The following is a 116,185-nucleotide window of genomic DNA, read 5'->3' on the forward strand; positions in this document are numbered from 1 at the left end:
CAGATATTGTACAGTGGAGCCTGAAGAGGGTAGCCGCTGTGGAAGGATTTATGGAGATTTGCCTGCCCTGGACTAACCGCCCGCCTGTTCATGAGTCCTGCAGTAATAGACAAAGAGCTGGAAGAGCTTGAAAAGAAAAATGTGCCAGCTCTGAAACCTGAGAGTGTGATCATATAAGATGACAGGAGAGCTTTAATAACGGGCGGACGGTCGGTCACTGCAATAAAAACAAGTAAGACGGTGTACAGAAATAAGGAGAAACGAGAACGGTTCGTGACATCATGTGAACGCTTTAATAAAGTTCATGGACACGAGAGGAACACGGGATACACAAGCGCAGCATGAGAAACAACAGAAGGAATGTGTGTAATCCCATCTATTCTCACTGTCAGTATCCCGTGAACACGTGCTGCACAAGTGAAGGTGCCACAGAGCTACTCCACATGAGTGAACATGATCTACTCCACAAGTCAAATGAGGCACACGACTTCAGCTTTTGTGTCTAAGTCTATTTGGTCTGAACGTACTTTACCGTGTGATGACTGCCGGGGAGAAGGAGCACTTACAGCGCTCCGGGTTCAGGCCCCAGACGCAGATACATCACCGAAATTCGTCTGCGATACACTTCAGTTCAGTCCACGTCTCTGCAGGCAGACACGCCGCACCGAAGCAGATTGTTCCCGGTTTGTTGATCTGCCGAGTCCTTCTGGTGCCCCCGGGCACGTGCGAGTTCAACCAAGGTCACAGGTACGTTCCTGGAATCATTTTTCACTTAAAAAAGGAATAAAAAAACTATAAATGATGAGGTCAGAGTCCAGTACCAGACTAATGGTACTGGTAACTAGTGTTCTCAGCTCTTTGTTTGGTTTGTCTTTGTTATTTTTTCTATTCTGAAGTGAAAAGATTCACCGTAACAAATCGGACCAGCGCAAAATGGAACGTGTAAATCACAAGATTTACAAAAAGGACATCCCGCTTTGTCAAAAAAACCTTGAAATCATCAACTATAAACCTAGCAGAAAGATGTTTAATGAAAAGAATGAACTCTATTCTTCAGAAGCAGAAGTTATGCCCATCTTTCCTGTGGGTTTCCATCAAAATGCATCACAAAACTGGCCTAATGTTAATTTTATGCATGCTTCCATGAAGTGTCCTGCATTGGGATAATTGATCAGTGGTGTCAATTCTACAACCAGAGATGCCCCAGATAGCAAAGATGTTTGGCCCAAACCTTTCGCACATCTGCTTTGTTCTTTGGTCCCCATTATGCTTTGGCTGACTCAAGGTGAGTGCTGCTGCAGGAATGTGGGGACACACCTGGCCCACGTGGTGTTGCAAGCACCAGAACTGAGCCGTACGTACCAACTACAGCCCAGATGAGGCCCAAATACGTCTGCTATCTGGACCAGCGGAAAAACGTGCCACAAGTAGAGCCGACCAAACTCTAGATGAAAGAATTTAAAAATGATCGACTGACCTGTAGGAATTAGGACTTTAATTTTAAAAAAAGAGGTTAATTGATTTCTAAACAACATAATTTAACAGCTGTGTCACATCTCAGAAACCTCTGTAATGATTTGGCAATATTCTTTTCTATACTCATCACATTTTCTGTTTCAATTCAGCTGATTTTAACCTCAAATCAGACACAGCTGAACTGTAATGTCCTATGAACCGCCTTCTGACGGCATCTTGTGAATGCGCTGTCCGAGAAACCCCTGAAAACAAACCAATTTATCAACTACTTAGCAACTTCCTGATTTAGATGCTGAAACACTACCAGCTGCTCCAGCTGATGCTTAAACCATCCGGTGTGATAATGGCTGCCTCGCATGTAGCATGAGAACTTTCTGTAAGTGAGCCTTTGACGCTCGGCTCCACGCTGGAAAATGAAGGAGCAACCTTTTGCATAAATGCATGACCTTCCTCGTACGATATATTTGTCATGAGAGCAGCTTTTTGTTGACAGTCCCCACAAGTATACAGCGTAAAATGTATTGCTTATATACCGTCTGACGTGTCTGCACCAGTTACTTTACTACTTCATTTATAGTTCACGGTTTTGGATGAGATGTTTCCCCCGTCTCTTTCGGCACTCTGCTCCGGTTAGACCTCTGTTTAAATCCTCTGCCCTTTGCAATAGATGTTCATTTATCTATTTTTGCATGTGTATGAGCTTATTTTGGAAGGACCTCAGTCACAGAGCAGAAAAGGGGGCTGTGTGAAAACCGCGGCTTCGCTATTGGTAGCAGCTGTTGCTGCTGCGATACCTCTGAGGAAAAGGAGAATTGGACACACACTCATCCAATTTACCATTAACAAGACCTCATTGGATGCTGGCCCTCAGAAACATGCAGCTTTGCCTTATGTGGCTCTGCGGAGAGGTGCACAAGTTCCTTCTGAATGTGTGATATCATTGGCACCCTTTATGGGGGAACAAAGTGGGGTATGTCTGTCACTCAGCTACAATACCTTATAACCAAAAAAAAACTGCTTCTGCATTAAGGACTCGCTCTGTGCACAAAAAAGTGGAAAATGTTACATTTAAGAAATCTGTGTCTGCTGTTAAAGCCGTCTACAGGAAAGTCTGAGTAATAACATGAGATAGTTTTAAACATCACGCACCAAAGTTAGTCCACAATGATCTCCCAGAACAAGATTTCCATCAGTTTTATATTTCCCCCATTTATATCCAACCACACTCAGAGAGCCAGCAGCAGTCACTGGTCCGGCGGTGGTGGACGACGTCTCCCTCCTACACAAATGAAAGTATTAACAAATGCATAGTTATCTTTACAGATGGTTATTGTGCATGAACCACAGCTGTGCTGGTCTGTGCGCTCTGCAGATTGAAATCAGACGGCCTTGCTCCCGTGCAACACCTGCATGTCTCGTTTCTGGTCTGGTAACATTTGTCCCCACCTCTTTTCTTTTTCTTTTTTTTTTTGACCCATGAACACGTCTCACATTCTTCCGAGGGCGGCGCTTCTAGAAATCCTCGTCTTTCAACACATCTTCAACGCAGACGAATGAAAGACAAAACATGCTTTCACAGTTTTTTGTTGGTAACATCACTTTATGAAAACAAATGACGACATTTCAAAAACCAGCAAAACTGGATCGAACTCTGCGTGTTTGCGCAGTGTGAAGGGAAACTCCTGATCTGATCGCTGTCGTAATGAGTCAGGGTTTTTTTTTAAATTTCCTTCTTTCTTTAACTCCACTGTGAGGTCACATTTGTTGGAGGGCAGAAGTTGAACGTCAGTCTCGAGAGTACCTCAAAGGAAAAAAAAAATAATCAGAGCAACGCCACAAATCAATAAGACTTTATCGCAGACGGATGTCTGTAATAGATTATGACCTTTAAATGATCTTTCCTCAAAATTAAAATTCACTGTTTCACCAAATAAAAAGTGATAACCTCCAGAGTGTGTGACTGTCACTTGAGTAAGTAGCGACCACCGTGGTCAAAACTAAACGTGGTTACCGAGCGAGCGGTGCCGGGAACAAACACGGCTCCCATATTTCTGTTTGCTCTGCTTGGAGAGAACACGTCTTCACAGAGTGGGGGGAGGTTGGGGTTGTAATGCTATACATGAGATGTTATATGGTAAACACGGAGTTGTCATCTTACAAACACAAACAGAATCCAGTGGAAAGATTAGCGTTGAGGGCCTTTAAACAGCCGGTGAAAAATGAGCCTCCCATCAACCTGGTTGCATAAATGTTTACTAAGAAATACCAAACATTGTGTTCTGTTTGTTTTACCTTACGTCAAGTTTGCCCATTGCTGTAGATTAGTCATCCCCTCCGTTAAACACGAATTTGCCAGCAGAACAAACAGCTAGTAACAGCCAGCAACCAGGAAAAACTGTATAAAACAGTTGATCCAGGCTGGCTGGTTGCCACGCGGCCATTACCCCTCGAGCAGCTCGCCTCACAATTGGACCAGAGGTCTCTAGAGTTGAGTGGGAGCATTTCATCACTTCATAAGTCTGATCCAAAACGAGAGAGCCTAAAGTAAAAAGTCAGATGGATCGCCTCCCTCTCAGAAGCCAAAGAGTAATTCTCATTCCACTTCAGTTGCCACAGCGCAGCACCGCTAACTGGCAACCGAGGCCCGCTGCCGCTGCTGCTTTCTTGGCAAAGGGAGAAGTTCTTAAGTGCTAAGCTGTAAATTTGCTTAATTTGACGCGAGTCCGAGGGGGAATGGGATAATTTTCTTTCAGGGAAAAAGCCTGGCATATTGGCTGACAATAAGCTGAAATGGTCCAACATGGTGTTTCTGCTGTGCAATGACGGCTGGAACACAGAACAGACCGCGTTCAACAGAGCTGTAAAACCGTTTGACTCTGGCATCGGCGCCGTGTGACTCATTTTTATGTTAATAATGTGAAAGCCTTTCAACCATAATTTCCGGGGAAGAAAATGATGATGAAGTGGCTCAGAGTGGTTTGTCTGTTTGCACATACAAGAACGTTAGTTTAGCGAGTGCGCTGATGCACCTGCAATAATCTGCCTTGATGACTTTGTCTTATTCTGAGCCCCGGAGTCGGATGGATAAACTGACAAATGTATAGTTGTGTAACGCAGGAAGCGTCACTCATTTCTGGCGTCACAGAAGCAGCGGTCACGTGGAATTTGGAGAAAAAAAAAATAAAAAAATCGAGTTTTGGTTACAGATGTGGAAGCAAAACAGAAAATGTTTGTTAATATGGGAACAGGTCATCAGATGGTTTCTGACTCATGTGAGAGGGGAACGGTTAACCCACATCAAACAGAAACTGTTTTAAACAGAAAGTCCATACCTCACTGTCAATATCGATACATGAAATTACGTCAGCGGACAGACTTCTAATCATTTCTAGAAATCATTATTCTTATTATTTCCTCTTTTTCAACCTCAACTGTTGTGATCAGCTCCACGTCACTCGTCCTGCATCCGGGTTTTAAATATGACCATGGCATGCGGGCCGGGGCTCAAACCCAGCCGCTTCAGTAACTCCCACGCCTGGGATGCCACTAATGCCCCAACCTTTTAAACTCATGTTTCACAGCAACTAAAACCTTTGGGGCAATAAAATGTGGCCCTTGGCTTGACTTTATCAATATATGAAAACACTGACCTCATTGATCGTCTCTATGTGGGATTGAATCAGAAGGTTTTTTTTTACTCCTGAAGCAGAAACGGATAATTTTCAGATCAAAAGTTATCAGACCTTTTTATTTCTTCCAGCTTGTCCAGCCATGCAGTGTATAAGAAGAACTGTATAAATGCTTGGTGAAGTCACCCACAAGCTTTCTGAAGACTCAGCTTAAAGCTCAGTTTTTTTTTAACTCTAGAGCCGACCCGTCTTGACATTAGTGGATCCAAAAATGGACTAATGTGCATGAGAAGCAAGCCTGGCAGCTGATTGGAAGCCACCAACCTTACATCAGTAACGATAAGCTATAATGCTAACTAACGTTATCTTACATTCTGATCAAATTCATTTAATTGTTTCAGACATCACTATGGGCTCCACTGAAACCTGCGGTAGTTACTCCCCAAAACCCACAGCAGTCAATAAAAAAAACAACACACACACACAGAGCTCTAATTATGGATAAATGCAGAGGCGGGGCTTCAGGGGGGGCTGGGGGGGGGCACTACTCCCCCAGCCCGGGGCCCAATGGGCCCCGCCCGCAAGATTTTCTTTTTTTGTGGCACCACTTGGTTCATATTAGGTATAAAGCATTGTATGATATGTTGTGCTGAGATTTTCACACTCACAGTTAACATTCAAACAAAAATTGCAAGTAAATCTCCAAATGTATCTTGGTCCATACGTCATCATCGATCACTTGTCAACAGAGCGCAGTAATCCTACAGCCTAAACATGAGCGGGAGTCAGAAACGCAAAAGTGGAGCAATAAAACGCAAAGAGAAAGAAAAAAGGAGCAAGAAAAAGCCAAATTGCCCAAGCTAGACGCATATTTTGTTCACCCTAATCCTCCTCCTGTGGGATCTGAACCTGACGTTGTTAGCAGCGATTCATCCCCGGGCCTGGGCCGCCAAAAGCTGCATCTCGGTCAGGGAGCAGGTTTACAGGTAGCTACCGTTATAACAATCACAGACACTCTGTCAACAAGATTGATATAGTAGCCCGGCTGCCTAGCTTATTTCCTTCTCTGTCTCTCGGCTGTAGCGGTGATAATTGGGACTCAGCCATGCTCCCCGGCCCGGCTCTGTTATGTTCCACTACTGGATAAATGTGTAGCTTTATTTCATTTGATCAGAAAAGGTATATAAAACTTCAGTTGTGGAGTTGTCATCTAGACAGTTTTTTTTTGCAAAGCTGCAAATAAGTTAGTACCTAGTGGTTTTTCAAGGAACTGCACATCTTCAAACTTCCATGTTGATAACGGAATCAGCAAGCCAGATGTAGCTCGGTAGTTTAAGCGAGTAAAAGCCTGAAGCTAAACTGCCAAACTTCACTGTGTTTGAAATTTAAACATGATGTCATCAAAGCTATCATGTTGGCTATGCTTGGCGGAGCCCCTCCCCTCTTCAATTCTGCTGGCATTTAAATGGACTTTCATGTTTTGTACTGGCATCTTAATATATTGGTTAATATGGATCTGTGCCTGGATTTCAGGCCTTGCATTATGAAACAAAAAACAAATAGTGATAGTTAACAGCTGATATAAGTGACTGCTGTCTTGATCTTTACTAATTTGGTACAAAATCGTAAAAAGCAAAGACATTAGATTTTGACTGAGCGAAGAAAGACTAAAGATGTTCAAATGTGTAAAAAAAATGCATTAAGAAATAACTGAAATGTTTTAAAACAGTGGAGGAATTTCATACAGTAAAGTTCATGAGTCCAAATCAATGCAAAAACCGATGGACAGAAAAAATAGGAAGTCCACCGGTTTTTGCTTGTAAGGTTGAATGTATCAGGACATTTAAAAATAGCAAGAAATAAAATCTCCTCCTTACCAAATCTACTTATTTATTCTACTATGTTTTGTTTATTTAGCATAAGATAAACAAAATTACCAAAAGTAAAAAAAAATAGAAGGATTTTTCTGGTCCTGAGCGTTCATGTTTAAGAGAAACCTCAACGTTAGATTTAAGATAATTTCCCAGGCATTTCAAGATCATCTGTTTACTGGAAGAAATATTCAAAAGTACAAAACATTGAAGAAGGAAACGGCCTTCCCAGAAGTGGATGTAGGTACAAGTTCACCCCAAGGTCAGAGTCAAAGGGTCTGCTTGAAAAGACATTTGTGCTCCGGAAAGTTCCTCAGTGACTAAAATGACCAGGAAGTGCTGAATCAAAGTGGTAGCAATGATAAGAGCTGGTCGATTTCTCCAAATACTAACAAATGGAGCCCCATTGTTTCCTTTATTATGTCATTAAGCACACAAACACAAAGGAGTTTTTTAAGATAGAAAAAAATAACCATCCATTATTTCTATAACTCCTGACAGCCACAACATGCAAAAGGACGGTTGATTATTATCAGACAAGCAGAGATTCATGTAAATATAATATCAGGAAAGTGACAGCGAGCAGCCTATTTCTACAACATACTTCACTTTGTGTGTTTTATTACTAGAAACGTTATTTACAAACCTAGATTTTTTTTAAAGCAGTAAGTTATAACATTTCTTTGTAACAAACATACACAAATGTATCCACCTCCAGTAAAGAAAGACAATCCAACAATGGTCACTGAAATACTAGAAACTGACAAAAATAATAATTTACCGAAAACTGTCAAATGAAAATCAGACGTCGCTTTTGAATTTTGGTTCAACAGAATCATCTCCATGAACAAAATGAAACCGGACTTGTCTAATTGGTACAGTAAGTACCGTTAAAAATAACGTTGCGTTTTGATAGTTCAGCACACTGAACGCAGACCAGAGAAAGCAGATGAGAGAGTTGTCTGAAGACATCACGATACAAATCAGGTAAGGGAAACGCTCTATAAGACCATCTCCAAGCCGCTTGATGTTCCCGTGACGACAGTTGGACGTTTCACTCAGACGTTTGGGGCCTTTGACATGGAGAGTATGGATGATAACCAAAGAACCCAGAACAACTTCCACAGAGAATCAAGGCGAACTTCAAGGTCAAGGTACGTCAGGGTCATATAACACTATCTTGTTTTTCTAGGTTTGTAAAAAAATTATAATAATGTGCGAAAAAAATAAAGCAGATATCTGACAGCTGTGGTATTTAAATGGATCTTCTTTTTAAAGGATAATTTAAAGAAAACATACTGATTAGGTTAAAGTTTGAGCCTTGAGCATTGTACTGTATGTTGGCAGTTACGTTTATGCACAAGTGATGTGTACTTTTAAAAGTACCACAATCCACTTTATTTCCGCTGAATGACTCTTGAATCCAGCCCGCTTTAGATGAGCATGATGACAGCCTTTAAAAAGACTGGTTTCAGTATCACAGCTGCGACCTTCATAAAACAGAGCTGGGCAACAGGTGGGCATCATGTGTGCGCTAATCTTCCACATTATGGTTGTTGATAACAGATACTGCACACCACTGCTGTTAAAACTCAGTAATTTAATATGGAATACATCAGCAATGTGATATTTGTAGCATGGAAGAAGTAAAGGTTGGGAAGATTCTGCTGATGCTAATAATAGAAAACATCCATCATTCACTTTGGGTTTCTGTTACCAGAAGAATTCTGGGTACTGCAGAGCCTTACAAAACAAGACATTTGGCAACCACTGAAGGATTTTCAGACTTTTTTTTCTTTTTTCTTTTTTTCCCCCCTCACTCGCTCTCCTCTCTCTAAGGGCACGAAAACAGGGATTGTATTTCACTGTGACAATCCATTCCAATTTGGGAGGACAAGGTCGGTAAATGTACAACCTTACCTCTTTTTCACAGGCCTATGTTTTTTAGGAAACAACTCTCACACGTTTAGTGGTTGTAAGATGGTACTTCTAGACAGCTGGGGAGATACAAAAGAAGTCATTCAAAGCCTGCAGTAAGTTAGTTGATAAAGTCTTCAAAATGTGAAGGTGGAAAACCAAAAGTCGACAGTCTTACTGTAGAATTCAAAGATAATATGAAGAATACATGTACAAAGTATAAATATGTGTGCAATCTTGGTCAATCCTTTGCATTTACATTTTTCAATCTCTTCAAAGTCCACTCTATCAAATTTTGGAAACAAGTGCTCAAGATTGCTCAAAGAGAAAATAGCTTTGTATGTATATATATATATATATATATATATATATATATATATATATATGTATATATATATATATATATATATATGTATATATATATATACATATTTATATATTAACCTTTTTCATACCTAATATTTAGTAAGAGTCATGCTGAATAGCATCCTGTCTATCATCTTGTCGTGTGTTGTAATGTTAAATTACAACAAACTTAGCTTTGCACATATTATCTGATCTAGAAAAGAAGTCAAAACGGAATATGCCATCAGAAATATTTATGACTCACAGAGCCTTTAATGAAACATTTTAAATAAACTTGGATAGAACTGCACAACCATCCAGCATCCAAGAGATCTGGTGCTCTGATGCTGAGCTGTAGCCACTGAAATGGTACACCGTGCAGTTCATTGAATGACCTCTAGAGGTCGAGTCCAAAAGAGAGTACCACTTCGGAGGGTACATTTCAAATTACCCCATTAGGTAAGGGAATTTAACGCTGCAAAATACTTAGGACCCAAAGCAGCTTTTGGTTGGGTGTGATTGCTGTAACTACCTGCTGCTCTGCCTTGACCATCCTACTGGTGACAGAGATTAGCTGGACATCCGTAAGCTGGAGATCCATAAACTCCATACGTTTTTTTTATACAGTCAGTGGCAACAAAACTGGTAGCATCAATACTAAAAAGAAAGATCAGCTGCTCTTAGCCCACTAGAGGCGCATTTCCACTAGCAGGAGTTCCCGGTAAACTCTCCAGACAGGAACACTAACCCAAAGACCCTAACAGCCCCCTGTCTCTTCAGCACCTTCAGCTCCGTGTATATGACGGCCAACCCATTTTCCTTTTAATATTGAAAAAACAAAGTCAAGCAGAAAAATAAAATAAAAAGAGAACAAAAAACGAGCTATTATTTGTTTTCCAATAGCATCTTTCAAGATGAAAACTTCGGGAACTTTCCGAAAAATCGGAAAAAGACGGGAACATTTTGATTTTCAAAATTTATTCATGGGCTGTGACTTTTTGGTCGTGACCTGTGCGTAAAAGACAAGTGAAGACATTTGGATGAAAACTTAATGCAAAAAAAAAAAAGACTTTGCATGAGTTTGCTGATTTTATGGAGGAAAAACGGACCAATGGAATGACGCGTGGTAATATTCCGCCGCTTTATGTAGCCAGTTTTGAGCGCCACAGCAGAGTTTTCAGAGAGAAGTGTAAGGAGGTGGTGCGCTGAGCAGGGACGGACAGACTTGGTCCGCTAAAGTTTGACAGATTCCTAGCCCTGCGGTCAATAACTCCTACATAGAGATGTAAAAGCATGAATGTTGCCTCTGTCCAACCTCTGAGACAACAAGCTACAAGCCAATTGTCATCAAAATGAAACTGCACAAAAGACGTTAATGTCAATATGCCACTGGCTGTATGACGCTGACTTACAAGGATCCCGTTCAGCTGCCGCCTTTCCATTACACTGTAGCGTCACACAAGAACCTTTGACTGAAAAAAATTGCTTAATGCTCCTTTTTTGCAGTTTGCAAACGGCCAGCAGAAACATGAAAAGAAGAAGAAACACGTAAACAACGGATGCTACTTGGTTTTATTTTTAAATATGCACCGCGGTCGTAGCGATTGAGATTAAAAGAACCCCCCGACGGACCTTTATATTGATGTAATATGACAGCAAGACATGAACCAACTCTTTTTTTCTTGTAATCTCCAAGTTCATCAAATATATTCTGATCAAAATGCTTTGTGGTCACATGTTTAAATTGACATGAGAGGGCTGAACGTAATTTCCTGCTTTTAGAATACCCAATCAGCAGAGACCACCCACCAGGTAACCTTGAGGCCGAGAAACAGCCCTATCCTACTACAGGGCCGTTTTTTGGCCCCGTAAAGGTTCCTGAAGGCCACTTTACAAGGCTGTTCCAGGTAACGGAAACGCACGCACACGGATCGGCCCCGAAAAATCTACCCAGAACTCCCGGTAGTGGAAAGGCGCCTCATGTCTGAATTGTTGGTGTATTGCAGGGCTCTTAAAGTCTCACGCATCGAGCGTGAGACACACGCATGTCAACAAGTTCACACGCTCACATGCCACACATGGCATTTTGTCACGCTGAGAAAATTATTAACTTCACCGCACAGAAATTCCAACAGCCCATCTTTCAAATGAGTCAAAGGCAAAGACTACCTACTGTGCGCTGAGCTCATACAGCTCAGAGCAAGATGGCCATCTCCATCGGTTAAAAAAACAAATGGCTTCAAACCTATTGGTCTTTTTATACAGTCTGTGGCAACAACACAGAACCATCAATACAGAAAGTTAAAAATCAACTGCTACTAGCCCACTAGCACTGCTACTGTTGATGCATGTTCCTACTGAAAATTGGTCGGTATGTGATGGACTAAGATGTGTTTTAACATGTTCACCTTTATGAAATAAGTATACATGTAGTCATACCCATTTAAAAACAAACAAAAAAACCCAACAAACTATGCACTTCATAGCAAATAAACATGAGGGAGTGTGTGATATGACACCCAACGTTTTAGTTCCGTTGGGAATCTATCTGAGATCTGAATGCACATTGATCTGCCTTTGTAGTTTGGCCAAATGTTATGAAGCCTGCGAAAAGCTTATGCACTTAAGGTGAGAAAAATATTACAAATGGTGCATGAGAGTCTCCATACATGCAACTTGTTAAAGTTCAATCTCCCCTTTTCTGGTTTTGGAGGAAACTCCAGACACGTTGGATTATCGCACAGAAAGCTGATGTTACTTCAAACAGAGCAAAGGGACATGTTTTCCAGGAAGATGTAGCTGTACCTCCTCCCTCCTTATGTTTTTTTTTTCGTCTTCCTTCCCCATCTCCCCCCTCATTTGCCAGCCTGGCCACTAGCATGCTTCAGGTGTTGCACAGTCAGGCCCTGTGATTAGTTTAATTTGCACAAATGTCTGCAAGTGCGCACCTGTTGCCCCTGCGCTGCCTGCAGCTGTGGTTCCACAGCGGGCTGACAGGCCTTCCTTTGGATAATCCAATCTCTCCACCAGTGTAGGACAAGGGCATTTGTTTTTTCTACATCCCATCTCCCCCCATGTCTTCATGGCCACCATGCTCCTGATGGCTCATTATTGAACCCGTCATAAACACTACCAACGATTACCTGCCCATCTGATTTTTTATTTTTTTCCCCAGACAGGCTCTGTTTCTCAGCATCACTCCTCTCCAGCATCTTCCTTCACCTGTCAATAAGGTAAGTAAAGCCTTCCCTCAAGTTCAAGAAGGGCCTTCCACATGACAGCCCTCCAGCATCCACATACTCTATTTGGATTTGAAACAGCGCCAAGAGAAAATCAAGTGACACAGGCCACACAAGGTAGGAGGGAGGGGAATGTGATCCCGCTTGACTGTTGAGAGTTTATATAGCGAGTGATGACAAAGTGCTTTATGACTTTGCAGTGTTCGCTGGGCCCTGCGATTGAAGCCCCCTGGTGACCTTGGCTTGTCAAATGTTCTCATTTTCACCAGGAAGGAGCCGGTGTTCAGCGGCCGCTCAGAGCTGGTAAGCTGCTTTTAGAGAGACAGCCAAAGAGCGCTTTTGGAGGTGACCCGTGCTTCCTTACTTTCACTGCTGAGACACTACTAAGGAAATGCATCACAGAGAGGGAGGGGGGGGGGGGGGGGCACACACAACAATATTACAAGCTAAAGCAGAATACACAACCATTAATATTTTAAGCAAAACTAAAACTGTGCAACCATGCCAGCAGCTCTTTGAGCCTGTACTTGCAGCAGTTATTCTAACGCTGTTGAAACTGGGAAACATGTAAAAGAGTTTAACTCCTTACGATTTTGGCCATCCATTTAACTAAAAACACAAGATGCCGACTTTGTGGTCACCCAATTAAGTGAAAACCTCTAGAAACATAAATATCAGTCATATTTTAGTGCCAACCCGTAATGTAGAATTTTCTTTGGATAAATGGAAACTTTGACCAACGCAATAACCATTTATACGCTTGGGAGAAAAACAATTAACGTCCTCCCAAAACTTGCGCTCAGTTGAATCGCTGATCCTTACTGATTGGAACTACCCCTTGTTAAAAAATAACTAGAACTGAATAAATATACAAATTGAATGCAGTAAAAAAAATATTCAAAACTGATGATGGAAACATTTAACAAGAACTGTTTCACTGCAAACGGTAATAAAATCAGTAAAACCACAGAGTCTGGCAGATTAAAAGGATATTCCCATAAGGGTTACATGCATCTACCGGCATCTCCACAGACCTGGTCAGTCATCAGAAATGACATCAGATTGCATCCAGATACATGCGACATGCCTCTTATCTCACAAGGAAGAGGAAGGATGGGCATTTCATACCCTGTTGTCATCATTCTGCATTGTCTGTGACCTTTCCTATGCAAATTACAAGACACTTCCCCCAACTATCTGCAAGTCTGGTTAAGCGTGATGCTTCAGGAAGACCCATGCTGCTTCCATGTAAATTATCCTCATTCACTACGATGGGAAAACAAAAACCTGGAGCAGGATCAACACTCAAGGGCTAAAGGAGTTGTTTTAAATGGAGTAGAGATAATGTGCGAGGTGCAGACAGAGCCCCAGTTGCCCTCTGACTGCTCCCGCTGCTGCTATGGGCTAACAACTCTTGCATTGATCCAAGGAGACACTCAGCCCTCTAACCTGCTGAGTGCTCAGTTCCAGTGAACAATGGAGTTCAGAGCGTGTCGATACACTATCCTATTGAGTGCTCTCCGTTTAGCGGCAAGATTGATGAGGTTAAGGCTCCCAACCAGGGAGCCAAATGGTGTCAAAACCAAGGTGTTGCTTTGGAAGAACAATCCCTCAATGGGCTACCATTGAGAAGCGCTGGTTATTGGCGAACGCAACAGGAAACATACTTGGATAGACACAAAAACTCTGAAAGCTGATGTAAAATCTTGCTGATGTTGTTTGGACTCTTTAACAATTTAGGTGAGAATGTTAGGGAAGGATAGATGCTGCTTTGTGGACAGGAATGCACTGCAAATCCCTCAAGACGCTAAATGATGTACATGTGGATTTATTACTGTAGGTCTGTATAAATCTAAGGTTGGCCTGAACTCCAGGGAGAGGTTAATGGATTACAAAGGGATGTGGTATCGAACCTCAGAGAAGTTTATACACCTCATCAATATGTGAAACGCTATTGATCATTTGGGCCTAGATAAATTAAATTCATACACTTGACAACGCATGGCAATATTCAGAATGACCTGCATTAAGAAAAAAAAACGAGGCTTTTTCTTTGGCCTGGCCATGGAAAGCTGCACATTTAAGATATGGTGAGGGCTATTTTTCTCCTTTATTGTTCAGGTTCTAAAATATCCTATAGTTTTTTTGTACGTTAAAGTCTTAGAAGCCTTGGAGAAAGATGAGCTAAAACACAGCCGTTAAGAAAGAGGGCAACAAAATGCACAAAATTAATGTCCAATATGACCAAAAAAAAACCAACTAAAAAAACATGTTTACATTACATTAATGAGCTGTGACAGAAAACAGTTTGATCTGTTTATGTTGACAGTAAAGAAACCCACAACCATCACAAGTCGAAGCTCACGGCTGGAAATGATTGAAACCAAACTTCAGGCCATTATGTCCAAAACTGTCCAGCAAAATTCTTGCTGATTAAAAAGAAATAAATGAGAACATGTTGAATGATTTTTTTTTTTTTTTTTTTTTCCTCCACGGGCAAGTTGTGAGTTGCCACTCTGGTCAGCCGCATTATGACAAAACAAACAAAACTTTTAGACTCGTCTGGTTCACAGGCTGTTATGAAGTTTAGCTCCAACAACAAGCGGGCAGTAAGACGCTTTGATCCAGAGAAAATGATCCTTGGATGACCAGAATATGTGCACAGGCCCCGAGGAATACTCGTGCAGAATGGAAACAAGTTTTCTGAACCCTTCATTGGCTCCAGAGCGGAGTTACCTGAAGACAGGCCACCGAATCAAGGGTACGTTAACCTTTATTACGCAACAAACGTACATCTCCAACCTAAATGTCTATAAAATATGGGTAGTGTTTGTCCCTGACTTTGCCAGCAAATATAACCCTATAGAATATACATATACTGTATATAAATAAAAGGTCAAACATTTCAGAGAAGTGTCGTACTAAATCAAAAGCCTTTTAAATTAGCAGTAGCATGTACATTTTGTGTAAGATAATTTGTTATTCAATCAATGAAGATATGAAAAATCATTCATATCATATGATTGAATAACACCCTGGCTGGGGTTGGCTAAAGGTGTTTCTGTGTGGAGTTTGCATGTTCTCCCCGTGTTCCCTTGGGTAGCTAATGTGAGCTACCCTCACAAATGCAGCGGTCCTGGGCTATACATAAAGATATTAAAAAAAAAAAAAAAAAAAAAAAAGATACGAAGAATCATAAGTAGAGTTAAAGCAGCTCATCTATACTTGGAGTACATTCTTGTTGTCCTCATGTATCGTATGGTGAACCTGAAAGGAGAACGGCATTAACGGTTGTAAACCGATGCAAAGATAAGCTGGTCTCAGATGTAATACAACGGAAAAAAAACTTTCCTTTGAAACCACCTCAGGATCATCCCCACAATACAGGCATGGTAACAAATGTTTAGCTTTACAATTAGACGTTTCATCTTTTCTTTGTCTGTTCCTCAATGTGGATTATAGAAAGATTATTGTTAATTAAAAGTAAAGTTTAAATGTGTAGGATTCAGCAGGCATCTAGTTGCAATTAAAAGTTAGAGGTTGTTTCTCCTTTCTGGGAAATTACATACCAACAAAAACATAGATGTGACGGTTTGGGTTTCTGTCAGTAGCTTTCGTCTGCATTTCCTCGACTTCCTGCATGTACTGAAAGTTGAAAAATAAATCGTATTTTAGGCGGTACTAATGCTGAAGAAAAGACAAGCCACCCACGGAAATAAACAAAAGGTAACTATTTACACGTCACTTAGTCATTTCTGGAGAGAAAGCTGAATGAGAAAACGCTGAAAGTCCCTACTCTGTCATGCCTTTACATCATTCAGCATTTTGCAAACAGGGCACGCAAATACTTCATTTGTATTATATTTAGAGCCACAAATGCATAAAAGTTCATTGAGAGAGTAGACTAAACGGTCAAAATGTATGTCTAAAATCTGCAGGTGCCATTTTAAGTTTCAATGTTGGTAAAATTACTTGAAAGAGAAAAGTTTCCCATTTTTAAGCAAAGTATAAACATCAACTTTTACACATGCATCAAAGATTTAAAAAGCTCACAACAAAATGCCACATACAGTACAATGAAGTGGGGTGTGTAATGCCGTGTAATGTGTTTAAAGGATCTGAAATAAGTGACATTTTTATTGAGAATTAAAAAAAAAACAAAGTTTATTATAGCTCTGTCCAGGATTTAAACAGTGTTTAGCGAGTTACAGAGAGGATCTAACAGTGAAACTACAGTGGTTGTGAAGCATATCGATTCAGTATTTCTTTTAACAAGTTATTCATCCACAGAAAAAAAAAGATTTTTCTAATACATCCAAAAAATAGATTTACAGCATATCGCTAGGTTGTCTCATCATTCACTCCTCAACCTCAATCAACACAACAAAACCTAATCTGTAGGTCAGGACCTGTGTCTCAGAAATGTGCAGCGTCCCCGTATCTTTTCATCGCTCTTTAGACGGCCATGTGATGGAGGTGGAAATGGCACAAGAGCTGATATCCTTTCTTCTCACCCGGGGACTCTTCTTGTCAGCTAGAGACACAGTGAGTAATTCAATAAGTCAAGTATTCATTCATTACTTTCCTTTTCAATCATGGGGTATTTTTCTTTTTTTTTTTTTCTTAACTTCCCCCATCCACCTCCACACTGAAAAAAAAGAAAGAAAAGAGAAGAAAGTAATACAAGTTCTGCAACTTCCATCTGTGGCAGCGCTTGTGTCTTACTGCAGCTTAATTACAAAATATTGGAGCCGTTTTCTGTAAAGATTACTCACTGTAGGAAGCCCTACATAATTTGGACCGGAGGGTTTGTCACAGAAAATAATACAATACAACTGGGCTTTCTGTATTAGATTTCCGCTTTTAGCCTCCTTGACATTTCAAGCTGCATGAACTAATACATCTGTTATTTGTTGATCATTTGATTATTAACATACTTCACAAACCAAATCAGCTGCCCTGCTGGAGACACAGATACAGCTCAGCAGACTGCCTGGGTTTTCTCGCCTGCCGCGCACAAACACACTCAGGAAGATGCACAATTCAGCCCTCAGTGAAAAAGGAAAGCGGGGGAAAAACATTTATCTTCCCCTTCTGTGAGCATATGAGCACTCTGACACCGGCATGGAACAAAGCCCGTCATCACATTCTAATCTCGAATTTCAGGGCTTTTATTTCACCCAAATGCCACCCTGCTGGCCTTGTGAATTATTGACAGACTGACACCAATGCAAAAGGACACATAAAAGAGGCTAAGAGCTAAGGCCCTGGAAGAGCCTGTCCTTTCCTATTGCCATCAACGGGGAGACAAACTCTGGTGATGCTTCACTGGAAGCTCACGGTAACTTAGAGACTGAAGCAACATATGATTCCTGACCCACAACTGCACTTTAGAGCAGAGGGATCCTGTGTGGCACCAGTTCTTTGGTCTGGATAACAGCCTTAGTACAATTACAAGGACACCAAGGCAAAGCTGGGAATTATCTGATGGAATCATGAAAATGAGAAGCACTAAGTCACACATGGTTAAAACTGCAAACAGGCTTTCAAAGTCATTCTGACTGGACTATTGTTTGTTTCTCTTTCTAAAGAGACAACAGGACGTGGAACTCGGGCTTGGCATGCACTAGTTTTATTTGGGAGATCAAATAAAAACTGTGGTGAGCCTCGTGTCACCAGACACGCCAGTATCTGTGAGTTGTGAATCTTGTTACACCCACACCGACTCCTGACTCTGCACGACATTAAAATGTTATGGAAAAGTACAAATAGGTAGTGAAAATGAAGTTAAAAAATGAGCAGCGTGTGCGAGCGGCGAGGAGGAGACAAGCAAAGTCGTCAGCAGAGATAAGAATTTGGGTTTTACAGAATGTTTTCATGCTTTTTGATCTAATCAACCTCGCTCTCGTTGCTGGCACCCTCGGGTCGCCTCAGTTTGTCCACCTGTTCGTTAATCTGTCCATCTCCACCCCGCCGATCCTCTGTCTGCATGCTTAGACCCTCTTCTTCCTCTTCCTCCTCCTCCACGCGGTCGACGTCATCCTCCTCCCTGTTTTCCTCCTCCCCCTGCACCTCCATCCGGACCTGGTCCGGGGGCAGGGCTGTGCTCAGGCTCGCCGTGCAGGGGTCTCCGTTGATCCCGTGGGCTCCATCTGGCCCTCCCAGTGCATCCTGGGGGCTGTGGTGTCCGTCCTTGATGGGGGAGGAGTTGGCAGACTCGTTGCTGACAGGTGAGATGTCGCTGCTGCTGTTGGTGTGGTTGATGGTGGGCGAGCTGGACGCTGAGGGCGGCTTCAGGGGAATCTGCCATGAGGGGATCTTGGGAATGGCAGGGGTGGAAGGGAACTGCCTCCTGTGGAATGTGGGGGAGTCAGGTGGTAGACAAGAACGTTGAAAATTAGACCTTAATCAGCCTTATCACAACTTTCATTCAAACGTTTGACGCAAACAAAAAGGTGTGAAAAGAGCCTTCCTACGAAAACGTGGTATTCTTCACACACAAACCTATATATAGTCGCCTCTGTCAACTGTTGAGTAAGAGCACAACCTTCACAAACCTTTGCATTTTAGCTGCCACAGACCGTCTTAGTGCATCTTAAAGGGGACCTATTATGGCATCAAATACCTATTTTAAACAGGCCTTGAATGTCTTAAAAACAAGCTTTTGATTGTTTTTGCTAAATAAATTAGAAATTCAGCCTCTGAGCCATGTCTTTATCTTCCCAGTCTCTAACCTCCTTCTCTATGTGGGATTCTGGTGGGCGGGGAGGCTGATAATGAGGCACTCTGCTGATTGGCGATACACCGCTACGAAAAAATGCCAGAAGCTCCGGCCGGCGGAGTTAGTTGTGGGCGTGGTTTCACGCATCGCTCCCGTCGTCACGTAACGACAGGAGCAGAATCTGAACGGCTCGTAGAAGCCACATCACACTGGACGGCTCATCCGGGCGGCTGTACAGACACTGTAGAATTTGGTTGCTTTCCTCCTTCTCTGAGTCGGCAGGCTGAGGGGAGACCACTTTATATATGTTAAAGCAAGAGAAAACATGTGTTTCATAATAGGTCCCCTTTAAATTTAAATCTTTTTTCCTTTTCTCCAAACAGACAGATGTTTAACACACCTGGTAAACATTTACCCCCCTTGCACCCACTCTAGCTTTTAAGATAAAAAAGAGAGGAATAGATGAGGGGAAGAAATTCTTTGCTGACAATTAGGATGAGTTGATCAAGAAAAGTACACATTTAGAGGAGGATGGTGATTTTGTTTGCCAGAAAACTCACTGTTAGAGCAAGGAAGAATTAAATAAAGGAAGTGACAAAGGAGTGATTACTGATTAGAACGTAAGAGAGGAACAAAACATGCTCAACTAGACAGTTCTGAGGCAATTTATGTCCTTGCCAGTTTTCTGATATACACTCTTACTTCAAGCTTCATTATAGACACTGATACATAATCATGCATGCTAATGGGCCCGACTGAGCCGGGCTGTGCCTGATTAGGCTGAGCAAGAATGAGGGGACATCAAGCAGTATACAGTGAGACTTTATCACAACACTAACAACAGCAAATTGTCATGAACATTGCAGTTGCAAACAGATTTTACAATAAAAATGTATTTACTTGATGTGACCGGTTTTTCCTTAGTACATTTTTTCTAATATTTTTGTAATACTTCACCTGAAATTCGAGTGCAGCTATTGTGCACATTCTTCCTTTGGTTATTGCTTACCAATAAAAGCTTAAAAACACAAGACTGATGTCTGGTGCGGTGTGTGCAGTGCTGCCATCAAGTATGCATTTTTCAAAAGGAAAGTGACATAATGTGTTCTTTTGTGTAGAGTTTTCATACAAAACTTTCAGGCGGAGTTCTGTAGAGAACAAAAATGCGTCCTCAGGTGAAAAGTTTTTCCCCAAGTCAAAGATATATATATTTTTAATGGCAAATGCATTCAAAACAAAGTTTTTAAGAACGCTATTCCTTCAATGAGCTTAAGTATTAATAATAAAAACAATATTTTCTCCTTTATTCTCAGTTTAAGTAAGTTGTTCCCCCTTGATGTGCTGCGTAGTCCAGTCCAGTCCAGCACCCATCACTGTGGAATACATGTTTGAGTGAACCAGTGAGGAATATTAACGTGGATGTGACGGGACATGAATGATTCATAAGCTTGTACAACCACCTTCAGCAGCGGTAACGTTAAGTTTCTATATGACCTTGTTACGGTCTCATGTTGTGGAGGAATTTGGCTCCTTGTTCTTCTTCTTCTGCTGCTTCAGTTCAGTGACGTTTTGGGCACAACATTTCCACCAGGTTGAAGTCAGGATTTTGGGCCACTGCAACCCGAACAGTTGCATCATGTTTGACTCTGAAACTACTCTGGTATACAGAGTTCATGGTTGACTAAATAAATGCAAATTGCTCCAGTTGTGAAGAGAAAAACAAACAAAACAAAAAAAAAAACCTTCAAGCACCACTGTGCTTGACAGTTGGTACAAGGCGTTGTTTTTTTAGTTTATTTATCTTTTGGCTGATCTACTGTATTTTGTCTTTGCCAGACATAGTGCTGCATCACGTCCAAATAATACCTGCTCCTGAAGTCTTGTGCAGCCAAACTAAGCCAGTCAGCTACTTTAATCGAACCTTTTAGTGCCAACTGGTATATATGTATATCTGTGTCGGTATCTCTAACTAAGAAGTTTTCAGCTACATGTTTTATGACCCTTTTCACCACAAGCCCAAACATTCTGGTCAAATATTAAAGTTGCTTATATGTAACTAGTGGTGGTTGAGTCTTGTCTTTACCTCTTAAACCAATTAAAAAAAGAAACAAACCAAACAATGTTTGAGTAGACTTTTTGTTTGATTTGCGATTTGAGTTTGAAATCTAGCATCTTTTTGGTGTTTTTTTGTTTTTCAATTTCTGAACTTGCAGAAATGTCCACCCCTGGAAGGACTGGCAATCATTTTCATTTTCACTGATATGAAGCCTCTCAAAGTTATTCACAATGATGTTCTGTATAATGGTGTGATAAAGCTGTATTTTGCTGTAAATTGCTTAATCATCTTTCCTAGAAAATTGCTCCTCTAATATCATTGCTGATATTTTTCCTCTTTGGCACAGTGTTACAGACCTGAGTGCACCAGAGCAGGAAACTGTCTAAACTTCTGCTTTTGTAGAAGTGGTCATACTTAGGGATACCCACTTAATGGAGTGCACTTGATTAACAGCACCTGGTTGCTACTAATTTTTAATCTTAATTAGCCTCTCAAAGGTAGTGTGTTCATAACACGCTAACGCAAATTGTGCTTAACACCACTATTTTTTTTTAACGCGTGATGAACAGACGGGCGTTTTCTGGAAATATGACCCTTGGGCCAATCAGTAGGTTGGAGAAATGAGAGGCGATGCAGCTGTAAGAGACTGTAGAATACAACACAGGCAGCATCAGTCACGACACCTGCAGGATTCCTGAAGTGTGGTTTTGAAGCCTCTTTTTTCCAAAAACTAGAAAATACATTAAAAAAAAACAAACAAAAAAAAAACGTAGTTTTTCCTTGTATGGCGTGCTACTATGTTGCCCTTGAAGCCGACGAGAACGCAGCCACCTTATGCAATCAAAGTTTGTTGTGGCTACCAGCTCCTGCAGCTGACCCATGTCAGAAAAAACATATTGCTTTATATAAATTCAGCTGATGCACAAAACAATTAACCCCCTTCAGAGTTGTCAAGGATGTGGAATCAAATGACCGTTGTAACCAGGCTGTAAATATGTCTATTAAAAAGAAGGGGTGGTTAATTGGACAGTATTTTGTGTTAGAATTACTCTGATCAACCTCAGTTCTTTCTCTCTCTATAGCCTTGAAATCTAGACGTCGCATTAGCAAATCTAAATGTGCTTTTCTGGTGCGTCTAGCGCTCTCAGCCGTTGGTGCTCATTATATATGCCCAAAAAACTGGAGTGAGTCTGTGGGCGGCCTAAACATGACGATGACAGAGCCGCGGCATAATCTGAATGTAAACAGTGTAGACGGCTGCAGCTGAGGATAGACTGGTTTCTGTCGCTCTGAATACATCACCTTCTTCGTTGCTCTGATTGACCAAAGCACTGATCAACTGCACAGAGGCAACCGTGGGATGGGGAGGCGCTATGGATCATTTTCAGACCCTGCATCTTTCTACATGAGGGTCAGACCTATCAGGCTACCCCCTCTGGGCTAATCTACACAACAACCATTTGTTTCAAGCGAGGATAATTGTCTGCCCCTGTATTATTGTAATTTTAAAATATTTTTTTAAACTAAACAGAACATAAAACATTATTTGTGCAATTAATCGTGAGATAACTATTAAAATCTTTTGATTAATTAAATTAAAAACTTGAATCAATTGGAAGCTCTAATCTTAATTTCTATGCGAGTCTTAAGCAGCTTTTCATGCACTGCTTTTCCATTTTGATGTAGTTTTGGCTGAATAAATCATGACAATGTAATAAGTTGTGCATTGGCTTTTGTTTCGTTTGAGGCTGCTTTTACATCCTGGTGAGGACCAGACGATGTCTTGTGTTATCTTCTGGTACAAAACCATAGGAATTATAAGATTCTTCTTCCTTTTTCATGACTGTATTTATCTGGATCTCCACGTATTATTTTGGACTGGTTATATTTATACAAATCATTAATGTTTATGCACCACTGCATCAAGGAGATTGTGGTTTGTTTCTGTTTATCACTGTCAAATACTTCAAATGGACTGCATTAAGGAAATCAAAAGTGTCAGAAACAACATGTGCAAAGCCTTTCATACACAACACACTTGGGCCGCTTCATGTGACAGGGGTCTGGATAACTTTGTTACCTGCTGAGCAGTAAGCCTTTCAAAGAGACAATCTCAGCCTTCAGATCTCCAACTGTTTGGCTGTCCAATATGCGATTGGTCGAGGACGATGCCTGAAAGAAAAATATAGGTGAGGCACACAAGCACTGTTCAGGTCACACGCAGGATCACAGCACAAAGTCACCTCAGGTCTTTCAGTAGCTCCTCTACGCTTGGTCTCAACTACAGAAAATATCAAAACCTTATTTAAAGAAAGTACAGGCAAGGTAAACAAATGGGGTAAATGCAAATGTTAAAAGCCGCATGTTTTTGCGCAGTCATCAGTCTCCATAACAACCTGACAAATGCCCACTGTGGGTGATGATGCCAGGAAGTCTAGTGAGTGTGAATCAAGCGGTTTTTACATAATTTTCCATACTATCTAGAAAAGATTAGGTCAGTGTGCAGTGTTTTGGATAATAACTATCTTGAACAATGGCTACATTCATAAAGACAGACCAAAGCTTAGCAGTTTGTTTTGTTCTTTTTGTCTTTTATCAAAGGCTTGTGTTATCTCTCTCTCTCTCTTTCTCTCTCTCTCTCTTACACGCGCGCGCGCACACGTATACTGGTGCAGCATGAAATGCTACAGGGTATAATGGAAAAGTATTTGAATGGCAAATTGCAGCTGAAAAACTGTCTCTGCAGCACTTTTTTAGGGATAGGCTGCACTTATGACAAGATGAGCTATAAAAAGGCAAGTTTTGACAAAGGTCTGGAGAGGGGAGCAAATCTGAAGACAAATGTACTGAATATAAACCCTGCTGGAAAATTTGTAAAATTAATGACAATCCTGGCAACTCAAAATGGCGAGAAAAAGCCTAAAATGCACACACCCAAATAGTTGTTTGATTTTCTGTATGTCAGTAAAGTAGAGGTACCCGAAGACACACAAAGGGTCAACTGATAATCAAAATAGGAAACCTCACTTGTTGGACAAACTGCATTTTGACTTTTGCAGCCTGTGGAAAGGAAGGAGGCAAATCCTGGCCATGACACCCAAACGTCTGGAAACATCTGACTGCTACTCATTCCTAGCCTCTTCTCAAACAAAAAAAGCAAAAACATATGCGAGAGTTAGAGGACAGACCGGAGGGATAAGAAGGAGCAGACAAGGGAAAAGGTGAGATAAAAAGAAAAGTAAAAGCTGTAATTAAGACTCTCCTGACTCAACGGAGGAAGCTTGTTAGGAAGTGTGGACCCCCTATCGAGGGGAGAGGGATAACTTGGACTCTTCTGCTTGTAATTAAATCTAAGAGAAATTAATTGAATCACATCTGAAAGAGATCAGACTCATTTACGGTGGATGGAGGAAGGCAGAAGAGGAGAAGTGAGGGGAGACAGAAAAAGAGACGAGGGGGGAAGGAGTTTTTATTTATTTATTTAAGCCCTTATCAGCTCCTAAAAGCTCCCTGATAAGGAGCAGTGTTTGAGAAGTGGTGCATTGGAGGCCTGCTGAAGACACTCTTATTACAGCCGTCACCTCATTAGAACCATCTTAATCCCTCGCCTCCCCAAGGCACCCGTATAATAAGGCTCAATTTTGCTTCTCTCTCATTTTACGTTGAAAAAAATTAATTGCTATAAAGGCTGAGCTCAAAAATGTACAAGGCACAGAACCAGTTGAGGAACAGGCCACATTTCTGGAAATAACTGAAATGCAGTGATTCCTATATACTTATGTCGCCTAACGTAAGAAAAGGCGGCTTTCGAGTAGACGTGTTAACCACTAGCTACATTCATAATATGCATTATCTACAGAGCAGCACCATATAATATCTCAGATCAAGGCTTGTCACACAACACTAACTCTGACATATGTCTTATTAAGCCAGAAGAAACCTAATTAAATGTTGGGCCAGGACTGAATTTCAGCTCTGAGATACATTATGCCAGTGTGTATGCACACAGATTGTGTGAGAATCATATCTTAAGTGCACTGGCTGCTTGGGTGGAGGCTGAGTGGTTGGGGTATCAGTGACTGCAGAGATCTGAAGAATGTGACGTAATTAAAAGACCACACAAATGTGTGAGTTCTGATGGGAAATTACATTTCAAGGAAAATTATTTTACTGAAATTAAAAAGACGCTTGTGTCTTGTTAAATCAATCCATTCATTATCTATACCTGCTTCTTCCTACTCTGGGCCACAGGGTCTGCTGGAGCGTCTCAGGTGAAAGGCTGATCTGGGTTGTAGCTCTGGACAGGTACAGTAGATAACACAACCGCACAGGCTAACACTCACTATATGTGAGTGTTATTGCTGTGGGACAAAACCAAAGTATATCTAGAGAATACCCACTCAAGCTCAGGGAGAACATGCAAACTCCAGACAGAAATTATCCAGCCGAGATTCAAATTAGTAACCATCGAGCTACAATGTTACTTTGGGTGATCAATTTCTAGTTACTGTTAAAGTGCATATTTAATCAAATAGTTTGTCTTCTGAAACTTAAAAACAGCATTTTAACTCATGTGCATTTTGTCCAGCAGATGTTTTCTTTAATTTGCTTAAAAAGATAAAAATAAATGTAATTTGGCCTTCTTGGACGCAGACTACATTTAGTTGAATGAAAGCAATAACTATCATCCTCTGCAGGTGCGATGACAACCTTTTTCTGTTCCAAATAAAACTCAGATTTGTACATAGTACTGTTCCCCTTAGCTACACAAATTTGACCTCCAAATTGTAATCCAGCATTTTCCTCTGTTTCCCTCCTTGAAACCACCAAAAAAATAATTCAAATAAGTACAAGTACTCTCACGTCTAATTTATTTTCTCAGATTTCTGGCACACAGCTCACCTCCTAACCTGTATGTGCAGGGCTGTAAAGACTCCACTTATAACTGCACGTTATTTTAAAAGGCTTCATGCATGAACCCGCAACCAAACAAGTGAATCAACCAGCCAACCAGTCAAAAACATTAAAGTTTTTTGGTCGCACCACTCTGATAGTGGTGCGACCAAAAAACTCATTAACCAGAAATGTGCAGTCTTGCTTGTGTGTTTTTACCAAGTAAATGCGGTTCAAAGAAAAGATTTGTACTAATTGGTTTAAAATCCCTTTAACTAATATGTCTCAGGTTGATGTTTGGGTGTGACAGAGGTCAAACCGTTCCTGGGGGTTTAAAAAAGAAAAAATGAAAGGGAAAGGAAAAAGAAAAAAATGCATAATCACAAGCATAGAAAAACAGCATCATCACCCAAGGACTGCAGCGCATCTGGCTAAATGAAGATAAATGCCTTTGGACCATTAGCAACAAGATAAGATCTTTAACAAGCCTTGTTTAAGAGTGTCTGAAGGCAAATTAATTCACAGTTATACTGCCGGCAGACAGTGTGTTTTCGTGTAACACATGTATATTTATGATGGAATTAGTTTCAAAACGAAGTCCCCAGAGGAGTGTTTTTGAGTGGAAACATTGGAACAGCGCAATTGATTTCACTCTATTTATGCACTTTCCCACTGGCACTTTGTCTTGTGCAAGCATGGAGGCAGTTTCTAATCTTCTATGTAGTATCCACTAATAAAGAGAACGATCAGTGAGTTGAGACAGCGGGGCAAACACAGCTAACAGGCAGATTTGTAATGATAATGGAGCAGAAATAGACTCAGCTGTGTAAGATCATGGATTAATCTTTCTGAGGCAAATCCATCCTAAACAGCAGTGGTTATATATGGCAGCATGTCCTTATAGTGCCATAAGTAAGAAAACTGAAATCTGGAAATGTACAGCATTGGCCTGTGCTCCGTGGGTGTGTACGTTCGGATGCGAGTCAGTCTGGCTAAACTCACTTCCATAAAGAGGTCCCAGCTTTGGGAGCAGCAGACACACTCCGCAATTGAGTGGTTTCAAACTATGAGAAATGTTTACTTAGCAGCCGAGGAAACAGAAGTCTCCATGTGTTTTGGGTTAAAGGCACATTTCCATGTTGAGAGGTATAATTGCTAAGCGTGGCGCACTTTAAGCAGCGTGGTGCAGCAAACCCTGAAAGCCGCAAACAGTGAATGATAAGTAGCTCCCCAGCTGCAACATGTGTTTCTCATCAAACATCCTGGACCTGAAAACAATTTCTCAATTTCCCCCATGGCCTGAGACAACGGAGGGTCTTGTGCCGACTCACAGGGAAAATTTAAGATCAACACGATATCTATAAAGCAGAGTTTATGATTTGTTTAATGGGTGTTTTGATGGGAAATATACTTTTTATACACTGCTGCTATCCAACAAGGCACTCATAGCAAATGAAGTGGACCTTTTAATCCAATCTGTGATTTAGTTATGACAAATGAACAGAAATAACATCCGTTGTCCCCTTATACTGGAGGGAACTCATTGTTTTAAGTGGACCTCTTGTCTGCCTGAGGAACAACTTCAAACAGTACCTTTTCAAAGCCGCAAGAGGTCAAATCAGAGTACAACTAAAAGTTCTCACACATTCTGATTTGGGCCATGACCACTTTCTACAACATGCTGAAATAATTCTGATACAGCGACAACTTAAGCCGTGCATCGTCACTTTTTGATGAACCTCAAACAGGGAAAGGATACATACTTTTCTCTCTTGATTGTGCCAAAGCAGATGTGTCCACATATGTTTTCCTGCAATATCCAGATGCTACAGTTGCATACCCATGTGCTTAACAAGCTGTGGACATAAAACATTGTCTAAGATTGTCTCTTCCAGGGCAATTTTTAGAGCCTCAAGATCATAAAGCGATTTATGAGCAGTGTTATAAAAATCAAGCAACATTTCATCCCTGCACATAAGTTTTGAAAGTGATCAATTAATGGGATTCACCTAAACACAATTCTGAGTAGATTATGGATACTGTCTATAAAAATCAAGGCAAAGAGAAAAGGTATGGTAAAAGATTATGGTGGCATGATGAGATGCACCTTACTCTTTTGTAGCTTGTGTTCTGATGATATACAGTATAATAAGGCTGTCTGTCTTGGTTGGTTATGACTCAGGCGGAGTAAAAGATTTGAATGCAGGAGGCCTCGAGAAGCCTCATCTCCTTCCTCATAAATCTGGAGATTTTAACCTGCAACTTTATGTTTACTGAGCCCCTCTGCAATTTCAAAGTTAGTGCCTGTCTGGCTTTCCTCAAAAAACATTAATCACAAAATAACAGTCCCTAAAGGTGCAATCCATAACTCCTGTGTCAAAACAAAAGCAGAGCTTTGTACGCTTCTCTAACCTTACTGGTTTAAGTTCGGGGCAAAGCTGTAAGATCATTGAGTGAGATGATCATGTTTAGTGCTGCTGCGAACTTCTGCTTTCAGAGAAAGAAGAATTGGACTAACCAGATATAATTCCTGATTTACAGCTCAGTAACAATGTCTTAGTGTGTAGCTTGAGGAGTTTAAATGGGAAAGGCTTTGACGGATGCTGAGCAGCTGATGGGTAAGTAGCTACCGTACCTCTGCCGCAGCCAGTTCCTGAGACAGCTCCTGGATCCTCTGCTGCTGCTGGATCAGCAGCTCCTGGACAGACACCAATGTTTGCTGAAGCTGGCTGACTGTGGAAAACAAGCAGGATAACAGACTGTAAATTCATTATTAAAAAAAAACAAACAAACAAAAAAACATCTAGTCTTTGATAAGGTTATTTCAGTAATTTAAAACTGATTATTTTCTTTCCAGAGATGATGACAGAACTGATGAGGCTTAACTTGTGTCACTGATCAAAGCTGTCCTTAAAGAATTGTAATCAAAGCTAATACCCGGTAACTTTAGCTGCAGTTTTTTTGGTCCAAGGCGTTGGGGGTAGAGGGGGTGAACATAGGATGGAGGTATTAATCTCTAGTGTCTGAACTTAAATTAAATAACAGTCTCTAACCTTCCATTATCCACCCAGACACTGCCTTCTAATGCATCTTAAATCCTCAAACGATCAACAAAGGAAAAAACAAGGCTCTCATTTGGGAGGAGGCTGCCAGACAAAATGTCCCCCCTAATCCTAATAAATATTGTTCTTTTTCCATTGACTTTGAAGATTGAATTAGTTCAAGTGTTGGTGTTGGACAAAGGTGTATGATTTCAAATAACACCAGGCACAGTTTGTTGCCCCCTGCTTCCAGTCACACGTGTATTACCAAACAATGCATTAAGTTTCCCCGAGCTGATTATATTACAGAAAACCAATAAACATTCATATAAATCATGGGCGTGTAAAGTGTTAAATCAAGCCTAATAGGATTAACATCAACAGATATTGTGGCAGTCCACTAGTGAGGTTGTCAGGCCAATGGTTAAAAGCCTGAGCTGCAGCTGGCCGGACTGGAAGCAAAGAACCCTCCTCTCATATTAACCCAGGCTGGGACAAAAGACGGAGCCTGACCGGGACCTGGGTTTCTTTTGAAAAACCAAGACAGACAAAATATTTGATCCTTCAAAAGAGGCTAATATCTTGTAATAGCACCTGTGTTTAAATGGGTGGGGTTGTATCAATATAGGTGGGGTGCTGAAACGTTTGATCTTTTCATGTTTGCAGAATCTTACAGAATACGAGTTACAGCACGATGGTTGGCTGGAGCCAAACACCATCGTGCAAATAATCTGAGGTTAGCTGCGCGGTTTGTGATCCAGAGTGTGGCCGACCTTTCTGAAGACAGCAATAAAAGTAAAATACTGGCTATCCGTGCTTTAAAAAGGTGTTACTATAACAGGGTGTGCCCTCCAGATCATGAGCTGCCCTATTAGGCTTTGAATACAGTTTACCACAAAGCAGCTTTTCCAGATGTCTGGGTCACTCTGCCAGCCTGCAACGCTGCGTCTGTGAATTGCCATTGACACCTCGTTTTTTTCTAACACTTTTTCAGCCAAACGGTTCGCAGCCCAACTCTTCACAGCTCTCCACAAAAGTTGAATCCTTTACACTGCTCAAACACTTGACGAAAATGCATAACTTCTTCCTTCAAGTTATTACAGATTCGAAGCCAAGAATATTAATTAAGTCAATGACTTTGGCCGGGCATGAATCAAAAGGAAGCAGTAGCTGCAATGTGTTAGCGTGCATGAGTGTGTGAGAGAGAATCAGAGACAAGATAATGTGTGAGGCTTGCAGCTGCTGCGAGGAGGGTGCACATTGTGTATTCAGTAAATTATTCAGTAAATACCTTGCTATAATGTATACTACATATGTCCAGGCCTGTCTCTGTTTTTAATGGCCAGCTGGTCACCAATATGGTTCCCACCAACAAAGAGTACCTGAACAGCCACACAATTCCATTACAGCCCGGGTCTGCTGAAGGAGTTCCAAGATCCATTCATTAATTGTCTGTGAGAAGTTGTAGGCAAATCATAATGGGAGTCAAAGCCCTTACTCTTGAGCCGAGGCTGGAGAGAAAGACTAATGTAGTCCCCATTCAAAAGGATACATCACCTCATTGCGCCTGGCACTAGAGAAATACATGAACTTTAACAAAAAGAGGTTCGTGCAATTGGCAGGAGTGAGGCAGTCAGTTGCTATTACTCAGTGCAGTGGAGAGAGAGAGAAAGAGAGAGAGAGAGAGAGAGACAGAGAGAGAGAGGGACAGAGAGAGAGAGGGAACGGGAGGGAGACAAAGGGAAAGCAGGGGGAGAAAACTCAGTGTAATTGCAACCCCTCTCCCCAACTGTTAACCACAACAGTCATTAACTACAATAGCAGCTTGGCTACTGAAGTCATAGCAAATTAGTTCTATGCATTGGCTGAAGGAAGAGCCGAAGGAAGAGCAACTCTTCCTTTTTTTTTTTTAATCAAGTAGAATTTTACCTTCTCACTGACATTTTTGTATGCCTAAATCGTATCCTTGCTATCACTTTTTGAGAATTTGCAAACTGGCAAATCTCCAAAAAGTGATAAGTGGGGCAAGACTGGGCAGTGCAATAGCCACGGGAAATGTGTTTGCATAGTTGGGAAAAATCGACCATAAAAAAGCATATATTTGTTAATCAGATTCAATGCGGCACACCTTGCACGCCATCTCACAACTGCTACCTTCCATCTACCTCACCCAGCCAGGAAACAATAACATGGGTGTGACTGGATAGATGATAACAGCCACATTTTTTATCTGTGGGCCCTTGAAAAGGATTGTAAGCCCAAAATATCAGACAAAAGATGTTTGAATTTAAAGGTTATCATCATGATTCAAGATTGGAGCTTTTTTTTTTTATTATATAACTAAACTGATTCAAAAAAAGAAAAAGGTGAAAAAGGAAAGGCGCTTTACATGTGCAGAAACGCACAATTTCTCAAACACACAGGGTTTGTAAGTTTGTAAGGGTGTGCCAGTACACATTTCTTTGTTATACCTACAACAAAATTAATAGCAGACCTGCTTAAAACGTAATTTCGTGAGTACAAACCGATCTGTGTATTTTACAAGAACATACAAAAAAAAAACTAATTAAGTAAGAAACTGCTACTCAATTCTGTTACTGAGTTTTTCCAACACAAGCACTGACTTCTCCCCGCTCAACTCTAAGCCCTGCAGAGCAGCGGCCATGCCATTGCGCTGTGAACCTGAGCTAACACTCATCGTTATTTTGCATGTAAGCACAGCTGATATCAAAACACAGAGGTTGCCAAAGGTAATTATTAGTTAAGGTCACATTTGTGGAATTAGAGCATGGTGATTGACATGTAGTCTTAATGGGCACTACTTTGGTTGCCATATCTGACTCATTGTGTTCCTTGATAACAGAAAAATAAATAAATAAAAAAATAACAGGAAATAATAACAGCTTTATTACGGCGTCATTCGATTTACACATAATATCAGAGCAAAGATAGAAGGAGAGAAGAAAACTAATGGAAACTGCTGACACTGGTTGACAATATATTGATACAAGTTAAAGTCCAATTCTATAGTTATATGCTATAACACTACTAGTGTTATTTTAAATTTACATAGAAAGATTTATGCCTATATCATCATTTCATCTGAAAATACTGAGGTATGTTTTGGGTTTATTTGTACCACATCACCTGGCCTAACTATGCAAGTGAGGTAACATTCTTTGAGTAATTTAATCAAAAGTACAACTGAAATAAATACACAAATGATATTAAAGATGATTCTGCCTTAAAATAAAGATGAATGCATCTTTGGCTAGTTATTGTTAGGTTTGTATGGTTTAATTGTTGCCATTTATGTATGTATGTTGTGCATGTTTGTCACTAAACGCAAACAAAAACTGCTTACATTTGAATTAAAATAGCTGGACTACAAACATCCCTGGAATGAAAATATGAAAAGCCTTTTGGTGCCAATTATCACAGACATAAATCTTATCATACACACTTATCTTTTATGCCAATTTTGTAATAATGTAACTAACACTTCCATGGTTTGATTGATGTGCTCTTATCTTAAGTCTTTCAAGTGTTTTTTTTTCCTGCAAGTTGTTTGATGCAACTCTGCTGGACTCGCCTCATTGTTGGCTGCTGATGTTAACCTGCTGGCTGTTAACACTGACTTTAGACTCATTTTCTTTGGAAAACTACACCCTCTCAGCAACAAAACCAGAATGGACTTCTGGTACGTGCAATGAGGCAGGCTTGCCTGGTTCTTTCGTTAAAAAGTTGAAAACATCGCAAGTTGGTGAAACTTGTCCAAACTCCAGTTCTGTAGCAGCATTGACCTTAAAGATGCTTTAGGTTTCTTATAAATTTCTGCATAAATAAAGCATATGAAAATGTATCATGATTATCAAATAGTTGTTTTTCTACTAAGCCAGCTGCCTCGGATGTGGATTGCAACCTTTCAGGGGAAAACACTCCAGTTTAATACTACTGCTAACAAGATCAAAGTTTCTCCGAGTGCCACTCTCATTTACGCCTCCCTGGATTTTTAATTATCCCAACGAAGAGCCAGGAAAGCATCTCTCCCCATCTGACAGCCAGGTTGAGATTCCTCACCTGTCCAACATGGGAGCCGCACCTGTCACCGTGCACTTAATCACACTATGGCCAGTGCTAACCCAGACTCCACATGCTGCACACACCAACACAAGAACACACATACACCACACAAAATTAAAATGAACTTTCTGCCCACCTACGGGGGAGAGGGTGGCTGATGATGATGGCGATGGAGGTTTGGACGGGGGTGAGTTTGTTGCAGGGGGAGACGGATGGAGAAGGGGGGGGTGAGAGGGAATAGGTGGGGGGTTGAGAAAAGTTGTCATTTCCCAACTCCTCATTAATATTCTGAGGTTAAGAGCTTTTCAGCGAAACTTAATTAATTGAGCCCGAGCCTGACAGTAAACAAGCAATTTCAAATTAAAGCGAAATGACAGCGGCGTCATTTGTTAAAAACGTGCGGGGCCCCCCGATTTTGGCGACAGATAAATGAGGGAAAATGTTAAGGAGGGAGAAAGTGATGAAGATATTAATCTTCACCTGTCTGTGTCAGCGTGCCACTCATTGCCGCAATGTTGCTTTCCATCCTCTGCAGATGCTTCTTGTCCTCTCGGCTCCCCATAATGAGGGGAAGGATGTATTTCTGCAATTAAAAGCGTGGCACAATATTAGACTTCTCTCTGGTGGAAAAGGACGGAAAGATGAGGAAAGGACAGGGTAACTCAGACATGGCAGAGTAAGGTCAAAGGTACAGTTTATTAGATCTGCGCCTCGCTGTCCAAACGACGTAGTAGGCGTGTGAATTTCTCCCTCAAACAGTCAAAGCAGTTGATAGTATCAGTGAATAAACATCTAATTTTCAAACCAACGTCAGGTAAGAAAATTCTAAAACAAATTTGCCATTTAATTCGACAAGCAGATGTGTAAAATACAGTATATCTTAGTTTAAATTTCTACAATTGTAGAGCAATAATAAAAAAAAAACCCTAATGAATAATGTCAAACTGAAAATTACATTTCCTGCCACAAAAATGTATTTTATCTGAAAAAGAATAATGAAAGCAAGACAGGCCTATGGAGAAAATACTGAAGTTATTCTTAAGCCTGAATTATGGTTCTGCGTCAAATCGACGCCGTGCCTACGCCGTCACCGTGATGCCGTCGTGAACCCTTCGGACTTCTCCGTCACTCCATTTCGCCGTGGTGCAGTACCCCCCGCGACCGCTAGTTCGCGATCTTTTCCTGAATGGTTTATCCGACTTTTCCGGTCACAGTGAATGAAAGAGATAAGGACAACTATTGTGCAAAAAAACAAAACATAAAAAATACACGAAGAAAAGAGCGCTGAAAGTTCACGACTGCTTCAAACCAGAAACTGGAAATGCGTTACCAAGCTACCAAGCGAACCAATCACAGCCCTCTCAGTCTGCGTTTGGTCTGCGTCGCTTTGACGCGTAGTTACAATTTTTGGGAGGTACGCGTCAGCGACAGCGTCAGCGACAGCGTCAGCGACGGCGTGTGGTTAGGGCTGGGCGATTTTGGACAAAAATAAAATCCCGATTTTTTTCTCTGAAAACTCGATTTTCGATTTCGATTTTTTTGGCAAAACCACAAAAGACAATGGAATAAATTGTTTCAAATATTTTATCTTTATTTTTAAAGAAAAATAGCAAACACATTTCCCTATTGGGAATGAAGTGCAATTGAAAGATACTGTAAATCCTCCTTGAGTTTAGTAAAGTGACAACATTTACAATTTTCTTGACCAAACAAAGATGACTAGACGAGCTCTGTCTGTAATGAAGCCAGCTGCAAAAAAGGAAAATCGATTTTCCGATTTTCCTTTTTTAACATCGATTTTGATTAATAAATCCGATTTAGATTTAAAATCGATTAATCGCACAGCCCTATGTGTGGTACGCGTCGATGCTTACCATACGCCGTAGGCACGGCGTCGTTTTGACGCAGAACCATAACTGAGCCTTAAGAAAACAATGTTACTTGTGATTTCTCTGCCACCGAGTAAACCTACGATATTCATATGAGAACGTTTGTAATCCAGTCTACCAAGACCATAAGCTTATTAGCAGCTCACTTGGCCCCTCGACAGATTCACAAAATAATATCAATCCACACCAATCTGCTTTTCAAAATCACAAAGGATAAATAGTGGAATCCCTCGCTGTCTGTTTCAATTCTCTGTCTGGTTTTCTCTCCGGCTCAGGAGGCAAGCAGCCACACCAGTGCAAGTAATAAACACTTTTTAGGGAAAAAGATTAAATGGGTGTCAACACGTGGTAATTAATAAGTGGGTTGCTGGGAGTGTGGTGTTTACAAGGTGCACCATAACATAAATAAAGTATGGCCAGAAGCCTGGACATATGGTGCGACTGGCGCTACACTCTGGTGACATGACAGCAACCTGCGCTGTCCCACCAGGGAATCCCACCTCCCAGGTGACTTGTGAAAAGCAAACAGCGTTGCATGGTGCAAATAGTGGAGCTGGTAAAGTGTGGGTTTTTGTCTGCTGAGACAGACCCTGAATGTGCATGAACAGCCTCATGAAACGCCATGTAAAGGGGGATGAAAAACAGGATACAAAAGAGGCAAATGTATGTGCTTACAGTATACGTTCCTGACGGGGTCAGGGTGGCATATGTACATAAATGTTATGTGCTATCTTTCTCTATCTTACACACAAAGTGGACGAGTCTGTCATAGAGGCAAAGAGCTACCACCAGAACTCCTGTCCTTCTCTAAAAAGAGAGTAATGGTTTCCACATGCCATTTAGACTATTACTAACAACCACTGTGGGATTAATGTCGGGGGACAAAGGGCCTCATGAGCTCATGTTCAAGGGCTGCTAAGCCCGATAAAAACCAGGGTGATTATTATTAGATTGTAGGACGTCCAAAAAAATGGTTTTGTGCTATGCTGGCATTTTTTTTTTTAAGAGAAAAAAAATGTTTGAAAGAAGGGCAAGTTAAAAAGAAGGGGTTCAAATGAGATCATGCTTTGACGTACAGCAGGGTAGCTTTAATAAGAAAACCAGAGCGGTGTTACGCTCTGCAGAGGCGCCGTTAACTCCAGCAACACAATTCATCATAAGCTGATGTCTACCATGTTCTATGTAATACAAGGGAATAAATGGAAAAAATTGATTTTTAGTGTGCATAATACAATTTTTGACAATTTTTTTTACTGTGAGACAAATGCCACCAAAGACGGAGTAACTTGCCTTGTACAGCTGATGGAAGCCAAATGCGATGCCCACCATAATGATGGTGAGGGCGCCGTAGTCTCTCCATCTGTAGCCTGCTAGATACAGCAAAGGATTAGATTAAAACACAATCTTTAGAAACTACAATGATTATAAAACATTTCGTAGTAGTAATAATGCATTCTTATATATACTCCTATAGTGAGGAACAACACAGGCAAGTGTTTTCACAAGGAACTATAAGAAAAAAAAAAAACATGCTCATATACTACTGAAAATACAAATAAAGTAAAGCCAAAGAATTTCTGCTTCTTAAGACATTTCCTTTCCTGTTCTGTTCTTACGTCGAGGACACACGTTTGCTGACTGACAGACAGTGAAAGTTCGGCGTCATCACAGAAGCCGTCATCACAGAAGACCGGCTGTCTGTCAAGGTGATAATTCCCCTCTAAAGAGGCATTTAACTAAAACTGTCAGTACATAACAAACATGTTCAGCAGCAAATTAGTGAGATTTTAGTTCATTTACTTCAGAGGTGCCAAAATGGATAGGGCATTATAAGAAGCTCGTAAAATACACAACTGACAATTACAAGTCTGATTTCACCTAATGGGCTACGCGGTACTTGTTTATAGGCTCGAAGTAAGTAAAGGACATTGATCATATGTCTTTGCACTTGTTATTTTACATGCAAATAAAAGTGACCCACTCAAACGGGACTATATGGCATATTTTCAAGGTGAATGTTGTTTTATTTTCCCTTACTCAAGGGCATGTCTCACTGATGTTGCAGAATTAAGTGCTCCTTCGGCCTTTATTATCAGAAATTTGGAACCATACCTCAACCTCAGTCTGATAACCACATACACATTTCTGTCCCCATCAACGTTACAGCTGGGACGGACAGTCGCCTATACAAAAATACCATCCAAAAGGCCTGGGAGCCCTTGGGATGGGTGGTTGACCCTGAACAAGCTTGCACTGCATCACCAGGGGCCTTTCACTTGCTCCTTCCCCCTACTTTAGGACCTTTCATTCTTCCCCTATCTTTCCCTTTTTCTATACCACTTCCATACTGCCATCTTTCCTTTTTTTATTTGGTCACTTAAGCCAGTCTCCATCCCCCGTTTTTCCAATCTCCTTTCAAATTTATTGGGTTCAGTGGAGGCCTTCCTGTCCTTCTACTGTGTGGAAATAGGGATCAGAGTATCCATTACTGCGACAGAGATGGATGTGGGTCCCTGTGCACCGTACCCATAAGAAGGACATCAAAGGGAGGTAGCCCCCTCTTTTCAGCATGACCCCCCATACAAGACTCCCCGCTCTCACCTCATTATGCAGCTCCCTTATAGCCATTTTGATATAAAACCCCCCACAATGGACGGAGAGCTGCAAGTCTCCCTAACTACATGGCCATCCCATCAACATCACTTTCATTACAAAACATGAGATGCCGGGGGAGTCAAGGACAGTGTGGTAATAAATGAGGGTGGAATACATCTGGAATCATTGTCATATGGGTTAAGCATTACGCGGACTTCATTCTGCATTGGTAAATCAGTGGACAACACTCACAACCTCTTGAGGTAATAAAGATACAGGTTGTGGTGTGGAGCGCTGCCAGGGTGGAAGCCCCTTGAAATCAGAATGGCAAGCGTCGTCATAGATTTAAGGTACATCTGCCTATCCCAGTTTATGATAAATGTATGATTGTGTTACACGTATTGCATGATTCCCGTATCTGGAGGATAATCCTGACTTCAGTTAACACAAGCAGAAAGGAGAATTTCCGCCAGAAAATCTGCAACTGATAAGAACTAAGGGTTTTCAAAAAAAGGTTTAACTACACATTTGTTTTCCAGACGAGAAAACCTACATAAATATCAACATACATGTGCACAGGTCCCAAAAGTAAGATAAGATCATATGTACTTACTGGGTGGAGCAGGAACAAGCTGAGTTGCATAAGGGGGATGCGGGAGCCCGGCAGGGGTCAGAGGCAGAACTTCTTCTGTGCTGCCAGACCGCTGGATGGCCAACTCGACTTCCTCATCCGTCAATCCTGGAATCAATGCAGACGCCTTAAAAGACACTCAAACCAGTGAAAGTGCTGGCACATTAAGGTGAAAATACAAATGGCTCCTTGGTTCTAATAGCATAACTTTAAATACTTTCCATGCTGCCAACAAATCTTTTAAGTACAACTCAGAGAGTATGTCAAATCTCATTCAACTTTACCTACCCTCTTCTAAAAAATGCATTTTCATTTCATAATTCAGAAATACCATTGAGACTTTCAGGGACATCCATCAAAGGAAGTGCAGAAAGGTTCACACAATGAAATCTGAAACTCTGCCTAGCCTATTAACTGCCACCAAAGGCAAAGAAAATAGGAGTCTGTCCACTTCTCCAGTTATATTTCCCATGTGGAGATTTCATACACCCCAGACAGCGAAAATGCATTATTTTAATTTCTTCATTGTAATGTAAATGTATTACATAATTTTGCAAATGCCAATATAATTTAATCTTCAGATCTTTTTAATGATTTTAGTGATGATTAAATTGCAAAGGGCTCCCTGATGGAGAATCAGGGGGGAGGAGGAAGAAAAAATCTAATATGAACATCTCGTTTTGTGGCAAGAAAGGATTTTATTTCAGCCCCATATGCTGCCATTGCTGTTGGTGTCTTCATTTAATGAGTATCTTGGTCTAAACAAAGGAAAATAATTACAACTTTAACTGAACTACATTAAAAAAACAACATAAAAACATTAATAATAAAACAACTGACAAAAAATGGAAAAGGAAAGCATAAACTGGAATATACTGTAATTTATAGTTCCTGTACATTATCCTGCAAGTCAGCACAGTTTACACTATGTGTAGCATTCTTCCTGATGTGGCTTAAAAAGTGTCTTAACACTAGACCCTTAGGTATTTTCCCTCACTTTATGGAACAAAAAAAAAACAAATTTAAAAAGTCCCTTGTTTAAGGGTGCAAAGGAAAAAACGATCCAATTACATCAGTAAGCAGACTCCTGGATCAAATAAGAGCGTACACGTGGCTCTACAAGCGCTCTGGTTCACAAGTGCATATGTACATGTTCCAGCATGTTACTGCCATTTAGCGGCGCGCTCAAACATATGTGGATCAATCTGAGGTGTGGGATACTCTTGGTTACGTTGCGCTGTTGATGCTCCATTAACTTTGCAAAACACGGAAGTCAGAGTCGGTTAAGATTTGCTTCCTGGTGGAGTGAAGTGTTAAATAATGATTTTATATCAAAGTGAAGAACAAAATCACACAAAAAGATTTAAAAAGATATCAAAAATACATTTGCCCCCTTTTGCTAAATATATGTTTCAGTGTCACATTTAGAAAAATTACTTGTTTTAATTTAAAGAAAATAAAATTAAAATCTACTCATTTTTTTTAAAAGCTTTGTTTCTGAATTGTATCTTAACTCACGCATCCAGATACATATCAAATTGTCTTATGAGGACGAGTTTCACACCTATAGATTTTACACATGCTCAAGATATATATTCCTCCTTTGAGAACCACTGAGCGATGCAGTGGTTCAAGAGGTGACTAAGCTCTCATTAACAGTAACTGCACACAGCCAGATCATAATAAATTGGTACTATCCTCTGCCGTGGCCTTCACAAAGCAAGCACACAGTGACATCCATGTGGACTGACACTAATACGAACTGAGTGACCGTACAAATCAGAAGTTTTCATTACTTAAGGTCAATGAGAACCTACAAGTAAACTATTTTAGCCAAATGCTCATTATTGTTTAAATCAGTTTATGTGATTTAATCAAGTTCATTATCAGGTTGTACTTTAAACATAGGTCCCATTCCCACTAATAATCCACCATACAGCTTATGCCAAGAGGAGGTTCTTTAAGGCATTTATTCTAATGCATGAAGGAATGACCATGAAAATTGTTGAATCACTTAAGGGCACGAATTTGCCAGCGCGTAGTCTATACAGTAGGTCCTGAGAGCCAGGAAGTGGTGTGAGCCATGTGCTGAGTTTGTGTAGTCACACTACACTGTCAAATAAGCAATAATGTGTCCCCGGACTCCTGACTCATCTGACCGCAGCAGACTACATGGTGACAGACTATTGAGTGAGACTTGCAGAGATCTCTGTTTCACCAAATAAAACAAAGTTGCAATGTAAAAGAAAATACCTTTCACCTTGAAATTTCATTTTTTTTCCCCCTCCCTTAACTCTACTGTGATAATATATGTACATCTTAATAGCTATTTATGTCCTTGATATTGTTTATGCAGCTTAGTTTTGTTTTTTCTCCATCTTGCGTGAAAATAAAACACATGGAAATTGCTGTTTTCTAGTCTAAAAAGACGGCTTGCCAAGTTGTGTTGTTGGCTCTGATCTGTTTATTGCAGAGGGGAAGACAACAGCAAATAAAAGAGCCCTTAGATCCAGAAGAAAAGAGAACAAGGTGAAAGTGAATTTTACATATAAAAGGAAAAGACAAAAAGATGGGATTGTGAATTTATTATAGGTTCCAAAACCTGTGGAATGACCCTTGGACCCCCATTTCAGATCGACCTATGGGGTGATAATTTTTTTAAAACATAAATTACACCTAATGACGACACCATAAAAAAGAACAATAACGGAAAGCCATTCTGTATTTCATTATACTGTATTATTTGGTGCACCTGATACACGTAGTGCCTGTTTATGAGTCACTGTATTAGCGGATGCTCTGCCAAAGCATTTGCTTTGACCTTGCCATTCTCATTGGGGCATGAAATTACGGTGCTGGCACCTCGATATTACAGCTATAAATACTGTAAACTGCATATCTGGGCTACGTTTTCTATTGTCTTTCAACATAAACCTGATCGGTATTTATTTAAAGGAAAACCCATTGCTCGTCTGGTTATTTACAGCTCTATTTTCAGAGGCTCCTATTCTCTGGGCATTTTTTAAGGGCAAAGAGGCAAGAAGCCTCTTACATTAAATCTATTTCTCCAATTCTGGCACTTCTGGATTTTATGGGTCAAGACCTTGCTTGGACAGCCAATTATAAGAATTGCTTACTAAAATATTTTGGGTGGTAAAAGGTGAGTGCCTTTTTTTTTGCTGTCTTCCAAGGCTTGAATTGTGAAGCTGCCCTTGAGTGAATATTACTTACATTTTGAATATTATATTAAAAAAAAAAATGCATGACAGAGGTCATAAATAGATGGAGGTCAGCGGGTTATTAATAAAAGTTATACTGGTTTCTCAAGCTGTAGCGCCAAGGGAGATTCTACATGTCATTTGGTTCCTTTCAACTGCTTGAAAATGGCATGCTCTAAATAATGACCACTCTCATAGAGTATTCATTTATGTATTAAAAGGGGACTCTGCTCTCATTTCCCTGCTTTATCGCCTTGTACTGATGACAAAGTAGGCAAGGCCTCGGCTAGGTGGCGCCGTGGAGTAATTTATAACCACATCAATCCCTTTACCTTCTACACGGGCCTTGGTCATTGTCATTTTTGTCCGAGAGGTGAGTCGCATAACCCCACTTACAAACAGCATCCTATTAATATCTGGGATGATGAACCTTACCCTTACCTTCATACCTTCATACCAGGTATGGTAATAGGCAAAAAAACCTACAAGTGCTCCCCCTGACCCTCGATCATGGACCCTGTAGTCAGGGTGAAATCTATTAGAAGCATTTATTCAATTCAATAACAAGTGAGATGGCATAAAAAACAAATAAGTGAAGCCATCATTTATGTCTTAGTGACAGAGAAGGTACCGTGGTTGTTCCATATTTTAAACACCTGTTCTACAACAACGTACGTGCACTTTTTGCACTTTACTTTCCCAAACAAACTGCGGTCACTTTGGTAATCAAGGAGCTGCAGAGTGATGTCGGTTTAGGGGCCACGGTCAGAGTGACATGTTGAAAGCTGGAAAATGCTGTTGACTTTGTCCTGAGAATTTGATTTTTGTGGTAATTATGTGTGTAACTGCTAATTGTCTGGGCTAAATTGTTTTTCCAAATTGGGGACCGATGCTCTTTAGTTGTTACATCTGTTAACTGTAGATGACACAGACAGCACAATTCTCAAAATTAGACCGTAGCATATTGCATTTCACTCCCACGCACAATAAAATTTACTTGAGTTTGGCAAGGAAAACGTAAAACAAAATTACCTCAGGACTGTTGTATGACACTTTAAAACGCAATCTATTTCCTCACTCTTCTGTAACAGAAGGAATAAAATCTGAGTTTAAATCTTGATTTATATATTACATCAAAGTGAAAGTTTGAATATTTCAACCAGTTTATTCAACTTCAAGGACTCAAGAAGGGCAGCTAGAAATATTGGACTGCATAATTGCCAATTCATGCCCTGAAATTGACAGTAGTAGGGAAACACAAAATTATATTTTTCAATGAATACTGAAATAAACCGAACTATTATGATCTCTTTGGGGAAAAAAGAGATGTAACCGTAGAGCTATCCTTCAGTACAGATTAGGGTAGGAAAATAATATGCACGGCCGAGATTATTGTGTAAAGATTCTGCAACATGCAATCAAAGTGGGTCCTATTTTCCCCTTCATCAGCTGTCCAGCGTAAGCACTGGCAGCAAGAGGAATCCAATTTAAATTCCACTCTGCTGGGAGATGGTATTGTTTCATTTTATGTGTGCTTTGACATTTCTGGCTGTTAATATAGAGTAAAATCAAGAAGTATTTACATAAATACGGCATTAAACTGCATTAGAAATTAAGACTGACACATTTTCTGTGGTGACTGTGGGATGAGGTGGATGATTGAGTTTCTGTGTCAAAAGGTTGAGAGGACAATGCATGCTGGGAGCAGAAACAGGGAAAGTAATGGCCTGTAGCATATTGGTTTGTGTAAAAAGCCTACAGTGCATAAAACTTAGAGGAACAGGCAGACAAAATTAAGCACCCATCAAAACAATTAATTTTTCTACAGCTAATTGGATTCAAAATCTGTTTTTACGGGTATAGAGTGGTAAATTCAAGAATCTTTGATCTATATAAAAACTTGGTATACTTAAAAAAAAAAGATATGAACCAGTCTCAAAAAATAATCTTACACTGGTGCTTTAGTAGACATGCACTCAAAAAGTACAACTCATAATGATATCCTGCTCATAAAGAGGGCAGGAAAATCTAACTTTACATTACATTATCTAATTAACAAAAAAAACACAATCACGAAATGACTGTGATATAATTCCAGTGTTTCCGGTGGAAATTAAAATACCCTGACACAATTTCCTGCAAAATGAACGTTCAGAAATACTCCTCCTTTCTCGAAATGATTGCTCTGAAGTGAAAACAATAGATCACAACAACAACAACCTATAAAATGACGCGTGGTAAAAGACTTCCAGGTTCAGTGCTGAATTACTGTACAACAAAAGTCCAGAGCTATGCAAACAATGCTGCAGAGAGCCGCTCAAACATACTTTGTGCTTAATGTTTCACTGCTCATATCTATGCTCTCTCTGCCTATGATCAATGCCCTCATGCAAATCAAGAGTTCTTGCTTATATCTACAGTGGAAGCGATTTTCCAAAATAAATCTGCATTAAAGTGTCATACATATTTCATGGACTTTAAGTGCAGTAAGAGCAAACCGTTTTGGATAGTGGAGCTCCACAAATGTCGCGACAAAGCTGAAAGTAAGAAGAAAATGAGGTGTTGCATGACATCATTCATTGGCGAAGAGGCCTTCGAAATACTCAACAGTAGATTAGGAACTAGTTGTCAATAATGAGACTAAAAGATGAAGAAATTTCAAGAGATATTAAGAATCATTACGGCCATACGAGATGTGTGTAGTAGCAGCCGGCAAGCATGGATTTGGTTTCAGGTTACATTCCCCAGTCACAGAGCTTTTAGGCTCACTTTTCACTGTTTGGCTACTCTAATGCTGCAAAGTCCCTCAGCACTGTAGAGGTACAGTCCCTTAAGTACTAAACTGTCTCGCAACCATCTAAAATAAAAACACTCATCACAAAGAGTTAATCTGAGGCAAAGACAGTCTCCCTATACAGATCGCAACCGTTTAGCCCAGACCTCCAACTTCCCGATGGCAGTCAACTGAACTTACTCTCATGAGTTCAGAATTAAGAATAAAGATTTTTGCTGTTTTTTATTGCCCAAACAATTTTTTACAGTGATTTAGAAATATCTCAATGAAGTGCAAAAAAAAAAAAAAAAGTGAAGAGGCAGCAAATATTCCAACTGCCTCTGCTCAGAAAACCTGTGTAGGGCCTCAAATTTACGATAACTATTAAATTAAGTAAAAGGGTTAAAATGCTAGAAGGCAATATTGATAATTCCATTGAAAACTCAGAGGGAGTTTGTCAATATTAATTTTCCTGAACCCAAAGGAGCATCCCAACTGGTGTGTCATTTATTCATAGGGCCTGAATCACGTTCTCTCCAGCTAAATCGACCCCTATTAGACGCCCCCAGGGCAAAGAGCTATGGCCACAATCTTTGAATCTTGCAGGCCCGTCTCACCATGGGGGTAAAAAAGGACACACGGTCTCCATTGTTGTAGGAAAAAAAACATTTGAAAAAGAAACAAATGAACGACTTTTTTGGGGGGCCAAATATATATTGCTCAATGCTCTAAACACTGTACCAAAAATCTGACAAAAGTCTCTTACCTTTTTTCTTCAAGAAGGCTTTTCTGGTGGCCAAGGGACTCTGTCGTACTTTTAGGTTCTGGAGAAATTTTACAGCAGTTGTTATCTGGGAAGAGACAAATCTGATTCAGTTCCTCATAATTGCATAATGCGAGTAGAAGATAAGAGCTGCAACAAACTGAGGCTTTTAACAGTTCAAGATGAAGTCTAGACTTTCCTAAAGAAAAACATTCATTATAAAATCAACCCCCTCCAAAAAAAAAAAAAAAAAAAAAAAATCTTAAATGGATTCCATTTGATAGTTGCTTTTACGCCCCCCACACCCAGCAGTGAGGAAAAAGACCACCTGACCACTTTCCAGCTAAATGTGGAGAATGACCAAATCAGCAGTTATAAAATTAGCCCATCAAGAGAGCCGGACAAATGGAGTATGGAGCTTAATTTGCTATTACCCTCTTAAAGACAAACTTCCATTCTTAAGTGCGCAGTAGAAGAAAATCTATACTTAATGCAGAGGTGATCATATGTATCTAATAACTTGAGAATCCTAGGCCTAAAACTTCTGTAATTCTTCCAGTTAAAAACCTGCCATGATCAAATCACCCAGCCTGACTGTTGTAATGACTTGAAACGTTAATGCACCAGAACGTTAAATAGCATCAGAACATCAGTAGTTTTAAGTGCACCGCGTTCATCGATTCTATTATGTTTTCCTTCGAGATGCACCTTAATTTTCCACCCAGTATGCATTTCCAAGAACTGGAGGGAGAAAAAAAAAAAATCTTCCTCAAATGGTATTAAAACATAAATTTGAAGTGGGCGCCATGAAGTGGCGCCTCCTAAAATAGATAAATATGTACGAACACAGAGAAAGGAGAAACACATTGGAAGGGGGGGGGGGGGGGGGGGGGTTTCGATGACTTATTATCGCACCTGTGGTCCCCGTGATTCAATTGTAAAAGTCATCCCTCTAATAGCTTGAAAGGTTTTGATTACTCTTCTTTTCTCTTAGTGTTGAAGGATACGAAGTGATTGAGCGCTCTGCCAGTGGTAATTCATTTTGGGTAATGCATTGCATATACTATGAACCTGTTTCAATTCAAAAGAATTGCAGTTAAATTTGTCCACGGGGCAGGAGTGGCTTGGAAGCTGTTTAAAAAGCTCAGTTTCTATGACAAACACAGGGTGCAGTAGAAACTCATGAAAACGTATTGCGTTTTCCTTCAGTAGAGCAGGAACATACTAAAGAAGCAACATAGGTGCTGCTTCCACAGACATGTTGGAGAAATATACAAGTGTATTTTGTAAATCGTATCTACTATTTATGCTGTCACTTTTTTATTTATTTCTTAATCAAAAGGTACCAGGTTAATCTAAAATTTCACAGGGACATCACTGTAACCCTGATGTACACATGTGTTACGCAAGAGTTATGGAATTTCTTGGATCTCTATAAGATAAGAGCTTATTAAAGTCGGTCACCTGGAACCATCATTGTGACAACCAGATTAAAGCATTTGCATGGTGTGCCTGTGTCCCCCCCCCCAACTCGTGTTCTGGGCCAAAAGATACAGTCAAAACACAGTAAAAAAAAAAAAAAAAAAAAAAAAAAAGAAGAAAAAAAGAAAACCCTCAGCTAATACAAAATCACCCTGCTCTCAGCAAGGCTCTCACGGTTTAAGTAAGTGTACCAAAGACACAACTTGTGGTAAAAGCGGAAACCAGAGATAATAAACATACTCAAATCTAATATTGTAATTTTCATTCCAGTAAACAACAAAGTGATGTGGGCGCTGTGCGATGTAATGACCTAATAGAGAAGGAATATGCTGAATGAGCAATCCTTGTTTACATTCCCTTAAAATTTCAGTAGCACAATATTGACAAGAAAAATGTATCAATGTTAACAGGCATAAGTATGATACCTCAGAAAAGACCGCAGCTTGCTCAGCGGCAAACTAATGAGGCAAATGTCCATTTGGTTAAAACTGTAGTGGTAGATCTTCAGGGAGTAGAAAAGTGCACTTCTTAGCAGATGACATAGATGCTTTGTACAAGTTCCACCCAGACATCTCAATCAATTATAACCACATTGCACAGATTTCTCTCTTGTTATTGACTCATGGATCACCCCAGCTATAGTGTTGGGTAGCAAAGAACTGGGCTTTAAAGGGGCTAAAAGATGGATAACATTACAACGTCCATGTAGATTGGCAGCACTGAGTAAATAAAATAATTAGATGAACTTCCTTCCACATTGAAAACAGGTGATTTCTTTCCTGCTGTTAACATTAACTACGCCTTTTTGGAAAGCTTCTTTGACTACTAGTGCACCAAAGTACTCCATGTCAAGAGCAATAATCTTTGCAAACCAGATAACCAATAAAGTGTCAGGTAAAGCCAAAAAAGAGGTGAAAACTCAATCACAGAAGGAGATAACATTAACCAACACACTTAAAGAAAGTGAACTTGATGAACAGACAAGATTACAGAAAATGTTATTGAGTTTGAATTGGACCAGACTTTGCACTGCACTTGTCTGAAAATTACAACTCTGATACCTTGAATTGTGAGAAATGAGGATGAAATCCAATTAAGTTCGAACCACATGGATGGACATCTGAGAAAACCCATGTAACCAGTTGTATATTTCTGCTCTAACTAGTAACAGCACTTAGTAACTGTAACATACCACAGGACCTACGGATACTTTGCATTTGGTGCACATTTAGTACAGGGATCCAGAGACTCAATAAGGTCAGGTGAAAAGCTTTCTATAGTAAAAAAAATGATGTGCGTTAATTCTCAGTTTTTTTTGTTTGTTTTTTTTAACTAGTTCTTTCATATGATAAAGATTGTTTTTTGAAAAATAAAAACAAGAAAAAGATGACAGGATTTCAGTCTAAATTATTCAGGATAATAAAGCAATTGCTTTATTAATGTTGAAGTTAACTTAACCAGTAAGAGCATAAAAGACAAAAATATTGCAAATATTCTGTCTTTGAGATCTCTGATCTCAGATTCTATTAAATTAACATTTAAACATTTTGATAAAAGATACCATACCAGATATAAAGTATCAAGTAGAGTGGTTGTCTAAAATGTAAAAGTTGAAACCTTTTTTTTTTGTTTAAACTGCCACGTTAACCTTTTTTTTTTAACAACAACAACAAGAGAAGTAAAATATAAAAGTGAAGAAAATGTAAAAGACAGTTCCATATAATTTTTAAAAATATATTTGCATTTTGTGTACAACAATGCAGAGACTCGGTGGCCATGAAGGAACAAAACTTTTGTAGGGCAGTAAAAATGGAGGGGCTAAAAGGAAATCATTAGCAAGTATAGAATTCAGACTCAGCGAGAATCAATTCATTCCAAATTGCCCTAGCCTGTACATTTGTAGAGAAGTGCCCCTGATATAATAACAGACTGATAGACATGAACAAAAATTGTGTTAGGTCAGTCTCAAATTTCCCCCCCAAACACATGTATGAAGGACCAAAAGCAAGAGAAAGTGAGAGACGGCAAAAAATGAAGCTCTATATTAATTTGGTGCTTTCATGGACAATTTGCCGTCAGGGGCAGCTGTCTTAAATGACTAAACCCAATACCTTTCTGATATCAGAGCCCTGCCAGAAAGGAATTAAGTTTTAATGCAATTATTGTATTTCCTTTGGTTGCCTGCCTGCTTGATGTGGCCAACAGTGCTTTTTAATCTTTTTAAAAGAGCAGGTTTAAATGCCCTTCTAATTGTGACATCTTTCCCGCCTTAATGTGACCTTTAGTAGAGGAAGCAAGGCCTCGTGGGAGCAGCTATAGGGAATTATTGACCCTGAGAGACATCAGGAAGTGAGGTGCAGATCCAATCATTTAGCTAACACTCAGTTGTTCAGACTTTGTCAGAGCTTCAAGGGCCCAGCAGGAGTTGAACCATTCTGACAAAACCTTTTTTTTCTTGCTTCACGGTGTCTTCACTTTACTTTAAACAAGTGCTTTTTCAGAGAAACTACAATAAAAGGCAGACCAGTTAAATCTGAAACAGAGAACGAGTACACGTGGGCTTTTTTTCCCTTCCCTATCAGGCCGCAAGGTAACCGAGTGGTGCTTTTACAGCTACACAGAGCGCAAATGGGTAAAATACAGGGGCTCTGTGTACTGTGCATTACAGTCCTGAAATGTGGTCAATTTTTATTGAATGAATGACTGTAACTTTTGAAATTTAAAGGTCAGAGTCAACATTTCAGCAGATGAAAAAGGGGTCATGGAAAACTTCATTGACATTTTGCTATGCAAAGGTTTAAAAATAACATACAGCCCTGTATCAGTGTCAGAGCCATGGGCAAGGCTACAAACATGACATCAAAAGCATATTATGCAATTTTTGTAAAGGGGGGGGGGGGGGGGGAATCAAGCTTTTTTTTTTTTTCCAGACCACTGCGTGCAGACCAAACTTTCCAATCAACACCGATTCCGCATCAAAGTTCTGTCATTGCAAACATGGAAAAGTTGAGTAAGTTCAGCTGAGAGACAGTACATTTGATTCAGTGAGGACACTGTCAAAGAGTAAAAAAAGGCGCATGACAAAAAAAGCGATAAACACACACAACACACTATACACAATACTTCAAAGAAAAACTGCCTTGTTCTAATGGGGGTATGAGAGACCTTTACAAGCGCATGTAGCAGGTTGTGGTCTGCTGTTAGATACAAGAGAGATGTATATACAGGTTAAACAGCAAGCATGAAAAAACTGCATTTCATACCATCAACAAGTGTTTTAAAAACAGCATGTAAAAAAAAAAAAAAACAACTAAGTGATGCATTTCTTTTGAAGATAAACATATGGCATCCAGCTGGTTGAATACTAGTGTGAGAGATACAGTAGAAAGCCAAGTTTGACATTTCTTCCTGTGTAACTGTCAGTGGTCTTCCTGGGGTTGCTGCTGCTAAACTAGCGAGACAGATGATGTTTAGATGAACACATCCCCGGTGGTGGACTGAAAGCTCTGAAAGCCCTTGTGACTAAGGAGCAGCAACCGTGCCAGTGACACCTCTTTCACCCACTTTAGACGAAAAATACTTTTACAGCGCACACATTCCTTTTAATTCAGGTAAAAGGCCCAAACCATGAGTGTGGAGCAGCTCTGAGAGATGAGGGTCATCAGAGATTAACCCATGGCACTTTAGCAGTGGGGTTGCAAGAGGGGAGTCGCAGTCAAACACAACAAACTACTTAGCTGCCACAAAGCATTCCAGCCCCTTCTCAGCGGCAATACAGTAATGGATACTTCCTCAGCTCCTCAATTGGTCAAAATGTTTTCATACAATAATTTAATTCAGAAACACATTTACAAAGCAGGAGTAATCAATTTTAATTAGTTGATTTTTTTTTTCTATTCACATAAAATTTAATGTACTGCCATCGATCTCCTTTGTTCTTTAATGCAGTGCCTCTTTCCTGTAATTTGAAGCTTTACTTTTTCTTTTTTCTTTTGCAGATGATGCAGGTGATGACATTGTGTGACAAGCAGGTCTGTATGCTTTGCGAAAAGGGGAATAAGGATTACAAAATACAATCATTTTTTTTTTTTTTTAAGTGGCCACCATAATACTTTTATTACTGAAAGAAATTGGGGATTTTAAGTGATATTGGTGTTTAAAAACGTGTTGCATAAAAGCTTTACAGCAAAATGCAAATATATGGGAAAAAAGTGAGTAGCAATCAGTATTCATTGATTTTGCAAAATAACTTTTTTTTGTGGGAAAAAAAAAAATGAAATGAGGTCAAGTCAGCGATGGAGACGACTGCATGCGCCTTTTGACTATGACCTAAAAAGTTTCCACCGCATATTTAAATAAATGGCAGGTTCCACAAACTATCATAAAATGGTACATTTTACATTGTTCATTTGTCATGAAAAGTTTTGTACAAAACAAGATGTATAATTGATCTTTTCTTTTTCATTGCATTTCCTTGAAACATTACAAATTGTATGTACTGCAATTAAAAAAAAAACTAAAATTGCATTAATGCCAATAGAAAGTATTTAGCCTCAACAAGAGGAAGTTTTTTGTTCTTTTTCTGGAGATAAAAAAGGGAGCTGCAGCGGATCACGGTACCGTGAAGAAAGACAAAGTCTTCTCTTAAAAGTGCTGCTGCTCTGTGTTGTCCTTCGCGTCATCAAGGCCCGCCGGCCTTTCAGTTTCAATTAGTTGATTGAGGCAAAATGCAAGCGGCACCAGCAACAAACAAGATGAAGCTTGTGTCCGAGCGACACACCACATAAGATGTGTTGTGGTGTCAGGAGAAGAGCTGCCTCCGTCATGAGCAACTTACAGTGACAAGCCTATCCTCCTCTGTTGATCCGAACGGTTCGTCTCGTTGAGGAAGCACCCACCCACAGAGAGACACACTCAGACAGCAACACACACAGCTATGCATGTTGAATTAAACCAGCTCAATAGGCAAATAAAGCAGGGTGGCGAGGTGAAGATCGAGTGAGTTGGCATCAGTTTTGTGTGCAGCTTTGCCAGCCTGCCAAATTGACTAATAAAACTAAAATAGAGAGGCCAATGACAATAGAGCGAGAGGTGTCCTTTTATTGATCAAATTATTCCGTCTTGAGTACACAGTACCATCGGAAGAGAGTACGCTCGCAAAAACAACTCGACAGATTGTGACATTCCAGTGACATTGTAAACGTGTGTCAACTTTTCTCCAGTCAATAGGCTGAATGCACTAATCATGTGTCTTGGATCAGCAATTTCATGGTCTTCAAAGGGGGGCAGGAATTGGTGGCATGACCCACCACACAGGGTGAGACCCCTCTTTTCCTCAACCAGTCCCACGGAGAAAAGGGGAAGGCAAAGATGGTGTTAAGGCGCATCAAGGCAGGAGCAGAGCCAGAGAAGATGAACATCGCCATCTACTGGCCAGGGCTGAAGCGTAATTGAGGAGAAGAAAGTCTGGCAGTTCACCCTTGCGGCCTGTCTTTACTGAGACCTGTCAGAAACATTTAGACGTACTTGCCAAGACAACAGGCCACACATCTACAGTGGAAGACAAATCAGAATAAAAATCTCCATCAAACGAGCTTGGAAGCTCATGGCAGCAGGGCTTTCCTTTCATTCTCGTAGCACACAGTCTGTTACGGATCACACCAAGCGACAAAGAAAAATGTTGGCTAACTCTCTTTTTCTGGAGGTGTCCAAATACCACAAACAGTGTAGCTTCAAGAGCAGAATAAGCATCCAAAACTAGTGCTGCTGACAGCATCAGGGAAGAAGCTCTCGGCTTTTGGGCCATTTAGAAAGGACACCTCCTCAGACTTAAAAATAATTACTCATTTTAACTCTGTAAACCTGTTTTGCTAAACATTGGAGAACTCATTGTATGTAACATTTAGAGTATGTGCCCCACCTGAACATAATCCATTCCTGAGAAGCACGGACAGAGTTTTCAGGTTTTGCAACCTGATTGTTCAATGCAGATTGAAAGTAAACTGCCTCTGAGTGTGTGTATACTTTCAGAGAACAGCAAGGGCAATAATTTGAAGAAAAAAAAAAAAAAAAAGACTTATTTGAAAGCCATGTCACGTTAAACAGCAGACAGAAACACCAGAACCAGAAGGAGGGGGGGCAATAATCAAAACAGTATGTTGCATGTCAAGCAGCACCTTTACTCTTTGTGACTATGTGACAATTGGAGGCAGGGGTCAAAAGTTTAGAGAGCTGCTGTACACCAAATCACGCGTTCGAAGGAGAAAATACATGTTTTACCAGCCCTCTTTGAAAGAATGAGGAGAGGAGACAACCCACGGTGAACCACTATAATGTCACACAGGGTGGCGTGTTACAGCAAAGGGGCTGAGTTGGCAAGCAGCTCAGCAGCAGACGCACACCTGTTCTGACATTTTCTGTCGACCTTGACACAGAAAACACATGACAATGCCACTCTCTGCATTTTAAAAGTACAGGTTCTTTTACCAAGCCTCTTTACTTCCTGCCTTTTTGTTTTTCCTTTACACAATACCTTAAGACACTTTTACAACAGTTTCAGAAACAAGATTCAGAGATAGAAAGGAGGGCAGTTACTGGGTGGGGTCAGAATTAAAATAAGAAAAACATAGGGGAATAAAGTATTTTAAGATGAGACATACACATCATTGGAAGTGAAACTTACTTGGGGTCGACCAAAGGCTGCTGGCAGGTGGCTACTGCCTATGGTTTGTCCAAAGGACTGAAAACCACCACAATATCACTTAAAATCCCAAAATTCAGAGCAAACACAATCTGGGAAGGACAGAGTTGCCCCATTCTCGCCTTTGCAAACTCAGTGGTTATTGTTTCCTAACTTTTTTAGTTCATGGCAGTTCCACAAATGAAGGTCTACAATTTAATAAAACAGACAGCAAAGTAGTACTGCTGCTGGGTGCGGCGCACAAAAAAAAAAAAAAAAAAGATCAACGAATTACCGAGAAGTTGACAGTCTTGACGCACATGCCAGGGAGGGGAACCAGCGTAGGTGCTGGAAAAATGTCAGTAGTTCCAGTGGCTACCTCCGTTTCAGTACTGGTCTACACTTGCACCCGAACTTAATGACAGCTCTGAAAAACTCAAACATTTTGTTGAAGACTGTAGGGCGACACAAAGAAGTCTCTGCAATGGTATCTGCACTCTTATTGCAGTAAAATAACGAGGAAGGCACAGGCGGACAGCTATAATCAAGTGTAGTCCAGCGACACAGATGTATGAGGGAATTCTGAATTAACTGAAGAACCATTATTAAAAAAAATCCTCAAAGTGTGTAAATATTTATGGAAACAAGTCCAGACAATTACTTTCTGGCAGATGCATATTTATTTAAAAGTCAGCATACAAGCTAAAAAAAAAAGCTTGCTAAGATGGTGACTTGTCAGAAATAATTCTCATTTCTTTCATTCGGGGAAAGGAAAAAAAAAACACTACTGCAGGTGAGGATGATGTCATTTTAAGGCAGGCTTGCAAGCAACACTAAGACTTTTCTTTTTTTTCCACACTGAAATATTTTTACTCAAGTTTTTTTCCCACTTTTTTTTTTTTGAAGCAGCTTTTAAGATAATTTATCTCAATTTGTGTATTCTGTCACCTTCGTTTTAGCCTAGACAGTAGCACACTATTTCTTTTTTTTCTTGGATTTCCCCAGATAAAGTCACAATCTCAGGGCACCACACACAGAGAAACGCTGAAATCCCATTAGCATTTTGCTTTCATTACTTTTAATCAAACCCAGAAAACTGACACATATTAATTAATATCCATTACCAGTTGTTTTTTCCCCTCTCCCAGAGAAGACATTCCAGGGAAAAGAGGTAATTAACTTAACTAAATAATAATAATAATAATAAAAAATAGCTACACAAATCTCTGATAAATGTCATGTGAGGTCCCATCTAAATGTAAGAAGTGTAATACATTCTTGCTGTCATATTCCATTAAACTGCTATTACAGTTTTGATAGAACTATTAGTCACTACATTATTAATAACATTAATGTATTTACATTTTTAGTGTACAAGCCTGCTTTCATGCAATAATTTATGAAGGCGACTTCAGATATGTTACAACATACTCCATCTAGGCTCTTTTGTGTTTATTATTGATTGTGAAAACAGTCAAAATCCCAAATACCCCTCTTTCCTCCCCCCTAACTCCTTAATGTATTGGAGTGGGCTGTTTACATTAAAGGACTGGAATAAAGTGCATTTACATCTGAGGCATAAGTTCATAATTTACATTCCAACATTTATTAGAGGTGACAAACGAGCATTTGGTCCACTCTTTCTTTTCCACAATGCAGCACTCATTCAATCCATATAAATTACAGCTAGGCTAGGGATTGCAAGAGCAAATTATTTTATTATATGTATGCATGTATGACTCTATAGGGGGTTACTAAGACAAACAGGGAATTACTTGATTAGGCCAACTGTGGTTAACTAAGAATGAAATATGATACTGAGTATAAAGCCAATCAAATTCTAGCATAAATTTTTGGCCCTCAGTCAAATATCTGACATACACAGATCTAACTGTAGAGGCTTTAGACTGCTGTATGACTGTAGTCCACTGTACTACTCTTTAACACTATAGATGGCTCTTATGCGCTGCTGTTCCAATAGCTTATCCTTAGCTGGCACTAATATTATTCAATTAAAAGAAACTTGCCTTAAAGGCAGTATTATATTACATAATTAGACAGAGTAGCGTTTTCAAAAGTGTAGTTACAAATGCGCTGAGGGGATTCCTAGGATTTAAACAAATATCTGGCGCTGTAGGGAAGCTTGCTGACAAATTAACAGCTAATAACTTACTGGGAGGCTAGATGAAAAGAGGAAAAAAAAATGTTCCCCAAAGTGTCAATTACAAATAATTTTGCCTCTTATTTCTACAATTATTAAAGCATAATACGCTTAAAGGCATTTCTGATAGAATGCCAAAGTAGGAATACTTTCATTTATTTTATTTTTAAATTTTTTATTCATACTCACTTGATTCATTCAGCAAGAAATACCTCAGCTTCAGCATCAGGACTGTGTAGGATTGCTCTGACAGCATTAGTATATGGCTCCCTTAAGAGAGCGCTTGCTGGTTTGAGAGGAGACAGACAGACATGGGTAGGAACAACGGAAATGAAGGGGGATTCAATCAAATTGGCGTTCATTAAAAATCAGAGGACATCACAAAAATTAGAAAGATGCTGACAAATCAAAGGGTCTCTACCTGAATTACCATAGTCATTTACTTATGAAAGCCAGGATGCTTCCTGTCAATCACGAGCCATCACATTCCCCATTTGCGGCGGAAAGCCACCGTAATTGCTTCTCATACTAATCAACACAACTTGTGTAATTATGCCTTGAAAGTGACATTGGAGGCTGAGAGCGATGTGAGCAGTCTTGACAGCAGAGACATCTCAGATTCATCTGGAGATTTCCAGCCTCGCTGCAAGGAGACAAGCCACTCTCAGACCAAGTTACTCACTCGAGCAGTTTACAACCATAAACACAAAGAAAAGATGATAAATCAAGCTGAAGTAATTACAAAGCAGAATGGAGAGTATAAAGGAAGCTGAGCTCAATAAGACCAGTTTCTCAAGTATATTGAGGCAAAATGACTACACTGTAATTAAACTGGGGTCGTATTTCTATCATTTCTTAAGTAAACATATTGTGACAGTTCACTAAATTGTGGGAGAATAGGAAATTACAGCTCTGTTACCAAATCGTTTACATTAATATACTCACTGCAACAAAAACCCTACAAATAAAGTCCTAAGCATTCATTAAAGTTTATTGAATTCGGCTTAATCACAGACTTTACATATGTCTCCAAAATGAACTTTGCGTAAAACTAGCTTCCACATTCCTCTGAGCACTGCGGAGCTATCCAAACCATATTCCCAGGCTGCATCTGTCACTTATCACCCTGCGGCCCAGCCCGGAAGGTCAGAGCGAGGTCAGAGTACTGTGACAAATCAAGAACTACAGCATGAAAATATCTGTTTAAAATATCGATATAAAATGACCACATCTTAATCCTCTTCAAGATTAACTTTTGGAGATTTCAAATTTCAACGCTTTCGTCAAAAAACAAAGTTAAACTTGTATAAGTTGGCAAATGCAGATCAAGTCCGGCTCTACACACAAGGCAAAAACCGCAAAATGAAAATAATTTATAAAATGGGTTGGACTCATCTGTGCTCATCCTTTTCAAAGAGGTGGGCGGAACCATTGAGGAAAAAGAAAAAGAAAAAAAAACATCAAAAAGAATTCAACTGATAATTCTGGCACACTATGAGTGGAATAAACACAGTGATTTCATCTGCAAAACAGAACAAAGATGACAGATTTACAGCTCATAAAAAATTCAAACGACAGAAAAACCAAAATGCTTGTCTGTCTCATTCCTCACTCATGACCTCCAAACTTTAGCACATGTTGAAAACAAAGTGTTAAAATGCTTTTTTGTGGCTGAACATGAGCAACATAAATACAGTTACTGACATAGAAAAACAAAGGCTTTTACAGGAAAAGCTTATGTGATTCAGCCCCCCTGCGTTCAACTCTAATGAGTCAAAAAGTGTGACCTGCACTTAAACAAGAAGTCACAGCCAGAAGCTGTAAACTCATTTTCTCCATCCAAGCCAGCAAACGTCGGCAGGACCTGGAAGATGTGCTCCGAGCATGCACGATAAATCTGACGTGAAATCATAATCATAAAAGCAATTAGCTGACCCTGCGCCACTCGTCCTTGGACATGACAGTGAGAATTCATACAGAGTCCTCTAAGGAGGCTGGCTGCAGGGTTGGGTGAGGAGGGGAAAAAGTGCAACACAGCAACAATAAAATGGAGGGTCCTTCCTGTGTCATTAACCACCGAAACAAACAGCGCATGATGCACAATAAGTGCTATGAAACAGAGAATTGAGCTTTTATGCTTTTCAAAGAGAGAACTTAACCACAATAGCTGAAACAAACTGTGGTGTGCAGATGATTCCTCTGTAAAACTAAGTGCACTAGTAAAACAGTTGTGCCATTTCATCTCTCACTATTAGCCAACACTGTTTCTACAGTGGTTGGATACAATTTAAAAAATGCAGTATGTTACTCATTTTAAATCAAACAAAAAAAAAAAATAGATGCATTTTGATCTGTCAAGCAGAGTTTGCTGCATATTTACAGTCAAACAAATGAGATAAAAAATAAGCTGATCAGATTCATTTGACTCTTTTCTTTCAGGGAATTTTCTAGAATTCTGTAAATCTCTCTTCTCACAACCTTGCAGGTACACACATGGACAAAGCGTTTCTCACATCACTTCCCTCTCAGTAATTACAATGAGGCTGAACTGGTGGCCGCCACCTAGTGACCGTCTTCTACAATAATCATGAAATATCTCTATGGCTCACGTCCCCACTCGTACCATAACTCTCCTTTACTGCAGACAGCTCCAATAAAGGGTTACAATTACAATTAAAGTAATGAGCAAAGAGGAAAAAAGGAAAATCTCAGAAAAGGTTCCCTTGACCAAGTAAATGGCAGCCTGGTTGCCTGACAGAATGGAGTTATCATATCAGACTCATTACGACCTCTCATTTCTTATTCTGCCCCAATAATTAATTTGAAACATGTTGAAAGTGAATTTCTCAAAAATTAAGAATGGCTTTAAAGGTGACAAATATGAAATGAATTAATTCCCAAATAAGATTGCTTTACAGAGGCTTAAGTCTGGGAAAATAGTGCATTCATTTAAAATGTATTGCACTTTCAAGACTTTTTTTTTTAAAGGAAAAAAATTATGTAATAGAGCAAATTTACTTTAAAAATCTTTCTCTGAGCACATGTTCTATGCAGAAAGTAATTATGAACAAAAAAAAAATAGAAATCTGCGAACCGAGAGTGACCTTTGACTTTCTAGTGTCACCTCATATTAACATTTGTATTACAGCCATATGGAGAGAGGAGGCGGGGGTGGAGAGGGGGGTCTACAACTACAGATTTATAGTCAACATATGAGCAGCATCTGTCTGCTCTCTGTGAGGAAGAGGTGAAGTTCTGATGAAAATAGACAGAAAACTACAAGGCTACAGTGGCTCCTTCATGGTTTTGGCTGCACCAGTTACTGTTGCCTTACCATTCAGGTCCATCTCAACTCTCGCACTTGACATCTTTTCCCCCTCTATATTGTAGCAGAGGGGCAACGGAAATTTGAAGACTGCTGAGCCAAAACAGATCACTTCAAAGCGGCTTATTTAACGCTTGCTAAATTTTTCATCACAGTCGCTTAATATCCTGGGGAAGCAGAGCTTTTGAAGTTGCTGTGAGACCGCGGATGTTCTTCTCACAATTCTTTTTCTCCTCCCTCTGCTGTACTAAAATCCCCAAACCTAAACACATAGCACACAACCAGTTTACGCTATCTATGCCTTCATACACACACTGACTGATTGTGTTAGCGTTAAAGATGCCCCTCCTGCGCGCATAAACCACACATCTGCATACCCACAAATCAACACACATTTACTCATTTGGGGCTTGTGTTATGTTTCAGGTTATAGCGTAAATATTAAATGTAATGCTACAAAGGATAATCAAACGTGTATGAATTATATCTGAAGAAGGGTCATTCTTCTGCATATGAGCCGCACAACCACGACTTTGTGTTTATACGGTTCAACAGAAAAGTTTCCAAATTGTAGCAATATTTATCCACAAACTCTTGCTCTGGAGACTCAATGATATAAACACATTTGGAGTGAAGTTATTGTGTGGTGGAAGAGAATAAGGAAAATCAGATATAAGACTCTCAATTGTTTGCGTTTGTATTTCCATTACAGCTCAAAAAAATAAATCTGTTAACACAATATCCTGCAAATTTGATGATAAACTATTATTCTTTTTAAGGTTTTTAAGCAAAAATCCATTTGTGTTCTGAGATTGGTCAAAAGTCCCTTTAAACTGGCTGCTTTAACTTCTTTCACTAAAAAAAAAAAAAAAAAAAAAAAAGGGGCAAATAACCCCTGTATAATGGTGTCATTATAAAGCTTTAGCATGCTAATAAACAATAAAAAGTACTCAATGAGTTTTCATGTGAATATGTAATCGGAAAAAGTACATTGTAGAAGTCAGATATAATTTAAAGCCATGTCTTTAAACCTTCAACTTTTACAAGAATATGTTCAAGCACTGTTTGGATTGAAAAATATTTTTAGATACAATATTTTAGTTTTTTTTTTTAAACTGTAAATTCACATGACGATAAGATCACATTTTTATGATCTACAGCCAAATAAGAGTGAGATCCTCCTCACTGCTCCTCCATGTGGAACCAGCATGTTACCACAGTGGCATAAAGAAGAGAAACCAGACACTAAATCCACGATGAACTATGTTTATCAATCTATTAATAAGAAGAAATTCAGAGCAGTCACGTAGATAGAATTTCAAGAATACACTATATATATATATATATATATATATATATATATATATATATATATATATATTACCCCAACAGAAAAAAACAAGACCTAATTACTTCAACTAGCCTATTGGCAGGTATAATAGCCATGGTAGGGCTTAGCAATAGGTGAAAGGGGGAGGGGACTGTAGACACAGGGGGTTAGGGTGAAAGCGAGCAAACAACAGTGCCAGAGGCAACAGCAGCGACTGGCGGCGACTGGTATACCAGTTAGCTGTGGAACACACACTCACTCTTTCTAAATGTTGCTGCTCTGGGTTGGATGATGGCAGAGGCGCTGGCACCGGCCCCAGAGCTGGGCCCTCGTCCCACTGAGGAGAGCCCATGCTGTGTAGTGTGCCAGGGCCTGCTGATCTGGGCGAGGTGAGTCAAAACCTGTTAACATGACTGGTGTCCCCAGTCTGACACACTGACTTGTCTGACACAGACATGTGCACATGAATGCTATACAAATATGAGTGAGTGAGTGTGTGTGCGTGTGTGTGTGTGTGTGTGTGTGTGTGTGTCTGTGTAGGCACTTTTTCTTCGCCCTCCCAACCCTCCGAGCACTCCTTCTTCTCTCATCCAGATAAAATCCTTTCAGACACAAATTTCAATTATTCACCTCATCCAAATAATGCCATGTGACAAGAATTATCCCTACTGTAATAATCCACTTAACTGGGAAAGAGCAGCTCATCAAAAAGAGAAGAGAGAAAAGGGGCTGGAAGAGGGTGGTGGTGGTGGGACTTGTCAACCACTCTTGAATCAGGACCCTCATAACAAGAATTTCTTCCCTTTTTGAGGAGGCCGTCTTGAAGCGCACTGGGATGACGAAATTGAAGTAAATTGAAAGAAAGCCTGGGAGAATGCTCCCACAATCAATAAACCGAGGATTAAATTAGCCCTGGCATGAAGGGATGATGGGGGGGAAGATGAAGAGTGAATGGTGGTGAATGACATTGAGACATGCAGGCTGAACAATACAGCACTTCTCCAACCTGGAAGCTGTGCCCATACAGGGACAATGAGTGTAACTGGGATGTATTCTGTCCCATTTAGCAATAACATAACTCTTTATAAACACTTCCTTTATGTTATTAAAAAATGTTTATTGTTATTAAACATTTCCTTATATTACTATTCACAGTTTTAATTACTTATTAACTTGCATGTTATCAAGGGAGAAGTCAACTTTTCGGAACCTTTTTTCTTAGAGGTATAGCCTCTATGAAACGTTTGGGGAGCCTCCCTTTGGATAAAAATAAACATAGCTAAACTAAAACGGAAATCTTTGATGCACCAAATAACTTATGAATCTCTTTATCTTGGATAAGACAGGCCATTTTACACATAGACTGTACTGTTCTCTCTTTTAAAGCAAGATAGGTGCATCATTCAGATGAAAGATAAGGTAGAACTTGGTACAAAAAGAGTCAAGTGTATGTTTGTGCACTCAAGGCCTGACCATTTCAGGACAACAGAGAGCTTCTGAACAGGAAATAAATGGAGCAAAAACCTTTGAGCTCATCAATATGTCCCTATATCTTTATTAGACCAATAGCTGATAGCTGCTTGCTGTTAAATTTAAGGTCAAAATATGAATTAAAACTTTACAGTACAGTAAAGTTTTACAGTTCACTTAGTTTTTTTTTTTTTTTTTAATTATTATTAAATTATGTTATTTGTGAAAGGGGCAGATCAGATAAGATTCTTCTTCTTTCTGCTCCCTTTTCATTCATAAGTTAGGAACATTTGTATTTGTGTTTGTATTGAATTGTTTTGTTTTTTGAATGAAAATAAAGAATAAATGAACAGTACAGTGGAAAAGTTTTAAACAAGTGTGACGAAATGCTGTATAGTACGAATGTTTTCAAATTTGTTCATTTCTCTCTATTTACAAAATGCAAAGTGAGCAAAAAAGAAAAATAAAATTCTGAATCTAAATTAACATTTGGTTCGACCATTATTTACCTTCAAGACAGCATCGGTTCTTTACAGAATCATCGTGAGGTGCATTATTAACCAACAACACCAAATAAAAGTAGATCAATTCATCAGCCAACCTCTGATATTATCACTGTACTTTCTGCTTTTATCTTAATAAAGACACTAAAAATTAAATATGTGTGGTCATTAAAACTTTGACAATTCAACCAGACTAGTGGCGCTGGGATAGCAAACCAGACCAAACCACAATAAAGAGCAACTTAGATAGATAGTCAAAGTTTTAAGCTATCCATGATGAAAGCTACTAGTGCTGTAAAAATAGAGCATTTTCAGTCTTTTTTTCCTCTCCAAAGGGGAAGAACATGAAGTACACTCTAATTACAGCTCAGTAGCATCAGTGTGATGCTAAAGTGAATGTCTACTAATTGAAAGTCTTTCACGATGGAACTCCATGGGGAATGTGTAATATCATCCGATTACCCGAATAAAAGTTGCCAAAGTTAAATGAGTAACTACTGGTAACAGGGATTTATAGACTTTCATTCTTAACCACAATAACAGCCACTCATTACCCGTGAAAGCACACAATCATAGCAAAAGAGCTACTCGTTGAAATCAGATGCTTAGGTAAAAATATCTGCTCTTGAAAATAAGTATAGAGAATTATGCCATAAGCACTCTGTACCAACTACAATTTTTTTTTATCGATTTATTTTCACACTTAATTAAACAAAAGTGTTATTCCATCAAAGTAATCATCTCTAATTTCAAACCCCCATGCTTAAATTCTTTTTGATTCTTTGCTCGTACTACCTCATCAATCAGGTCATCTGTATTAAATCCCAAATCCTTACCAGTGCTTCTCTAGGGACAATTGCTCCATTATCTCCAGGTGGAATCCCAGACTGCAACGACAAATAAATACTTGTGTTAGAGAGCCATCTACTGGTGCATAAAGGCAGCCTTCATGTTCACCAAATAAGGGAGAGAGAAAAAAAAACATGATCAACGGCTATAGCAGACAAATACAAGGAAAATTCATCATCTGTTCTATTAAGAACTTCTTTATCATGCTGAATGTATATAAAATATAGTAATGGAAATTACATAAGCCAAATAAAAATCACCCATTGAAATTGCAATGATCCAAGCTTTTATTTTGATCCCATTCTAAGTCAGACAAATGAGATGCGAATGCAATTCTACATCTAATCTTTTAGGAATAAATGTTCTCACATATTTGGACAGCTCAGCATTACAACTAAACATTATTATATTTCCAACACCTGCCAAAACATATTAAAGCTGAAGTTGCATATTAGAAATATTAGGATTTATAGTGGAGACTGAAAGTTACAGCTTTCATGTCAGAGTATTTATGACCAAATTAGTGGAAGGATTAATAAAACCACCTTTAAATATCTTAAATTATTTTTTTTTCCTAATCAATGGCTCAAAGAACGATCAACTAAACAGCTGTTCCATGGACAAATATTGGCACTTTTTAATGTTAATTTCTTTGTTTCCCTCTATCAGACAGGTATATATTCTGGAGTTCGTTTTAAGTGTTGCATTGGCATTTAGAAGTTATTTGTTTGAATACACAGCATGTGTATTCCCACAAATGTATCAAAGGAGACCACAATTACGCAAGTAAAGGAAGCCACTTTACCCCCAGGCTGCAATTGCAAAGGAAATACTTCAGAGGGGAAAAAGGAACAATCAGAGTGTGAAATTAACAGTTTGGTCCATTCTAACAACATGCTGGTCCATTCTGCAACAAAACAGAAAAAACTCAAGTCTGAACAACAGGGTTTTTTTATGATTATAAAGTACTTTGCATGTTAAACAAAAAAATGTCATCCTTAACATCCAGCCAAGAGAATAACATTTTGTCAGAAGGTAGTCATAACATTATCTCAGTTATCAATAAAGAGAAAATGCCCCCAATACAGAACCAAAATTCAGACTTAGAGCTTGTCAAAATTCATATTCAAAAGCCAAACTTCTTCTGCAAGAGCTTTCTCCAAACTGAAAAAGAACTAAAATCAGTCTGAATGAGAATTATGGGAACAAAGTGCAGAAAAGGCTTGGAGGTTAACTGTGTCATTGGCCAAGTGCATTATTAAAGTTTTTTGTCCATATTCCAGTTATATAGGCAAACTGAAATTTGATGTAAATTCTATCAAGTTTTGAAATTGTTTAACTCAAACCATTCCTGCAGTGACTGAAATAAATAAAAAAAAATTGTTACCATGTATTATTAATGCTTTTCTTACTTTACTGTCAATGCTAATTGTTCCTACATTTGACAATATTTGTGTTATTTACTTACAATCTCCATGAGTGTAAAAGCCTGTATTTTAACAGTTTGCCTTACATCCAACAATTCATTAAAAGAGTTATAATGCTGTAATCTAGGACTTAATTATCAATATAGCTATTAGAAAAGAGAGGCAATGTTGGAAAAAAAATTTAAAAAAATGAGGAGATAGGTTTAAACTATGCAAGACTGACAGTCAGAGAGTTTGACAGTCTCCTCTTGAGCTGGTTTGGATTGAGAAGAACAAGAAAGTTATTAAAGCAAAGCAGCTAACACATGTATTTCATCCGTGGGAAGTTGTGGAAAGCAAGTAACACTCGCAGACAATCATTCATTTCACTGCTGAAAGAATGCAAGTGGTTTGTCTGATTGATGAATGAGTGACAATTTTAGATCAGTCAAGGATTTCTTCATCTCTCCTTTCTTTGTTATGTTATCTCATAAAAAATAAACTGCAAGAAAGAAAGAAATTAAGAGAGTTCAAAAGTCTTTTGGAGTACTTTATCTGATGTCCATGACATATTTCTGAGTCACATACAGACAAATCTGCATGTTGGTATTCACTTAAGTTTTTCCTTGCTTCATGAGTGTCTCCTGGTTTAGTTTGAATAGATTTCACATAATGAATGCAATGCTTTATAGTTAAATGTGTCTATTAAACTGGACAGCATTGTTATTGTTTTTGAAAATTCAAAAACCAACGCACAGTATATGATATAACCAATACATTTATACAGAATATAGTTTGTTTGGGATCATTATCAGCTATCAAAGCAGCACTGTGTGGTAAAAATAATAAAAACCCATCAACCTGGTGACTTGGAGTGACCTTTACTATTCACCCGATTTGTCAACACAGAAACGAGGCTACGTAATAATGTGGAAAAGCTGAGCTGTATTTGGCTATTGTAAATAGCCAGCCTTCTATGTAAATAAGCCACGTTATTTGTAGCAATGTTCAGTAATACGTAGACAACAAACGGGCTCCACTTTCCAACGAAACATGCGTCAAAGGCAACTTTTTAAAGGTAACCCAGTTAGCATGCTAACTAGCAAACACGCTGCTATTCGTCGCTGCAGAGTAACAGTGTGATGGAGACGTGGGTGGTTAAACGCCACGACATGGACGTTTGTTTTAAGGGCTCATAGTTGCATTTGGACATAGACAGGTAAGATTTGGTGGAGGCAAAGAGAGACCTGCGGAGGTGGACCAGGTTGGTCGGTGGATGCCATCTTCCTATCGATCTTCCTATCGCTCGATCCAGTCACCTGCGCTCGATTGCTTCTCCTGAAACTACACTGCGATATCAATCATACCATATGATATCATATATCATAGGAGATGTTTCTGGGGTTCTCTCAAATCACCACATTTTGATTTGATTTGATTTATTTTATTTTTGTACATGTAAAAAACACTTCAAGAGAAGAAAACAAAACAACAAAACAAAGAACTTCATCATTTAACACTTGATATCTTAATTTACATGTGCAAAAAAGGAGTAGGAAGAAGTGTAAATGTATTTAATCACTAATCATTTAACCCGTATTCATAAATACTCACACACTGTACTCACACTGCTAAATAACAGTATTATTATTATTATTATTATTATTATTATTATTATTATTATTATTATTATTATTATTATTATTATCATTATCATTATCATTATCATTATCATTATTATTATTATTATTATTATTATATACTGTAATTATACTCACACACATACCTATACATACATACACTTAGTTGAATATTTTTATATATTTGTACACACATGCCCATATAAATATACTTATTTACACTATAACATTAACTGCATTTGCTCTATATCTATGTATATATCTACTTACACACATAATCACACACACACACATACATATATACATATATACCCATACATACGCATACACCCATACATACCTACCTACCTACATATATATATATATATATATATATATATATATATATATATATATATATATATGTGTGTGTATATATATATATATATATATATATATATATATATATATATATATATATATACACACACATGCATACATACACATATAATAAGCTGCCTATTTCTGTACATAAATATAAACAAATCTTCTCATTCACCCAAAAGTGTTATCTGGCCCCTAAAAGCCGCTAAACCCCTTCCTCTTTGTACCTCGTGAAAATCATGTTTTTATATTTGTTTTTAAACTGTTTGGACATATATATATATATATCAGTATATATAAACATATCAGTATATATCAGTATATATAAACAATCTAATTTAAATTATATATAATTTAAATTAGATAGTTTTTTTTCCCCCATAGTCTTTCAATTTTAACAAAGACAGTTTTTGGGTTTTTTTTTTTTACTTTATTTTTATTGAAGAAAAACACAGGCATTCCTTGATAACGTCACAGATTATAGCCTATATGACAGTGTTAGGATTTTATGAAATTGTTAAAAGTTTTTTTCTATAAGATTGTACACTGATGGTTGCCCTCAGTGCAGAACCACCTCCTGTTTTTATGACCAGATTGATTAGCTGAGTTCTTCTTTAGGTGAGGATGGTGAAGAAGAACGGATGTTTAAGATTGATGGGTCCCCTCCTGTTTTTCTCTGGGTTTTGGTTGTCGTAGATATTTGCTGGGTTGGCATGTCGGATTAGAGATAGACAACAGAAAATATATGGCTGAAAGTGTGACATATTTAGGTTTATTTCACTGCAGTTGCCTCCCAGATAATGTTCAAAAGATAAGGTTCTGCCCCTATAACGTACAAAACACCTCCCTTTTTCAGTATAAATATGACTTGGATTGATGACCACAGTGTGCATTTCTCTCCTACCTATGTGGTTTGAGAAAAGTTGACCTCCGGCTGGAAAATGTTGTGCATGATATAATAAAAGCTTGTATTAACATTTGATTCTGTTCACTGGTTTTCATATGGTGCACCAGACAAACGAACACAAGGATCTTTCAACTGCGTTAAAGACAATAACAAAATGGGGCCAGTGGGGTCTAAAGAGTTGAATAAAACTGATAGATGAAAAATAATAAATAAATAAATGGACAGTTGAGACATTGCGCGTACCTGGATTCTCCTCAGTTGGAAAGGTACCTTGCAATAGGTAGCCATCTATTCACAAAAACATCAGACCTTAATTGTAATTGAGCAGTTAAAGCCTCCATTCCATACACCTCCCTTAGCTTCTGTTTCCACTGTGCCAGGTGGCTGTATATTCAACCACTTTATTGTCACCATTTTCCTAGCAGTCATCAAGAGTATATGGAGCAAGTGCTCTTGGTCTCTTGTGTACATGCCTTCAGGAGTCAGATCGAAAAGAAACTGACTTGGGGTGAATAGTATATTTATTCCCATAACTTTATCTATCTCACTCTTTAACCCCTTCCAAAAAGACAATATCATTGGGCAATCTCAAAATATATGTGAGTGGTCACCAATCCCTCTACGTTGTCTCCAGCAGCATATTGCCGCTGGTTTACTTGCAAATTTATAGACCACAGAGGGCGTCTTAAAGAACCTAGTCTTCATCTTCCAGTCAAACTCCTTCAAAGGACAGTTTTAACTGAATTAAAAATAAATAGATACAAGTCTTCATAAAACCCATTAATAATCTACAAACTGAAAACACAAAACCTGAGAAATATGACACAGGGCCTATAATGCAAAATTTGGTTGTATAAATGTGGTGGCCCTTTATCGTAGCTCCAGCTCTGGGAGCTTCATTTTGGGCTCCACTTCTGGAGCAGAACAGCTGCCCAGTCCAACTCGAGGGAAATCCTATCAATAACAGGCAAAATGTAACAACACAGATTTATTTTTAATCGGGAGACCATTTATCAAACAACCTCAATTCATGGAAATAGAATTGTTGAGTGTTAACCAAATTATTATTTTTATGGCACTGCACTTTTTATTTTTGATTTTACCTTTTATTTCTATTTTTATCTTTATTTTTATTTTATTTTTTATCTATTTATCTTTATATGGGTGTTTGGCTTTGGGGGTGTTTGATTTGTAAATGACAGTGCTGTGTGTGAGAGATGGAAATGTCAATTTTCCCGAGGGAACCTACCAAAGGGATTAATAAAGTCATCAGAATCTGAATCTGAATTATGTGTCTCCATGATACTTCTTTCAGAAAGACTGCACTAAGATAGAACTAAGGGGGTCTCTATACTACCTCCTTAGTGGTAGCATAGACAACTATACCACCATGGTTTATGAGTGTCTGCAGGTCTGCAACACTACCGTATATCATGCCACTACTATCACCACTTCTCATTTTGCTGATTTTGTGCCGGGTTGTATTTTCAGTCTATTGTTGTATCTCAAAGGGACAATTTGCTTTAACAAGTGTCGAAAAAATTTAAACCTCTGAGGATGATTTGGGAGAGAACATCTAGATTCTACGCTGTGCCAGAACAACTGAATAATGAGCAGGTTGCTTCTCCAGAAAACAAACTTACTCGACCTATTTGACTATTTTTATGTTTATATATATATTTATGTATTTGTATGTATTTTATATGGAACCTTTTGAGTCTGTAATAAAGTATTCATTCATTCACTATGTAGTGAAATTGTACAGGATACAAATCTACAGGGTTTTCTAAATATAATTGTTTCTTGATGTTCTAGAATCGAAGCCTGTTGTGCACTTCTTCCATTTGAACACTAAAGGATGATTTATGGTTCCGCGTAACACCGACGCAGAGCCTACGGCGTAGAGTACGCGGCGACACTCACCGTAAAAGCGCGTCGCCGCGTAAATTTCGCCGTAGGCTACGCAGTACCCTACGGCGTAGGCTCTGCGTCGATTTAATGCAGAACCATAATTCAGGCTAAGGGCATCGCGCGTTTTAACCTTAAAACTACATATCCCAGGAGTCATTGCGCTGTTGAGGCACTTTAGTTCCGTGTTCAGACAGCTCAGTTGGTCTGACTGCTTCTTTCTTCGAATGGGTTAAAAAAGGATAGATAGATAAATATATATTAATCTTATCCTTTATAATGCCTGATATGAAAGCATGCAAAGTGTGCAATTTCACACGACAAAAGTCATACGGAGTAGTGGTTCCCACTTTGGATGAGCTGAAGAAAAAAGGTGAGTTGACGTTAGCTTTATGTTCAAAACGTGTCCAAAGAGCTGTGTGAGTTTAGACATCCCGAAAAGTTCAATCTGATGTAGTTATGGTGACTACTTTTACTCACTATGTTGTGCCACAAATGCGCCAGAAAAGTGAAAGCAATGGCATAATCTACGTTGATGTTGCTTCCTCTAAAAACTGTATCTAATGTCTGTAGGCTACAGTGCCTCCATGATGATTTAACTTTTGGAGATCATACTTTCTTATCTTTGTGCAACAGCAGTCCCATCTTCATCGTGTTCAAACTTGTAAGGACTAAACACGATTAGTCAGCTCTGCACTTGCTCATTCCTTGAATTGTAGTCACCAGGCGTTGCCCAGACCGGTCTCTTCTCTGGAAATGCCTCTGCCAAACTTGTATTTTACCTATTAGGTTGATTGCACTTAAAATCTTCTTTTTGAAACAATCTATGCCATTTATATTTGGAGCATTGAGCCCTGTTATTAGGGACGTAAAAGTCACTTGCATGTTGAATGATTGTGCTGTTGTCATTTATCAGTTATGGATATTCCCACCCAGCAGGTTCAGTCAGCTACTAATAATATGCACCTTGCATAGTTTTAAAAGGCGAATCCTCAGGCAACATTTGTAGTGCAACCACCAGGTGCTGAAGTATTTGACTGCCTGCAATATCGGGTTATTTGTGAACTATGAAAACATTGATAGTTGTGTTGACTGTTTGTTTGCTAATATGTTTTGAATGTAAAATGATCCTAGTTCTCAGCAGCATGTTCGTTCACTTGTGATCGATTAATCTAATAATTTGTCTGTTTTCTCTGCAGGGTGTGAGTTCCTTGGCATCAGCCAGAGTGATTCGGTCACAGTGGTCCTTGACAATGATGGGACGATAGTGGAGGATGAAGGCTACTTTTTGTGTTTACCCTCAAACACAAAGTTCATGTTGTTACATGACAAAGAGACATGGGCTCCAGTTCGCAGGAGTAAGCAGGCACATTTTTTTTCTTTTAAGTCTGCACTCATTCTTTTAAATTTAACTCTGATTTATTAGCTCCTGTGTTTTGGTACTTATTTTCTCACTGTAGTTGATGGCGGCACAGCTTGGATGGCGAGGGATTCTGTTATTCTGGAAGTTGACGCTGTGGACATGTCCGGTAATGCGGCACCCTGGTTGGATCTGGCTCAGCAGCTGAAGCAGGAACTGGCCAGTATCGTTCTCATGTCTGAGGCAGACCTACAGGTACCACCTTGCCATATATCCCACAAAAACCTGTGGTCGTGCATAACGCAGAATGCACCAATAGGAAAACTAGGATATACAGATACTTGAAAAATACCTTTTATCTCTGCTATTACGATTCAGCAGACATTTTCTTTTCTTTTTTTTATATATATATCTGCTTTAAGTGGCAAATATTTAACATTTTATTGAAATACAAAATCTAACTGGAATTGTTTATGTTGCTAAAGCCAGACATCGATGTTGTTCTCTATAAATAATCAAAGCCAGATAAGTGACTCGGCAGAGACCTTGGCAGAGATCAAACTGTTTTTATTCTAAGTTAAAAGTCACCCTCACATACACTAATTTTAGTGGGGGTGAAGTTGTCACCAACATCAGTATGTTGCTGCTTTAGGAATAAGATCCACAACTTGCTATTTCAGATTTTAGTGGATGCCCCCTGCTCTGAACTCGCCTCTGCTTTGGGTTTCCAAGTGGAAAAGGCTGAGAGCCTCCAGGAGACGTTGCAGAGGGTTTTGGACCGAAGGGAGGAGGAGAGGCAGTCCAAGGAACTGCTGCAGCTCTACCTCCAGGCTGTGGAGAAAGAGGACAGAGAGCAGGAAGAACCAAGCCAGCCCAGCCATACAGGTACGATTGTGTCATTGTTATGTGTGGTTTTCATACTCGACTCTTCGTTTAATTCTTTCCTTACCCTATAAAGAGTTTATACAGTTTGTAGATTTACTCTCTAAAACAAAATGATCATAGAACACTTGTGCTTTTGGCTCATAGCACAATAGCACAAGTGTAAAATCCAACAGAATAATAATTTTTGTGATTGTGGAGCCTTGTAAATATGGGATGACCCAATAACTCAGTTTTCTTTGGACAAAGGGAAAGGACTAACCCCTACTGATGTAAACTTACACTATCCAAAGTGCAGGATATTATGATTCAATAAACAGGAATTTACCCATAGTACATCCATGTTCATATCCTTTAGTTTCAGACTATGTTCACACCACCTGCCTTAACCGAGCTTATCCTTTTGTGTTTATTTTTTCTACCTTTTATTCCTTTTTTCAGGACTGTGTGGTCACATAAGTCTCATTTAAAATTCCAGTTTTCAGATTGGAATTGTCTTATTTTAGCATGTGGTCCCATATCTGAGCAGATTAAATTTCCAGGCCTATATCTGATGTGTGTTAGAATTTATGCAGCTTTTAGTCAATACACATCTCCTGAGAGTTGTGCGACAGGAGACACTCCCACTCTGAACTGTTTGCATTCTGCTTCCGAGTGGTCTCACAAATATGATGTGCTCTGTTATTATTGTGTCGTTGACGCAAATAGTATAGCTGTACACGCAAGTTTCATGCAAAACACTTCTAGTTACGAGTGTGAACCATCAAGTCAAATTTGTATTAAAAAGGAAAAAAAGGCTCACAATGTGAACCAAGCATTAGTCTGCAAAGGATCGCAGAACACATGGCGTTTTATTAAAATTCACACAATATATTATGGGTTGTTTTATTGTTTTTGTTTTCCAGTGCCGTGGGTACAAGATGAGTAACTGATATTTTTGTTGTTAATAACTCATTTGAGATTCCAGGTTAGCTGAATGAAGCTGTGGTCAGTCCAAGAGGTACTAAGGTCTCTCTGATGGTTTTAGATGAAAGAAGATGGTTACAGCAATCAGTTAAATTCTTACTTATTGTAGTTACTACCTGTTTTTGAAGACAAGCTGCCTTCTCCTTGCACTGAGCTGTACTGTATCATATAGGACAGAAATGTCAATATTGGGCAGTTAATTGAATTTTGATTGTGATTTCAATGTTGGCTCCCACTGATCACAAAAACAATTTGACCACACATTCTGTCTTGTGTTCTGAATGACAGACACACACACACACACACACACTTGTAGCATAGACTCCACTTGGTCATAGATAGGTGATTCCTTCCTCCTTTGTGTGCAAACATACAGTTATTTATTTGCAAAATATCAAGGACATGCCAGTGTTTCTGGTCAGAAACATTTGTTTTAGTCTGAAGTATTATTTAGACAGAAATGTATGTTTTTACTATGTATTCTTTTCTTTTTTTTTAATTTAATAAATGCAATATTTTTCAAAAGTCAGGCTTAATGGTTTTTAAATGATCAAAATTGCAATGTTGACCAAAGCAGTCATCATTATGATTTTTTTTTTATTTTTTTTTTGCCCCACATAAAAAGGTCAGTGTTAACTGCAAGAAAATTAATACTGAGTAAAAGTTGTCCCCGAGTTAACACATTTTAATTAAATGCATATGTTGGCATATTTGTTGTAGCTTTTCCTCTACTATTTCAGCGTCTTTTGAAGTATCTGTCAGCAGTCTGCCCTTTTGGAAGGCGCGTATTTGACTGCTCACAGTGGATGAACTGCAGTAGTACCTTTTCGTCACTAGATGGAATCATTGCTGCTGCTCAATAATCCTCACTCTCACAGTGATTTACTATAATCAATCCTTGGATATAGCAAATGGACCTGAGAGAAATATTTTTTCAATATGTCAGGTACTGGAGACGTGGATACGACGGATGGGATGGAGGTGGACTCTGCATCCGGATTCATGTCCAGAACACTGATGGTCTTGAAAGGCAAAACGAGCCCTGAGACGAGGCTTTCCGCCGAGGATCTACAGGTAGTTTCATCTCAACACTCAAAATATCTGAAGAATACAGCTACTGTTAATTTGACTTTTAGTCTGTTTTACATCCAGCAGAACAGTTCTTGCAGCAGATTTAGACAGACCTGAACAACCAAGGCACATTTCCTATTTCCTGCAAACTATCCTAATATTTAATAAATTTTTTTTAGGTAATTTTTCAGACACTGTTTGCCCCTAATGTTAACATGTATCTTAGGTAATCAGATCACAAGTGGAAATCTGCATCAATGTCCCTTCACACTTCTGGCAGTAGAATGGGTCAACAGATGCATCTCAAGTGTGCACTTGTGATCAGATGTGCAAATTAATCCTGGAGTTTTTTTTATTTGTAAACACCACATCTTGGAGCTTTGCATGGCACCAGTTGTTCTTCAAACGTGCATCCCGCTGCTCCCGTATGGCTCTTTTTACGTGAACTGTGAAATTTCCAAGATCAGACCCACCTGCACTCAATGATAAATGGGACGCAGATGCAGTGTGTAATTTCTTCACTAGCAACTTTAGGAGGTCATGCTTGATGAGGCCTTGGACACGTTTGTGTAATGAAGGAATGCGGTTGGTCCTCAGCATGTGCTCAGAGAATATTTAACGCTTTAACATTTGTACTTGCATCACTCCATTTGTAATTGATGCATTTAAAGCACAGATATGAATAAGTTTACTGAGTCTAATGTGTAAAAATGGCATAAAGCTGCAACTCTGAAGACATTTGAAACTTATCTCTACTTTATTAATGATACAATTCTGATATATTATCCAAAGGACATCAATCTTATGTAAAATCCAAGTAAAAAGACTTATTCCATTCTTATTTGCATTTCTTAGTAGAGATAGATGAATTACCTCTTATATTTAATGTGAAACAATAAAAGCAGCCTCAAATGAACTTCCTTTAATAGAGTCCTAACAAACTGTATTTAGTGTATTTATATCTAAAATGTTAAGTCAATATATGGTTTAACTTGTTCATATGTGAAATGCTCTCCGCGTGTCTGTAGATGATCGTGACCAGAGGGGCTGAAGCCATGCAGCAGGTGCTGGGCTGGGACACTGCGAGGACATCTGCACTGCTGCAGGCCTGCGAGTCCGAACTGTCCACACGTCTCCAGCAGATTCAGGCCATGCAATCCATCAGCAGCGCACAGCTGGACAGCAGCAGGCAGCCCAACGCAGCCAACACAGACGACTGCGTAGAAACAGCAGCCAGAGGCAGCACCTAGACTTCACCTGAACTGAGACTAATTTAAAAGAAAAAGGGAGAAAAAAAATACACTTCCTGCCTCAGGGTCATTATAACTCCCCCGTTTCTGTCAATGGCTACACTCCTGGAATACATACATGTTAAGCATGTTGACACGTGTATAATTTTGTAAAAATGTGTTAATTGCAAAGCGGTTTATCTGCACAAGTTCTGTTTGTCAAAGAGATGATGACTTTAACCACTAACATGTGATGTCTACTGACATTTGAGTGCCGTGCAAACAACTCAGTGTGAACTCTGTAGGCCATTTAGCTTATCTTTAAAACTAGAGCTAGCTTGGCTTTGTCCAAGGGCAAGAAAACAGCTACACAGAACCTGTCCAGCTCACAAATAAACACTTTAAATTTCTCTTTTTTATTATCCACTACCAAAGACTGTCTAAAAAGTAGTCCATCAATGCTGTTCTTCTTTCTAAGTTAGGCAAACTGCCTTTAGTTTCATATTTAGTAGTCTGTTATGAAAGAAACGTAGATGTTCTGAGCTGGAGAGCAGATCAATATTTTCCAAATATCTTAAATAAATGTTTTTTTATTAATAATTAAAAGTGTTTCTTTTAACCAGCTTTTCAGTATTTATTTTTATTTTGTACATTTTCATGACTTTTAAAGTGTAGGAGTATGTAGAAATTAGAGGTCAAGTTGGATATGGGAACAACCTCTATATGGCATCCAGAGGTTTTATGGCAACAAATGTCATCTATAGATTGAATTACGTTAAGGGGAAAAAAAACAACAAAAATCTTGTATTCTGCATTTGCCTGTCCTGTCACTTCTTTTTTTTTTTTTTTTAAATGCTGTTTTTTTAAAATGCTGTTTTGAGAAAGCCACATCAAGATCTACTGAATGGTCTTGTATAATGTAAGAAGTGCATTTATGGTAGTAATATGGTCGTTTTCTCACGTATAAGGAGACTCCATTACACATAGATTCAAATAGGTTATAAAAAACATTTACCAAACTGATTGGATTCTATTTGAAACATAATAGTTGTAATGATATCATTTTCCCCGCCCTTCACAGATTCATGAAACTGTTACACTTTGTGACTTCAAACACTGCCAGCAAAGGTGAAAGATTTGATTTATTCAGTTCAGTTGATTTTATTTGCTTATTGCCATTTCATGACACAACTCATCTCAAGGATCTTTACCAGGAAAACAATCACAGTGTAGTTGTAATATTGAACTAAATTATAAGTTATACAGGGAAATAAGAAGCTTATCTGAGTAACCCAATAGATTGGATCAAGTTTTTACTTCAATGTTTGATTAAAAGGCTGGAGCAACAAGTTTACAGTGGAGAAGAAAAACTCAATGATTAAATGAAAAGTTTGAGTAGATGTAACAAAAATACTTTGAAGTACCAAAAAGTCATGAAAAGTTCTTCACTGACAAGCATTTATGTCTTCAATCACAGCGAATCCAGAAGAGCTTTGGAAGGGTTTTACGTCTGGAAACCAGGTTGATCATGCTCCTCTTAACTTGACTTAAAATACTGTGTATATATTTTCTTAAATCATTGATGTTTTGTGAATTCCACTTCAGTGCCAAAATAAACATGTGCGACAAATAAATTACACACATGTACAAACAGTTCACCTGTATGATTTGTCTGTAAGGATATATTACTGTATGTGTACATGCCCCAGTGGAAGTTGGGTATCAGCCTGTGTGATGTAAGACGGTGTGGACGATGTGTGCAGGTCCATGTGTGCAGGAGCATGTGACACATACATGTGATGGCTTATACAATGCTTTTCATTTCCTCTCCCCCTCTCTCTTGAACAATGAACACGAATGATGGTTTTGAATTTGCAAAAAGATCATCTTTTGGTGTTGCACTGAGACTGACGTTTCACTGCCTGCTTTTGTTTTTGGAATCGATAGGAAAAAGTGCAGAATTCAGAAAAATATCACTTAGTTTTGTGTTGATGCAAAACTGCTGAGCTTTAGCATGTTACCAAGGCCTAATAGGTGAAATAATCTCTTTTTAAATACATTACAGAGTAACAGTATATGACTGCAATGACTGACTAAAATGCACTTCCTAATGTGTTGAATCAAGCATTTTTTTTTTCTTCAGTAAATTGGTGTTTGGTCTCCTGACTATGCTAAATCCTCACGTTTGTTTCTACACCAACTTACTGTCTTCATACTATTGTCACAGAGTAATGGGTATATGAGCTCTAAGCTTATTGGCAACATGCTGCCACAAGGTAATGTCCAATAGCTGGTTAATGGGTTTCATAGTGTGCGTAATTCCTGTGGAATCAGCTCCAGCTCGACTGATCTGTTTGTAGTAAGAGTGATACAGCGCAGCAGCACTCAACTGTACTATCATGTTTCACACCGTCTACATGGAGGAGATGATGACTCAACAGTGTTCAGGTAAGAAGTGGAGGCCTGCTCCGTAAGCACCCAGGTGCCCTGAGGACTGTCTGGACATTTCATGCTGGTAATAAACCGTATCCCATGTGGTAAGTTCACTTCCACCCAAAACCTTATGATGCTCTTTGGCTGTAAATGCCGAGGTGACACATGAGTCAGTACAAACGCTGTCTTGCTGTTGCTCTGGGTCTCAAACTTGAAGGTTTATGGCAGCGAAAGGGTAAAATATGACATACTACGGTTTAAAAAGTCACAGGTTCACGGACAAGTCAAGACAAAAACAAGTCATTTTTCTTTCACAGTGACATACTCAGGTGTGATTTTTCTTTTTTCTTTTTGCAACTCGTGCGGAGCACACAGATAAAATATTTGTGAGTGAACGCTAAGTGTAAAATGAGAGGTAATTTCAGGAGACTCATGACCCCCTGTAATGACTGTTTTGATAGAGGCAACAAGCTGGGATTACCGAGAGCGAGCTGCATAATGCAGAGAGGTTAAACGATATGTATTTATTACCTTGTAGACCAGAGTGACTGATTGACTCAATGCACAATTCATCTTCTACTTAATATGGCTGCATTGTATATCTAATAGTACTTTCACATGGGAGCAATAATGAAGCACAATACTAATACAATAGCTGTGCTATGAACTCCTGACATCTCAAGAAGAAACCAGGACAGAGGAATCCATTGGGCTCAAGTCTTGGTACTGTTGTACCTGATCTTCCATCCTTTATTTTTCCCACTAGAATCAGATCTGAATATGACACGCACTTGATAACTTCCTGTGTCGATGCGACTTGGCAACTTTGAGCCACAAAAGGGTCCATACTCTTGTCCAGCGGTTGAAATCTTCCAAAAACAGAGAGAGAGGGAAAAAAAAACAGATGTTGATTTATTACCTGCCTCACTCATTAATGTCTAGCCAAACCTAAATATGCAAGAGACCACCGGACCGTATAGTATATCACCCAAAGAGGACAAGTCGCTGAAGGATTACCTCCTGAGGCATGAGGAGGAATACATTCCTTATTCATCATCTTATGTGATTTATACTCTCTCAGAAGTCACAGGACTGACCTTCAGGAAATCGTACGGACAGGGGACATCCGGGTGTCCTTCGATGTCAAATGGTTCCAGAAAGTCCAGGGTAATCCTGGAGCCCTGCAGGAGCTGGATGGTGTGGTCACACCGACTCATGGGCGGATAGGGGCTCGGGTAGCCTGGACTGGTCAGGACTCCAGACGATGACTTCAGCACCTGGCTTTGGCACGTTACTGTAGAGAAGACACTTGATAAAATATGACCTGAACTGTGACCACTGAGGTGCACAGTTTCATCATTTGTTGCCCCATGCAGCTGTTGGGTTGAGAGTGAGTGAGCTACAATACCTTTAAATCAGAGAAAAGAATTGTCCCTTGCGAAACTGAAGTATTTCCTGACATCGTAAATGATGGCATTCATTTAGGTTTGCGTTATTGCCCCAGCAAGTGCGCAGATGTTGTTATGGACAAAAACAAATGAGCATCGCAAAGAGGCAGAGTGGGTGTAATTCATATGATTAGTACAATCTGTGGGCAGATAATCATTTTTTGTCTATTCATTGCATCATTTATTTTGCCACACTTTTTCCTCCGGTAAAGTATAATAATTTGAGGCATGTCATCTGGTAATAGTGATTAATTACCTGGTGTCAATGCATGATTAGTGTAGCAAAGAGTTATCAATTTTCAATGCCATTTTGAAGTTGCTTTTCCTCTGGGAATCAACAGAGATTAACCTCGCCATATACCAACTTCAAGCATCAGTATTCATTTTTAGTTAGGCCAGGTATGGCAGAATTAAATCCAAAATGAAGCATCAGCAGCAGCATGCCCTGTGCGCAATGTGATAAAATTATATTGTGAACAGTTGCTCTTTATTGCTGTGAAATAATTAGAGCATGATGAAGAACAACTCATTCTTCAAAGACAATAATTGGTTGTATTTCCATCTACTGTTCTCAGTCTCGAGTCTGAAATGATCAGCAGTGTAATTTAATGCACCCACTTCTCCTGGAGCTTATCCCAGCCTGTCTTTTGGCAAAAGGTGGGGTATACTCCTGGTTGGTGTATTTTTCTTGCCAAATGTCTAAAAAAAAAGTCAGTTGCTCTGTTTTATTGCCATCATTGTCTGGCTGTGGAGGTAAGTGAGACTGATCCTATTTCAATCAATGCACGGTCAAATCCTGTATACAAATCTCTCAACACTACGTCTAATCATACAGCTTTAGACTCCCGCTTTTATGGCTCTCACCTGTGCAGGATCTTTTGTTGTCATGGAGAAGGTATCCTTGCCTGCATGTGCAGTAATAGCCCCCAATGTAATTGTGACAAAAATGATCGCAAACACTTTCCCCATCAACCTTGAGAAGACAATCGTTGATGTCTGCAGCACAGAAAAATAGAGTGAAATGAAACAAAATAAATATGCATTTTTTCAGCCGGTGAACATATTTTAAATAATACAAGATGGAATGGTCCTCATACGAATGGTTTGTAAATCTTGAGTGTGTCAAGAATCTTGCTGATACATCGGTGATTATTTGCTTATTTGTGTCCTCCTGAACAGCTTGTCGCCATGGCTTCTGCGAGTTAAGCAGACTTTAAGCAAAAAAGATGTATTAACTCTCGCCCATAAGAAATGTGCCAGCTGAAGCTAAACAATTACCTCCAACAGTGCTGCAGCAGCCTTCAGTCTAATCATAATCACCAATTAAAAAAATAAGACTTTGTGGTCAGAAATGGATATATAAATTGTTAAAAAAAATAGAAGTAGGAGGAAGAGTTTTAATACTAGTCTCATCTACACTAAAAACCCAAAAGGAGATAAGGAGATAAAAAAATTGGGCTTTATTAAAAAAAAAATCATCTGCGAGACAAGTATCACAGTAATACTGTGTGAGGTTGGAAAGTCTTGCAAAAATGTGGTTTATCCATCCAGCCACATGTGTATGTGGGCCCCATATACTGTAAACTAAAAGCTGTCTCCAAATTAGTAGATTTTTAAAGGGGACCTATTACGAAAAACACGTTTTCTCTTGCTTTAACATATATAAAGTGGTCTCCCCTCAGCCTGACAACTCAGAGAAGGAGGAAAGCAACCAAATTCTGCAATGTCTGTACAGCCGGCCGGATGAGCCATCCAGTCTGATGTGGCTTCTACGAGCCGTTCAGATTCTGGTTCCGATTTACATAGGTTGGCCTCCGATGCGTGAAACCACGCCCACAACTAACTCCGCCGGCTGTAGCGGTGGATCGCGTCATTCGCGTCATTCGCGTCATTGCGTCATTGCGTCATTGCGTCATTGCGTCATCGCGTCAGGCAGCCAATCAGCACAGTGCCTCATTATCATAGCCGCGAGAATGGGAAGATAAAGACAGAGGTTGAATTTCTAATTTATTTAGCAAAAACAATCAAAAGCTTGTTTTTAAGACATTCAAGGCCTGTTTAAAATAGGTATTAGATGCCATAATAGGTCCCCTTTAAGTGTGATTTTCTAATGTGGGACATATATTAGACCCTTATCCTATCCCGTCACGAATTTTGAGTAGTATCGTAAAGAATGGTATTGTGAATACAAGTGGCTAAAATGAATGTCATCGGCAGTGAAACTGGACTCTCCCTTAGACGGAGGCTGAGAAGTTCAGTCATCAATTCAATTCAATTCAATTTTATTTATATAGCGTCTAATACAACAGAGTTGTCTCTAGACGCTTTCCAGAGACCCAGAACCAGAACATGACCCCCGAGCAGTTATTACATAAACAATGGCAGGTAAAAACTCCCCTAGTGGGAGAAAAACCTTAAGCCAAACAGTTGCAAGAAAAACTCCCCTTTAGGAGGGAAGAAACCTTGAGCAGGACCTGGATCATAAGGGGGGACTTGGAGTAGAGTCGCTGCTTCTCCACGTTGAATGGAGCCAGTAGTGGTTTTGGCGTCTGGTTAAGGTGCCTCCTGGATCTCTTCCACAAAGAGATGGTTCACGCATGTCCAGCCACGAGAAGGCTTCAAATCAGGACACTCGGGAGCAATCACATTTCTCAGCTGGCCTGAGAATGCCTTGGCGTCCTCCTGGAAGAGATGCATGGATGGATGGATGGATGGATGGATGGATGGATGGATGGATGGATGGATGGATGGATGGATGGATGGATGGATGGATGGATGGATGGATGGATGGATGGATGGATGGATGGATGGATGGATGGATGGATGGATGGATGTGTTACTGAAAAGCTAGAGGATGTACCCTATCTCGCCCACTAAACGTGCATCCCTCATGTAGGCCCACATAAGCTTCCACTTTAGTATTCATAACACTGAAACCATAAAGGACCACTGCCAGGACCACTCTGTACCCATGTAGCCCACTTTTAAACCAGGTGTGGCCCACATGAGCAAACTGGCTCAGTATTAACTTATTGGCCACTAAATTCCTGCTGACATTTATCACCGTTATACTGTAGAGGTATATTCTTTTATTATTTTATTTCTATAACTGAAGTAAAGATCAGGTGTATTCGATGAAGGGACATCTAATGACAAAATTACAGATTGCAACCAACTGATATGCTTCTTTTTCATGTGTTGATGAAGAACTACTTCCATCCAACTGTCTAGCAAGTTTTCTTCCCATTCCTCTTGATCAAGGTTGAAGAACTAGGCTGAGTGGTTTTGTCAGGCCACAGGGCTGGGGGGTATGTTTTGTCTGGCTGTAGTAAACAGACTCCAGGTCACAACCACCCATATCACCTCATGAGAACAGGCTTCAGGAACTGGGCTGGGCACATTGTGAAAAGTATTTCATGTGAGCTGGTTTTCTCTCTGGAGGCAGATACAGCTGATCGCTCAAGTGGTCCGAAATATGAGTAAAATGTCTGCTCTGTCAGAGGCGAGTCTTTAAATGCTGTCTCACATGCATAACCCTTTTCTTTTTCCTGGTAAATTGTGCAAAGTGTGTTAAAGGAGCTGTATGTAAGAGCAATAATAAAACGAATCATAAAATGACCCCGATATGTCAACAGACATTTAAAAATCATGTTCATTTCAAATACTTATGTCACTGACAACAGCACTCAATTCAGGATATTCCAGTTTAAAAAGAGGAGTTGCAGCTCTCAACTGATGTTTATGTTGTCATTTTTTGTTTTGGCCTGAAGCTCCACCCTCCACCTATCTCCCAATCACGAAGTCAGTAATGTTTCGGCATCCGGGTTGCCAGCTCGGCTCTAATTATCGCAGCCATGGCAGCCTATGTTCCTGCTGCATTCTGCAGCAAACCTGGAAACCCTTGGTCGGGGGAGAAGGGGGAGGGTACACGCCGCTCAACAATATTTTGAAAGTGACTGCAGTACCAGTTTTGGCCATTTCTTACAGATGGCTCCTTTAACATTGGAAGTTTAATCATTTAAAATATTACTTGAACTTTGAGAATATAATCCAATATCATATCATTTTTGTGGAAACTCTACCACCTTCTGTGCAACGTAATTACGGCTGCCAAAAATATATCTGCCTTCTGGAAATGAATGTCGTTATTTTGCATCACCTTCTGAGGTGTAAAATGCTTGGAAGCCGGTGAATCGGCCTTCGTTAGAGTAGTCACTCCTAAAGACCAGTGACATGTGGTTCCCGGCTGACAGGATGATGGTGTTCCCGGGGGCGCTTTCATAGTTCTTCTCTTCCTCGCCACAGAACCGCAACGTTTCGTTCCCCTCTGCCAAAACCTGGTTTGAGAAGGTCAGAGGCCTTTCAGGGAGCAAGCTCTTCCAGTGCACATAGCTGGAGATATTGTGCAGCATGTACCTGGATATAGTCGTATTCACACTGGTTGGAGGGCTCCAAGCTGAAGTGGGTGAAGTAGAGTTTGATCCGGTGGCCGTCTGGAACAGTGATGTTCCACACTATGTGCTGGTTGTCAGGATATGGCTGGGGGAAGTCGGGGGAGGTGAAGTTGCCATACAACCCTGTCATTTCCACACTCAGTGAGACACGGACGAGCGTAAGTAGAACAAGCAGAAAAGAAACACTGGGAGGTATTAGGAGGCTTGGAAGCAGCTTTGAGGGTTATTGTACACAATATAATAAACAACTGACACTCACCTGGTCATTCTGGCTTCAGAATCCCCAGACATTGCCTGATTTAGAAAGTTCACCCTCACTGACAGGAGGGTAAACGAACTTAGCTGTCCTCGCGGGCTGACATTTAGGTAAACAGAGCGAGACAAGCACATGATCAGTATGTCATCATCCCCCACCTTCTTCAGTCACAGAAATCTATTAAAGTGATGTATGTCAGATCTGTTTACATTCATTCCTCTGCTCTTAAGCTAGTTTTCCTATTGTATTTGTTCCATCAGCTCAATTTCTATAATTAAAAACTATACTTGGAATGATAGAGAAAGGATTATTCCTTTTTCAATTGTGGCATCTAAGGATTTAAGGCTAAATGTCATGTTTTTGTTACAATCTTTTGTGAAATAAAGCATTTTTATCTTTCAAATTGAGATTATTTAAACAATAAATGTAAATATATTAATAATATTGGACTCATCCATCACCTTTGTCATACTTGAGTGCTCCATGAATCTTGTTTAGACAGTGATATTGATGAGAGCAGACTCATGCCGCAAACTAATTATGTCGGATCCTGGTCTTGTGAAGGTTGAGCTGTGAGGGTGTTAAATAAAAGCCGGCAAAAAATAAAGACACTATAACCCAATAATTTCCCAGTCCTGCCTTTTTGTTTGCACCTTATTAGTGTATCAGGAATAAAAACATCAACAACAGTTTCCCATTAAATTAAATCAGATTGTATCCTGTTTTCCTTTCTTTCCCTCTTATAGGTCTGCATCTGCACTTTGACAAATGCTTTAGATTTGGACTTCATTGTAAAAGCTAATAATACAGAGAATTGCAGAGTGTTTTGCACAGCCCATTTTAATAAAATACGGATATTCATGTTAGTCAAAAGCAACCAGGGCCTTTCAACCAGCAGCAGTTGTATGATAAGTAGCTTCTAATAATCAAACCTGCATTTTTCCCAACACTACAGCACTAATGGCTAGTATTTGACGTGAATTACAATAATTATCTGCATGAACATCCTTTTCAAAGGACCTTTTTGATAGTACTCTTCCTCGGCCATAACCTTTTATTTCCCCTGATTGTGAGCTTGTGGGTTGTTGAAACAGTGGAGTCTATACTGATGACAGATGTTCTCTGCTTGGATGTCATCCAGCTCTTTCAGGCTTTTTATGATTCAGTATGATGCATTAAAAGAGATGAGGCCCTCTGATTAAAAACAGTTTTTCAAAAGATTTAACTTCATCACTGGAAAATAATTATTGTGGTATTTATGCTCTTTGCTTCATCATGCTCCAAAGTCTCATTTCTGTTGCCACTGGGACTCAAATTAATTTCATGTTTCTTGGCCTTAATATGTAGAGGGCTCAGAGGAATTTGAGGTGAAAAGAGACTCAAAAAGATCAAGTATTTCCACTTATGCTTTCATACAAGGAGCCACATCACATATTTCTGGCTTTGAGGACATTTTTGCTTTTCATCTTTACACTCTGGCAATGAATAAGCTTCTTGATACTTTCTCATGAGAAAATTAGGGATGTGTGTTAAGAGGAAATGGCACCTATTTTCTTTGGTTTTTTGGACTTTGCTTCAAACTTAGGTCTCCAATGATATTACCATGATCATTGCCCGTCCTGACGTACGCATGAAATGACAGTGGAGAGGAAAATAAACAAATTTACAGGAGGGGGGAAAAATACCTCCAGCAAAACAAGACTCAGTAAGTATTGCCACTTGCCACAGCTGATCAAGGGTCTTAGATGACAGGAAACACAGAGGGATTCAAGATTAGAGATCTGCCTCTGAGACACTGAAGACAAAAATATTGATTGCAAAAAATAATGACGTATGCAATTTTTATTTTTTATTTTATTTCACATTTATTTAACCAGATAAAAAGACCCATTGAGGTCAAGACCTCTTTTCCAAGGGTGACCTGGCCAAGGAAGGCAGCATACAAGAGTAGCAAAGAGAACAGAGAGAAGGTACAGTCCAGTGAATCTTGGGAAGTCCCCCAGCAGTCTAAGACAATGGAAGCACAACCAGCCATAACTACGAACTTTATCAAAAAGGAATGTTTTAAGCCTATTCATAAAGGCAGAACGGGTGTCTGCTTCCTGAACCCCAACTGGGAGCTGCTTCCACAATAGATGAAAAGCTCCTGTCCTTTTGGAAACACTTACTGGTTTACACACACCAAACATATAGCACAAACTAAATACTTTTTATTTTATCCTCCTAAGACCTGGTGCAATTTGTTTTTCTTGTTGCTTTGGGCCCTGGTTAAGAAATGAAATATGATGACAAAGACAACAACATGTGTCTTTGTCACATATGTGTAGGCCGAGTCTTAAGAGGTTGTATATCATTTTAGGTTTTGCCTCTGCTTAGTGTCATTCCACATTTTTAAATGTCATTGCAGTGTTTGGCATCCAAATGTCATACCTGCGGTAATTAGAAGTTGCACAGCAGCGAATCCTTCATAATTTACCGGTTGCTTGTTTCATTGACCGAGTCTTTGATGGGTCCTGGGTGATAATCTGCTGCCTGCACTAATTTGTAAGAGGTGAACATCCGTCAAATATGTGTACCGCAACTGACAGCATCGTCTGTTTCATTGTTTCCTGTGCATGCTCTTTACAGGTTTGTCACTTATGTGTTCATAAGCTTTGTAATTCTTGGGTAATGCTTTGAGGTGTGAACAGCTCTTACTTGTGTTGGGGCTGAGTGTCGACTGGAGACCAAAAATACAGTTCACATTGAAAAATAGAACAATTCAGCTGTAATCACAGGCCCTACTTCAAAGCCAATCCACTGTTGGGAAAACAAAGCCTCAAGCTGAAATCCCAGTTTCCCAAAGACATTTTTGTTGCTCAATTTAATTTTATTGTACAAAAAACAGATAGACAGGAGTGCTGCTGGTGTCCCCACAACCACTGGTGCTCTTGCAATGGGTGCAACAGTGAACTCAAAAGAAAAAATGCAGGCACTCTGGTGGATTGAAAAAAGTTAAAAAACCTTTATTTTAACATGGGTTACATCTAAAAAACACCAACGCGTGTAGGCTTGCGCCTTCCTCAGGGTGTATGGAGACCAGAGACAAAAACCATACATAATTATAGGGGATTCAGTTCAGACTCTTCTTTACAAATTTCAGGGATTGAGGTCATCAGTGTCGATGCAAGAGGTGGGGACAGAGTCAAGCACCTCAAGCAGAGAGGCTCATTGGATTCATGTCCTGAGGGCCACCAGCCTCCCTGGCCTCAATGAGGATTTTAACCTTTCATCCTTTCTACGATTTAGACATTTTTGTTGTATAATTATTTGACTTCTTCTGTTGGGTTTCTATGTTTGCATTGATATTTGCATTGCTCTTCTGTTCTGTCATTACTTTTTGGGCCATTTTTTGATTTATTGTTATGTTTTGTTTAAGGGAGGGGAGATTTTCTTTATATATTTAGTTTTATTATTCTTTGTATGGTTTTCATTTTGACACCCATGATTTACGTTATACTGCTACACTGTGTATCTTAATAACAGTCAATTGATTTTGTTTGATTGTTCAGGAAGCAGAATATGTGGGTGCTTGTGCCGGGGCCTCCTTCAGGCCTGGAGGAGCCACAACTGAACTGAATCCCCTAGAATTATGTATAGTTTTTTGTCTCTTGTCTCCATACACCCTGAAGAAGGCTTTGTTAACTTTTTTTTATCTTTTTTTTTTTTAAACTTTTTTCAATCTACCAGAGTGCTTGCATTTTTTCTTTTCATTTTATTGTAGTTTAATTTAGAACTCTGAAGTAAATTTGAGATTATTGTTCTAAACTCATTCTGGATGGTGTAACCTTTTTTGTATCTCCTTCCAGCACAATTGTGGAGAACCTTGGAATCATTTTTGAATAGAATTTGTAACTACCACGTTAAACAAGTCTCTCGAGCAAACTTCTCTTATTTAATAATGTTAATATCAGCATCTTCAACGAAGACAGGACTGAAAAACAGGTCCATGTGTTCATGACACCAGGCCAGACCACTTTTCACCCTGGAGTCCAAATGATTCCCTTAAAGGGGACCTATTATGGCATCTAATGTCTATTTTAAACAGGCCTTGGATGTCCTAAAAACAAGCTTTTGATTGTTTTTGCTAAATAAATTAGAAATTCAGCCTCTGAGCCATATCAGCAGCATCCCAGTCTCTAACCTCATTATCTATGCGGGATTCTGAGTGGGCGGGGAGGCTATGATAATGAGGCTCTGTGCCTGAATGGCGCGATACACCGCTACGAAAAAATGGCGGAAGCTCCAGCCGGCGGAGTTACACGTGTCCTCACTGCATGCGATGCGAGCGAGCGTCAGCGACAAAATCAATTCCATTGCTTTATTTTCTATTAGACTGTCCTAACTGACCGCAGCGACGCGGCGCTGCGCAGCCCGACGCGGCACGCCGTTTTGAGCTGAACATTTGTCGGACGCCCTGCTTCTATTTTCTTCCTGTCACTCGCGTTGAAAGGCGGTTGAAAGCGCTGTAGGAAACAGTCATGGATGAGGAACCGCTGATCCAGTTAGTTGAAATGAGAAGTTATCTCTATGATACCTCCTCATTTCACTACAAAAACCTCAATAAAGTGGCAGCTGCTGGAGGGAGATGGACAGAGAGCGCAGTGCGAAGCGATAGTCGAACACTCACATGCAGTTAGGACACGGTGTTTAGTTGTGGGCGGTGTTTGCATTTTGGTTACGTAACGAAAATGTTTTTCATAATAGGTCCCCTTTAAGTATTTCAGTGGATACAAATCTTTGATGCCATGCCAGTTACCATTTGTCCTGTGTTGCGCTCTACTTTGGTCCGCTTAAGATTTTGTGATATACTTAGACATTTTCAACATTTATAAAGCCTTTAATAGCAAAGCTCTATCCAAACTTTAATATCTTGTCATTCCCTGCAACCCCACATGAAGTCCATCCATCCATCCATCCATCCATCCATCCATCCATCCATCCATCCATCCATCCATCCATCCATCCATCCATCCATCCATCCATCCATCCATCCATCCATCCATCCATCCATCCATCCATCCATCCATCCATCCATCCATCCACCCCTAGTTTGGGTCCCTGCTCATGCATCACCTTTGTGCCTGAGCATAATCATTGCAGTTCATATGGGGCCAGCACGAATCCATGAACAATCCCAAATGGGTCTCAATTTTTCAGACCATTTACATCTCAGAATGGCCCTACATGCAAATTTTGGCTGGAGCTTTCTGTTTGGATTTTTATTCATTTATTTATTTTTTGACTGCCTTCCTTAGGCAGCATTTTTAATATGTCTATTAAAGTGTATTTGTTACTGTCTGCCTGGGTTCTGCAAGTGTCTGCATCTTGGCTTCTCATTAACTCCGTACAATCAACGTGGACAGCAGGAAGCTTTTCAGAGAATTATCAAATATCTAATGAAAAAAGGAATAACAAGAGTCCAGTCATGTCAAAAACAAATGCATGAACCACCTTTTTTTTTATAACTCTTGCATCACACTGAGACAGGATGCTCCTAATTTGCAATGTCATATGCAACTCTGATATCTACCAGATATTGTTAGTCCATCATCAGATGGGCAAAATGACACACTTTCCTCCTGTTGAGGGCACTAAACGACTCCAAAATGTTCTAATGTTTGGAAAATAAGACAGTTTTCCATGTTTATAGATCTTTTTTCCCTTCCAAAATGAATTAACACAAACAGAAGAGAGAAAAACATTGCAACATGGAATGCTTGGTTAGTTTATAACTGGTGTATGTCAAGAATCGAATCCCCATCTTTAAAAGCACAAACTTAAATTGAAAACGCTTCAGGATACACATGAGTCTTGTAAGAAACATTGGCAACCCTTTATCACTTCCAGGGCTTATTGCTTTATGAAAGATGCTGCTCTGTCCTAAATATTCACAATATTGGCTTAGCAACCATTGCAATAGAACAACGAAATCACCACTTGGCTGAAGATGCTGGTTCTACCCTGTAAGTCACAGGATTAAAGGTCTGGCTGAGCATTCACATCTTCTCTCTATTGCACTATGAATGTGGGAAGTACTTAGGGTGTTACAGTGGATACCTTTACATGCACAACAATATTCCTGTGTTAACCAAGTCAAGGTTTTATAATTACCATGGATTTGATTTATATCACACTTTTCTTGGACATTCAAACGCTCACAATGCTCACATTATTCATTCACACTTGGTGATGGTAAACTACTTGCGTAGTCACAGCTGACCTGGGGCAGACTGACGCAAACGTGGCAGCCAATCCGCGCCTACGGCCTCCCCAACCAACATTCATACAACATTCACACACCAGCGATGCCCTCACTGGAAGCAAGGAGGGTGAAGGACACAACGACAGATGACTGCGGGAGCAGGGTTCGATCCGCCAATCCTTCAACCATTAAATGACCGGCTCCACCACCTGAGCCATTGTATAAGACTCTAACATTACCAGCATTTTCAAACTACTTCAATTAGAATAAGGTCATCTTTGCAGTAATAACTTGTGTAATAAAGCTATACGGACTATCCCAGTAGAATTATGTATGTAGCCTATCATGCATTCACAGTCTCACATAAACTGCAGTTTGTCTTTAACATAAATTGGAGTTTGAAAGGGATATATTGTAGTCAAGTCTTCCTATTTGAAAATAAATACGAAGACTTATTTATTTGAAATAAAAACCAATAGCCATTAAAGCACCCACTGTGATCTCAAGGTCCTGACCAACTGTTCAAATGTGATTAAAAAAAGGGAACCGAGGCCAAGCTCATATTGTATATGTGCGTCATGAAAAATGCAAATTTACAAGACACTGACTAAATTCAGTGTTGTGTTTGTGCATGTACCATGGATGATTCATTAACACACACAGAGCCGAGCGTGCGCTCAAAACATGAAGAGACATGAGACTCGGTCTGTTTTGATTTCAGCATGATCACATCTTAAATGTCCATGTGCACAACACAGACCCTGCACTCACAGCGCTGCTCCACCTGCTTGCTGTGCCATGCGGTAATGAAGTGCTTCCTTGTAGGAAGCCAGTCAGCCAGTCATTAAATAAAGACTACTGCAGCTGAGATCAGTAGAAACTGCCGAAAGGACAGTGGCTGTTTGCTTCTGAGAAACAACCACAGGCGGGGACGGTGAAGTGGGGCGAGATGCTGCGTCAGATGCTGGAGGGAGGGAAAGGGGAAAAGTTTTTTTTTCCTTTTTTTTTTGTTCCATTTTCGCATAATTTGCACCTTGCTGCTGGACCCTCAGTGACCTCAGCAAAATTTTCTGAGTTACACTATCTTGCAGAGCTTGTAGTGCTAATTATTTACATCAGTTTAGGCTTGTACACTTGTTAGTATTTACCTTCTCTCTGACATCCCTCTGCCATCCCGATCCTGTCTCCACCAGCTGCAGTCACAACAGTCCCAACCACCCACAGGCTGTAAACTGCAATTAGGGACTTGAATAAGTGGGGATATGTCAGACGAACTGAACACCAATGAACAATGTTGAGTTAATCCACTGCAATTTGCACGTCCCCTGCAATTATTTAGAATTTAGGCATCCTTAGCAGGCTACCTGCTGCAAATACAAGACAGTTTAATAGCAGAAAAAAACCCAATATGCCTCCTATTGTCAGAGAGTTTTTCACTCATTTGTCAGGGTTTGATTTAAAGAGGGGTTAACAACTTTCAATGGTGGCATGTAAAATCCATATTTCTTTCAGAGGGAGACAAACGGTTTCAAATGTCATTGTGCCTCGTTGTTGCAGGGTCGGGCCACATTGTTATGCCACAAACAGCAGCCTCGAGGCCATATGTTTATGAGCTGAAGAAACACAATTGACTGAATGTTTTCTATATGTATTTCCTTTGTTCTGAGGAGCGCATCCAGTTCATTCTAATGTCTTCATTACAGCTGCCATTGTCCTTGCTCATCGAGCGTGGGAATCGAGAGAATGCAATGAATGGCTTAAAAGGAAAACACACCTGGAGATTTCTTCCAGCAATTTCTTCTAAAAGACTAAAAGGACACCTTTAATTTCTGCTGTGTTCTTGCTCCATCAAGGGATTACTTTTAGGGGTGGTTTCAAAGCAAATGACACACTTTAAGCAAGAAAGAAACATGGAGAATTTATACAAATTTACATAAACAAAAAGAAGGGTCCTCCATATTCGACAAAACGACTAAGAGACATTTGAATAAGATGACTGATTAGTTGATTATAGCTGTACATCTATTCAAATCACACATATTTTAGTCTTACTTGTATCAGAAGGGCATTTCCAGATGAGCATGGTCAGTGATGTTTCTGAAAAAGCCCAAGAAGCAGACCACATCCAAACTGAAAAAATCTTAAGTAAGATTACCAGTACCAGCTTAAAATATATAATCCAATACGTGTCTATCCCTGAAAATCCATAAAAACCTATTGGCAAGGTTTGTGAGTTGTGTGTCTTTCTTTATTTACCACTACACTTTTCAAATGCTACAACATGTTCTGTGTGTGTAATTTATTTTTCACATTTGCCACCAGCATCACCAGATGCTAATCAAGACCAACGTCTCCTGATAAATGGATGCTGAGCCTTTTGTGCTGGAATTCATTCCTGACGTCAGGGCCATTACTCCTTCAATTTAGCTGGCCGCTCCTCTTTTTCACAGACAAATATGGTCATTTCCTTGCTAATTCAAACAGGCTCCGGCTTTAGCAATTCGGCGAACTGCCATAAGGCAGTAAAGCCGTCAGCGACGCCGGTGTGGGAAAGTGGTGATGAGAAATGGCACACAAGCGCTGCTCTCGCCCCTGAAATTCTTTCCTTCATTATGTGGCCTCGCTGGCACCGTGTTTTCACTTCCACTCGATTTTAAACAGGCCTTGTTTGTATCAGACCTTCTGAATTACAATTTAAAATCAATAAAGAATGATTGACTATTGAAAAAAGAACTTTGTTCCCCACTTTTATTGTTTCAAAACAAAGAAACAAATACACACTGAGTCAACAAGTGATCGCCAAGGAAACTTGAAAACATATACAGTTATCATTAGTATTTTCATCATTATTGTTACATAAAATTGTATAATGGCGCCACTGGCTCATAATTCAACAACTCCACTAGTGATATTAATGTGGTTTATTTCTTGTAAAATTGATTAAACATTTTCAAGTCTGTTAGGTTTGAAAAAAACGGCAGCTGGCCTGAACATCACATATGGATCTCCAGCAGAAGGAATGGGGCGATTCTTCACAGGACACTAATAACTGAAAAGCATCACTGTCACCTGTAATACTGTGCTGACATTTAGCTTTTCAATAGCTCACATCGCTGCCCCACACCCCCCCAACATAAGGGGATTTCATGTCGTTAGAGCAACTGCAATCTATTGCCATCCCACAAGGGCCCTATTGTCCTGAAAATAGTCAAAAGCTGCACTACATACCGGGAGAAAATAACATTAGTTGACATCCTTATCTGCTGCTGTGGTAACACGTCTATTACAGGTGCAAAGAGGACAGTTCTGGTGGATAATCACAGGAACGCCGTGCTTGTGATTAGAAATGGGCGTACTGAACGTATGGCCTCGTTTGAACAAGGCACTCATGATCTTGTGGCGTTGTCTTTCCTGTCTGTGGTCGCAGTCTTTTAATGACACAATCAACATGAATGACTCTTGGCCATGACACCAAATGACACCCAGCCAAACTAACGAACTAACGTCTTCCGTTGACATAAGCTTAATTTCCACAACAGAGCAGCTTGCTGCAATTACAGATGAGGCTAAAGGAAAGTGTTCAACGCTTTGATCCACGTTGAAGCACAACCATTATTGGGAATCCAATCATCTTCCTCATCATCTGGCCACTGGCCACTGTTAGACAACTTTTAACTTCAGCCATTATAATTTCGCAAGATTGATGGTTAGCATGACTTCAGAGCAGCTTGGTCACCTTTCAGTTGTTCACTGAAACAAAACAATGAATCTTTATATCCTACATCATCACCTTATTGCACCAATTTGACCACCTCGTCATTTCTGTGCCTCTCCTTCTCTGGAGATACAGAACTCATGTTTTATGTTGTATTACCAAAATTCAACAAACTGTTTTGAGATATAAAGCCAACTTATTCAAACGTTATTACATCAATATGTACAATTAATATGAAGTAGAGGTAGTTCAGAGATTTTAGACATCTTTGGGATGCAAAAAAATGTGTTTTGGTTTCATATGTGTAAAGATGGCTTTTATCTCCATTCACCCTTAATGACAGAGTAAAAGTATGTTTTTACTCATTTTGGAAAATTGAATTGGGGTTTGAATCCCGGGGCAATAATTTATTTCGGCAAGGAAAAAGCAAACTTAAATTCTTTGACAAATCTCTCAAGCTCTGTATTACCCATTCTTCCTGACAAATCGTTTCAGGCTTCATCACACTGGATCAGAATTGTCTCCAAGCTGCCATCTTCAGACATCTTCATAAATGTTCTATATTTTTAATTTGGGCTCTGGTTGATAACTGATTGAAAGAAAGACAAAAGACAAGGACCACTCTGTGGCTACATTAGTCCTTCTGTCCTTTCTCTCTAGTCTCTGTCTGTCTGTTTTGATTTGGAGATGCGACACTGTCCTTTCTTCTTTTGATGTGGGTGAATTTCTAAAGGGGAACAGATATCTCAGTTATACTGAGGTCACTTTTTTTATACTGAAATGGTGACTTCTCTAGGTAAGGAGCTGCAGAGAAACATCCCCATATCATGAACGACCATGTTACACTGTGCAGCGCCTGGTAATCACCAGATATAAACTTTGTTTGCCAAAGATAAAATAAAACATTCTCTCAATCTCCTTTTCCAGTGCTTTTACATGCAGGCAAACCCGGGTGAGGAGTTCAGGGTCTTTTATTTAAAGTCTTACATTCCTTCCAAAGTTGAGTTTTTTCAGGGACGCTATATTGTACCGCTCTGCATAATGCAGTCATGGCATTCCCTCTGGCAATTACACATTCATTGGCTAAATGTGTTGGGTGATCATTGGTCGTCCTGTGCTCCATTGCTAAATGCTCTCTGGTTTATGATGTTTGAGATTCTCCCATCTCTGTAGAGGACTTCTGAAGTTTAAGTTGAAGCATTCTTTTTTTTTTCCTGGCCTTCCCGACCAACAACCTTCTTACTAATTTACTTTAACTGGACAGTAAAGACATAGGGAAGTCATGGTGATTTCACACTTCATTACTTTCTAGTTACTTGAGACGGCAAAAAAAAGGTAAATTAAATTATTGTTAAGTCTGGCGTCGATTAAACACAGTTTTAAGCCAAACCAGGACGGTTCCTATCATTTTTGCAATTTTAATCCCCACATGAGAACACAGATGATGCTGTGAGCATGCCTTGAGTTTTTATTTGAACAAAACCAAAACATATTCAGCTTGTGTAACAGGGCTTATTTTTTATAATTAGTGTAATTCTTTGAAATATGCCCATTAATATTCCGATCGTGTCATCTATTTATTCTTTTCAACCTCAGCCTATCACACGAAATCACCATACTTAATAGTTAGCAAGGGTAAACATTAACATAGTTACGACTTTAAACATGTTCAAATGTTTGCATTCACCTTTAGCTCAGAGCACGGAGTTGCAGAACATATAGGTTCTGGTGTTCTTTAAGGGTACACTTTGTAAATAACATGTTCACCTGGTGATATTAATTAAGCTGGTGATATTGATACTAATGAAAAAATGATCATCTGTGCTTTGAATTATTTAATTTCTTTAATTTACGTAAATTTTTTTTTTTTTTTTACTGCATTTTGATTCTATGTGTGCATATTTTCACGTTGTTACTCCGATTTGGTGCACATATAATGAATATGAATGCCCCTCTAGGGATTTAATAAAGTATTACTGTCGTTGATTCCGGGTTAAACAACGTTTTCAGCTAAAAGCCTTGAAACCATGTGTTGTACTTACACGTCACCAACCTGCCTGGCTTTCTAAAGTGCTGGCATCTAGGGTGAACATGATCACAACAGTACCCAGCATTCCTCAAGCTGGTGACAGCTCATTTTCTCAGCCGCGGCTTTAGACCCAAAAGAGCAGAGGGCCCTGTAATGATCAGCTTTCAGCGCTGGCACTCTACAGCTAAATAAGCCATCAGGCATCATTAGGCCCTGCTGGGGAAAACAATCTTATTATTTCCATTGGTGCTTCCAAACAGGAATCTGTTTGGGAGAAATTCCCCGACACTTTTAATTGTATTCACTGTGAGTGTTAGCGCTCAGTATATCTCAGCAAGTGCCCAATTTTCCCTGTGATGTAGCTGATAATTCATTTCACCCAGAATATCTTGTTGCTTTATCTGGTATGAACTCGCAATCTGTTCTTGTGTTGTTAACTTGTGTTTCCTATGGTTTTTTTTCCCAGCATTCTTTTTTTTGCTTCTCCTTTTCTGCCTGATAAGTTAGTCCCAAGATTGGCAAATACAAGCCATCCTTATATGCAATTTGGTGTTGCAGCAGATGTAAGTTTTCTTGTGCATATGTGAGAGTGAGGGTCGATAGTTCCTTCATCAGCCCTTTTAATAGTCTGATCTAACTTTATTAGGACTTGAGACTGATTCTGTCAGAGAAGACTAAAATCACATACAGTGACGCACAGAAAGACAGACAAAGAAAGAAGACAGTGAAGGATGTGGTGTGTGTTGTTCGATAATGCAGTGGTGTTTGTGTAGGGTGGTGTGGTGTATGTAAATGAGTGTATGGTTGTTGTGTGGTTACATTGTGTGTAACCCCACCAATTCAGGCCAGACCTGAAGCAGTCCAGCATAGATACATAACACTGACCTCCAACACTAGTTCAGTAGAAACTTGTAATTGCAACCACGACTTCAGACTGAATCATAGTTGGCATTGATGTGTTGGGTCAGTGTCAGGCAGAAGACCAGGATTTCCTCTCCAGTGCATCAGGAACCATCCAGCCCAGTAGACTCCCCACCCACAGATACAGGTAAGTGTGGGAGATGGACCTCTACTCCCCAGGCCTGATAGAAAGTTGACCAACAGAGAAACCAGGGAGAACACCAGCCAGCTGGATCACAACACACCTACAGGTATAGGCAGCTCCAACACCGAAGGCAGCTCCAACACCGAAGGCAGCTCCAACAGCGAAGGCAGCTCCAACACCGAAGGCAGCTCCAACACCGAAGGCAGCTCCAACAGCCAACAGCTGGCTGCTGCCCCACAGGGGTCAAGGAAACACAAAGTAAAAAAGAAGGCCCCTGACCCACAGGGTAGAACCCAGGCCCACCAGGCACATTTCATGGGGATCTGGTGTCAGGTGCACAGGAGCCACCCAAGTGCGGCCACAGCATCATTTGGGCTGTTTTCTAATTGTTTTCTGTTTTCTGATTGTTTTCTGTTTTCTCATTGTTTTCTAATTTCCTAATTAGAAAACAATGAGTGGGAATGCTACAAAACCCTGTGAACCAAGTGATTAAGCTGGGTGGATGCATTAAAAGGAGGGCAGGAGTGGATGGGGGTATTTTTCAGTAATCTTTGAAAACCCTCATTTATATATTTTGTTCCAGCTAGTCAACCACACCACGTTTATTTAGGTTTTTGAAAATAACCTAAATCTAAAATGTCACAAAAAAAACAAATTGACCAGATTGCAACATAGAAGACGTCAATCAGTTTTTCAAAAACAACATTTAAACTCTCTGTATAATGTGATATGCAAAATAACTTGGTTGTGTTTCTTTTTTTAGTTTTCCAATTTACTCTGGTAAACACTGAAACAGTACATGAATTGAGTCCACAAAACATCCTGCTAAATATGAGAGCTGTCAACATGAAAGAGTGAAACTGTTCATGTCCAAATGTCATTAAAATTATGTCTATGTAAATATTTTCTTGTTGGCATAATAACAAAACACTTATTAGATGGTATTTATTATTTGTAGGAGAGGACATGCCCTTCCTGTAACTGGGGAATTTCCACATAACCTGTCTGTTCACACCTTTTCTCAGAGGCTTTCAGCCGGGTAGAGGGTGTCGACTGATGGAGGCCATTTGATGTTAACTGTTTCTAAATGCACACCGGCTCTGGATGAAAATTAATTCTGACACACTTGTTATATTTTGAGAGAAACACAGATATCAAAAAGATGTGTGTGGTCTGACACAACCTGTATTTTGGTGGCTAAGGTCTTTCTTAAAAGCAGGAAACTTAGTACATTTGCATAATATACAGAGCTCTGAGATACAGTATGTGTGGTACAAAAATGTTAAAATATGAAAACACTTGGTGATGAGACGGGGAAATGTATAGCTATGAATGGGATAAAAAAGAGAGACAGAGAAAGAGAGTAAGATCTCATTTTAAGTTAGGACTTGATACAAAAGATATTTATCCGAGGAACAAAAATATACAGATACTCTACAATGTATTAACTACTGCTTGAAAATATCAATTCATATTTTTTATCAAAGACATACTGGAAGGGATTTGCATTAAAAGTATAAAGATATTGTCAAACAATTCAAGAAATATGGAGGGATGTCAGTGTGCAAATGGCATGGGTCTCACATGGACACCCATGACCTCCAAACTCGTAGATGGGTCTGCATCAAGAGCTGTCATTCACCAATAGCTGATATAACATATGGGCAAGGGATTGTATTTTAAAACATCTGTCAAGGACTACAAAATTAGAACTACATTCACAAACACTCATTAAACTCAATTATGCACAACGGAAGTCATCTGAGGCATCTGTTATGGATCGTCGGTTCAGTTAAGATCAATTTTAATTTGTCACACGTGGAATGCACAGTGAAATGCTAATGCATCTGTCAGGATGACCATGAAAAAGGAAGACCACAGCTCAACTTCAATAGCAGTGCAAACATGGCAAATGTGCAGAACTGGGAAATAAGTTGTGGTGGGGAATGAACTGATTCTTAGCATCATTTAACAGTCCACTGGTGTAAGGTTTGTAATGGATTCTGTCAGAGCTGCCCATTACCACTGTTCCATTCATAATCTTTATGGGCAGAAGTGAAAAACAGTGTATAGGGTTTCCAGTTTTGTCATTTTAGGACTATATCTTTGTTGCTTTTGCAGATGATGTTGTCTTGTTAGATTTTTTGAGCTAAGACTTCCAGCAGTCACTGGAGTAGTTTCCAGCAGTAAATAAAGCAGCTGGTATAAGAATAAACTCCTCACACCGCACAGGAAGTCTGATGCCACAGTCCTCATTTAGGAAAAGGTTGATTGTCCAGTTAGAGTTGATAAAGAGTTGTTGTGTCAAGTGGAGGTATCTTTGGGTCCTAGAGTGGGTGACTGATAGGTGGAGCAGGAGCAGGATCTGCAGTGATGTGAAGGTTATACTGGTTCATTGTGGTGAACAGACTAAACGAAACCTCTCGATTTCCAAGTCAGTCGATGCTCAACCCTCAGAACTAGGGTTAGGATACCTTCCAAGTGACTGCTAGAGCAGATGTTTTGGACATGCCTTTTCGAGAGCAGACCTCAGTGTCGACTGAGGACTTACTGAAGAGACACTGTGGGGTCATTCAGATGGTTCCCTCAGCTGAGTTCTCTCAAAGAACCAATGAGTCCTGCTCAGTGCTGTTCTCCATCAAGGGGGTGTTACTCTCATACAGGATGCTCACAAGTGAAGACGTTTTTGAACACACTATTATAAATGTGGAAGAACCATGACCATGAGGTGTCTGCTACTTCATATATCTCCTATGATCTTCTTCTTTTCCTTTTGACCGCTCCCTTCAGGTCTCACTACAACACGTCATCCGTCTCCCTCTACCCTTATCCTCTGCATCACCTTCTCTCACACCAACCAACCTCATGTCCTCCATCATTACATCCATACATCTCCTCTTTGGACTTCCTCAAGGCCTCTGTACACATCCAGACCATCTCAGTCTGGCCTCTCTGACATTATCACCAAAATATCTAACATGTACCGTCCCTCTGATGTACTCATTCCTGATTTGCATCTTGTTTTTTCCTCAGTGCCACTGTCTCTAAACCATACAACATTGCTGGTCTCACCACTGTCTTGTACACCTTTCTTTTTATTCTTGCTGATACTGCCCTGCTCTCACTACAGATCACTTTGTCATCTGCAAACATCATGGTTCCTGTCTGACTGCATCTGTCAGTCTGTCCATCACCATAACAAACAAGAAGGGGCTAATGACTGATCCTTGGTGCAGTCCCACCTCCACATTGAACTCCTCTGTCATACCTACGGGACACGTCACCACCGTTTTGCAGCTCCCATACATGCCCTGCACCACTCTAATATACTTCTCTACCACTCCAAACTTCCTCATACAATTCCACAGTTCCTCTCCCTGTCATATACCACCTCTATCTTCACGTAACACCACATTTTGTGTACTCCTGTCTACTGTCTTCTATCCCCTTGGTGTCCCACTTTTTCTTAGTTAACATCTTTCTCTGTATACACTCCTATACCTCCCATTCCATTCCATCACCAAGTCTCCTTATCTACTTTCCTTCCAGACGACACACCAGGTCTCTTCGTCATCACCTGTGTTACCTGCACCAACATGTCCATTGAAGTCTGGGAATACTCTATATAACTTCATCTAACTCATAACAAAACTTCTCCTTCTCTTCCAACTCACAACCTACCTGTGGGGCAGAGCCAGTGACAACATTGAACAACACCGTCAGTTTCCAGCTTTAGACTCATCACTCTATCTGACAGTCTTTTCACTTTCAGAACATTCCTAACAAACTCCTCTTTCAATAGAACTCTTACTTTATTCCTCTTCCCATCTGCACCATGATAGAACAGCTTAAATCCTGCTCTTAAGCTGCTTGCCTAACTTGCAACCATTCCACCTGGTTTCCTGGAAGCACAGTAGATCCACCTTCCTCCTCTGAATCATGTCGACCAACCCCCACCTTTTCCTGTCACAGTTACTACATTCAAAGTCCCTACTCCCAGTCCTAGACTCTTGACGTTCCTCTTTTTTTTCTGTCTATGAACATGTCTACCAGCTCTCCTCCTTCTTTGACTCACAGTAACCAAATTTACTTCAGGCCCCTGCAGGTTAACAGCACTGGCAGCGATCATTAATGCAGGCTTCGAGCGAACAGGTATGGAAATCAGATTTGTGGCTTGCATCATTGTTTGTTTGGTATAAGTTTGACATCAGATGCCATTCCTGACCTCTGCATGTATCTGGGCTTGGGACCAGCACGAGGAAGACACACAAGGTGGCTGGTCCAGAACTGGCAGGAAAGCTCATATTTGTTCACATTTAGGACCACCAATAACACATATCTTCTGTGAATTAACACTTTTTTGTTTGGGTCTGGGATGGCCAGAAGATATTACAGCAGACAGCTCAGCACACACCCCTGGGGGGGTTGTGGTGTTGAGGTTGAAGGGAGATGACACAAGGTGCCCCACTGGTATCACCTGTGGTCTATCAGTCAGAAAACTGATGTATGTCCTACACAAGGAGGTTGTCCCTCAATTTAGTGGCCAGCTCGGAGGGGACTATTGTGTTAAAAACTGAGCTGTAATCAATAAACAGCATTTCCCCTGGTGGAGTCATGGAAACAGTGGAAACAGTGTTTTGTGGTCAGACGAATCATGATTTCAGATCTTGTTTGGACATGTGTGTGATGGACAGAAAGGATCACCCAGACTGCTGGCAGCAACAAGTCCAAAATTCTGTAATGGGAGCATTGATCCAAGAAAACAACAACAACAAAAACAATGACAAAAACAAACAAACATTGCAAAAGCAAACAAACCTTCAAAACTATAATTTTCTTTGTGACTTACATGAATATTTCAACAAGACAATGCAAAGTCACATTCTCCACACATAAAAGAAAGCTGAGGAAGAGTGGACTCCTGGGAAATGTCTTGAGTTAATAAAAAAAAAGTCAATAGTAAATAATAAGTGAAAGTAAATGTTTTGCTATATTGTATTTCAGTTGTTTTTTACTTACTCATATTTTCTTATCATGAAAGCCTGTTATTGCCCTGAGGGAAAAACGATAATAATAATATTATTATTACTATTAATAATAATAATAATAATAATAATAATAATAATAATAATAATAATAATAATAATAATAATAATAATAATAATAATAATAATAATAATAATAATAATAATAATTAAAGCTGCAAGCAGCGATGAACAGGCCCTCGCACCCTTATGCACGTTCAGGCGTGCTGCAGTGGAAGCATTTGTATGACTTGCATGTAGATGTCTTTAGGCCTGGACATTTAGCGGATGACACCACATACGACTCTTTATATCAAACCAAAAGTTATGGCAGAAAGTAGGAACTATCAGATATCGACCAATTAGATGAAGGGGCGGGGCTAATTCAGGCCAATGAAGGTCAAGTACTCAATACCGAGTCCGATGACACCACCCACAAGTCTTTATGTCAAACCATTCAAAAGTTATGGCAGAGAAAAGTATTCTAGGGGGCGCTGTTGAGCCATCTTGCCACGCCCATTAATGCAAACCATGAAATATCAAATTTATCGCCAGGCCTGGCTTGCGTGCAAAATTTGGTGACTTTTGGGGAACTATCAAATGTGGACCAATCAGATGAAGGGGGGCCGCTCTTTTTGGCATCTAGCGTCGCCACGGTAACGCTTTTGAAAGAGAAAAGTAATGCGCGTCGTCGCAGGATGGAGAAGCACATTTTGATGTATAACACACCTGGGTGAAGGTTACGGTTCAGGCTCTGAAGTGGCTGAAGAAATGGCATAATTTTCGCCAAAATGACGACGATTAATTCAGAATGTTCAAAATGGCCGACTTCCTGTTCTTTTTCGGCCATGGCGCCAAGAGACTTTTTCTTTACGTTGCGACATGATACAGGTGTGTACCGATTTTCGTGCATGTACGTCAAACCGTATTGTGGGGCTTGAGGCAAAAACATTTTCTGTCTGAACCAATCAGATGAAGGGTGGGCGCCCTTTTTGGCGTCTAGCGTCGCCACGGTAACGCTTTTGACTGAGAAAAGTAATGCGCGTTGTCGCAGGATAGAGACACACATTTTGATGTATAACACACCTGGGTGCACGTTACATCGGGCCTTAATAATATTAATGTGGCAGGGTGGAGGAGCAGCCACTCAGCTGATTGGGCACACCTGTGCCCAATCAGCCTCTCCACCCTGCCTGCCTTCATAAAGAGCAGCTGCACACCAGCAAGAGGTCTGCTGGGAGAGGGCTCTGCTGAAGGTTCTGCTGGTGCACGTGTGTCTGGGTGAAAGAGGAGTAAATAAACCGTTTCCTGCACGAAACCCTGTGTCCTCTGTCCTGTCTGAGCTTACTGGCGCCCAACGTGGGGCCCGACAGGATGGAGGAGGAATGCGGGGAGCGGACCCTGGAGGCGCTGGCACGGGTGCTGGCAGACCTGGCAGCCCTGTTACAGGGCCAGGGGGAGCAGCAGATCGCAGCGCTGGAGGCGCTGGAGCCGCAGCAACCGGCAGGCCGTGAGGCAGAGGCTGCAGGCCACCAAGTGACGGCTCCTGAGGTGGCCCCAGCGGCGGCGGGACCCGCATTGTGACCCACCCCCGCGTCACGCCGGAGGTTCACCGCGGCAGCGCTGGAGGCGCAGGTGGTGCAGCAGCAGCAGTGGCGCAGCAGCCGGCAAGCGACCTGTGCCCAATCAGCCTCTCCACCCTGCCTGCCTTCATAAAGAGCAGCTGCACACCAGCAAAAGGTCTGCTGGGAGAGGGCTCTGCTGAAGGTTCTGCTGGTGCACGTGTGTCTGGGTGAAAGACGAGTAAATAAACAGTTTCCTGCACGAAACCCTGTGTGCTCTGTCCTGTCGGTCGGCTCCAGTGGCAACGAGCTTGCTACAAATAATAATAATAATAATAATAATTCCCACAAGAAATAGTCACAATAGTCATAGTTAATTCTCTGCATATGTAATCACGGTGGACCTCACTTTGAAGTTGTTTTTCCTTCTCTGAGGTTGAGCGTCAGCACCAAAGTCTTTGTTATTTTTAAACACAGGCACACATGAAGTCACATTTAAATTTGAATTACACAGTTAGGCCTGAGCACACTTATCCCACTCCTCCTCTCAGATCAAAAGGAAAAGCCAATAAAATGCTTTGCTTGCAGCCATCAGCTTTGATGTTGCTCCTCTGCGTGCTCATTTGAGCTCAGAGGAATAAAGTAAGGAGTGGACAGGACCTCTCCTGACATCAAATTGTTTCCAATTTATAATCTTGACAGAGACACGCTGATTGGTGCCACATACTTTTTCAAGAGTGGAAACCTTTTTGTCTTCCATTTTTCTTTGTTTTTTTTTTTTTTTACTCATGTTATTCTAGCATAACAAACTGTCTCTTACTTGTTGCGATTCTAGAAATGTGTCATTATTTTTTGAATGCCAGTAAGAGTGGAATTTGCTGTGTGACGAGTTATAATTACAGTAGTGCGCAGGAGCCTTTGTCTGCTCAGCATCATAAGAAGAGCTCAGTGCCAAGTGGGTGTGAGAACTGTGTAATTATTTGAGTTTCACTGCACCATTATCCTTACAATCAAGTTAGATTTATCAGAATATTTCAATAAAACAATAAAACAGTTTTTCTCTCCAGCTGTTTCAAACACAGTTGCTATTACAGTTAAAGGAAAACAATGCCATATACATGCCCTTTATTGCATGTCCAGTGATTGAATCATAGCTGTTAAATCATCATGATTATCAGTCAATAGACAGTATTCTTCAGTACATAGAGATGATGAGACTGTAACCAAGTTTGTTTGTTATTTGTGGCTGTCTGAGCTTTCTGCAAAGTCTTTAGGGTCGTTAAGGTTGATTATCTAAGAATGTACATGTTTCATATTTGTCTTGTATGTCAATATTGCTGATAAAAGGTGATAGTATAGTTTTCATTATCAGATTTAATCTATTTTGTAATTTTGTTAACAAGAAATCTTGTTAGATATACAGCCAAATAAAGAATAGCATTTTATTTATTTGCTAACTGAGACAGTTCCTTGTCTGGTAAAAATACAAACCACAAATCCTTGATTATATCATCATAAAAGCTGGTAAATGAGCTTATGTGCCAGACCAATGCACCAATGAAACCTTCGCCATGTGCTGTGTGCTCTAAAAGTTCTAATTTATGCACCAAAGTGTTTCGTTTTCAACTCAGTTGCATGATTGCTCACTTAATCACAACAAAAAGAAAGCTCAGCTGAACTCACCTGGAGGAGAGACTCTCGGTGCGACTTGGAAATCAGGACTTGATTGTGTCCAGCAGTCCCTCACGCCTAAAATAAAAAACCCCACACGTACCAAAATGACTGTACATGCCATGAGAGGTAGTACTTCTCCTGCAAATGATTGAGAACAAAGAAGCGGGTGGCCAGTGTTTATTTGTTCAGCGCCAGGATCATAAAGTGGGTTGTATGGTTCACAGAGGGAACACTTCATCTTCTCATCATGCAGCAGAAAGCCATGGCTGCGCTCGCTCCCTCTGTCAAACAGGTCATATCCGTGTCACTTCCACTAACAGCTCCCTTTCTTTGTTTCATTCTTCTTTTCATTGTTTCATTCTTCTTTCTCTCTTCAATTGCACTAACCTTCATCCTCACATTAATTAGCTGTCATTGTTTAAATTATGAAGTCCCCTTTCAAATTTCTGTCCAGCAAATGCACAGTAACTGCTACCGCTGCAGCAACACTAAGTTAATTCTACAATCCTCCCTTTCTTCATAAGTTTTTCTAATATTTGCATTTGAAAAGCATTAAGCCATGCAGTTTTTACTTTTTCACCAAAAATCTGCTATCAGTTTAGGAACTGGAGCACTTGTTTCTTCATATTACATGTTTTATATGCAAGGGGCAACAGTTGCCCTCCGGGGAATATTATTTTGCTTTTTCCAATAAAGTGAAAATAACAGAAACAATCTTATTGACTGGTTTTTTAATACAGGGTGGAACAACAGTGTCCTCCGTGTGCCATTTATGACCACAAATCCTTTATGTAGAGAGAAATCCATGTTTTGCACATCAAACCCTGAACATATTTCTACAGTGTTAATGCCTGTAATTGCTCCAAGTAAAAAATAAAAAATAACAAAAAACATACAGCCTCAATTTTTTGCATGAAATTTGACTTTGCATTTATGTAGAAGCAGGTGAAAAATATGATCTTCATTTTTTTTTTTACTGTTTCCAAATGCAATTAACTCTAGTTACAATCTCCAATATTATATCCATGCTTTACTGTTGACCCTGAAAGTGACTGTTACTGATACATAAATACATATATTGTATACATAAATAGTTAATTTTCAAACAGACACACTGTCTCAGTGAAGTCCATCGATGCTGCACAGGTGTAGATGATGCACAGCTGAGGTCTACGGCAGTTTATGTGGAGGGGATGGAGGGAGTAGGGGGAGAGGGCATGGCCGGGCGGTTTCGGGCACTGTTAGCAGGAGGTGAAAGTTTTCCAGAAGAAGTTTTTACAGGGGGCTTTGCGATCGCGCTGAGGCAGCGATAGCCTGTTATAGACAGCCCTCTCCTCCAGGCGAGACTCCAGCGGCTCCTCGAAATCCACAGGTGCCGCTTCCCCTGGCAGCATGTTGGTGTCCAGAGCTCCGTCCAACAAGCCCGACACCAGCTTTAGGATCAGCTCCTTCCGCTCTTTGCTCAACTCCTGACCAAAAACACACAGAAGGAGAAAACATATGAAAACACTAAATTTTCACTTAACTCTGAAGCATCTTTTCAAATACAACTTTCAAATGCATCTTTTATCACACAGTTATCATAAGTTCACTCTTTTTTTCCCCCTTAAAATTTTAAATCAATAACAGTACAATTTCTCAGACTTTTCAATGACCTCAGTTTAAAATGAGAAAAAAGATAAATCCTCTTGAATGACGATGGGAAATAATAATTTCCTCACCCTGTTCACATGGATGGGGCTCCTATCGTCCACAGGAAGCACGGCAGCTGCTCTAACACTGAACAGAACCCCCATGAGAGCAGCTAACACCACCAGGAGCTGCATGCTGAGACAGGAGAGCAGTACCAGAGCTACAGGAACAGGAGCCTCACAAAGCAGGAGTGTGTGGATCTGTGTGTGTGTATGCGTGTGTGTGTGTATGCGTGTATGTGTGTGTGTGTGTGTGTGTGTGTCTGTCTGTCTGAGCGAGAGAGTCTCAGATCAGTCAGAAGTCCGGAGGAGAGAGCTGAAGAAAGTACAGTGCAGATGGAGGCAGCGGCTCATCAGATCTGGAAACCACAGATGGTTCTTCTGCTCTACCTCTAAAGTCCCTCACCCTTTTATACACCTCTCCCCTCCTCCTCTTGTGTCCGCTACTGACGTAGAGGGTGGTGGGTGTATGACGGAGGGTGTGTAACTGCATGCCGTTGGGGGTGTGAGTACGTGAGCATGAAAGAGGACGGGAGATGAAGGGGTCAGGATGCAACAAATAAACCCTTTTAAAAGTTTAACCTTTTTTTTTTTTACAAATTGTGAGGTTCTTGCGTTTATGTGATTCACCAGAAAGGAACATCTGCGGGGAGCAACGACGTCATAAGGCCACTCTATAACCAGTTTTTGATGCCAACAACCATTTCAAACCACTCGGACCATCAGGCGGATGGAGAATGGCTCCACTAATCAACCTGTGTGATATCACAGGTTTAACTTTAAGGGTCCTCAACAATCTTAATAAAAACTGTCCCTTTCCCCTTTAGAACCAAAGGAGTCCAGAAATCAAACTGACCACATCCTCACTTAGCTTTTAATACGTGTTGACACTTGTCTTCAGGCAACATCTGATCTGTGTCACAGAGCTTCTTTGACGCCTGCAGATTACAATCGAACCATCTGACACCCTCTATAACATGGCAAAGAGTCTTCCTCAGGAAGACACTTTGCTTTCATCACAAATGGAGTTGAGTATACATAACTGTTTTAATGAAAATAAAGACTTCCTAACTGGACATTTAGGACTACAGTGGAGTGAGAATGATGTTTTTCATTAACATTCTCTTTAAGGTTGAGTATGCTCGAAAAACTGAATAAAACTACTTGTAGAATTTTGTGAAGATAAATATTAATCTACTGTCTTTAACTTTGAACAAGTACTAAAAAACCAAAAGTATTTTCAAATATGGGGATTTTAGTTCAGTATCTTAAAGAGAACAATTCAATCTATAACATGAATATGAACCATACCATAATTTATTATTCAACAATAACAACTGGCCAAAAAAAGGAAAAAGTTAGTAAACAGGTGGATAGTTGTTTAGTTTATACTACTACCGTAGTTACCACATTTTCTACATCCGAGACATTTATAGGAGCGCCCCAGGGCTCACTCCCAGGTCTACTGATTAACTTTTGTTAGGGATTAAAATGACATGAATCAAAGCAGTTTTGAGTGAGAACAAAAACAAAGGTGGTTCCAGTAATATGACACTCATGTCAGCACAGGGGGCAATAGAACAATGTCAAACTAAATAGCTTTTTCAAGCATTTGACAAGATAAAAAAGAAAAAAAAAACCATCAGTGTCATTCCACTGAAGTATTGACACGGACTGGGTCCCTGCAGACAAAACTGAAGTAATTTTAACTTTGTATACAACGTGTATAAAAACTGTTTGTACATGAATCTCACTTCAAGTCCAAACAAGTGGATGACCAATGTGCAGCAAACTATTGTCAACAGATGCAAAAAGGAGTGGAGCTTGTGGCCTCTGCTTCCTGGATCTGAACAAAACTTTATGGCTTTGCACATTTTATCTCTAGAATAAGATAGCATACACTCTATCCTCCTCACATCTTTTTTAAACTCTTAAAGGTTCCTTGAAGCTCTTAAGATTAAAACAAATTGGTCCCAGCTACCAGTACATATTCAGTCTTAAGTATCTTTTTTGGCAAAGGAGTGACTCTGAAGTGCTGTATGCAGGTTCACTGTAGAGAGTATTGTTGGATTAATAAAACATGAGCTGAAGTCGATGAAGAGTGCCATAAAATGGAAATGTGGTTGCGTGCAAAGGCTTAGGCAGCCCGAGTCAAAGTCTCAGTTATTATTACAATAAGAACCAATTTCTAGCTTTATATATTGGTTTCTTTCTTTACCTTTCCATTACTTCCACAATGTGCTGATATTTAAAGCTGTGTAACTCTTTTACCCAGACGAATTAGTAATCTCTTATTGCTAGCTCACTTGCTTTGTGTCTTCACTGTGGTTTCTTGTTTGGGTGTATCAAAAACCTTGTCCTCTATGTACTTTATGGCTTTAATCTAGTGCCACCCCTGTGTGCTACTGGCACTGAAGTGCCACAGTTTGGTTTTGGAGCCATTTTGCTCTGTCCTCAGCTGCACCTCAAGTCCTACCAGGAGCACGTCAGAAGACAGTAGAACAAAAGTAGACCGATGTTCATCACCAAATAGACTGGATCCATATATCTTAGGATTGGAGTGGAAAGTCACACACCACAATGCTTCTGGTGGGACCACTCTCAGTGACTAGAATGGACATTTTTATGGTGGTCGGAGCACAGACTGTAGAAAACAATGGACGAAGCAGTAAATCACGTGACACATTGATTTCTGAAGAGGGGTTTTGAAGCCAGTTTTTATCGTCGTACAGGTTGCAGCAATGTTGCTCAAGAGGCTGAAAGGAACACGTTCACCATATGAGTCAAATTCAAAGTCAAAGTTATCTTGGCCCTTTTGGACTAGTCCTTACTCGGCCCGACTCGGCTCGTCACGCCTCTACCCGTTTTGTCCCCGTTTGTTTTTCCACAGCCAGGGGAGAAGTGGGCAGGTTGGGGTGAAGCTGCTGTGACGTACTCGATTGCGCAACCGCTTTGTTCATGTCGGCGCTGATGAGAAATCAGCTGGAGCCGTGAGCGGCTGAGAGTAAAACAGCCCGTCTACATCCCTTTTTTAATTCTCTCCTCAGCCACCAGGTTTATGAACATCTGCACCTCAGAGTTGGATCACCAAACAGACGTTTTATGCTTTATAATAAAATCGCTGCGAGTCGCGCTCGCGCTGACTCCCGCTTCCTGATTCAAACGTCTGACGGCCCCGCCCCCCGACCAATCAGTGGCACGGAGGGTGGTGACGTCAGAAATAGTCCCGGCTCAGCCCGGATAGAACCTCGCCAGAATGGTTACAGAAATAGTATCGGCTTGGAGCGGCTCTACCCGTCTCAGCCCCGAGTGCAAAAGCGCAAGACGGGGCCGTGGTGGGTAGAACCGAGCTGAGGCGGGACTAGTGGAAAAGGGCCAATAGGCTCCCCAGATCTTTCAGCTTAACCCCGTCGAAATATCTGCACAGCTGCCGTCAGACATTTACAGTGGGATATATACCAACTAACATGTTGACTTGGCAACGGAGTCAAAAATGATTGCGGGGTGTAAAATCAAACGATTGAGACCAAAATGTTGTTTTTTTTTTTTTTTACATGTAAATATGTTTATTTCTGCTCTAAAGTTGGACATTTAAACATGTGTCAGTGGAGATTGACTTGCTTTTGGAGCCTGCTTCTTTCGGTCAGTCAAGGAACTGCAACGAATCTTAGCTCCACATCAAATATAATCAAACTTAATTTATATAGCAATTTATAAGTGCTTTATATAATAAAATCAACACCAACATATACAAAAAATCACACACTCATGGTTAAAAACACACATCTGCTCATTTTCACACACATCCTCACTTTAATTTGTCTTTTTTAAAAGGCTGTTCCACAGATGAGGATGGTAGTAGTGCAACGAGGTCTCGCCAAAAGTTTTTGTTCTAACTTTAGGAACAATTAAAAGGCCGGTACCAGAGGACCTCAGGGTCCGCGAGGGCTCATACTTTAAAAGCAGATCAGACAAATAGGAAGGCCCAAGACCATTAAGACATGTGTAAACTAATAAAAGAACCTTAAAATCAATCCTGAAATGCACAGGGAGCCAGCTGAGCGATTTTAATGTGTGAACATGAGCCTCAACCTGGAAGTTGGATGGTAGGTGCTGGGAGTTAGGGATTAGATGTCTCGCAAGCTATTACCCAGACTGATGCCTGAATGTGGCATCATATTCGACTGAAACTAATATTTTATCAGCTTTAGTGTGCCAAGCAAGTCATTTTAGTTCACAAGCTGCTCTTTGCCCATGAGCCTAACAGCTGTAGAAATGTCCGTGTACTTGAAGTTTGGTTGTTGTTGTTCTTTTACTGTAGACTTCACTTTTTTTTAACCATTTATCTTGCTTCACAATTTTGAGACTATAATTAAGACAACGGTGAAGCACCTTTGTAAAACACCCTACTCTTCTGCATTGTTACTTTAGCTGAATCATTACTTCATCCATTAATGAATAAAATGATCTTCACTGTCACTAGCTGAAAGCAAAATCCAAAGCATGATGGCACCTCCTCCCTGCTTCAAAGCTGGAGGCAGAGAGGGGTTCTTTTCTTTAAGACTTAATAGTTTAATTTTGAAAATGAATTTTGCTCATTGTATAAATTAAAAGTTAAAAAAAATGTTTTAACTCAATTGGACCTCTAGGTTTTTTTTTCTAAAATGTTTCAGACATATTTGGATGTTCATCTGTGAACTGTTACAGTAACAATTGCAGAAAACGTGGCTTCATTGAATCTTCAAAAGCCAAAATACCCCTGAAGACACCACAAGGAGTCTTCCCTTAGAGCTGTTTATTTAGTTATTGTTTTCCAGATCTCAAGTTAATCTTTACAAACTAATGAAAGAAAAGTTGTGAAAATATACTTTGCCTTTCCTATTTTGTGAGCAGCAACTGTCACAATGTATCGTGAACCAAGCGGTTGGTTGCCAAGAAAAGCCCAATTCTTGCATCCTGGTTCAAAAAATCCTGGTATTTTTCAAAACTTTGCAGCTTGTGTAAGCTGGACGATATCAGTTACCGTGAGCTTGCTGTGGCTCTAACAAGCCAATGAGGACTGACGCCTTGTTATTTTGAATGCATGCTCCTGTACGTTACAAGTTTGCAAATTAAAAAAAGTTCAGTTACGAAAGTAATTTTGCTCAAAAACTGACCGTGGAGAGCTGAATACAGCTCTGAGAACAGCTCTGAGCCTTGATTATATTTCTAACTGGGAGGGAATAGTGTTTGAGAAGTTGGCGTCAAAGCTCACAAACTTATCCCTGAAATGGCACAATTAAGAGAGTTTAGCGGATTTGCTCTTGTGCCACTGGCAGGGAACACTGAGTACTTGTATTCCTGTATGCCTCGTTTGACATGTTCAAATTGCTTTTTCATGCTTGCATCACAGTTTTGGTGGGTATTTTCTTCTGATCTGAAGAAGTCCTGGGGCCCAATCCAGAGATGTGCTGAATGCTGAAAAGCTTACAGTATTGTCAATACATTTGAAGAGCCTACAACCACTTGCTGCCTCAAAGGTACATGAAGTGAAAATTGAAAAAGACTTCAAACAGTCAGAACTGTCAGTATGATGAATGTTATAGGCTGCCTCTAAGCCAGCCATGCAAAACATGGGAATCACTGCAGAACACTGAGGTGTTCACATGGTGCTATGTAATGAACGGGTGAATCTGGATGTGTCGATCCTTTTTTGAACAGAACCATAAATGTGGAAGCTTGAGATACGCAAGAACTTCTATGTATTGTTTTCACATTTTTGTTCCTGTAGTACAGATATCCCTGAAGCATAAATATCAAATCAATCCATCCTCCTATCAGTTCCTGCTGCTTCCTACTAATTCTGGAGGTAACCTGGACAGGTCACATCAAATCATATCAGTGCTTTTTCCATGTTCAGAATGTAAGCCAGTAGTGTAGCTGAGGGTAGAGACCAAAAACACACACTTATGACACCAGGAAAAATAATACAGTGCAACTTGGTGACATCTAAAGAGGATAGTGAGTTCTGGTGTTTTCCACAGAAACCGCTATAGCTGATGCAACAGTCGCAACAGCGCTGCAATCAAACCCCCTGACAAAAAGAATGAGAATTTTAATTCAGCCCAGGGGCTTTTCAATCAAATTTAGAAAAGTAAAAAATAAATAATTCAAGTGCATGTTCCTTTTTTTCCCCTTTTGTGCCTGTACGGCAGCTAAACGGGCTCACCCACAGCAGATTCACGGATGCCACCTGGTGGCTGAATGTTGAAACTACATTTCTGAATAACTTATTGCAGCAACAGATGAAAATACTCATCAGTATTTTGGAAAGTGATTTCACAAGTGGTGATTCAGATAAACTTTCAGAGAGATTTGGGATTCTAAAAACAAAAGTTGATTAAAATAAATAAAGGTTCTCCTGTTCCAACATAATCAATGACATAGGCGTATAACTCTTAAGCTATCACTTTATATTGTCTATTAATACCAAAAATATCAAAACATGGCAAAATAAAATTTGTTACCAATTTATTAGTTCATAATTCTTATAAAAACACAAATTAATTGTTTCGGTATAACACCATGGCTCAACAGAGATAATCTTGACTTACATAGTAAATTATTATCATTGTTATTTTACATTAATTCACTAAATTAATCAAAAAGAAACATTAGTTTTCCAAATGAAGAAATATAAATATGCTGCAATATGACTGCAGGCTTACTACCAGTAGACAACACCCAATTGTGTAGTTTATAATTGCATAATGAATTGACGTCCTTAAAAAAAAACGAAATAAACAAAACATCGTGATCTGACAATCTCCATGAATGTACTTGATTTTTACTATTCTTTTTTAAGCAGCCATTTTACATTTTAATACTAATATTAGAGTTTTGTTTCAAAGTCAGTCAAATGTATGTGATCTCAAGTTGATATTAAAAAGGGATCGTACTCCTCTCTTGTGTCGGATACCATCTACGTTAGATACAGACAAGCTTTTCTCTTCCGGAAAACATTAATATCAGGCACTATAAAGTTCATGTGTCTCAGAACGATCAATAACCTGAATGTTTAGTCATGACAAATGGTTACTGTATTTTCCAACGAGCACAGATATAACACAAATATGCAGCAATACATGAATACAGTTTATATACTCTAAAATGTGGGTAACATATTGCATAATATGTAGTTACAGTGAATCAAATAAACAGTACACCCTTTCAGAATGAGGTCAGGATGATGGCAACGCGCTTCCCTCAGCCCCGCTCATCAAACTGCTTTTCCACCAAACGCTGATGAAACATTTACAGAAATAAAAATCTGAATACGTGAGAAACACCAAGAGTGTGTAAGACTGTAGGAGGGAAACACTGACACGAGATTACTACTCAGTTACTTCCCACCGACTGATGTCTCTTGGTGAAGGTGACCTATGCTGAGGAGGTGAGGAAGTTGTAAAAACGAGGTCATTTGTTTCTGTGGTCTGAGGGGGCAGGTAGACGGGTCGAGGAGGAACACGGCGGTCCGTTTCTGGTCACGCTTCGCTGAGAACCTGTCGATGATTAAGAAGACGGTGAGTGGAAAGGAAACACTACCCAAACAAAATACAAAAGTAATCAATACAACTTACCTTCCTCGCAAACTCGGGGAGAACAAATGATGCTTTGTGAACTTCTGCGTTGTAATATTTTAGGTTCATACTTTCCACTTCTTCTTTTGACATTGCGTTCACTGGTTCCCTGAAATTTGTTTCCTGATTTGGAAAATAGAAGAGAACTTCTGTAACCTGATACTCATCAATGATGACAGAGAAACAGTGAACACGTTTAATCAGTGAAGAAAAGTTTCACAATGGGCCATTAACTTGTCCTTGATCCTACAGCTCTGACTGACAACTGGGGGGCGATAGGCACACTTACAGGACTTTTACTACAGAGCATGAATCCAATTTGACCACTGGGATAAGTTGGGATGGTGCTGTAGGCGTAGTCCACCACAGGGAATAGTGTCTTGCAGAAGATCCGCATCTCCTTTATCAACTCCAAATGAAGCCATTGACACTCTCCTGGAAAATTGACAAGAGCAACAGAAAGGCTGTTTTCACCATTTTTCTGCACTCTATTGTCTTATCTTAAGATGATTTGAAGATATAACTGCTTTTAGTTGACCTGAAAAAGATATTCACTGATATTTAACTAGTTAAATGCTAAACTCCAGTTAAAACGTACCTTGGGAGCAAAGGATTCCACCGCTGGTCAATGCTGCCTTCATGAGCTGATAGTAGGACTCCTTGAACAAACTTTCAGCGGGTCCTGCAGCGCAAACATCAAATCAAATCAAACTTTATTTATATAGCACTTCTCATACAAATAATGCAACACAAAGTGCTTAACAAAAAAACAAATAAACATAAAACTTATTAATGCCCTGCCCCCCTCCCCCCTCCCCGCACACACAAGCACACTACAATTCACCTAGGTTATACACACAGACACACGGTGCAGACATGGCTAGGCACAGAGGATCCAGGTGAGGAAACGGTAACAGGGAGCCGTCCACGCCAGGAGGTCTCATAGCCCGCAGCTACAAGGGGGGGGGGGCCCACAGAGACCATCCCGGCCCGGACGGAAAGAGGAGTCCACACCACAGCGGTGAAGCCGTGGTGCAGAGCTCCACAACCATCCAGGCCAGAACCACCCCCAGGACGACACCCCTGCAGGCCAGAGTCACTCCCAGCATGGAGGCTCCTCATGAGGAAACACTGGAGCTAAAAGCTACAAACATCACCAGTCAGAATTCGACTACGCTCTAAAAGATGGAACCGAGAGGCAAAGCAGTATTTGGAGGGTGAACCTACCGACTGGGTCTGAGGAATCAGTTATAATGATATCAAAGGCATCCTGGTTCTGCTTCATGAATTCAAAGCCGTCCCCAACGTGGAGGGTGAGTTTGGGACTGAAAAAGCCTTTGGCCATTCCTGGGAGGAACTTCTTGGATACGTTAATGACATCCTAAAGGGCAGACAACATCAGCATCAGCATCCATGTGACATGGTGTGAGCAGGCCTCTTGCAATTACTACATAAATCATCCGATTGTAATTATTTGAGATGGAAGACTTAAGAACGGGATCATTTGGTTGAATGTTGTGCAATTATAGTTTACAATTAGATGCACAGTGTGACTATCAAACATGTTCAAACAAACACCAGGAGTGTTGGTTCAGATTGGTTCATTCGGAATATTGAGTCATTTACTTTCACTCACGTAACTCCAAAAATCACGTGAGGAATGAGGTCGGCTTGGTTTGAAAGTGGCAAAGCTCCACTCCTTTTGACACATGTGAACGACAAAGTGGCGGCAAAGTATTTAACGTACCACTCTCCCTGGGACTTTAGTTGGAAAATCAGTTTGCCAAATGGACCAGAAACTTTAACAATTTGTGAAGCACATCCGCCAGCAATGTTTCAAAGGGGGCAGTGTGCAAGTGGCTGGTGTGACAACTGAAGATTCAGTCAATCCAACAACGCTGTAAAGGCTGAGCTGCATTCATTACATTTATGAGTCATATTTGATTGGAAAAATATAAGATATTCATTACAATCTTGATCAGAAAAGACACTGTAGTACATGTATGCAGCACACTGGAAGAGAAACGCAGAAGGCCTGATTACTTCATCTCAGCTGCATTACTGATAAATGCCTGAACGGACATCTTAACAGGTAAAAATACCACCCCATTGTTTTATTTTAAAGGAAAGGATTTATTTATTTATTTTGTCTCGGTAAATAAAAAATACTTAAGTAAATTCTCATAAACATGTACTCATTAATAAAGCACTCAAAACATTAAACAAAAAAAAAGTGTTTTGGTAAAGTCAACTGAAGTGGTTTTAAATTCCTCCACTCAGCTCAAAACAATCACATCTTTAGTTGGGAGAGCTCAAGATA

The 116,185-nt window shown here is 39.8% G+C and overlaps 5 protein-coding genes across 10 annotated transcripts in view; 1 reads left to right on the forward strand and 4 right to left on the reverse strand.

The window, feature by feature from the left end:
* Nucleotides 1-16,623: 16,623 nt before the first annotated feature.
* Nucleotides 16,624-65,671, reverse strand: pex14 (peroxisomal biogenesis factor 14). 6 transcript variants are annotated; one of them, XM_061736368.1, is made up of 11 exons: nt 65,593-65,633; nt 62,927-62,977; nt 55,652-55,748; nt 45,144-45,228; nt 38,369-38,494; nt 36,451-36,530; nt 33,752-33,854; nt 28,783-28,880; nt 23,335-23,426; nt 18,376-18,829; nt 16,624-17,011 (listed from the first exon to the last, which is right to left on the reverse strand). In XM_061736368.1, the coding sequence occupies exons 3-11, from the start codon at nt 55,658-55,660 to the stop codon at nt 16,988-16,990; spliced, it is 1,071 nt and encodes a 356-aa protein (XP_061592352.1). In that variant the 5' UTR covers nt 55,661-55,748; nt 62,927-62,977; nt 65,593-65,633; the 3' UTR covers nt 16,624-16,987. The 6 variants fall into 6 exon arrangements, with proteins under 6 accessions (XP_061592352.1, XP_061592348.1, XP_061592349.1 ...); XM_061736364.1 differs by lacking the exon at nt 55,652-55,748 and having other exon boundaries at nt 36,451-36,527; nt 65,593-65,671; XM_061736365.1 differs by lacking the exon at nt 55,652-55,748 and having other exon boundaries at nt 18,376-18,826; nt 65,593-65,671.
* A 3,669-nt stretch (nt 65,672-69,340) lies between these two features.
* Nucleotides 69,341-76,324, forward strand: dffa (DNA fragmentation factor, alpha polypeptide). The gene is made up of 6 exons (XM_061736369.1): nt 69,341-69,536; nt 70,363-70,521; nt 70,624-70,778; nt 71,204-71,408; nt 73,318-73,445; nt 74,471-76,324. The coding sequence occupies exons 1-6, from the start codon at nt 69,443-69,445 to the stop codon at nt 74,690-74,692; spliced, it is 963 nt and encodes a 320-aa protein (XP_061592353.1). The 5' UTR covers nt 69,341-69,442; the 3' UTR covers nt 74,693-76,324.
* On the reverse strand, nt 75,772-83,333 carry masp2 (MBL associated serine protease 2). The gene is made up of 6 exons (XM_061736371.1): nt 83,266-83,333; nt 82,969-83,191; nt 82,712-82,889; nt 79,417-79,548; nt 78,202-78,398; nt 75,772-77,973 (listed from the first exon to the last, which is right to left on the reverse strand). Exons 1-6 carry the CDS (start codon nt 83,295-83,297, stop codon nt 77,818-77,820), a joined length of 918 nt encoding a protein of 305 aa, XP_061592355.1. The 5' UTR covers nt 83,298-83,333; the 3' UTR covers nt 75,772-77,817.
* Nucleotides 83,334-105,223: 21,890 nt separating this feature from the next.
* Nucleotides 105,224-106,617, reverse strand: LOC133456512 (somatostatin-1B-like). The gene is made up of 2 exons (XM_061734998.1): nt 106,277-106,617; nt 105,224-106,024 (listed from the first exon to the last, which is right to left on the reverse strand). The coding sequence occupies exons 1-2, from the start codon at nt 106,379-106,381 to the stop codon at nt 105,797-105,799; spliced, it is 333 nt and encodes a 110-aa protein (XP_061590982.1). The 5' UTR covers nt 106,382-106,617; the 3' UTR covers nt 105,224-105,796.
* A 6,122-nt stretch (nt 106,618-112,739) lies between these two features.
* The window catches only part of srm (spermidine synthase), a 4,906-nt gene continuing 1,460 nt past the window's right edge, over nt 112,740-116,185 (reverse strand). The window contains exons 4-8 of the mRNA XM_061734999.1: nt 115,093-115,246; nt 114,464-114,547; nt 114,155-114,300; nt 113,866-113,988; nt 112,740-113,787 (exon numbers count right to left, since the gene is read on the reverse strand). Coding sequence (XP_061590983.1) covers nt 113,770-113,787; nt 113,866-113,988; nt 114,155-114,300; nt 114,464-114,547; nt 115,093-115,246 — 525 coding nt within the window. The 3' untranslated portion in view covers nt 112,740-113,769. The remainder of the gene's footprint in view (nt 113,788-113,865; nt 113,989-114,154; nt 114,301-114,463; nt 114,548-115,092; nt 115,247-116,185) is intronic.

Source organism: Cololabis saira, chromosome 12 (assembly GCF_033807715.1).
Source record: "Cololabis saira isolate AMF1-May2022 chromosome 12, fColSai1.1, whole genome shotgun sequence".
NCBI lineage: Eukaryota > Metazoa > Chordata > Actinopteri > Beloniformes > Belonidae > Cololabis > Cololabis saira.

What these genes read in the sequence shown, in the direction of transcription:
- pex14 (XM_061736363.1), bottom strand. Translation starts at nt 65,628, where the DNA reads ATGGCATCCACCGACCAACCTGGTCCACCTCCGCAG. An exon ending in AAAGGCTTACTGCTCAGCAG is followed by an intron (nt 18,830 to 23,334) that starts GTAACAAAGTTA and finishes CACATTCCACAG; the next exon opens with GAGGCAGTTCCCTTCCACCC. An exon ending in GTGCCAGCAACGAGAGCGAG is followed by an intron (nt 17,012 to 18,375) that starts GTTGATTAGATC and finishes CTGTGTCTCTAG; the next exon opens with CTGACAAGAAGAGTCCCCGG.
- dffa (XM_061736369.1), top strand. Translation starts at nt 69,443, where the DNA reads ATGCCTGATATGAAAGCATGCAAAGTGTGCAATTTCACACGACAAAAG. An exon ending in GGATGAGCTGAAGAAAAAAG is followed by an intron (nt 69,537 to 70,362) that starts GTGAGTTGACGT and finishes TTTTCTCTGCAG; the next exon opens with GGTGTGAGTTCCTTGGCATC. An exon ending in ATGGGCTCCAGTTCGCAGGA is followed by an intron (nt 70,522 to 70,623) that starts GTAAGCAGGCAC and finishes TTCTCACTGTAG; the next exon opens with TTGATGGCGGCACAGCTTGG.
- masp2 (XM_061736371.1), bottom strand. Translation starts at nt 83,297, where the DNA reads ATGTCTGGGGATTCTGAAGCCAGAATGACCAG. An exon ending in TCTGAAGCCAGAATGACCAG is followed by an intron (nt 83,192 to 83,265) that starts GTGAGTGTCAGT and finishes AATACCTCCCAG; the next exon opens with TGTTTCTTTTCTGCTTGTTC. An exon ending in CAACAAAAGATCCTGCACAG is followed by an intron (nt 78,399 to 79,416) that starts GTGAGAGCCATA and finishes TCTTCTCTACAG; the next exon opens with TAACGTGCCAAAGCCAGGTG.
- LOC133456512 (XM_061734998.1), bottom strand. Translation starts at nt 106,381, where the DNA reads ATGCAGCTCCTGGTGGTGTTAGCTGCTCTCATGGGGGTTCTGTTCAGT. An exon ending in GCCCCATCCATGTGAACAGG is followed by an intron (nt 106,025 to 106,276) that starts GTGAGGAAATTA and finishes GTTTTTGGTCAG; the next exon opens with GAGTTGAGCAAAGAGCGGAA.